Genomic DNA, 144,179 nt, shown 5'->3' with positions numbered 1-144,179 from the left:
TTAATGAGAGATAAATTCACTACAATATTCAATGAATGATGTAAAGTTATGTCAATGTCGGTAATATAACTTATTTTATACTTTCTGGTCATGACAAAATAAACTCTAAGTAAAAACATGATAGGTTGCTAATACATGCAAAAAGGTCAATTTCTAAATCACATAATATAATATCTCCGAACTACACCCATTAGCCGATTTTATTTTTATTTTGAAACAGTGTCTTGCTAGATGGATGAGTCTCACAAATTCCTGAGGCTGTCCTCGAAACTGCGAAATTCCTGTCTCAACCTTCCAAATACTGAAACCACAGGAATGCGTCATCACAGTCAGCTTCATAATTGCTTTTAAATGGAAAGTTATACCACATACATTTTTGCTTTAAGAGAAATGTAAGTAATACTAAGACCCATATCTCAGTGTCTCTGAATGGAAATACATGTCTCATTACATTATAATTCAATTCAGTGTAAAACTTTCTGTCAAATTTATCAAGCAAAACTGGTCCATTTTTTGTGAATTTTGATATATCCAGGACACTGTGTTTTCAATAAAATACCTGTGGGATATTGATAAATAAGTTTATGTTTGTTATTTTTACAAGTATTCTGTTTTCCAGCTATGCTGATGTATAATTAATATATAAAATTATATATTATGATGTACAATGTCATGGTTCAGTATATGTGTTCATTGTTAAATGATCACTACAATAAAGTCAACTGGCACATTTATCACCTTGCAAAGTCACATTTGTTTGTGAAGGGTAAGAATACAAGGTTTACTCTCAGCAAATTTTAAACATAGAATATAGTATTATTATCTACAGTCACCATGTGGTACATTAGATCCCCAGAACTAATTTATCTTATAACTGAAAGTATGTCCCTTTTGATCAACATTTTCTCCACCATCCAACGCTATTCTGCCCTGGACACTGTTAACAACTGTTCTACTCTCAACTTATGACTCTTTAACACTTTTTTTTTTTGATACTGGGTATTGAACTCAGTAGCATTCTACCTTAGCCCTTTTGTTTTATTTTTTATTGTGAAACAGGGTTTGCTAGATTGCTGAAGGTCTTGATAAATTGCTAAGGCTGGCTTTAAACCCGTGACTCTCAGCCTCCATAATACTGGGGTTAAAGGTATGTACCTCCATGCCATGACTCCAACACTTTTAACTTACAAATACAAGTAAAGGTGTATAATGCTTGTTTATTTTTTTACCATATTTCACTTAACATATTTTCCCCTAGGTTAATCCATGTTGTTGCAAATGGCAATTTTTTTTTTCTTTTCTATGGCTGAGAAATGCTACTGTGTGTGTGTGTGTGTGTGTGTGTGTGTGTGTGTGTGTGCGCGCGCGCGCATTTGACTTATCCACTCATCTAGCAACACTCAGCTTATTTTTATATCTTGGCTACTATAAATAATGCTGAAATGAAAAGTGCACATATCTTTCCTGACATTCATTTTATTGGAAGGGAAAATAAAAATCAGCTTACCTATTTGCTCCAGCAAGCACAAAGTAAGTGAGGATGAAGAAATGAAGAATAGGAGGGAAGCAGAGAAGAATGAGGCACTGGAAAAATGAAGGATTTGTGGGATGGTCACAGAAAAAGAGTAGAAAAGAGTGCTATGAAAATATCTCATCAGTTTTGGTCACTGGCTTGGTTTGGAAGATGGAGACATGCAGGGCTAAAAATGACTGTGAATTTTCATGCTTGAGTGGCTAGAGAAACACTTAGACTTTTGTAAAAAAAAAAAAAAAAGGAAGATACCAGGCATGGTGGTACACACTTATAATCCCAGCATTTGAGAGGCTGAGACATGAGGATCACAGTTCGAGGACAGCCTCAGCTACTACTTAGTGAAGTCTTTTGCAATTCAATGAGACCTGTTTCAAAATAAAGAATAAAAAATAGGGCTGGGGGTGTAGCTCGGAGGTAGAATGCCCCCGGGTCCCATCCCCAAACCTGCCCCCCCCAAAAAAAAAATATATATATATATATAGTAAGAGACACTTTTCTGGAAGTTTCAGTTTATGCATGAAGAATAATTCAGTTACATAAATGTGGCCTCTATGAAGTAGAAAAAAAAATATGCCTACATACCTGAATCTAGACGCTGATGTCACTCACCTCCAAAGCACCTACACTCAGTGCCTGTGATCACTTAAATGTATACCTGAGACTTGCTCAGCAACTTATTTCTTTTCCTCCCACAAACTTCTCCACTTTTTAGAGCATCCAATCCCTTCACCTTTGTCAGACTAGTTTGTTTTGACTAAAAGAATAAAATAATAAGCCAAATGTGCTCACAATGTGTTGGTCCTTTCTCTCAATACTTCATATGTATTTATTCTATTTACTCCTTAGTTTTATAAATACCCATGTCAGTTGTTTCCTATTATTTTAAGCACTGTATATATTGTATAGATAGAAAAACAGTATCAAGATGCTCCATGTTCCAGGAAACCAAGAAAGTAGCAGAGTTGGCATTCGTTTATTTTGGCTTCAGAGGGCCACTGTCTACTGGTCTTGCTAGACTTCACTGTCTTTGCTTCTTCCATGAGGAGAAAATTTGAGGGCCTCTTGAGAAATTACATCACATTTCCTGCAACTCTCATGTCAGGAGAAGACAATGTAGGGACACTTTTCAGGGCCTGAAAATTTTGAATGCTAACTGTATGTCTGTTTTGTTTTCAGTTGCATCCATTCAACTGACAAAGAAGCCATCCCGTGAATGCCTACAAACTTGCTGCCTTTTAAGCTTTGCTGAACTGGCTCTTACAGATTAAGAATCATAGGAATAATGGAAACTAATGCCATGCTCTCTTAACACATAAGTTTATCTCCACATTGGACTGAAGGAAATATAAGGAATGTCATGATTCTCTGAGGCTCAAAACTCAACAGATGAGGAACAATATATAGGCAATTTGAGACAGTTCGTCATCATAGAATTAAACTTTACTGGAATGCCTGATCTAGGAAATCCTGAATTTAATTATAAGAGTCACAATATTATGACCATAATAATGGGTCAAAACAAACCAAGAGCAGCATTCCCTTTACTCACATACTCTGGCCTTGGTATTTTTATCTTGGTGTTTGTAGGTACAGCATTGGGAAGATAAACTCCCTCCATCAGGACGCCACAGTTACAAAAGAACAAAAAATATTTCACCATATTTAAAGTTGAATACAAATTGCAGAGTAACTCTTCCTACACTATGTGATTGGATTTTCATAATCATTCCTTTGAGAATGTTGGGAATATTTTTATCTTCTCTTGTTTTAGAAAGGAAGAAAATAAAACTCAACAAATTGAGGTGACATATCCAAGTTGATAAGCCTATTAAAGCTGCATATTATCAACCTTTTCAAAATATAATTCCCATTTCCCTTAGGATTTTTAATTAGAATAGGCAGTAACAAAATATCTCAAAAGTCTTAGCAGCTTGCGCAATAAAACTCCTTTCTCCCTACTTACTGGCACACATGAGATGGCAGAGTGTACAGCTCTACACAGGGACCCTGGCTGATGGATCTCCGTCTTACTGATACACCATCTGGAAGTTGAGTCAGGGGAATAGAGCAAGGAGGGGCTCTTGCCAGCAATTAAATGCTTCATCATTTTTGCTCATGAACCATTATTCAGAGCTAGACATGTGGTAGAAAATCTTATCCTTCTTTGAGCCAAGCATGGGAGAAATTCGGACATAGATAAGCACTGGAGTCCCCTTCCTGATGGCCCTGAATGACTAACAATCAAAGATATACAAGGGCCAAGGTATACAAAATCCAAGGTATACAAAGGCCAAGGAATACAAAATCCAAGGTAAACAAAGGAAAAGCATTATGAAATAATTATCTACAGTTTGGTTTCCCAAAATTAATTTCTATTTTGATGATCGATAGAAATGCTTGAATCAAGGAATAAAAATCCCTTTAGAGTAAATCCAAAACACATCATGTATGCTAGACACATTTAAAGTGCCAAGAGCCTGAAAGGCAGCCAACTAAAACCTTTGCACCCCGAAAACATCAGCCTGTGTTGGCCTGAAATGACCTACAAGTCCCATGTAGAGACTGAGCTTTCAGGTGGATCAGAAAAAGAAAAAAAAAGAAAAAAAAAGAATGTCCTTGATGTCGAAACAGAGAGAAGAAATAAATATAGCAGCAGATTAGTCAATTAATTAATTAATTCCCCTGAGAGCAATGCATTAAAATCCCAGTACCACACACACACACACACACAAAAAAAAAAAACCTCCCAAGATATATCAAGATCTATTGTGATACTTCAGAGAGATAGAGCTAATTTTTCTTTTTTGTAATTAGAAGTTTTGGGCAAGACTGGGAATGGCAGAGGACACCTGTACTCAGGAGACAGAGACAGAAGGATCACAGTTTCAAGGACAGACTCAGCAATTTAGGAAGACTCAGCAATCTAGCAAGATTTGTTTCAAAATTAAAAATAAAAAGGGCTGAGGGTTTAGCTTAGAGATAGAACTCTCCTTGGTTCCATGTCCAGTAACAAAAAGAAGGAGGAGGATGAGATGGGAGAAGAAAGAAAGAGGAGAAGAAGTAGAGTTGGACAAGGAGGAGGAGGAGGAGGAAGAGGAGGAGGAGGAGGAGGAGGAGGAGGAGGAGGAGGAGGAGGAGGAGGAGGCAAGGATAAAAGAAAATGATCATTTAGTGTTGTCCTGAATTCAGGAAACTTGAGAGAGTAGCTAGGTAAATAGCTTGAACAATTTTATGTCTTAAAAATCAGGAAGACCAAAATATTTAATGGGAAAAAGTTGAGCCACAAAGACAAGTGTCCTTGGTCTGGTACTTGAGAAGCCTCAGGCAGGTTGACTATCAAAACAACATAAATATTGACACCCATTTTACTGGGTAATTGTGAGGAACTAACGGGATCATTTTTAATGAAAATGTTCTCTAAACTACAAAACACCAAAATTTAAAAATTAATTGTCATAAATTTGAGTTGATTTGAAGGAAATAAAAAATCCAATTCAATAACATAAGAACCAGGGTTCCTTTCCTGGGTCTTATTTCTGGTATGTTTTTAAAATGTGGTCTACTCTGTTCTTCCTTTATTGGTATTGGTACAAGAAATTTAGGACTCATTTTGTTGTTAGAAACAATGATAATCCTAGATTCTTTTTTTTCTAAATCTACTTTACATGAGCAGTGAGAAAACTGTGTACATAGAAAAAATAAAGAAAACAAAGAAATAAAAAACATTTTAGGTTTTCAAGCATGCTGAAATGTAAAATGTGGAATAATTAGGTTTGTTTTTGTTGTTGTTGTGTACTGAAGGATTTGCCTGTCAAGATACTCCAGGTAAACCACATGATGAGACTTAACCCATCTTAAGGAAGATGCAGTTTCTTATTTGTTTCCAGCAGGTAATACAAGCTCCTCCAAGAAAGTGCAGTTTCTGTGAGTTCCCACAGTCTTAACAGCCACACTGAAGTTAATCAAAGAAATGAAGTTAATCAAAGAAATGAATAACCTGATAAAATAAATGAAATTTATATTTATGAATAAATGTATATTTAAATGAAATTTATATTTATGAATAAATAAAGCCATTGAATTTATATCTGTACCATACATTGGCCAGTAACACAAAGCAATATGCTCAGGCCGCTTGGTATGGAGCTGCTATTTAGGTTCAAGTGTTTGAGTGGGTTGAGAAACAGATGTTGACAAACTCCTTTCTGGAGGTGTTATAATGACTGCCTTATATGAACGAATTCCCTCTGGAATAGTCCTCATCTTTAAATTTTATTTGGAGCCCAAAATTGAATCACCCGTGAAAACCACAAGGTTAGAGATTTCCTGGAAAGAAAGTGCTTATGAAAACAAGAAGTTACTCATGTCTCCAGTATACTTGTGAATGTCCCCATATGGATAGCCTAACGTGCAAAACCCAGCCCTGTTCTATCTTTTCCCTCTCAACTGCATTAATCCACTCATTTATTCAACCAGTTACACAACCAATGTCTGTTGAGACTTTATTTGCTAGGCATTCTCTCAGGAGTAAAGCATATAGAAGGGTTGATAGAAGGAGGGCATGAATTTGGGAGGACTCTTGAGATGCGGCAAACCTCACTGAGGTAAGCAGAGACCAAATCAGTCAGCCATTTGACATTGGAAGTACTTAATTGGAAACACAGATTATATGTGTATCTGATAGAGTTTTCCAGGTACAAACCTAAGAGCTCAAAGCAGGAGTGCTCTTGGATAAGTGAGAAAGAAGTCAGTGTGGCTGTCTTGGAGTGAGGACCTACAAGAAGGGCCCTTGAGGGTAGATCCTGGAGGGCCTCGAAGGTCAGAATTAGAATTGCAGACGCATCTGAGATGTGATGGCAGCCTTTGCAGGTTTTAAAGCTGAGAAAAGGAGAGAGCTAAATGTGTGCTCTGATGGCTACTCTGGCTGAAATCTGAAGAAAAGACTAAAAAAAAAAAAATCAGTGTGCAAATACAGAATCCATTTTGGCAACTACTGCAGCCAACCAGAAGCCCTTCTTCATGGGCCAATGAGATTCAATGATGATTATTTAAAGGGCAAATGGATATCTTGAATTATCTAAAGACTGGAGGCTCAAGAAACCCCATGTTGATATCACTAAACTTTGTCTCCCTCTTTAGTCCCAGTTCTACTTATCAGTAAAATACAATGATACCTGTCTTTGCCACATATAATGGTGGCAGGATCAAAGGTGGCAGGATTGTATATCATCTTGTGTAATACAAGCACCAGGGAAACCATAAACTTCAAAGCACGGTCCTGTACAAAAGCCAGGCATCATTATGCATAATGCTGCAGATAAGATTTTCAGCAAGAAGCTGTTTGTTTTCTCTAGAGTGGTCAAAGCAAAACCAAGCAACATTATAAACTATACGAGGTCATGCTAACTAGTACACCAAGTAAAGTAGGTCGAATCTGAAGATGATATTTAAGATATTTTTTAGAAAGGATGTTTTTTTCTTAAAATTCAGGAGGCATAAAAATTTGACCAATTTGAAATGCTTAGAAATGTTAGCTTAACTTTTCGAAATACCTCTGTAAACCATCACTGCTATTATTATTTTTAATTTAATTTAATTATATTTTATTTTATTTTTTGCAGTACCAGTGATGGAACCTGGAGGCATTCTACCTCTGAGTGACACCTCATTCCTATTTTTTTATTTTTTATTTTGAAACAGGGTCTCACTGAGTTGCAAAGGGCCTCACGAAATAGCTGAGGCTGGTCGAACCTGCGTGATCCTTCTGTCTCAGCCTCCCAAATGCTGGGATTACAAGGGTGTGCCACCATGCCCAGCTAAATGTCACAGTTATTATTATGATATAGCCGTTTAGTCGACGATTCTAAAAATTAGAGTGCAATCTCAGGATGTTAACACACACACTTCTATACCTGGGTACCTTGACCTGTTGAGACAAACCAAAAAGCAAACTGAAATCGTGCTCCCAATATTTATACAATTTGATCTAATTCTCTTTGGGGGAGTGGAGAACTGATAGGATGTCTCTACAAATCTCTTCACTTCCCACATCACTATTCATCTCTTAGGTCTTCTTATTTCTCTCTTTGACAGTAATAAGACCTGCAGTTGACATGAATTGTTAGGGAGGTCCGGACTGCTTTGAAAGAGCTCTGGTCTATTACTGAACTAATTGTTTCCTTTGCTCTCTTAGTTAACAAATAGCTTCCTCACTTCTCCAAGCTCCTCCATCTTGTCAATATTTACAGGAGATGATTCTACAACCACAGCGTTTCTCTTTAGAAGAAGATAGAGGTGAAAAAGAGAAGAGCATTTTTTAAAATATGGTCCTTATCCTTGCATCGTGGGACACTGAGGAAGAAGAATCCTGTGAGCCCAGGATTTTGAGACCATCCTAGATAAAATGAAGATACCCTGTCTCAAAAAAGAGAAGTCCATCATCCCATCGGATAGTTTTGGCTAATATCACATACAACATTGTAGCATTCATAGATTTTCATATAATGCTTTGTGTGTACATATGTATTTAAAAAGCAGACACACACACACACACACACACACATACACGTTATACACACTGCAGAAGACCTAAGTAGCCGGGCGCGGTGGGCACGCTTGTAATCCCCGCGCTTGGGAGGCGGAGACAGGAGGATCGTGCTGGTTCGGAGCCAGCCTCGCTGGCTTAAGAGACCCTGTTTCCAAATTAAAAAATATATGTAAAAATAGGTCTGGGAGTGTAGCCCAGAGGTAGAAGGGCTTCCAGGAACCCCAGTACCACAAAAAAAAAATAGACCTAAGTATTATGTGATGCAAAAACAGAGATGCACATACAAAAGTAAGTTTTAGACATAGTCACTTACGTCTTTCAACTTTAATTCACATTTTCTTTGACAGATTCATAGTTGCCTAAAAATAGTATATTAGTATGGTCATGCAAATGTATACATATAAGTAAAATAATTTAGTATACTATGTGTAAGGATTTTATCCCTGATTTAGATTAGGAAATTAGGGGTAAGTGTCAGACACTGTGCTAGAAATATGTGCAAGAAACAGCTAAGATTCTCATTTTGTTGATGAGAAAACAGGCAAAGAGAAACAAATTACCCAAGTTTATAAAGAATAGTCAGAGAAGGAAATTCTTCTGAAATTCATTTAATTTTCTATTCACTGGGATATTGTGTTCTTATTCTTAATACATATAATGCATTTATTGGTTTAATGAACATTACTTTTGTAAAATAATATTGTATAGAAAAGCTTATAATTTGTTTCAAGGAAGGCATATTTCAAATGGTTTTAAGAAGTTCAAGTCCAGCAGCTGGATGTTTAAGAATCCATAACATCAATTCTCAAAAAAAAACCATATTTTAAGACAAGAAATAGTAAGGAAATAAAAAATTTTTAACACAAAACATTAACAGTGACTATTGTTCATACACCATCATAACTTGTAAGTTTAAGATATGTATAAATAAATCAACACTGAAAAGAGTAAAATATATCAAAACTCATATAAAATACATGCAATAATATTTCTTTAGAACATAGGAACATAGAACCAAGAAATAGAAAATATTTTTGAAAATTTTGTTGGTAAAATATTTCACATTTAAACAATCAAAGAAATGACATAAAACTGTCCAATGATGGCTTATAGGATGGTAAAAATCAAGATGTACTAGTTGTCAAAATGGTATATAAAATAAATAAAATATCAAAATTTATCTTTACATAATTTTTTTTTTGGTTGTACTGGGGTTCCTGGAAGCCCTTCTACCTCCGGGCTACACTCCCAGACCTATTTTTACATTTTTATTTGGAAACAGGGTCTCCTAAGCCAGCGCGCATGGCTGGCTTCGAACCTGCGCCATCCTCCTGTCTCTGCCTCCCAAGCGCTGGGATTACAAGCGTGCACCACCATGCCCGGCTCTTTACATAAATTTAAATAACTTAAATAAGGATAGAGTTATTATTATTATTATTGTTATTATTTCAGTACTGGGAATGGAAACCAGGAGCATTCTACCTCCAAGCTACACCCCCAGCCCTATTTTTTATTCCTTATTGTGAAACAGGGTCTCACTGTGTTACAAAGGGCCTCACTAAGTAGCTAAGACTGTGCGTGAACCATGATCCTCCTGTCTCAACCTCCCAAATGCTAGGATTACAAGCGTGCGCCACCATGCCCGGTGGATAGAGTTCTTAATACAAATAATATCATTGAGTAGAGTACATTTCTATTGACCATTTAGTTTTATTAAAATTATGTTAATAGCATGTTTTATTTTCTTGAATACAATCCTGTGTGTTAAGCATTTTTAAAACTTAATATGTTAGTATATAAGTAGTTGGCAGGAAGTGTCATTTTTCTTGTTTTAGCACACAATTCTCCAAGTGTTTGATTTAGCATTTTTTAAGTAAAGAGGTAGCACTGAGCTAAAATGCACACACTGAGATTTAATAATCATGTATTCTTCTCCAGCTGTGTATGTGACCAGACCTGTAATTCTGAGTCATCTGCATTATTTCTATTCAAGGAAACACCTATGATTCAAGCCCATTAAAAGTGGTCAACATAAAAAAAATGTGTATCGGGGTGAGGAGATCACATTTTAAAAAATGCATATGCTTCTACTTCTATGACGTATCAGAGTATAGAGATGTTCTTCAAATGCATAGATGTACAGAAGTGGATTATGATAGATAGGCCCTCATATGTAAAACATTACCTATAAAAATGACCATTTCTAGCCGGGCATGGTGGTGCACGCTTGTAATCCCCGTGCTTGGGAGGTGGAGACAGGAGGATCACGCAGGTTCGAAGCCAGCCGCGCTGGCTTAAGAGACCCTGTTTCCAAATAAAAAAGAAGCATAAAATAGGTCTGGGAGTGTATCCTGGAGGTAGAAGGGTTTCCAGGAACCCCAATACCACCAAAAAAATTGGGTGTATTCATTCGAGTCACCCCTCCATGCCAGTCTGGTATAGAGCTGTACCTATCCTCTGTATTTCTTTCTAATAAACTTCTTTAAATCTTCAAAAAAATAACCATTTCTACATAATTAGAGAATACAGTCACTAGATAAGGGAGTGTATCCTGGAGGTAGAAGGGTTTCCAGGAACCCCAATACCACCAAAAAAATTGGGTGTATTCATTCGAGTCACCCCTCCATGCCAGTCTGGTATAGAGCTGTACCTATCCTCTGTATTTCTTTCTAATAAACTTCTTTAAATCTTCAAAAAAATAACCATTTCTACATAATTAGAGAATACAGTCACTAGATAAAATATGATACTTTATATCGATATCTTAGAGCTAGTAGAATGGCAGTCTCCAGTATTTATCAATTATTGTATCATTAAAAATTATTTTGAATAGCATGGAAGTTCATCTCTCAAATCCCATTGACTTCTTACATTATGTTCTAGACATTTTTTTAGCTTAGAAACTCTGTTGTCCATATTACAATGTTTTCCTCTTTATTTTTCCCTAGAAGTCAGAAAAAAATGCTTTCCTCTAATTTCTGTAATTCTTTCTTTCTTCTTTCATTCTTTCTTTCTTTTTTTTCTTTCTTTCTTTCCATTCCCCTTCTTCCCTCCCTCTATCCTTCCCTCCCTCCCCCCTTCCTTCCTTCTTTCATCTCTCTTGGTTGAACCTAGAGGCATTCTACCTCTAAGCTGCCCCCTAGCCCTACATCAGCCATGTATTACTTTTCACTTTGAAGCAGGGCCTCACTAAGGTGTTAGGGTCTTGCTAAGTTTTAGCAGCTGGCTTTGAATGCAAGATCCTTCTGTCCCAGGCTCCCAAGGACTGCATCACCACACCCAGCCAATTTCTGTAACTATTTCAGTACAATTAACTCTACAGAGCCACTATTTGGGTCCTGCTGTTGAAATTTTGTTTTTTCTTTTTGTTTTGTTCTTGCAGTATTAGGGATCAAACCAAGGCCTTGCACATGCTACCAAGTACTCTATTACTGAGCTATATCACCAGGTTTTTATATTTATTTATTTATTTATGTTGTACTGGGGATAGAACCCAGGGGCACTTTCCTCCGAGCTACACCCCCAGCCCTATTTTTTTTATTCTTTATTTTGAATAAGGGTCTCACTGAGTTGCAAATGGCCTCACTAAGTAGCTGAGGCTGTACACGAACCATGATCCTCCTGTCTCAGCCTCCTGAATGCTGAGATTATAAGCAGGCGTCACCACACAGGCTTTTTATTACTTTTATTTTTTATACTTTTATTGGTGCATTATAGTCTCACATAACGCACCAATAAAAGTATAAAAAATCATAACAGAGCTCATGGTGATAATAGTATACATGCACAAACACTTTTTTAAAGTCAAGGTTATAAAAGAAAAAAAAATCTAAAGGATCTTTGCTTAAGACCAGTAATGTACTGACGTACTTAGAAAATACTTTTTACTTTTTTTTAAATTTTGTATTATTTGGAAGAATAAGTATGGTTAATTCAAACTTTCAGGATCCTATGAAATCTGAAAAAAGTATTATAATAATAGTTAACAGTAATTTAGAGGTATGCCTTGCACTAGCTCTTTCCAAATGTTTGATTCTTTGCATCGCAATGAGTCCACACAATAATTATGTGTGTGTGTGTGAGGGGAGGGGGAGTACAAGTGAGCTCTATTTAACATATAGGGGGTATGAGATACACAGGGTGCTGAGTACCACCTCTGGGATCACTGTGTACGAAGTGAATCCAGGTAGCCTGACTCCAAGGTCTTCCTGCCTAAGCCTCCTGCCAGCTGTTCATTAACATAGATGAAAGCCAAGTTTCAATTAATCTTTATCAACTTTTCTTCTCATATCTGGGTTTTCATATTGTTTTTATGTAATTCTCAGGCCCTCCCCAATAAGTCAAGGATCATGTTTGGAGAAAATGAAACACAGCAGACATTTACGCAAGTACCACAATCCTTGCCCCTCTCCCGCCCCACAGCTCTTTCTCAAGGTCATTTGCAGAATGAGCTTCTTCCGTGTACCTTTCAAAGACTCATGGTCCACAGGATCAGAGGCTCAAGGTCCTTCCTTGTCCAATTCCAAGTGGTACGAATCATTCAGCATTAAAGACTACCTATTTGTACCAGTGACTTCAAAATCCTTATGTAGGTGTTTATCTTGTGAGCTCTGGATTAGTGTATATTGTTTTCTCCTTAAGAACTATGCTAAGGTCTTAGGATAAAATAACAACTAAACTTAGCAATATCTTCCCTCTCCAGACTCTCTTACCCTCCATTTTTCTTCCTTTTTCAGTCTCACCTTGGCACAGTGCCACAAAGAAAATTCCCAGTGTGCTTTGCTGTCCGCCTCCCTCTGGCAATTTGCAATCTTCAAGTCACTAAGCCCTGTGGACTTCACTCCCTGGCATTGTCAGTATACTTTTTGACCTTATATTCTGATATCTAATGGTGGTAACTGGTTTACAATGGATCTTTTTTGGCATTCTTCCTCAACCTGTTCAATTTCCCACTTTCAAATCAGATACCCCTTCCCCCAGCAAGCAAGCCAGCCAGCCAGCAAACAAAAGCAAAAACCACTCTGTTTCTTCCATGTTATGATCTAACAATTCTATATAATATGGGAAATGCCCCGGCTCTCTGAAAGTGGCATTATCTCAGAACAATCTGACTATCTTCTTTTCTCACCTCCTTTCACCCCTTCTCCTTACACACTATCCCCACAGAAAAATCTTCTCTCTTCTGATGGTATGATGTACCTCACTCTATTTCATTATTTCATTTTATTTTATAGTGATGGATATCAAGCCCAGGCCCTCACACAATGCACTCTGCCACTGAAACACATAGCATCTCCTCATTCATTCCTTTTTGGAAAACACTTCCCTTCTCTCCAAGCTTCTTCTCATTTGCTTAAAAACAGAATAATTCTACATATTTGTTCAGCATATAAATCTCCCACAGAACAAGGCCATTAGTTAGTAGGGAAATTATTTTTCCTCTTTTCTATCTGATGGCAGTTTTTCTCCATCTACTGTTTTAGATGAGATACGGATTTTATTTTACTTAATTTATTTGTTTTCTCAATCTAAATTTTAAATGGAAAATATATATGGTATTATTTGTACAAACTTCATAAAAAGCCATCCCCTGTAAAAATTCTTTGGTACATAGTAGACACGAAACCAATATTACCATACTAATAAGTGGTTTAATGGTAGAGGATGAATTATTATATTTATATGGAATTGGCATGTATCCAAATTTCATCTCAAAAAAATATGTCAATGTAAGCTATCTAGTTTGGATGCCACAGAGCCTGGGAAAAGAACACTGGGATTAGCACAAAAGTAATAATTTATTCATACAATAGCAAAAATGCTACATGGGTATAAAATTCTTATTACTTCACTGAAACAGACTTGCAGACATTAATTCTCAAAGTACATATCTATAACAAAACTGACATTTCAAGGTCAAAAATGCTAATTGAGTCCTGGGCAATGCAAAAGATGCTTTCTTGGAAAGAAGTTGGAATAATTAACATTGCAGACAAAGTACCTGCTGTTTGATTAATAAAATCAGGATATCAGTTTAGGGCAAAGGTTAGTAGAAATAATAAAGGCTCTTCTCTTTTTAAGATTACCGTTAGAGCCACTTTCAATGCCAATTTACATTTGCCAGAAATAGTTTCTATTATTCTACTTAGGAGTTTTGTTTAATTTCTCTTTCAATTTTTGGGCAGTGTTTTTCAAACTCCATCATGAATATGAATTCTCTGGCTGTGCTGGCGATAAGATAGACTCAGATTTACTAGGTTTGGGTTGGGCCAATATGTTAGTATTTTGTGTGAGGATGACTGCTTTTGTCTTCTGCACTGCACTTTGAAGGAAGGAGGTTTCACGCAGTTGTTCCAGATGTTGCTGCACACTGGAATAACCAGGGGATCTTTAAACAGACATGAACTTAACTGGCTCTGGCTGGCACACACTCTGACTTAACTTGTGTGATACGTCACGTGGGCATTGGGATTTTTAAAAACTCCTGGATTAGCAACTAAGGTGACCAATCAGAGGGTATGGAATAGGGGAGAATGGAGCCTCTTTAAAACGCAGGAGGTACATAAACAAATATGTCAAAGTTAATCACCAAACAAGCATGGGATCGAGGGAGGGGGAGCGAATGGGATGGGGGCTGGATGAGGGCTAATTGGATGATGTGTGCTTGTATATCCTCTCAAGTCTTGTACTCCAATGTGATATATGATTACAATGCACCAATAAGAAAAATAATAAGGTCCCTAAAAAAAATATGAAGATATGCACCAGATTGTTGGAAAGATCCTCTTCCATGATCCATTTCATCACTTTGGAAAATAAAACTACGCTTTGTTTACAAAAAAAAAAACAAAAAACTCTGGATGTTTCTAACATACATAAGATACCAGGAATCCACAGTTTAGGGGTTATTTAGATCGAGGGCTATATTTATTTTCTCCCAATCTGCTAGTTGATGATTTATTTTGCTTATTTTCATTAGTTATAAATATGTGAATTAAAAGTATCTTATTTTGTTAGTTATATTTGCAGTCTATCTCAGAATCAGTGTTTGTACAAAATAATACAATATGAGATTACTCATGAAGTTTTACCAAAACATATATATAGCTGATGAAAACAAATATATACTCTATTGTGGTTCTGTTCTAGTGAACATACAGGGGAAATATGTGCTAAAAAAGACAATAGTTTAATAAGATTAAATATGTGTATACACATGCACACATACAGAGCAATTAACATATACATAGCATATGTATATATATATAATATATGTATAATATATATAATATATAATATATGTATAATATATATTGTACGTATAATATATATTACACATATGTATATATAATATATGTATAATATATACAGCATATATTACACATGTAAATATATATATATATCACCATGGATCAGGTAATGTCCTAATGTATATACAACATATATATATATATACATATATATATGAAAAACATATATATATGAAAAAATATATATATATATCACCATGGATCAGGTAATATCTTAAGTACTTTACATATAAACTCATACCAAACTTTTGAAATAGGTATAATAATCATCCCCATTTCACAGAGACTAGACATTGGATGCAATGAAGTTATTTATTTTTTGTCTAGATAACATATCTAGCAAGGGGTAGAACTGAGATTTAACCCAGGAGTCCCTCATGGTCAGCGGACTGCTATCTTATACTGCTTTTCAATAATTCATTTTGAATATTCTGTCTGGTGAGTTCCAAACTTCTTCCTTTTAAGAGAGTCTCTCTTTGAAGTCAGTAAAGATGAAGATGATATGTAGTTATTTGCAAAAAGAAACCAGTAGATAGTACTTTCCATGAATTTGCACCTCCTCTGGGTTCAAGCAGTTCAGCTTCAGTCAAGAAGTGTTCTATGGAAATTATTGTAGATGGTACATTGATATAAGGTCTGTGAGAATGGGATTGTCATAGATCTTTGTTAAAGATAATTCCTTTCTAATGTTTCCAACAGCCAGGTAGACCAAGGTTTACACTACTATTTTTTTGAATCAGCAAATTCTGCTAATATTTTGGGACAGATTTTAATGATAGCGAGTGCGTTGGGGCAAGGGCTTGGAGGTTTAGTGCTTGGCTAGCACGTACAAAGCCCTGGGTTCACTCTCCAGCAAATAAAAAGCAAATATCAAATCAAATATAAAAATAACTCAATGAGAAAGCCCTTGTTTATTGCTTAGTTAAAAAATATTTTACTGTTAACCCCGGGCGTGGTGGCGCATGCTTGTAATCCCCGCACTTGGGAGGCAGAGACAGGAGGATCGCTCAAGTTCGAAGCCAGCCGCTCTGGCTTAAGAGACTCTGTTTCCAAATTAAAAAGTATAAAATAGGTCTGGGAGTGTAGCCTGCAGGTAGAAGGGCTACCAGGAACCCCGGTACCACACACAAAAAGTTAGTTTACTGTTAAAATTGATTATTTTGTATGTAATGCAAAAATTCCTTTTAAAAATAAAGACTGATCAAAAGAATTCTGGGAGACTTGTTCTGATAAGGCAGAAAACCACTCTTAATCTTCTTTCATCAAAATATCAAACGAAAGAAACCACTGAAGAGGGCGTAAAAATGCCTCAATATCTTTAATTTCTATAGCATCTCTCTTCAAGAAAGCTCTTCCCACATTATTCGTCCAGGGCTCAGAGATATCAGTTGTTGATTGAAAATTATTAAGGTGGGAATTCATTCCGCTGCTCTTTTATTAGTTGACTGTCAGGCAGCAACAGTCTTATCTACATTCTCCACCCCCTCTTATTTTGTGGGCCTGGGGATGGAACCCAGGGGCATTTGATCTCTGAGCTTCACCCCCTGCTCTATTTTTTATTTTTTGAAACAGGCTCCACCCCCTTTTTTAGGTGCTTATTTTGAACTTGCTAGTCACGATGTTTTTAGCAGCAGATGGCTCGAGTGCCCTGCAGTATGTTCTCAGAAAAGACCTAACTCTAGGCCTTGGAAAGCCAGTGCTTTACTTCTATGGAGTTTTATGAGTACTTAATCTATCGTAGGTAAATGCTGATTCTCTGAGATACTTTAAATCACGTGTCTACCATGGAATTCTGAACTTCATAGTTCACGAATGGATTTCAAAGTTTATGTCCATGTGTTTGTATGATTATTTTAATGGAGATAGGCCCTAGTATTCACTAAATGCCTAAACATGTATTGGAACGACCAACATGCATGAACCACCTCTTTAAAGGATAACTAGTTTGCAGTGCATCTTTTTGGAGGCACTGGGGATAGAACCCAGGGCATTCTACCTCCAAGTTATACCCCCAGCCCTATTTTATATTTTTTATTTTGGAACAGGGTCTCACTGAGTTGCAAAGGACCTCACTAAGTAGCTGAGGCTGGCCGTGAACCGTGATCCTCCTGTCTCGGCCTCCTGAATGCTGGGAATACAAGCTTGCGCTAACATTGCAATTTTACATTGCAATATTAATTGAATTATAAAAAATCAAAATGGCTATTGCTGGTAGATACATCATCCCCCCCCACACAAAAGGTTTATGTTTTAGTTGTGTAACTAGATATTTTCATAGTGTAGGGAAAGTTAATACCTTCCATCAAAACATTTGAATGGATATTTATAACCTTAGAACAATGGTCTGGTTGATTATTCTAGTGTGATCACGCCAGAGGACCTCATATAAAAAGAATATTTTCCTGTTTTTAATTCTTCTGAAGTTCTTTATTTTTTTCTCAACCATATATAGTTTTATTTTATGAGAAAAAGTAATGTTAAGGCTAAGAGTCCAACATTTGCTTATAATTGTTACTGTATTTCAAAATAAGTCATCGATGCATTTAATATTGGGGCCAGGATAAGAATCCAATAAACTTAATACTGCACAGCATGAATTTTCTCTGCAGTCGTGCACATGTGGTCACTCATTTTCAGGATCTTACCAGCAAGTGCAGGTGGACACACTATGGGAAAAATTGAGATGGAAAAATCACTCTTAGGATTAACTTCAGCTGTGCTTTCTGTTCTCTTCTTTCTATTAAGCATAAATACAAGAAAGGCCAACTGAGGATATAGCAGAACATCTTGGCATAGTGAAATGGGTTGTCCAAAAATGAAAAATAAATTAAAAATTAAATGTAAACCCTTTCGTGCAGATTTTAAAGGAAGAATGCCAGATAACATATATATCATATATTGATACTCTGATATTACTACTTCGATCATAAAAAATTTTAAATGTTCTAACAATAAAAACTGAATTTAGTTATATTTCAGGGGGGTTCGCCTATCCAAAGTTCATGTTTACTTTAAATTAAACCTATATAAAATTTGAAGTTGCTTTCAGAAAATATTTGAAAGGCATTAAACAAGACAACTGTGTCTGGCTTTGAGAGCTTCTGATTAGAAATCCTTTTGAATGTTTGATAAGGTCAAATAACATCAATGATGTATTTTACTAAAGCTAAAATTTCTTAATCTGGGACCATTTTATTAAAAAGAAAGAATGATGATTTTAATTCAATTTGGGGTTCTGTCATGCATAGCAGTACTGAGGAACACTATCTAAGTCACGCTGTCTCCTTCAGATCAGCCTTGATTTCCAAAATATAACAGTCAATTTGCTCACTGACCAACTCACATTCTGTTATCTACACAATGGCCACATACATTTCATCCTTTATTTTCAGAAGTCATTTTATTAGGGAAGGGCTAACATTACACACTACATCTTTAATATATTCCACCTGATGAGTGTGAAGTCCCAACCTGTAAAGCCATCAATTGTTTCAATCAAGGCCATAAACATATCCATCACCACCAAAACTTCTCTCTTTATTATTAAAATGCAATAAGAGCACTTACATAAGAACTAACCTATTAGCAAAATTGTAAAAATATAATTCAGTATTTTGCCTCTTTCTTTCTTTCTTTCTTTCTTTCTTTCTTTCTTTCTTTCTTTCTTTCTTTCTTTCTTTCTTTCTTTCTTGATGGTACTGGGGTTCCTGGAAGCCCTTCTTCCTCTTGGCTACACTCCCAGACCTATTTTATATTTTTGAAACAGGGTCTCTTAAGCCAGCGCGGCTGGCTTCGAACCTGCGCGATCCTCCTGTCTCTGCCTCCCAAGCGTGGGGATTACAAGCGTGCACCACCACGCCCGGCTATAATTCGGTACTTTCTATTATAGACACTATGCTATAAAGTTGATCTCTGTAGCTTTTTTTTTCATCTTGTATGACTAAAACTTGTATCCTTTGTTACACCTCCCATTTTTGGCTCCCCCTACAGCTCCCAGCTCCTAGAAACTGCCATTTTACTCTCTGCTTATGAGTCTGACTGTGTTTACATTCCTCAAATCAACAGGCTAATGCAGTATTTGTCATTCTGTTTTTTCTGTCTTCTAGGCCTCTTAGTGTAATACACTCCAGAATCCTTCATGTTGTCGACAGTGGTAGGCTCTCCTCTTTTGAAGGCTGAATAATATTCTCTTATACTTATATGCCACATTTTTGTTATCTGTTCATGCATTAATGGACAATTAGTTTGTTTCTATATTTGGGCTATTCTAAACAGCTGCAATCAACACGGAGTACAGATGTCTTTTCCTAATCTTCATTTCAAACAATTTGGAATACAGCGAGAGCTGGAACTACTGTGCATTAGAATAGTTCTAGCTGTAATTTAGTAAGGGAATTTTGTACTGTTTTCCATAATATTCATATCAGTTTACATATCCACTGACCACATAATAGTTTCCTTTTCTCTGCATCCTCACCAATCCTTGTTATCTTTTGTCTTTTTAGAATAGCCATTCTAACAGGTGTGAGGTGACATCTTATTATGGTTTTGATTTGCAATTCTCTGATGATCCGTATAATTGAACACATTTTCATGTAATTTTGGGTTTTTTTTTCCCCATTTATTTATTTATCTTATGGTAGCGGGGATTGAACTCAGGGACATTCTACCTCCCAGCTACATGCCCAGCCCAACTTTTTATCCTTTTGATTTTGAGACAGGGTCTCACTAAGTTGTAAAAGGCCTCAACTAAGTAGCTGAGGCTGGCTGTGAACCTGCGATCCTCCAGTCTCAGCCTCCCAATTACTGGAATTACAAGCTTGTACTGCCACACCTGGTTCTATGTATTTATTTTTTGATACCTCTGAGCTGTACCCTCAGGTTTTCTTTTTTTTAAACTAGTTTTCACTTATTTTCTGGGGGTCTCGCTAAATTGCCGAGAGTGGCTCTGAACCTACTATCCTCGTATCTCAGCCTCCCAAAGAAGTGGGATTACAGATGTGCACCATCACGCTTTGGCTCCTTTGTCCTTTTAAATTAAGGTTGCTGCGGGGCCTGGTGGCGCACGCTTGTAATCCCCGCGCTTGGGAGGCTGAGACAGGAGGATCGCACGGGTTTGAAGCCAGCCTCTGCTACTTAGTGAGGCTCTCAGCAACTTAGTGAGACCCTGTTTCCAAATAAAGTATATAATAGGTCTGGGAGTATAGCCCAGAGGTAGAAAGCCTCTGGGTTTCACCCCCAGTAAAATAAATAAATAAATTAATTAATTAATTAAGGTTGTTTTAGTTGTTTCGCGGGAAAGAGGTTTGCCATTGAGATACAGTATTGCTGTGTATATCTTGGATATTAATTCTTTATCTAAAATATTGTCTCAGTAAATTCGGCCTATTATAACAAAAGACAATAGACTGAGTAAATTATAAACAAAAGAAATGTGTCCCCATTGTGTGGAGGCTGGAGGTTTGACATCTAAAAGCCCCCAGTCGGTTCTGGTGAGGGTACTTCCACATGGTGGAGAGTAGGTAAGGGGCCTCTCTGGGATCCCTTTTACACTAACAGTTTATGAAGGTATCACCCATAGGACCTCCCAACGTCCTCGTCTCTAAATATCATGACTCTGGGAATAAACATTTCAACATATGAATTTTGAGGGTGCACAAGCACTTGGATATGGCTTTCAAATAGCTTCTCAGATTACATAGGTTTTTGTTTGTTTGTTTGTTTTTCCATTTTCTTGATTGTTTTCTTTGCTGTGAAGGACTCTCTTTGTGATTCTGGGGATTGAACCCAGGGCCTCACACATGCTAGACAGGCGCTCTACCACTAAGCTGCATCCCTGGCCCAGAAGTTTACTTTGATATAACCTTGTCTAATTTTGCTGTTGTTTTCTGTGTGTTTGGTCTTATATCAAACACATCTTTGCTAAATTCAAGGTTATGGTTTTCCTCTATTTTTCCTTCTAGCAGTTTTATGGTTTCATGCCTCAAGCTTAATTTTCATACAATTTGAGTTTATTTTCTGTATGATATAAGAATCCAATTTCATTTTTTAAGATTACACTAAAGGAGTACTTAGATTTTTATTATGTGCTTTTTATATTATTTTTTTTTTACTTTGATTGGTGCATTGTACTTACATATCGCAGTGCAGTTCAACGTCATACAAACAAACATGCACGTAGGTCTTGGGGTCTTGGTGAGTTTTCCTTCATTCCTCACCTTGTTACCTACCCCTCCCAAGTACATACCAATGAAATTGGTACTGATACTTTTATATATGGTAATATTATACTTTAATATTTATATATTTAATTTAATATATATGGTAATATATACTTTAATATACTTCACTTAAATCATAGGGACTCTCATCCCCCTCATTTAGTCATGGCCCCCTGCCAAGGCTCGGTTGAATAAATAAGAATGATTTTATGTCTGGACTCTACTTTGCTGCCATTTTGTTAATGGCAGTGTGATGCTGTTCTCATTAGAGTAGCATTGTATATACTAGAAGTCAAGAAGTGTGCTGCTTACAGTTTTATTCTTCTGTCTGAAATATGCTAGTATGCCATAAGGGTTTCACACTAGAAATAAGAGAGAAAACAATATATAGCAATAAATAAGTTAGGACCAATGAACAGAAAAAAGACAATAGTAAAAGAGCAAAAACAAATGACACAGATAACAGAAAAAAGTAGCGAGAAATCATGAAGCTAGACATTGGTGTTTTGAAAAGATAAAATTAACATGCCTTTAACTTTACTAAAACGGATGAGAGAAAGAGGGAGATGGAGAGAGAGAAGAGAGAGAGGAGAGAGAGAGAGAGAGAGAGAGAGAGAGAGAGAAGAGACAAAGAAGTTGTTAAAACTCCTTGTCATCAAAGAGAACATAAAGGACTAGTAAAAACAATCACACACCAATAAACTGGGCACCCTAAAAGAAATGAATCTGTTCCAAAAATACAGAACCTAACAAAATGAAGCAAGAAGAAACAGGAAGTTTTAATAGATCAATAATAATTAATGATGGAACATTGATAATCAAAATGCTTCAAACAAAGAGAAGTCCAGGACAATTTGGCTTCATGGGTGAATTCTACCAGATATTTAAAAATTAACAACAATAAAAACCAGACAAATACAGTATTAGAAAAGTAAAGTGCAGGTCAACATCTCTGATGAATATATGTGTAAAAATCCTCAAGGAAATACTAGCAGACTAAATTCAGAAGCTCAGTAAGTAACCAGGAACACATAGGCTCCATCCTTGTTTTGCAAACATAGTTCAACCTTTCAAAGTCAATGTGACACATCACATTAACAAAACAAAAGATAACAGTCATATGATTATCTCAACAGGTGTACAGAAAACCACTTAACAACATTTAACATCCTTTCACAATAACAACTCAGTAATTTAAGTGTAGACAGAATTACCTCAACATAGCAAAACACACATATAAAAAAACCCACAGTTAAGCTGGGCCTGGTTGTGTGTTCCTATAATTCTGGTACTTGGGAGGCTGAGACAGAAAGATCACAGGATGGAGGCCAGAGCAGTAACTTAGTGAAACCATTTAAAAATAAACAAACAAGCTGCTCGTGGTGGCGCACACTTGTAATCCCAGCATTTGGGAGGCTGAAACAGGAAGAAGGCGGTTCAGTTAGGTGAGGCCCTCCACAACTTACTGAGAGCCTGTTTCAAAATAAAGAATAAAATATAGGGCTCAGGGTGTAGCTTGGAGATAGAATGCCCCTAGGTTCCATCCCCAGTGCCGCAAATATAATAAATTAATAAATAAGTAAACAAACTAACAACTATAAGCTCAGAGGTTGAATGCCCTTGAGTTGAACCCCAAGTGCCATACACACGAAACAAATAAATGAAAGAATAAAAATGCACAGATAATCTCTTATTCAATGGGAGAAAATTGAGAATCTAAGATCAAGAAATAAAAACAAAAATGCCTAATTTTCCCATTTTTTCTGTAGAATATCCATATTTCTATATTGCTTTGAACCTTACTATGATGTATAATTATAGTGTACCAATAAAACTATAAAAGCCGTCCTACCTACATTAACATAAAAAATAACAAAATGCTTAAAAGTAGATTTAACCAGCTGGGCACAGTAGCACATGCTTGTAACCCCAGTACTTGGGAGGCTGCGACAGGAGGATCACAGGTTCAAAACCAGCCTTAACATCTCAGTGAGGCTTGCATTAATTTAGAAAGATCCTGTTTTCAAACAAAAAAAAAAACAAAATAGGGTTATGGTGCACCTTGGCAGTATAATGCCCCTGGATTCAATCCCCAGCATCACACACAAAAAAAAAAAAAAAAAAAAAAATAGACTTAACCAAGGGTAGACTTGTATACTAAAAATTATAAAACACTGATAAAAATATTAAAGAAGTCACAGATAAATGGAACAATATCCAAGTTTATACATTAAAGAAATATTATTAAAATGTCCATACAACCCAAGAAATCTATAAATTCAATGTAACTCCTATAAAAATATAAGAAATATTTTTCACAGAAATAGAAAAATAATTCTAACATCATCCTGTTTATACCAATTAAACTACTTTGTAGTTTTTAGACAGATTACAACGGGGGTCCTTTCTCACTGTTCTAAACTTGTCTCTACTAAATTTCAACAGCTGGTCCTTAGTTTTTGAATGAAGTGCCAAATATCAAAACCAATTAATGAATTCTTATCTATTGTTAATAAACTTGTATTTAAATAATGTTTTGTGTTAGCACAGAAAATAGCCAAGGATGTCCAGATCAACCCCAATTCATACCAGCAATCTTAAAAAAAAATCACATAATGGCTTTGTTTTTTTCCTTTCAGGAAGATATTCAGCCATTAGTATTAAATATTTTATATAGATGTATGATGTTTTATTTCAGAAACACTTATCTGAATTGTCAAGGCCTAACTGCTATTCACTGCAGAGGGATGTGGGGGTGGTGGTTAGATATTATCTACATGTGTGGTGTTAATTCATTTGGGTATTAAAAAAAGGTCTTAAAAAGTTTTAGGTTGTTAGAAAAAGATAGATTGATTTATTTCTATTTTATTTTAAACCTATTGTTTTTTCTGAAAAATATATGCAATTTTTGAAAAATATATAAACAAACTTTGAGTCATTTAATTTAGTATGAGAGCAATTTTGGATACGAAGGAAAATTGACTAATTTTGTGACTATTACTATGTTATAGAATTAACTAGTTCTTTGAAACATCTAAGACTTAAACAACTCATCCAAACATCAGTCACCATCTTCACATGGGAAATGCAGGAATATAACAGCATCTTCATTATAGTGCTGTGGATTCAAAATAAGTTAATACATATCAAATGTTTGGGTCATATGCACTCTATCTATATATCTATCTATATTACTATAAATATTAATTATATAATTATAGGTACATTATTATTAATGTTATAGCAACACAACTGGTATTATTTTGCCTAATTTTATATATGCTATAATGGAAAGGGAACAAGATAAATCAACTATAATAATATTAATTAAGGGACAGCTATTTTTTACTTGCTATTTGCTGCTATTACTATACCAATCCTCATAATTATCTATATACATATATATAGTTTGTAAGTCACACATGAAAATTTTATTTAATCATCACAATGAAGTTTTGGCATTGTATAGACTTATTAATCTAAAACAAATAAAGTTCTAAATTAGCAAGTTACTATCTTCAAACAACTGGTGAATAGTAAAACTATAATCAAAACCAGAGTCCTTCTATGATGCCTTTGTTTCTCTGCTACAAAGCCAAAAAAAAAAAAAAACAAGAAAGGAAATCTATTGATCGATATCTCTTTATGAGTGTCTATACCAAGACACCTTCTAAAAATTACTAGACAATATTAAAATGATTATATGTCATGGACAAATAGGATTTATTTCAGGAATAAAACACTAGTTAAATGTATATAAATCAACCAATGTAATAATCATAGGAACGGGGAAAAACACAAGTAATCCTCCTAAGAGACATAGGAGACTATTGACAAAGCTCAATATCTTTTCAGGATAAAATCTTCCAACAAACCAGGACAGGAAGGAAACTTTCTCAACATGATGAAGGGCCTCTTTGAAAAAACTTAATCATTCTCTACGGTGTAATACTTAAGTCTTACCTCTAAGACCAGCACAACACAAGGAGTTTCACAAATACTTCTGAACATTGCACCGGAGTTCTATCCAGCTAAGTCTGATAAAGAAATAAGAGAACCCAGAAGCAAAATTATCTCTGCCAGATGCCATAATCTTACGTATAGAAAACTCAAATATCACACAAACATCTACAAACAAAAGCACACACATAACTGTTGGGGCTGATAAACGCGTTCTGCAAAGTTGCAGGGTGTGATTGGTAGACAGAAACACTTGTATTCCTACAAACCAACAATAAAAAAAAATCCTAAAGTAAAGATAACAAAGTACCATTTACAACAGCACCAGAAAGAATAAAGTAATTAAGAATAAAAGTATTAAAATGTACAAGTCTTGTATACTAAAAATATAAAATATAGTTGAAAATAATTAAAGAAGATCTAAGTAAACTGGGTGTGATAGTACATACCTGTCATCCCAGTACTTGAGAGGCTGACACAGGTTTATAGGTATGAGGCCAGTCTCCGTAAATTAAGGAGAACATTAACAATTTAATGAGACCTTGTCTCAAAAATAAAAATAAGAAGGTCTAGAGATACAGCTTGGAGATAAAATGCCCCTGAGTTCAATTCTCAGTAAAAAAAAAAATGAATTGAAGGATATCCTTTGCACAATATAATCTCGTTAAGATGACAATAAGCTACAATTCAATTTACAAATTCTCTGCAACTTAATGAGCTCCTGTTTCAAAATATAAAAATTTTAAAAAGGACCGGGGATGTAGCTCAGTGATCTACCACTAGGTTCCATCGCCAGTACTGAAAAAAAAAATCAATGATATGAAGGGTTAATACTATACAACTTTCTGAAGAAAACAAGTATAATGCTTATGATCTTATTTTAGGTGATTATTTCTTTAAAACTGGCACCAAACACAAAGTCAGTAAAAGAAGACCTAGATAAATTATACCTCATCAAAATTTAAAAATTACTTAAAGAATGCTTTAAAGAGTATGAAAAGATAACTTATAGAATGGCAGAAAATATTTTCAGATTATGTATTTGGTAAGGAGAATCTAGTGTTTAGAACATATAAGGAAGTCTTACAACACAACCACGGAAGATGATAGCTAGTTTTTTTTATAAAGACAAATAAATATTGACTAGCCATTTCTTCAAAGTTGCACGTAAATGGTGAACTAGCCTACTGTTAATCACTACGAAAACTAAAACCTCATTGAAATGCCATTTCAAACACACCCACTAGGATAACTCTAATAAAAGAGTAGAAAAATACAATTTTTATAAGAATGTGGAGAAATTGAAACCTTCATACATTGCTGAAAAATGGAAGTGTAGCCACTGTGGGGAATAGCTTGATAATCTCTTAAGCAGTTAAACACGGGGTTACTATATGAAGCAGTGGCTCAATTCCTAGCTATGTACCAAAGAGAACTAAACACACAGGTTCCACACAAGAACTTGAATATGAATGTTCATGTCAACTTTATTCACAGGAGACAAAAAGTGAGGACAGCTAAAAATGTCCTTGAATGATGAATAAAACGGTGATATATTCACGCATTAGAATATTGTTCCACCATAAAAATAAAGTATCAGTACATGATAAAACATGGGTGAACCTTGAAAATATTATACTAAGTGGAATGACACCAGACCAAAAACCCACATATGCTATAATTCCATTTATAGGAAATTTCAGAATAGTCAAATCCAAGATGCAGAAAGTAGGTTAGTGGCTGCCTACATATGGGAGGAGTGGGGGAAAAGGATCCTTGACGTTTCTAGAATATGCTGTAAACTACGAAAATGTACCCTTCAAAGTGATTAAAAAGGTAACCTCTACATTACTAGAATTTTATCTAACTTGGAAAATAAAAATAAAACAAATGTAATTAACAAGAGAGATTTGCAAATAACACACATTCTACATCTACTAAGTGCAGTTCAATTATTTCATTTTTACCTGAGTAAAAGCTTCTCACCTGGATTTTAATATTAGAATTCAATGCAAAAGTCTCCCTCACTGTAACTGTATGGAGTGGCCAGCATGTGTATTTGTTAAAATAGAATTAAGGTGAACTTCACAGACATAATAAAATGGATCACTTTTAGTGTGGAAAATTGGAATATGGGCCTTAATGGTTATGTACCAAACCTGCTGCTTACCCAACTCAGCCAAATATTGTTATTTTCGAGGAAGAGAAGGCCAGAGGAATGAACACACACACACACACACACACACACACACACTGAAAGAACATAGAAACATTTCTATGTGCAGGGCTATAACTGGGAAATGCAGGCACTGTGCCCACATCCTCTCCTTCTCAGGACCTGCCCTTTGGGAGTACCAGAGGACCACAGGAAGCAGGCAGTCCTCACAGAAGAATGCTTCCGGTGGCAAGCATCCCAAATACACAGCCTGTACTCTGGACATGTATCAGAAGCTATTCTCTTTCTACTCTCTGTCAGTTTTTCCACTTTAACTATTTGTTATTGTGAAAGGAAGAAAAGGCAAGAATTTTTAGACTATGCAAAAAGGAAATAAATTAATAATATAGCATGTAAGACAGAAAGATTATTAACTCCTTTCCAGATTAATAATGCAGTAACAATCGGCAATGTGGTTGCATATCTAGGAAGCCTCCTGGGGTTCTGTAAGCCCTGGTGACACATTGCATATTGTTTTACAAAATATTTGCTGTTTTGAAAATGGGATTCCTCCCTTTTATTTGAGTTAAACCCTATTCAACTGGTAGTGGTTGACCTACAGGTACAAAGGAAGAAATGTGCTAAATTTGGGGATACAAAGTTGCATTAAGTCATTTTGTTCATAATTGGGCCTTCCTTCCTTCCTTCCTTCCTTCCTTCCTTCCTTCCTTCCTTCCTTCCTTCCTTCTTTCCTCTTTTTCCTTCCTTTCTTGTGTGTGGTACTGGGGACTGAACTCAGAGAAATTCTACCTCTCTATTATTATTATTTTTTTATTTTGAAATAGGTTCTCACTAAGTTGCTGAGGAACTTGCTAAGTTGCTGGGGCTACCTTGAACCTGTGGTCATCCTGTCTTAGCCTCCCAACTGCTGTGATCACAGGTGTGTGGCACCATGCAGGGCATGGCTATGTCTCTCAAGGCATGATTTTGTAAGATCCTCAGTAGAATACTGATAGTAACATGTGTTATCAGCAGTCCTCTTTTCCCTTTTAATAGGTTTCTAGAAACTGTAAATCAGGATTCTTTTCTAGAGGGATTTAGCTCAGGGCCATACTGTAAGAAAATGTGACATTTGAAGCCTATAGAAATGTCAGATAACTTACTGCAAAATTAATACATTTATTTTGGGAGTACATGCTTTCATTAAAGTCATTACCAAGAGTGTTCACACATGATTTTATTTTCATTCCAATAGGAAACAAGGAAAGATGGCATCTTCTTTCCAACTTCAGAAAGTCCACAGTAGGACACCTTTTGTGTTTCCTCCTCAGAAATACAGTCTTACAGGAGTAGAATAATGATATCCAGAGGCTGAAAAAGGCAGAGGAGGAGAAAACAAGTAGAGATTGATTAACGTGTACAAAATTACAACTGGATAGGAAGATCATTTCTAGTGTTCTAAAGCACAGTACAGTGACCATAGTTAACAGTAATTTATAGTAGAGTTCAAAATAGCTAGAAGAGAGAATTTTGAATGTTCTCACCACAAAGAAATTATGAATATTTGATGTGATGGATTTGCTAATTACCTTTATTTGATCATTATACATTGTATATATTTATTGAACATCACAATATAATTTACAAATATGTACAACTGCATGTCAATGAAAAGTAATACAATCTTTTATTCTAAAGAGAGGTCTCACTAAGTTGTCAAGGTCTCCCTAAATTGCTGAGGCTGGCGTGGAAAGTGAGATCCTCTTGTGTCAGCCTCCCAAAGACTATAATTACTTGCATGCTTTGGTATGCCCAACTCAGAAATAAACATCAAAGATACTCTTACCATGAGGTCAGTCTTCCTCAAGGGCATTGAGACAAACCCCTACATCCCTACATCTGTGAATAATACCCAACTCCACTCGATCGGCCCCCAACACACACACACACACACACACACACACACACACACACACACACACACACAGCACCAGTACTGCCTTTCAACTGATAGCAGGGCTATTCTGCTAGTCATCCAACCGTCAATCTTTCTAATCCATTCTTCATCCTCCAGCCAGAGATTGATGGACAAGGTGGACCTTGCTTCTCTGCACCTTGCTTTTCCTATGACTTTCTCCTGCCACCAAGTCTTTACAGACCCCCATCCCTCTGATTGAATGCTTCCCCTTCTTAACAGCCCACTAATCTCCTACTTGTTTCTCTCAGAGAACTCAGCCTGAATGACTGTCCCAGTGGGGGAGCCATCCATTCCATCCATTCTGGATTTCTCCAGGCTCAATGAAGCATTTTTTATGCTTTCATAATGCTGTGTGCATGTGTGTAATCTCCAAGCTCACCGAGTTATTAGAAGACCATAATATTTCTAATTCAGCAGAAGACTGAGTGATCATCAAGGCTAGTCTTATTGATCTGTATGTCTCCTGTTTCTAGTTAAATTCATGGGTGTGTATTAGATACTCAGAAATAGTTGTTGAAATGAGTTTAAAAAGTTATCATAGAACTGCTAAAAGAACGATCTCTTATCAGGAATAAGAAAATAAAATCTGGGCTAGCCTATACAATCCAAGACGAGATCTCTGAACAACCTAAGTACAGCATTGAGAGAGAAAAAAAAAGACTGTTTTTTTGACATTTATTTTCTCCCCCCAATACACACACTCCTTTATGATATATTTAGGCTAGTAAGAGAGTGAAAGGTTACATAATTTTGTTTTTTAATGTTACAGGGGTCTTGACCCAGGAATACTCTACCACTGAGCTACATCCTCGGTCCTTTTTATTTATTATCTAATTTCAAACAGGGTCTTGATTAGTGCCCATGTTGGCCTTGAACTTGTGATTTCCTGGCCTCAACATCCCCAATTGCTGGGATTATGGCATGTACCACTGTGCCTATTATAGCATCAGGGATTTTTTTTGGGGGGGTAGATAGTTAAACAGAATTATTCAGAATATTGCGAGATACATTTTAAAAGTATTAACACAGGCATTTACAATGTATTTTAAATTGTTATTTAGTAAAGATTTTTAAATTACTTTGTATTAGGCATTGTTTTGAAAATATCAATTTATTTCGTTTTCATAACTTCAAGAGGACATCATTGGGCAAATTTAAAACTGATTTAGTGTCTTTTAATATCAGGTTGACTCTTTTAACTTTATGAAGAAAGATTCTGAGTTAATAATAACTAAGAACAATACAATTAAAAATGTTCTAAAGTATATTAGAAGATCTAAGGAAGAAAGTATGCTTATAGAATAAATCAAATAATAATTTACATATTTTTTGTGTGTAGTACTGGGGTTCCTGAAAACCCTTCTACCTCTGGGCTACACTCTCAGACCTATTATTTTTTAATATTTTTATTTGAAAACAGGGTCTCTTACGCCAGCACTGTTGGCTTTGAACCTGCGCGACCTCCTGTCCCCGCCTCCCAAGCCCGGAGATTACAAGTGTGCACCACCATGCCCGGCTACTTTACATATTTAAGGGAAATTTTATATGGCATTGGAGTATCATATATTTAAAATACCTGATAGATAAATCATGGATTGAAAGAAGGGGAATCTTTGTAGCCTCAAGATAAATCCAGACTTTTCCCAAATAAAACAGATATCAGAATAAAATCTTGAAAATATTTTCATTTGTCCTCACTTATAACCTTAATGAACAGTGGTGATTAATTAATTACAGCATAAAACTTAATAAAAGAAGACAAGTATAGATAAGTTGAAGTGTTGTAAAATGAAAACTAACAGCACTAACTCTTAGGAAATAGCAGATGGCGTCCATATGCGTGGATCATCAATGACAAAGGATTTGCCGACATTAATGATTATAGATCCTGCAACAAGCATTCCCATTCTGGAAAAAACTGTCTATGGAAGAAGAAAATTCAGACGTTAATAAGTGAGAGGCAGACATTGTGGCCCAACAGAAAGTTAACAGAACTTTTATCCATGAGCGTCTATTGTTGCACTGTGACCGTGTATCATGAGGAGGTCTAGAACCATCGGAGCGTACATACATGCACACAGCACTTGGCGGGTTGTACTCCAGAACTCACCCCTCCCTGCATTTCCCTGGACACGCCATTGAGATTGATATTGGTAGTTTTGTATATGTACAGAGCATTATTCGAATTGTGACCATTTGCAATGTGACCTTTGTAATTTTTTATTCACCATTGCTTCACTTTCTTTTTTTTCTTTTCCTTTCCTTCTTTTCTTTTCTTCTCTTTTCTTTTCTTTTCTTTTCTTTTCTTTCTTTTGTGTGTTTGGTACTGGGAATTGAACCCAAAGGAGCTCTACCTGAGCTACACTCCCAATCCTTTTTTTTTTTTTTTTAAAAAAAAAAAAAGGTCTCACCAAGTTGCTGATGGTATCCCTAAACAGCTGAGTATGGCCTCAAACCTGTGATTCTCCCGTCTTAGCCTCCCAGGTACTGGGATTACAGGTGTGTGTGTGCCACCCTGCAAGGCTTGCTTGGTTTTCATCTTAGCATTTACTCCTCCTAATGTTTTCCTTGTATGTACTTATTGGTTGATTTGTTACTTCTCTAGCTTTGCCGCAAAGCAAAATACATGAAATGAGCCATCCGTTTAACTTATACCACTGAGAGTGAGACGGGATCATTCAGTAAAGATCTGGTGGGAAATAAAATGCCCATTCATGCCTTCCTCTTAAAAAATTAAATAGCACAGATTGGAGAAGCACAGTGATACCATTTCTTGTGAAGTATAACATCTGTATAGTAGCCAAGCACTGGATCAGGATTTGCGACCAATCAATCTCTTAGTCTTTGTTAAATAATTCAATTACTTCAGAAACAGTTTTCTCATCTGTAAAACAGGGCTAATAATAGCCAACCTCCCAAGGATTTTTAAATAATGCATAGAAAAACATTTTATAAACTGTAGTTTCAAAGAATTATGATGGGGGTGGGAATAGGGGCGGTTGATCCTACTCAGTGTAACCCATCGGTGTCTTGTCTTGAAAAATTATAACCTGGACACTCTTTCTTGGGAGAGGGGAAGGGAAAAGGGGGGGGGAGAGGGCAGGAAGCACAATCTAAATGTATACCATTTTCAATATGTTCAATTTATAAATAAAATAAAATATGGAAGAAAATTAAATACATAAAATAAAATAAAAATTTGATACAACCGGGCGTGGTGGCGCACGCTTGTAATCCCCGCGCTTGGGAGGCGGAGACAGGAGGATGGCGCAGGTTCGAAGCCAGCCGCGCTGGCGTAAGAGACCCTGTTTCAAAAATATAAAATAGGTCTGGGAGTGTAGCCCGGAGGTAGAAGAGCTTCCAGGAACCCCAGTACCACCAAAAAATAAAAATAAAAATTAGATACAAACACTAGGCTGCATTCAAGGAATAGTATAGTTTGTGTACTTCTGAGACCCAAATCATATCACTATATGGTTTGGGTCAAACCCAATCGCATATTTTACAACTGTCTAATGGTAGATCAAGTACCTGTATAGGTGTGGAAGCAGAGACATTTGAAAAACAACGGGAACATTTGGGAAAAATAAAAATAGGAAACATAGAAAAGGAGTTGGCGCTGTGTTGTTTATTTTGAATATGTGAAGAATTTCATATGAAAGATCTCTGTAGAACCAACATACAAACTAGGAACCAGAGGTAAAAATAAAAATCAGAAAGGTAAATAGAGGCTTAGGATCTTGGTTGACAGAAGAAAAGTCTTCTTACCTTTGGAGCAGTTGCATGACAGGGGAGGTGGTGACTTGTGGAAGTCACATCCAGGTAGACAGAGACAGATCAACACCATTATCAAGAACCTCCTACCATTAAGTTCAGGCTAGGTGATTCCAACACTCTAAGCCCAAGATTCTAATTAATCAACTGGAATATTCCTAACAGGTTTATTAAGAAAGCAAGGACCATGAACTAAAAGGCTGAGCAGTAATCTCAGAATATTTACTCTCAGAGATAAAACCAATCCATGAGAGAATGGCGGACGACATCAGTCCGAATCGATAAGAAGAAAGAAAAATGGGGTCCCAGCACACCCTACAGACAGGGCCTAACCTTGTTTAGTATATTGGTGTGGTCTCCAGTGTTTGGCAACATTAACTGCGGTCACACTTATGGCTGTGGTCACACTTAAGACCCTTACTCTCCTTCAAGGATTTGCTGCTGTTTTTCCTATAACGCACTGTTGCGAATACAAATTCCTGCTTAATATAAGTGTCCATTAAAAAATGCTCCCATTCCTCAATGTTGAGAGGGACGAGGCGATGCCTTAAAGGGTCAGCACGTGCCAATCTGGCAAATGATAAGTGTTAAGCACTTTTCTGTTAAATGTCAACACGGTTGCTCTGACTTTTGCCTCTTTCTTCTTGGGGACCCGGGGGGGGGGGTCCTCCTGCGACCCTTGCACCAATGCATCCTGCCTTAACCATGTGTGGCCCTTCCTCTCCCTTTCAAAGACCTACACATGTCTGCCTGTGTTTTGAGAAAACTGCATGTGAAAAATGGAAGAAAGGGGTAAAAAAGAGGGACATTTAACCCACAGAGAAACAGGTTAAAATCATTTTCACTACTTTTTTTTTTTTTTTTTTTCCCTTTCCCTCCAGCTGGGAGCTCTCCCTCCCCCGGGAGGCGGCTGTGGGCTGCGGATCCGCGCGGGGACGAGGAGGGACTGAGGCCAGTGGAGCCCAGCCGAGGTGGCTGTCTCCTCCGGCGTCTGTGCTGCAGCCTCCACTGCCCGCCGCTCCCAGGTCCGCGGCTGCCGCTCCCGGGGCAGCCTCGCGTGCAAAGCAGCAGAGCCGCCGCCGCGCAAGTTGCCGGCGGAAGACACCGAGGCATTGGCTCGGTAACTTTTCACGTCATTTTCTGCTCCGGAGCCCCTTCTCGCCTCTCCACGCAGCCTCTCCCACCGCACACCACCGGCGCTCATGGGGCAGGCGAAGAGGAGCTTGCTGCACTGAGCCGAACCGGACCCGAGCCCGTGATGTCCGGCACCAAATTGGAGGACTCCCTCCCGCCGCGTCGCAACTGGTCATCTGCTTCGGAGCTGAATGAAACTCAGGAGCCGTTTTTAAACCCCACCGACTATGACGACGAGGAATTCCTGCGGTACCTGTGGAGGGAATACCTGCACCCGAAAGAATACGAGTGGGTCCTGATCGCCGGCTACATCATCGTGTTCGTGGTGGCTCTCGTCGGGAACGTCCTGGGTGAGTCTCCTCCCGGGCGGACCTCCAGAGGGCGGTCACCGCCCCTCCGCCCCGGGCGCCCGGGCCCCAGAGACCCCTCCCCTCCCGGGAGCTGCAAACAAAGACGTCGCTGCTTTGGTGGGAGTTTCTTAGATTAAAAGAAAAATTTAAAAGTTTTCTGATTTTACCACCCAGGACCGAACCTTGGGATGATTATTCCCTTTTCTGCAGGGAGAAGGTTTCGTGCCCCTCCCCGCGCCCCAGCACCCAGGTCACAGGCCGGGGAGAGGGGCTTGTAGGTTTCTCCAGGTGGATTCTCCGGAGTGTAGGGGAATGGGTCACGCTTTTGTGTAAAGGTGGCTCGGTGTTTTCGGAGGCTGAGGGCGCGGGGGGACGCAGACCTTGCAGGATGTGAAACGGCGCCCAAAGCATTTGGCAGCTAGGTTGCAAGCCCTTTGGGAAAGGAGGTTTAGACTCCAGTGCAGAATTGGTAATGAAGGGACAGCGGGTGGAGTCCGTGGCGAAGCAGGGAAGTGCGCTCACTCTGTAAAGCTGAATTAAACAGGAATCATGCCGATCAAGAAGGAGGAGCATCCGAGAAAAGTACCCCAGAGACCTCAGTCGTCCACCCTCCGTCCATTCATGCACACGCTCGCTCATTCATTCATCCATTCAACCAATATATACATATACATATTATATTTTTTTCCTAAGAGAGTGCCAGTGACCAGGCTCAGGAGATAATGTGTGTCGACTGATTTAAACAAAATTTTTTTTTCAAACACAAGACTATGCTGAATGCTAGACTCTCCGTATTTTTTCCCTGTCTAGGTCTCTATGAAAGCACAGGTTTCTTGCCTCCCTCCCTAGCACCCTCACCTCTACAATTTCAGAGGGGTGGGGAGGGGTTTAGGTGGCCAGATGTGGGCCGCAGTGCTGGAGTTTATTAGAGACCAGAGGGGGCATTGCCTCCAAAATGTAACTTTGGACCCGAGGGGTGATTTTAAGTCAACTGTGAATGGAGGAGCCTGTGCTGGTGAATGGAGTGCCAGCCTGGGAGGCGTTTCAAAGGCAGAGGGCAGTGTGGAGGAGTCTCTGTGGAGCCTGACGGAGGAGGTGGGGAGGCTAGGAGATGCTCTTGATTTTGAGTTATATAAAGGGGAGGTGAGTGAGATGAGTTAGGCTGGGCGGCTTTGAAGTGCAGAGCAAAGGGTTTGCAGGTGCAAGGGAGGAACTCAGCCGGCTTTTAGCACCAACCTGATTTTTACCTTCTCTCCCAAGAGTCTCAGTCTGAGCAGGAAGCCTATAATAAAGTAGTCTCTCTGGCCAGTACAGCAGGCCGACTGGCTGACAGCGTGAGGCTGAGAGGGATTCTCTGGGGAGCTGTTTGACCAAGATTTGATGAAGGAAGAAGCCTCTGAGAACTTTAGTTTGCTCTCTCTATATTATTTCACATGATGTGGCTTTTCTTGATTTTTGTTCCCTCTTGGGATGCAAAGTGGATGAAAGCAGAAATACACGTGATTGGGACTTTATTGTTACAGAAATGTCTGTTAATAAAAATGCTTTCCTTGTTTTCCTTCTTCTCCTGTATCATGGTCACAACGATTAAGACACATGGTTACCAGCATAGCAATACTTGACTGCATTATGCAAGTGCTTCCTGACAAGTGAATAGCCAAAGCTGAGTGCCTACTGTGTGACAGATCCCTTCACAAACTTCCACTTAGACCTCTAAATAAGCCACGTTAGAGAACAGGAAAGTAATCAAGGCTTAGAGAAGTGCAATGACTTTTGAAAGGACATGATTGGATTTCCTTCCACTATTTTCTGACCTCAGACCAAGAATTCTTCATTGTTATTCCACTCCAGAGCTAGAAAACATACAGAGAAGAGGTTTTCTGTTCCTTATGGTCTGCAAGCCTATTGGACAGGCTTCCTGTTCTCCCTTGCATTTATGTTCAGAGCCAATAAAGTGCCATGAAGAGTTAATGGTCTTCTCTCCTCCAAAAACCTGTCTAGGAAGGAATGTGGTTGCTGTTCAGTACAAGATAACATTTTCCTGCAGGAACAGCTGCAAACTGTAACTATTTCCCTTTCCTGATTTTATTTCAGGCTTAATTTTTGTGGTAAAATGTTGTCTTCTTTGATGTTATTTCATTTTTGCTTTGCATAGACCTTGTGATACATAGTCTTCATGTACTCACTGCACAGTTTAGGAATACATGTCTGCTAGCCTGGGAAGTTTTAATTTCAGAAATACCTCTGCAATAAGGCTTCTTGTTTCATACTATCAAGGAAGAGAGCCCTGTCCACAGCCCCTAGTGCTGAAGTAGCCAATTTAGATGGAAAGGAAATATTTTCTCCAAGCCCAATTTTCCTCAGGACTGAGTAACACTGCAATCCTTTGCAATTGAACTGAAGTTCATTCTTCACTGACATGTTCCGTGGAAGGTGATGAGATTTAGGTTTGACATTTAAACAGATGATCAGTGTCGTTACTCACAGACAACTTCTCACTCTTTGATGTCACTGTCAAATATACAAAACAGACCAGACTGAGAAATGCCTTTTTTGCCCCTCTGGTATAAGTAATTTTACCCAGAGCATCAGGACAAGAAGTTACATTATTCATGCAAGATAAAGAGCCAACATTAGGTATGAAGGCGAAATAACAGCGTGTAGGCAGCAGACGTAGTCACTGACCCATCAGGTCTATTCACCATTTGTACTTTCATGTAACTGCTTGGAAAATATCGCCCTTGGTGAACTTACAGATATAATGCCGCCAGTTAGAAGTCATTTCCCTCACAATGTACTTTTGTGAAGTGATGTAACAGGACACACTCTATGCAGAATTACAAAGTCTTCATCATCCCCTGCCTCTTTTTCTTCTCCCCACAGTTCCCCTTCATTATTTTGTCCCTCTGTATTATCACACACTCCTTCCAGAGATAGAAAGCAGTTTCCTGGAAAAAAATGACAAAGCCATTCACCAGAAGGCACAGATTACCGTAAAGGGAACGTCATGAGTGTTTGTCTTCTAATAAAAAGCTACATGCATGTTTAATTGTAGATTTTTAAGTCCTAGGAAGGAGCATGGCTCATTTTGGAAGAGGTTCTTTTCCAATGTCATCAAATGATGCCACATGCACTTTTCTTTCATTTGTATCTTAAACAATAGCCAAGTAGATCTACTGAGTCATTCACCTAATGTATTTTGGGGCTATTCTATTAAGATGCATGCACATGTGAGGGAGAACTCCTGGGAAAACTAGAAAGAATATATTGTGATGTAATTTTACCCCTGATTCCTTGAGTGGAAATTGGATGAATATGTTTCTAGTCAATTCAAACATTAAATACTTGGAAGAAATGGTCAACTCTCTACCTCTCTTTTGCATCCAAAAGATACTCTAAGCTCCACTGTGCTTCTATGTTGCCCATTATTCTCTTTATATGAAGAGTGGAAAGATCATGTTATACATTGAGACATTAGTCCAGCTAGGCTTCTTGATTCTTGTGTGACCATTAGCAAGCTTGGAACTCTTTGAGTCTATTTTTCATGATTGCAAATGATGGTCGATAATACCTGCCTTGTAGAAATCACATCTATAGTATCTCCTCTTTGGAGCTATGTAGTAGGACATACACACATTTTTCTTAAAGTATAATAAACACTCTAATTTTATTTCAATCTTTACACCTTCAGTTCCCTACTGAATACTCTTCCTGATGTTTGTAGGCATGTTCTGCCTCCCTGGCCAGTCTTGAATCTTCAGCCCTCTTTATTATTTTTGCTCTCACTCTTTTCTCAATCAGGTATTTCCCTAAAATTTAGGACTAAAATGGAGTAAAATGTGCCAACCCCATTTTATTCCTTTTGAAACCACCATTTGTAACCTTCACCTTTTGTAACCAGCTCCATCCATCAATCCTCTTCATACTGACTACTTAACATTATCTTCCCTTCTCTCTATGCAAGTCAGTCTCAACTATTGGGCTATATTTTTCTTTCAGTTTAAATTAGTCTGAACTGGGTCTCATTCACTCAAAGTTTTTTGTTGTTATTAATCATTTAGTCTGTTTCTACTGGTATTCTAAATAGCATGCACACACATACACACTCTCAAACACAATGCGCTGATTTAACTTGTTAAAAGCACATTTTAAATTAAATAATGTACTCAATAAAAGTTGAGATATTTTGGATACATGGAATGGAGTCAAGTTTGCAGTAGCGTTGCTTTCTGTAATGACTACAGAGTTAGTTTTCCGTACAGGACATGGAAATGGCAATGGGTATCCCGCCTCATGGATACCTTATCGATGCTTTTCTGTTTCTCCTAATGTCCGGTTGAAATTCTTGGGTTCTTGTAAACCCTTCTTTTCCTACACAAAAAGCAGAAAGGGATTAGAGGGCAATACATTACTCAAGTCCAGCAAGACTCATAGAAATCATGAGCTGTAAATAGAAAAGGTAATATTAGTCATTAAGCTTTAAGCCTGTGTGTGTTTTTAGTTACAAGATTTTTAAAAACCCTTGACTGGATAAGAACTGATCTGATCCCTCTGCATTTGTGCTAAATAAATTGTCTTTGACTTGAACAAAACCCCGATGATAACTTTTTAAATGCCTATCTCATAGATAATAGCAATGTTTATTATGGGCAGCTTACATTGATAGTAACATATTCTAGTGATAATTTATATAAAATAGATTCGTCCCATATTTGAAAACTATGTATTAAAAGTAAAATAATGAAAAAGGTTTTTAAATGAAGCAATAAAATGCTCTAGTATTAACATTTGTCTTGATTTTAGTAAGGCATGCATACTAAATTACAAAAGATATTCATATGAATTTTCCTTAGTATTTCAATTTATTTGAAAACTCATGTACTGTAGCTATATCAGCATTCCAAAATTATTCTGTCCTCACTGAACTCCTCAAATATTTTAGAAGCACCCATTACTGATGCTAGTGTCTTCATGAAAGAAGACCCCCTTCTGTCTTTCTTCCTGTGGAATTCTGATCCTTCCCACCATCAGAGCTGTTGGATTTGCTAAGTAGCAGTTCACTGGTATGGTTCAGTGACATGTGACAGATAGAGATGAAGGTACTGATCCCCAGTGCCCCTTCTCACTGCAAAGAAAAATGAAGACTACTTATGGTACCGTATGTCAGGTCCTGTAGGCCAGACTGCACTTACAGATATTGCACTGGAACCTTGTAACCAACTTATAATGAAGATCAATAACTTGGTTTTACAAATGAAATGCATAGAACCATTTTGACTGATTCAAAAGTTTAGTCAGTAAGCAGCAACTCTAAGTTTCAAATATGGATGCATCAGATTCCATGCCCTATGCTTGTTCAATTACGTTCCCCTCTTTCTGTAGCTTCTAGTGCTGACTGGAGAAGCAAGAAGAAAGGAGGGAGAAAGCGATGCCCCACTGTGCCCTCTAGACGATTTACAGAGGTTTTCTGGCATGTTGCCATGCTATTTCTCTGAGAGACTAAGGATTTTCAGCTCTGAGGATGAGCTCATTTGATAAGCTAATCAAGGTCAGGCTAGGGTTACTTTACAAGAGAAAAATTCCAAGGTAAAAAAGGTTCTGCCAAAAATGCTTTTGCCTCTCTGGGGCTTGACTCGCTGGGGAAAAAAAAAAGTTATATAATTATGGTGAAGGATTACTTTGCTATTAAAAGTGCTGTCATTAGACATACTTTAAGACAAGGACCTAAATGCTTAAGGTTTCACATAATCTAGGATCTTTAGTTTGTTTTTTTGTTATACATTCACTCATTTTTCAAAAATTAATATTTGCTTAAACAAATCATAAGTTTCTATTAATATGACTAAAGAGGTTAATCTATATATTTCACAAAGTTGTTCCTAGAGCCGGATGATGTTATTTGTACACAAATTGGCACTGCCTATCACACCACGTGTGGAATGACTTTTGAACACGAATCATGAATGCTTGTGATGCTATTGAATGAAACGCTGGACATGTACGGCCAGTCTTTGGAATAGATGACTCTGAGGAATACATTTGTTTATTTTATCTTTGTTCTTAATGACAGACTATGTTTACTACTAAGTTAATGGGTTAGATAGACATTTTAAAGTTGTACTATATTTTTTGCCAGTAGAACTGTTTTCCCATAAATTTCTCTAAACATGTCTCTGTTTTATTCCTAAAATATATTTAGATATTCTTATCACTGTTTTTACCAGTAATTTTCTTTCATTATTAAACATAAAAAATATCTGAGAGCCGGAAGTGGTGGAGCACACTTGTAATCCCAGCATTCGTGGGGCTGAGACAGGAGGATGGCATTTTGTGGTCAGCCTCAGCTACCTAGTGAGGCCCTTTGCAACTCAGTGAAACCCTGTTTAAAAATAAAGCATAAAAAATAGGGCTAGGGTGTAGATGGGAGGTAGAATGCCCCTGGGTTCCATCCCCAGTACCGCAAATTTTCATATTTACATATTATTTTACCCCTCAAAATATATTATTACATTTTTTTTGTCTCAGGTATTCTTTATAGCAACCTCATGAGATAGAATGTATTTTATAAAAAACTCAAAGCTCGAAATGATTTAAAATAACTCTGAAAGAAAAGCCTGGGTACACAGAAATGCCTGGTGGTTGTGTGTTTGGTGTGGGAAGAGCTTACTAGTTTTCTGTATTTTAAGAGAACAGGAAAAAGGACATTCTGACCTTTTGGTCATAGATTCCATCTATGATTCTTAATTTTGCCAGTACTCTGAGAACATACCCGTTAATCAAATTCACTACTTTGTCAAAATAAAATGAAATAGTAATCCCAATGTTTTAATTTATAAAAAGAAGTAATTCTTATATTCTGACTGTCCCCAAATTTTTCAGAATCCCCAAGTTTTTTGCAGTTATCAGTCTTTCTCAGATTTAGAGGAAGGTTGTATTAGTCTTAGTAACTCTGCTATGCTATATCTTTATATCATTAACCCTGAATCCTCATTAACTCAGCACCACAAAAGTTCATTTCTTTCCCACTGAAGAGTTACCATGGTTTGAAAAGTCTGTTTGACCCAATGACTTGGACTAGACATGCTGCATGTTTTATGAACCACCTTAGCCCATGGATTCTGTGATAATCAGCTTCCAAGATGGTGTCCAATGACTATTTCCTGCTATTCACATTATCATTTCTTACTATTCCACTTTATGGCAGAATCAGTCTGGGTGTCAACAGCATCTATAAGAGGTGAAAGTATGTCACTTCTGAGATGACATTATGAAGAACACAGCTTCTGGTTGAAGGCCTCTTCTTTCTTGCTCTTGAATCTTTTCCTGGGGATGAGGAGCGCTGCTTTCTTGTGAGCAGGCCACCCATGAGGAGTGGAACTCTTCATCCAAAAGTCATAGAGAAAATGCAGTCTGTTAACAGCCTCCTGTGTGAGATTAGGAATAAACCCTGTAGCTTGTGTTCAGTCTAGAGATAACTGTGGCAGCACCCCTAATCCAGCTCATCCCCAGCTGGACCACAACTTAATGACAGGCACTGAGACAAAACTGTATGTCTGAGCTTCTCATGGATTACTGATCATTCAAAACCTGTAACATATTTTTTTTTGCTGTTGTTTAAAGCTGTTAAGTTTTAGAAAAAGTTGACATATCGACTCTAAATCTGTCACTGCAAGACAAGAGTAAACTGGAAAATATATACTGGCTCGTAACTACATTTGCCAAAATATGAAGTGTTGATAATGCTTATTTAAAAACAAAAATGGCCACATGCCAGGCAGGGTGGCTTATGCCTCTAATTCCAGTACTTGGGAAGCTGAGACAGGAGGATCACAGGGCAGTTTCCAGGCAAACTTAGTGAGACCCTCAGAGACTTAGAAAGAGCCTTTTTTATGTGTGTGGTACTGGGGGTATAACCCAGAGGCTTTCTACCTCCGAGCTATACTCCCAGACCTATTTTCTATTTCATTTGGAAACAGGGTCTCACTAAGTTGCTGAGAGCCTCACTAAGTAGCTGAGGCTGGCTTTGAACCTGTGCGATCCTCCTGTCTCAGCCTCCCAAGTGCGGGGATTACAAGCGTGTGCCACCACGCCCGGCTAGGAAAAGCCTATTTTAAAATAAAAATAAATAAATAAAAAGGGCTGGGTTTAGTTTGGATGTAGAATGCTCCTGGGTTTAATTCCTAGTACAAAGAAAGGTGCCACCTGTGTAAGCCATGTTCATAACCATTTGGCCAAATCCTACCATATCATATCAACCTAACTGGAAGAGGGACTGGGAGTGGAGGAGTTATTGTCACAGAAGCCACAGAGTAGTCAAAAGTATTGTCGATTCGTAGAAAATCTAAACAATTGAGTGGAAGGAAGGGCCTCACAGCATAGAAGAAGCCAACTAGTACACACACGGTCACAGTGTGGCTCTCTGGCAGTAGGAGCAGCTGACAATGTTGAGAGGCCTTGTGGTGCTCTCTGTCCTGGGCCAGCAGGGACAGAGGCACCAGTATCCAGGGACGTGCGGTCAGTCAGCCATCTGAAGAAACGGTGCGGGAACAGATCATCCCAATGTCCCGCGGCACGTGCTGTGGCAGAGCGGCACAGAATGTAGTGGGAATGCTTGAGAGGACACATGGTTCCATCTGGGGGATTAGAGAGAGACAGGAGGAGACGACACCTGAACTGGGTTTTAATGGGTGGCTTCAAGTCCCCCAGGTGGAGAGAACTGAGCACCAATGGATGTTCTGAGCAGGAGAAACAACACCAGTGAAATCAAAGAGGTGTGAAATAGGAGCTAGGAAGAGGATGTTAAGCAGCCAGGGCAACTCCAACACTGGAGCGGATGAAGAGCTGGAGATAAGACTGGGGTCACGAAAGAGTACTTGTGTACCAAACTTAAAATAGAGGCTTGGCGGCCAGGTGCTGTGGCACACACCTGGAATCAGTTGTTGTTTTTTTTTGGGGGGGGGGGTTGGAGTGAGACAGGATATTGCAGGTTTGAGGACAGGATGTAGTTACTTAGTTTACTGTTTACTTAGTTTACTGTTTGTAGTTTACTGTTCCAAAATAAAAAATGAAATGGGGCTGGGAGGGAGGGTTAACCCAGAGATAGAACATTGGGGTCAATTTCCTAGTACCCTCTCTTCTACCCTACAAACACACGCATCACACACACATAGAGATTTGGAGAATGGAATTTAAAGAGGAGCCAATAAGGGTTTGAAAGAGAGTATTTTCTTTAGTTTGTACTTTTCACAAGTAAATTCTAAAAATGATAGAATAAACCCAAAAGAAGACTAGAGAAAGTTTTCGTTTTGGGATTTGTGTTTTGTTTTGACTCATCTAATCAAGACTGCTCTAAGGAAAAATTATAACAACAACTTGACAATAATGAACATAATGTAAATTCTCCAAATAATTCTTTCCAAGAGACTTTCTCCATGCAACTTAGGAAAAAGAGAAAAAACGGCCGGGCGTGGTGCCGCACGCTTGTAATCCCTGCGCTTGGGAGGCAGAGACAAGAGGATCGCGCAGGTTCAAAGCCAGCCGCGCACGCTGGCTTAGGAGACCCTGTTTCCAAATAAAAATGTAAATATAGGTCTGGGAGTGTAGCCCGGAGGTAGAAGGGCTTCCAGGAACCCCAGTACCACCAAAAAAAAAAAAAGAAAAGAAAAGAAAGTAACAAAGAAGAAAGAAAGAAAAAGGGAGGACGTAAAAAAGAAGTGTGTATGGAAAACTTGCTATTTTGCTTTGCTGAACATTTAAATTTGAAAAATAATTTTTCTTTAAAACATGGTATTATTTATTTCCAGGAAGAGAGGATTTTGAATATTGCATGCCAGGGTTTCATTAATATTTTCTAATATTCTATATGGTTTCTTTAGTAAAAACATTTTTCGACAAATTAACCATTTGGATATTACTGAGGACTCTCCTCACCAGCTCTAATTTTGGCCTTTGGATCAAGTTTTGGCCTCAAAGGATTACAATTTTGAGATTTAATTTAAATTTTTAAATATTTACAACTAAATGTCATTTTTTTTTTTTACTATTTCCTAAGAATTCTCATTTGAAGTCTGAGAATATGGCTCAGCTGTGGAGTGTTTGGCTAGCATCAGCAAGTAAGTCCATGGATTTAATGCTCAGGACTGCAAAAAGAAGAGAAAAAAAATCTCATTCAAAAGTTGGCTTTAAATTGCATTTAGATTTTTCAAGTAATCAATGAGGATGTTACATTTACCCCAGAGCAGAAACACACATTTCTCTACAGGTTGAGATGGTAATATACTTCAAAAACTGTAAAGGCATGGATAGTTTAGAAACTTTTATTTGCTATTTCTAATTCACAATGGAAATGTAGCAGTGATTTAAAATCATAATATTCTTTTCTAGACTCCCAGTGAATGATTATCACCACTTAGTGACTCTAAAATCAATTTATAAGGCCCAGAGTTTTCCACCATGTGAGGCTTTGATCTTATCAGCACATTGCTAGAAATGGGGTCAAGAAACCACTGGCTCTAATAATTTATTTGACCAATTCATAATTGACTTGGTGAGTCATCCACTTTGGTGGACAATGATATTGCCCACAATATTTTCTTCATTTGAAGAAAATTTGTCTTTTTAAAAATGTAGAGGACTGTGCTAATCTTTCAGAGGCAGCAGGAAGGAGGTACGGCCAAAAGCTTAAATAAACGTATTGTTATTTTGTGAAACTGAGTCAACAGTTCATTATGAAAAATAACTAGAAACAATTTCTCCAATTAGAATAGTTTATAAAAGACTATCAATTTTAGAAAGCCTAAATGAAAATATATTAACAATTTTTTTGAGTTGGCATAGGAAAAGTTCTTAATAGTTGTTGGGACATTTATGTGCTCTGGCTCGATTTATACTGTGGACACAAGAAAGCCTAAAAAGATTTTGTTCTTTGAAGTAATTGGACATGTTATAGTGACTCAGAGATTCCTGAAATCTTACTAGATTACCATGTTATAGTGACTCGGGGATTCCTGAAATCTTACTAGATTACCTTAGTTTATAACTTTATAGGTATTTTTTTCCCCTCGGGCATACTGAAATTTGTGATAGGTCACTGACAGGGAAACAAACAATTTTAGAGGAAAGGGGAAATTAAAAATTTAAGCAAAACACTTAAAGAAAAACATTTGGAATCAACACACACAAGCATATTTTGAAGATCTGATGATACAAATAATATGATCAGTATACCCTAGTTTATTTTTTAAATTTTTATTGGTATATTGTAATTATACATGATAGCAAGATTCATACGAACGCATTGATATATGCACAGAACATTATGTTTTTCCATTTCCTTCCCCGTATTGCCTCTTTTATGCCCCAGTATTTTATGCAGGATTAAGAAGTCATTTTTCACATATTGAAAATGACAAAAACTGGACAGAGGGCCTTGAGCTTCTTCACATCTAAGAGATTTTTTTCAACTACCTCTTGTATAAATGAAGGAGGGAAGTAGAAAAGATGAATACATAGGCGCTAGATCCTTGGATCAATGTCCACGTAGTAAAGATCACCCCTTGGTGAGTGATCACTGTAGCACAATTTCCTCTCCTTGAACAGACAGACTCGAGCTATTTCTGCTGTAGAGACTTCAGAGTTGTGAACCCTTGACCCTCTCCCCTGGCTTTTCCTCCCTTCACATCACATTTTCACAGATGCTCTCTAGGGCGGCCCATTCTGAAGTACTAACCCTCTCATACGCCGTGAGAACGTCCTATTTTATTTTCATCATAGGTCTTATTACTATTTAAAATAAATTACTAATTTGTTTTTTTCATTTTCCTGTTGTCTCTCATAAGTAAAGTGTAAGGCCCATGAGTGGCTCCTTTAGTTTTCTGATCTGTAGGTGTATCCTCAGGATCTAAAAGACTGCCCGTGTTTTGTTTTGTTTCTTTTTAAGCTAAAAATTTATTAATGTTAGACTTCCATTAGAAGAAATATTTTAGACATACATACATTTTTCAAATTAGGCATTGCAGGCTTTAATTTTTATTTACATATTTAAAATAAATTTAGTAATTTAAAATTTGCCTGTGATCATTTTGGTATTTATTTTTTCAGTACTGGGATTGAAGCCAGGTACTTGTACATTCTAAGACTGAGCTCTATATCCCAGGCACATTTGACCTATTGCTTAAGGGACATACATGTTCAAATAAGTATTTCATTGCCGAGCGTGGTGGCACACACTTGTAATCCCAGCATTTGGGAGGCTGAGACCGGAGGATCCGGGTTCACAGCCAACCTCAGCTACTTAGCGAGGCCCTTGGCAACTCAGTGAGACCCTGTTTCCAAATAAAGAATAAAAAATAGGGCTGGGGTGTAGCTCAGAGGTAGAATGCCCCTGAATTCCATCCCCAGTACTGCAAAATAAATAAATAAATAAATAAATAAATAAATAAATAAATAAATAACAAATAAGTATTCCATAATTTCTAAAGTAATGTTTATGAAATATAATTTGAAAAATCCCTCTCCACTGTTATGATCCTTTTGCTGTTACCTAGTAACTTATACCATAGGACCATCTTGCTCTCCTCATGAAAAATAATGTGATTCATAAACTGTGGCAATTTCACTTTTTGGTTTTTCAAGAAAAGTACACCAAGATCCTTTCAAATAATATAATGTATTTCTAAATAACTGGGAATAACATGTAATGTGCAGAGTCCCTACTTTTGTTTCAAAATAATTCTTAGTCGCTTTTATAGAATTCTAAGGAAATACTTGACCATCCGTGTCCCAAACGAGGTAAGAGAGCTTTGACCAAATGTCACCGTGACTCTATACTTTTTGCAATAGAAAAGGCCTAGCATGCCCCATTAGAGAACAGGATGTGTCAGGTATGCCAAAAGAGGCTTTGATTTAGGAATTCTCTGTCATTTTCCCGCATCACCAACCAGTGACATACCAGTTAAAAGACTCTGAACCATGTAGAAAATTGAAAAAACCTGGGCATGGGGTTGTAGTTCAGTGGTAGTGTGCTTACATAGCATGTACAAGGCCCTAGGGTTGCTCCATGCCACTAGCACTACAAAAAGAAAAAATAAATAAATCACACTCAGGCAGAGAACAAGTCCAAAATTGGCAACAAATGGATAATTCTAGAAATATTACATAATGAGGAATAAAGAAATGTAAATCAAACTATAATTCTTTTCAAACTTTTATTGGTGCCCTGCAGGCTTATATCATAATGCAGTCCACAGTGATAATGTGCACACAACACTTGGAGGGCTTTCCACCAGCTCCCTCTCCACTGCCTCATTTCCCCATACAGGCTATGAGATTGACATTGGTGTTCTCTCTTGCATACAATGTTAATGGAAGTGCTTCCTTCATTAAATCCCCCTCACCCAACCCTTTCTCCTCGACCACCTCCCTGGCTCCACTGAAGTTTATCCTCTATTATCTGAAGTCCCTCTGGTATCCAGATGACTCCCTAGTTTCTGCATATGAAAGAAATCACATGATCTTTCATTTTCTATGGCTATGGGAAGATAGGAACCCTTCTACACTGTTGGTGGGATTGCAAATTAGCGTAGCTGCTATGGGGATCAGTGTGGATATGTCTCAGGAAATGGAAAAGTGGACCATTATATGATCTAGCTATACCACTCCTGGGTATCTTTCCACAGGGACTGAAATCATAATTTCATAGCAATATAAGCATATCCATGTTTAGAGGAGCACAATTCACAATAACCAAATAATGGAACCAACTTAGGTGTCTGTCAACAGATGAATGGATCACAAAGTTATGGGATATCTACAGAATGGAATTCTACTCAGCAATAAAGGAGAACAAAATTATGTCATTTTTAGGAAGATGAACGGACCTGGAGAACATTATTTTAAGTGAGATTAGCCAGTCAGAGAAAATCATAAATTTTTAAAAATTCAAAGTGCAGTCTTAGCAAGATAAGAGCAATATGCCAATTTTCTTAATTTTTTTTTCTGGATCCATCCCCTCTCTCTTCTTCTCTATACATCTTTGCTATTGCCATTGGTAATTTAGTATATGTAGTACTGCTAATTTTAACAGATCTTACAATAATCAAACCTAGTTTATCACTATTTTTTTCATTATTTTGAGTAAATGAATTGCAGTAGAATTTATAGAATGAACACTTCGACAAAAATGAGAGTGCTTTAATTAATCATACGTAAACTAGCACACAGGGGCAATTATGTTTTCCTTTTCCCAGGTAGTGAATTTTTTTTGACGGGGCTACTAGAGATTGACCTCAGGGGTGTTCTACCTCTGAGATTTTCCTGGCCCAATTTACTTTATTATTTTGAGAGAGGGTCTCACAGTCCTCAAACCTGCAATCCTCCTCTTTTAGTCTCTCAAGTAATTGGATTAGAGGTATGCACACCACCATGGTCAGCTCACAGGGACATTTAATATGAAGTATAGAGTTGCTATGGTATTAGTTGTCAGGATATCTTTATACAGAAACACTTGGCCTTTCCAGCCTCAAAAAAGTGAGAATGTACAGAGTTCTCTTCCCATTTCTATTCCTTTTTTTCCTTTCCAGACTATTTGGCAAGTTGAAAAATGTTACCTATAAAATTTAAGGAAAATTCAAATTTTCAAATATATTTTCTGGTAAACACAACCAAAAGGGACTTGAGTCCCAGTATTGACCACCATTGGCTCAGTGATGTATAACTCATTGCTGGTCACAGGTAGAAGAGGGAATGAAGAGTGAAGAATTCAAGAGCAAGAGTCAAGTCAAACATGTTTTGTTCACTCCCCCCTTGGTAAATAGGACTTCACAAGACTCACAAGACCGCTGTGAGAGCTGAGTTCTCATCGACAACAATGCTATTGCCTGAAGATCATGCTATGTTTTGAAATTATGAAAACACATTTTTTTTCATCCCAATGAAGGCAAACATAGAACAACAGAGGGTTTGGTCTTACTGTGGCAGCAAAAGGCATACCAAAAAAAAAATAAAGCATCTTGAACCAATGCACCGGTGGTTTTCTCGGGCTTATCTAATTTGGAGCTATTTCCTTTTCTTATTTCATTCAGGAAATATTTATTGAACACTCACAACATGTAATCTGTTCTATTACATTCCGTGGAGGAAATACAGAAGTGAATGAGGCATGGTCCTTACCTTCCAGGAATTTCTAATCTTGTGGAGGAGGCTAACATGTAAACAATAGACGGTACTATGAATGATATTGAAGGGACATAAACCAAATGTTAGAACATAGAAATAGGAATTAGGTGTGAGCTGTGTTACCAAGTATTCCTTCACTAAGAAGGCAGCATTTGTTGACATGTGAGTATAATTTGTTTTTTGTTGTGTTTCGTTTTGTTTGGTGGAACTGGGGGCGGAATCCAGAGGCTTTCTACCTCCAGGCTATACTCACAGACCTATTTTTATATTTTATTTGAAAACATGGTTTCACTAAGTTGCTGGGAGCCTCAGAAGTAGCTGAGGCTGGCTTCGAACCTGTGCGGTCCTCCTGTCTCAGCCTCATAAGCGCGGGGGGGGGGGATTAAAAGAGTGCGACACCACGCCCAGATGACATGTGAATATAATTTTGAAAAGATTATCTTTTCAAAGAAGCAAGAACCAACTCTTTGTTACTTTGATCTTTTGTATTTTTGTATTTTCTATTTCATTAGTTTTGGTTCTGATCAGAATTGTTTCCTTTATTCTACTGGCTTTGCAAATAGTTTGTTTTTGTGTTTCTAGGGCCTGGAGACAGATAACTAGGATGTTTACTTGGGGTCTTTCTGTTTTTTTTAATGTAAGTACTAGGATATTTGGATATATTGTATCTTGAGAAATTTCCTGAGTTGATGAAGTAGAAAATTTATGGTAACTTGAAGAAGTATAACTAATTATGTGTAAACCATGCTAAAAAAGCCACTCAGGGAATTCTAGTAAAACAGACTTTCACAAAACTTTCTGAGTAAATTTAAACAGTCACAACTTCAGCTGCTCTATGCTTTCTGTTGTTTCTGTGACCTATTTCATTTTGTAGGTATCCGTCCTTTTCTGGTAGCATTGTACAGTGGTGGGTTCATTTCAACAGGTTTTGAAAGCCCTGGAGTTATTTTAAAATGCCCCCCCCCCCGCCCAGAAATACCAGAGCTTTCTAAAGAAAGATTAATCCGGGCCCATGATAAGAATGGGTTGAAGCTATGAGAGACCAGTAGCTGAAAAATCAGTTAGGAGCTTGTGGAAACTCTTGAGGACAAAGGGATTAGGACAAAGTCCAGGTAATAGAATCGAATGTGGACACGAACAAAGCATGTGAAAGAGATTCTGAGGAAGGAAGCTGGCAGCGCCTCAGAGGAGGGACGCTGGAGCTCTCAGAGGGCACCTGATGATTAATAGAAGATGTTTGACCAAAGGAACTACAATGATTATCTTATTTGTCTTTTTCTAACATGGACAGGAAATTTGAAAAGAAAAACAAGTTCAATGAATAGAGAGGGGCCACAAAGAATTTAGCAAAGATAGGTTGAGTCGTAAAGGAGTATCAGCGTCACTTGCTCAAGCAGGAATTGGGGCATACTCCCTACTTGCCAGTCACAATTAATTTGCTACATTAATATTTTCTTCTGTGTGGTTATAACATATACATATATGAATATGTACGTGTATACATGATGTTGGTACATATAGTTACATATAATATGTATATGTATGTAACTTGTAAAAATTAATTATATAATGCCATATAAAATAATTAAGAACATTCAATCTCTTAATGTAGCTGGAGGTATAGCTCTATCTCTGAGCTATACCTTCAGCCTTTTTTATTTTTGGTTTGAAACAGTCTCACTAGGTTGCTGAGAATATCACAAAGTTGCTGAGGCTGTTCTCCATCCTGCACTTCTCCTGTGTCTGCCTCCCAAGTACTCAGATTATAAGTATGCACTATCATGCCTAGAGTAGCAAACTTTTTTTTCCACACTAAATACATTTATTGGTTCAAAAAATATTTATTGTCCTTGGGCATGCTGGTATATACCTGTAATCCCAGTACTTAGATGGCCAAGTCAGGATAATTACAAGGTCTGTGGCCAGCCTCAGAAACTTAATGAGACCCTGTTTCAAAATAAAAATTGAAAAGATACCTGAGTGGCAGAGTACCCCTGGGGCCAAAAACACATTTATAATATATATGATATGTATAATATATAATCACACATATATGCATATATATGTATATATACATTTATTTATGTATATGCATTTATTCATTGTATGCCTTTAATGGCAAACAAAGTAGAAAAACTTTCTTTTCATAGGGAAGTACTGACATTCGAGTCATGAAAGTTAAGCTGTACATTTTGACAGCAGAACCAGGAGTATTTGCTGATGGATTGTGTATAGGTATAAGCGAGAGAGAAGGCTCAGCCATGGTTTCCATGGGAACTGGATGGTGATGCCATTCACTGAGATGTGAAGCCCTGGGGAGGAGCAAGTTGGAAGTGGGAAAGGAGAAGGAGATAAGAGTTTAGTTTGGAGCTGGGAATGGTGGTACACACTTGTGATCCCAGCACTTGGGAGGCTGAGACAAGAGGATTGCATGTTTGTGGCCAGCCTCAGCAACTTGCAAGGCTCTCCATAACTTAGTGAGACTCTGTTTAAAAATAAAGAATAAAAGCCGAGCATGTTGGTGCATGCTTATAATCCTAGTACTGGGGAGCCTGAGACAGGAGGATACGAGGCCAGCCTTAGTTACTTAGGCCCTCCACAACTTAGTGAGGCCCTGTTTCAAAATAAAGAATAAAAAATAGGGCTTGGGGCATATCTCAGAGGAAGAATGCCCCTGGGTTCAAAGCCAGTACTGCAAAAAAAAAAAGTTTAGTTTGAGTCAGGTTCTATTTAAGATAATACAAGCGGTTGTATGGTGACCATTTGAAAGTCAAGAGTTCAGGTTGGATGATAAATCTGGTGAAATAAACCTGAGATTTATAACCAATATCATCTTTTATTTTTGTACCTTATTCTGCATTACACACAGAAGTCAGAGACTATGAAATAAACCATATGTTGGATAAGTAATTATTCCATTCTTACGCTTGACTTTCTCTTATGTGGACTCATCACAGCTATATTTTCTTAAATCTTGAAAAGTACCTGGGTGTGGTGGTGGACACATGTTACCCTAGTATTGGGAGGCTAGAGAATCACAAGATTCAGGCCAACTTCTCCAACTTAGCAAGGCCATCAGCAACTTAGCAAGACCTGTTTCAAAAGAAAAAATAAAATAAAGCTGGGTTGTAGCTCAGAGGTAGAACACTCCTGGGTTCAATCTCCAGTAACCCCCACCCCAGTTTTGGAAAGGAACAACTTGAATCATAAATTTTAAAAATCCAGGAAAAGAAAACTGGGCTACATGGTGAAGATTCTAATTTCAAAACCCATGTTTGACTTATTTTAGTCAATTAGAATGTTAGAAGGCAGAAACTCTGGAATTTTATTTTATTTTATTTTATTTCAAGGTACTGTGGATGGACCCCAGGGGCATTCTATCTCTGAACTAAACCCCCAGCCCTATTTTTTATTCATTTTAAAACAGTGTCTCACTGAGTTGCAAAGGGCCTCACTAAGTAGCTGAGGCTATCCTCTAACTGCTATCCTCCTGTCTCAGTCTCCCAAATGCTGGGATTACAAGTATGAGCCACCACACCTGGCTTAGAATCTTTATTTATTTATTTATTTATTTATCTATTTATTTATTTTTTTGTGTGTGGGTCTGAGATTGGAACCCGGGGGCAATCGACCTCCGAGCTACACCCCCTGCCCTATTTTTTATTCTTTATTTTGAAATGTGCACCGAGCGTGGTGGCGCACGCTTGTAATCCCAGCATTTGGGAGGCTGAGACCGGAGGACGACAGTTCGCGGACAGTCTCAGCTACTTAGTTGAGGACCTCTGCAACTCAATGAGACCCGCTTTCAGAATCTTTATTTTAAATAAGGTTTTACTACACTGAATAAGAGAATTCCTGCAGTAAAAAAGTAAAGGTAAACCTCTTAGTATTTGATGGAGACCAACTAGAAAGCCAAGTAATATTAAATATGACAAAGACTTGATTGTGTCCATAAAAAGCTACTAGAGAAAAGAGGCTGAAGAGACCTACCTTGAAATGACATTAAGCAAGAAAATGTGACAAAAAAGACCAATAAAAGGAGTCAGAGGCAAGAGAGGGAGGAGTAAAGTGTGGAATCCAAAAGTTTTCTCACTGATGACTTAAAGTAATAGACTTACTGATGCAACATTGTAAGTCGTTATCAGTGGGCACATTAGCATGCTTTGTTATTGTAATGGGCAAACAGCAGACTTTTTATTATATAACTTTACCTAAAAAAGAACGTTTCAGAAGTATGGGATGATATGTAGAATTTACTGCATAATAGAATTAGTAGTACAAAATCTTTTTCTTTATTTTCTAGTTTGCCATTTTTACATAAGTTGGCATTTCAAAAGTAAAATAAAGTCAATTTCTTTTACGGTGTATTCCTTGAACTAGTAAACAAAATCTGTACAGAGATCTAAACAAAATCTATTATATGCATAATAAATGCAGTTAATTGGTCCCCCTACAGAAAGGATTGAAGAGTCTCTATGGAATCTGAACATGTTTCACCACCACATTGGAAAAGTCTGGCTCTGCTTTCAACCCGGAGGCTTTGATTTATTAAATCATAAATGTCAGAAGTTGTTGGTCACAACACTGATACTAGGATTACATGAAAGTTGAAAAAGCATCAAAAATTTCTGCAATAATATTGTAGATAGGAGAATACTGGAAGAATAGGATTAAGACAAGGAATAAAACTCCCCTCTGAGGACCTGTCCACACTAAGATTTTAGAAACGCAATTTTCACTGAAAAATCCTTAATACTTGGTATAGAAAAAAAGAGGAAACATCAGACTCGAGCAGGCTCCATCCAATCCTCTGAAGACAAATGCTTACGTACTTTTTTTTCTTCAATGTCTTGGATTTTGTAAATACTCTTCCTTCTGAGAGTAGGTGTAACCAAAATACTGTGCAGGTTTATAAAGCTTGAGATATATTGGCTCTAGTAGGTTAGAAAAGAGTCCTTTCCAGTTTGAACTCTAAGTGAATTCAGATTTGAAATATGTAAGCCTAAATTTTCCTTATATATTATGTATATGCTGAGTGTGGCATATATATACATATATAAGTATATATAAAGTATATATTTCTGCTTATACTAAGGATGTATCAGTGGCATTAGTAATAAATAATTCAAATGTATTTTATGTTTAATTTGAGCTATTAAAGCTTAAAAGCTCCCATTTTTATTCCAACAAAAATATTTTATATCTAACTTGGCTTTTATTTAAAAAGCCATTGTTTTCAACACTGGGAGCATCCACTGAATCCTAAGTTATTGTTTAGCATTTACTTACAGTACTTACAAGTGTGATGGGTATTGATTGATAAAACATTATAAACTCATCCTTTACTAAATTTATTTGCCCTCCTATTCTGAATGCATCCTCTAAGTATCATATGTTAATCTGCATTCTCAGACTGTAACACAGGAACCAGATATATGTTGCAAATTTAAGGACCATTTTTCTGTTCAATATTTTGCTTAATCACTTCAAGTTCAATCTCTAGCACTAGGCATGAATATAATAAAACCTAATCTGTGCTCAAATTTAAGAAGCAAAGAAAATTTGCAGAAGCCTTTTGGGTAATGACTGCAAGGTCACAGGGACTGGTTCTTTGGAAGCTCGGGTAAAATGTCAGCATCCCACAGCTGACATCCTGATGCCCTGCTGAGACCCAATCTGGGTGGAGCGCCACTGTTAAATGGAGATAAAATAAATCTGGATAATGGGCGAACAGTTATTCATTCCTAAAACATCGAGAGTACTCATTGCCAGGCATTCTCCTTGACACGAAAAGGATGGATATAAAAATGGTAGCACCTTTGACCTTCAGGAGTTAGTGATTTCATGGCAAGGACAGAAAGATGTATTGAAGGAGAATTCAACACGAGATCTATGAGCAGAGAATTGACAACTGAGACGCAGGATCTGATTTACTCTGTGGAAGACAAGGGAACAGTAGTGCAGGAGATGGGGGCATCAAAGTGAATGACAGGAGGGGAAAAGGAAAACTAAAAGATGCTAGAAGCAGGGCACAGAGAAGCCACACTCTTTCTACCCCCAGTTTTCAGTGTCATAGAAACAACAACAAAATTTAGATTTGAGAGTTTTGTTTTTCCCTCCCACTCCAACTTGCAAATCGTGGGCTTTATTCATCTTTAGGATGCATGTGATATTACGGGGAACACTGGCTAGTTGCAAGCTCACCCACTTAAAATTTTAATAGGAGAAAATATTTCATGTTGCTAAGTAACCATTCAACCATGCATTCTCTTTAAAAAACCATAATGTTTTACTCTGAATAATAGTAAAAGAATAGTTCTTTTCAAACATGTGTTTTCATATTATAGTCCATTCTGTTTAATAAATAACAGGTATATCATCTAGAAACCTTGGTTATTTCATCGAATTTCGAAATTAGTCAACCCATAATTAAATATTTAACTATGCATCCATTTTTAAAATTCAAGCCAGAAAAGTATATTTGAGATGGTGATTAATCTTTAATTATAAGCTTTATTTCTACTTTATCAATACTTCAAGTCTCAAACCATTAATATTAGGGTTTACTTCTCTTTGTTTATGATGCACTAAGTCATGTACAAATGTGAGACTTATTTTGGGAGATTTTGTTCTGTGTGGCTTCATAATAATTCACTTCCGACAAGCTTGGTATTTAATGATGTGTCTTTGTCACCGAGTGGGCTGAAGGAGAGTACTGTGGGGCACCAAAACAATGAGACATTAATGACAATTCTTTATCATGGATTCTGGTATTTTTTAAAGGAAAGATAGGTTGACCTCTTGGATTTCTATAATGAGAAAAAAAAAAAACATTGCTTCTAAGTAAAATGCAGCAATATGAAAAGGAAAAAATAGATAAAAAATCAAACATGGAGTGATTCATGAAAAAATTAAAGAACTAGAAAACACAGATATGCAGTGGTGTCTTCCAGTGAAATTATTACCAAAGCATAATGATACTGATAATTTTCCAGCCATTTGATTTCAGAATAAAGGGCGGGAAGAAGAAAGAATGAAGAGAAAACTCAGTAACAATACAGAACAGAAAAAAATGAATGACAATACAATGAAAAATCAATAAGGTATTGATTTTTTTAAGAGACAGAAAAATGACAATATTTGTGCTTCAGGGAGGGAAGCACAAATATATAAAATTAAAGGAAAAACACATCAGAATGACTGGAGAATTGACTTGGACTTTTAAGATATAAAGGTAAAGATGGGTGTTGGTGGCTCACGCTTGTAATTCCAGCATTTGAGAGGCTGAGACAGGAGGATCGTGGTTCAAGAACAGCCGCAGCTACTTAGTGAGGTTCTTTGTACCTCACTGAGACCCTGTTTCAGAATAAAGAATAAAAAATAGGGCTGGGGTATAACTAAGTGGTAGAATGTTCCTGGGTCCCATCCCTAGTACCGCAAAAAAAAAAAAAAAAAAAGTAAAGTATTATGAGGAATCTATATAGAAGATAAATAAGGACACAGCCCTGGATTTTTATTTATTTATTTTTATTTTTTATAAGTGGAACATATTGAAAATGGTGTACATTTAGATTGTGCTCCGTGCCCTTCTCCCCCCATTTCCCTTCCCCCTCCCAATAGAGAGTGTCCAGGTTAACCATGTTATATTTATACTATTACACATATTCGGATGTAGCTCCTCCATTGAACAACCTCAGCCATCTTCGTCTCCTATCCTTCCATTCAAGCTTTGCTGACATTTCCCCTCCATCATCTGGAGTCCCTCTGGTATTTCCACTACTCCCTAGCTCGAGCATATTAGAGAAAACCTATGTCCCTTCTCTTTCTGTACTTGCCTAATCTCACTTAACATAATGTTCTCTAGTTCCTTCCATCTTCTTGCAAATGCTATTATTTTGTTCTTCTTTATAGCCCTGGATATTTTGATAGTTTAATATATCAATAATTTGAAAGGTCACTATAGCATTTGAAATGTCACTGTAGCCTAGAGATCTGTAATTGATCCTTGTGGCCTTTGTCTTTCCAACAGAGGCCCTCCTTTCTTCACATTCTCCCTTCTAGCATCACCTCCTCTCCCTTCAGGAAACTATTCTTTTGCTATTCCATGTAGATTGAAGGCAGAGAGAAACTGTCAGTCACTGTGCTCCAGCTATTGGGACCAGAGACAGAAATGCCCGATCATCTCCCATCACTCAGCCTAAGAACATGGCCAAGGGGCAGGGGTTCAAAAGAAAAGACAGAATTTGTTTGTTGGGTTTTCATATATCTCATGGAAAAGAAATGTTTTTAATTTGGTACATGAGCTGATGAGACTGGGAGATGATTAAGAACTTTTCCTTTCCCATATTAAAGAAAAAATTGTCTAAAGTTGCCAACTCTTATCTGCAGAGGATATGTTCTAAGACACCCCCCCAGTGCATGCCTGAAACAACTGATAGAAAAAATAGCCTAAAATAAGTATATATATATATATATACTTTATTTTTCCTAAACGTGTATAACTAAGTTTATAAATTAAGCACAGAAGAGATAAACAACAATCCCATGTCACAGATCTTAGCAACCTCTGTATATGACTTTTTTTCCTTTTGTCCTTTCACATGAAGAAAGCACCTTAAGACTTCTTTTTGGCATATTCTAGATGCCTTCATCAGTACAATTGAACTTTGTATTCATCATTAAGTAAAATAATGTTTACTTGAATAAGCACTGAGCAACAACCAGTTTGATAACCAACATGGCTAACAGGTAGATACCATATACAACATATATACACTGGATACAGTGATCATTCTTGTCCTGGGTGGGACAGATTGGATAGTGTGAGATTTCATCACACTACTCAAGATGAAACAATCTAAAACTTACAAAGATATATCTCTGGAATTTTCCTTTTGGACTGCAGTAAATATAGGTAAGTGAGACCATGAGAAGTGAAGGCACTGGTAAAAAACTTGGGAGCAGATGAGACCAACTTCCAGTGGAGTAGATGAAGAGTCAGCGGGAATCCTAATCTATTGTTCAGATTTCTAGATCCAGTCAGACAGATGCTTTTCCCGCTTTCTCCGGTTACATAGGCTTGACTTTGTTTACATTCATTAGATTGTAATGGCCATCCTTCATCCTTCAGAGTGCTGTATTATATAAGCAGTGAGAAGGAAGGAGAAAATGTGTACAAGGAAGAAAGAAAGAAGAAACACGAGCTACTCAGACTACCTTTCTTCCCTGACCTCAGAGATTGCTCTAAGCTTATGTCAAGAAGAGGATGAGGGTGGCATACACACTTGTAGCTAGGGTTAGTCCAGGGAGACTGGACTAAACGAGTGACGGAGGATATTGCTCTCTCCGCAACCTCATATCTACCTTCAGCCCAATCCGAACTGTCACACTAACGGGAAGCCTGGTCATAGCTATAGCATTAACAACACTCAAGTATTGACAGCTCCATCTTTAATCCTGACCCTAACTATACATTAACAATTCTAAGATTAACCTTTTTTTTTTTTTTGGTGGTGGTACTAGGGTTCCTGGAAGCCCTTCTACCTCCGGGCTACACTCCCAGACCTATTTTTTTTTATATTTTTACTTGGAAACAGGGTTTCCTAAGCCAGCATGGCTGGCTTCGAACCTGCGCGATCCTCCTGTCTCCGCCTCCCAAGCGGGGGGATTACAAGGTGCGCCACTACGCCTGGCTTAAAATTAACCTTTAATATGCCATATTGACAACTCAATCTTTAATCCTGGGCCTAACTATACATTAACAATTCTAAAACTAACCTTTAATATAACTCCAAATCTGCTCTATACTGAATTTAATCCTAACTGCGCTTACCTTGACACTAAAACCAACCCTTCCTCTAAACCTAAGGCTCAGATTAAACATAATCTTATCTCTACCCTCAACCATAAAGCTAACCTCAAACTCACTCGAACCCTATCTCTAAGCCTAACTAAGCACCCTAACGCTGGTGCTCATCCCAATCTTCACTACAACCCTAATACCAAACCTCACTCTTCTTTCATGGTAACCCAGATTCCAGCCCGTTCTTTCAGGAAACATGTCACAAAGTTTGAAATGAGCCCACATTTTGTCTTTGAAAATTTAAAAAAAACTAAAGATTTAAAAAGGGGAGAATGGGGTCCTTTTGTGAATGTAAACAGTGATCTGCCGCAGTCAATGTAGGGACTCTCTAGAAAAAATACAAACCTATTTATGACTGTTTTCTTTTTAATTCCTTAATATAAATTCTTCCAATCTGCATGATTATCTCCTATCTTCTCATCTCTCTGCCCAGAGTGCAAATATCTATTTCATGTATTTTACTGATTTTTCTAGTAATTTCTATGTATAAAAAAGGAAATGGAAAATAAATATACAATGTAATTATGCATTTAGGGATAATAGTGTGCAACTTCTTTATGTATACTTCAAAATAATTACATTTGTTTTATTTAAAAAAATAACAAGTAGATGTAATTGGGGGATAATTTTAAATTGAAGAGAAAAAACCCTTCACTATAATTGGTGATTTGAGAAAGGTAGTATATTAAAACTCCAGGTTTCTCCCCTGTTTGCATGAATGAAATAAAAAATTTATAAGGAAAGGATTTAATCAGTCAGTCAAACATCTAAATCCATCCAAACATTATTCACTGCATACTACCAATACACTCAGTATCTGAATGAACACATTAACGCAATGCAGGTCTCCTTCTGAATGTAAATGAGGGCGAGCACAGGGCTTTAAGGCTTGATCTTTGGTGCTGGATAGACAGACTGGGGTTTGGCCATGAACTGTCATGGGAATCTTCCCAACTTCAGGTCAGATTTCCTTACTTGAAAGGTCAATTGCATGTTAGCAATCATGGTGAAAATATACCTTTTATGATTTTTTTTTTAGTTCTAGCTAAATCTAGTATTTTTACTACATGTTTCTCAATCCTGAAAATGCCTTTCTAAAATTTTACTATCTGTATTTTATATATTTTACTATAAATTATGTTATACATAGCTTATTTATATTCTTGCACATCAAAAAATGTATTTTTGTACTTTAGAGTCTGAGACTCATGTTTAGTTCTGCAAGTAGTTATTTTCAAGTCTATCAGTATCTCAGTAAGACTTCCACTAATCTTTCTTCTTCTGCCCTGCCTACAATCGTCCATTATTTCATATCTCTTTATAATTTTTTATATTAGTCTCAAAATTCAAAGCCATTATTTCTAATTATTTTTGCTGTTCTATTATAAAATTGTGTTTAATTTTCTATTGCAATTCACTCATATTTTGTTTTGCAGTGTTGTCTTTGATTTTGATATATGCACTTTTAATATGTGTGTGGATTCAAATTCTCTTTTTCTATCAGATGATACAATTCGCTAGCTCTGCAAGTGAACCTAAGATTGGTTGGATATAAAATTCTTAATTTACAAAATTTTAAAATCTTATTCTGTACACATTTGTCCAAGAGTTTTTACCCCCTAGTGCTGTTAGGTCGTTCCTTTTCTCTCTCTTTCTCCCTTCATGATAACTCATTATTTCAAATTGTATGAATCCATATTATCTGACTTGAGTCTCATGTTATAAAAATATTCCAATTTTTGCTTGGTGCTGAAATTTCTTCAATATTACATACAGTTCTTAAACTATTTTACTATCTTTTCTGTTACCTTCTTTACAAAGTTTTATTTCATTCTTTTTTCCTGAATTTGGAAGTGTCTCTGTAATGCTGTTGGTTCTGGTTTCTATTGCCTCTAGTGTGTACTTTAATTCTTCCCTTGAATTGTAAGCCTCATTACACTGTTCAGCTCTTATTTTTGCTCATTCATGAATGAGGCCACCATACATTTCAGGTTTTTTGAGAAACTCAACCAAAATATTTTCCAATATTTTCATCTGTTTCTTAGAATAATTTTCAACTCTGCTCTATCTATAGCCTTTAGCCCAAGGGTTTTTGTTTCTTTATTCATGTATCTTTCCCCTGCCCTGTCACTCATTTTTAATTGGAAGAGTGATATATTGGCCTAGCATTTAACTGATTAAGACAGGCAGTCTGAGTTGTCATAACAAAGTGCCATAGACGATGTGGCTTATAAACAATAGAAATTTATTTCTGTCTATTCTGAAAGCTTAGAAGTTCAAGATTCAATTTTGTGTCTAGGGAGGGCTGTTTACTGGCTCATAAAAGGTCTTAGTGTATCTTAACATGGCCCCAAAGGCAAGGGAGTTCTCTGCAGTTTCTCATAAGGGCCCTAATCCCACTTATGAGGGCTGCAGCCTCATGACCTTCAAGGGCCTACCTTCAATTGACATCACAAGTTTGGGGAGGAATACACTTTCAGTGTTTAGCAATGTCTAACTTTAGGCTCCAACCTGCAGAATAACTTTCTTGGTATGGTTTGTCAAAAGCCTGGCAGAAATAAATGGTGTGGGAGCTGTCTCAGTCAACATTCTCACTGCTGTAATACAGAACAACTGACCTTTCAACATAGAGGGAGGGGGATTTGTTTGCTCCCAGTTTTTTTTTTGTTTTTTTTTTTTAGATTTAAAAGTTTATTCCATGTCAAGTTGAGGTCTATAGTGTTCAGCGCATGGAGACCAGAAACATGAACGAGGGTGAGAATGAGGCTCTGCTCTCATATCATGGAGACTGAAAGTAAAGAGAGCAAACAAGGATATGGCAAAAGTACAGTTCCTTAGGCCACGCCCCCAGGTGCTCACCTCCAGCCATACCCCACTAGCCTAGGTTATCCCCCAGCAAATCCATTACAATGAATTTACCCACTGATGAGATTATAACCCTGATGACTTAGTTATATCAACTCTGAACATTAATACATGAGCTTCAGGGAACATTCTATATCTGATCATAACAGAAGATTATATATATATTTTTTTTTCTACACACACACACACACACACACACACACACACAGTGGTGCACTTGAGCCTCATCAGCTCAATTATATATGCTGAGGATCAAACCTAGCATGTGCGGCCTTTCACATGCTAAACAAGCACTCCACCACTGAGTTACACCTTTAGCCCAGCACTACACATTTGACTCTACATCAAATTTGCTTTAATACTATTCCAATTTTTAAAAATATGTGATAAACGGTGGTTTAGAAAGAATATTCTATTGGGCATGGTTACTTACACCTGTAATACCCGTACTTTTGAGGCTAAAACAGGAGGATCATAAGGTCTAGGCTAGAACAAAATAATTTAACAAATTCTATTTAAAAATTAAAGAAAAAAATGGTTGAGGTGTAGATCAAAGTTAGAATGCCCCTGGATTCAATCTCTAGTAAAAAAAGAAAAAAAAAAGAAAAAAAGAAGAAGATTCATCTTTAATCATTTAGAGTTTTTTTCAGTTTTATTGTATCAATATCAGAACTAGAAATAACTACATAACTAATCAGCCTCCTCTATTAATTCCTTTCCATAAAAGAAAATCCATATGCCCTAAAGTTTTTCAAAACCTAATAAAAGAAATACCTTTATACATATGTTTAAAATGAAAACTTTCTAAAATAGAGAAATTTTTTCTCTGTCTTATACATATAAATTCATTTGACAAGTAACATACCTAGTATCTTCAAACACAAAAAACAGTTGACTTTTTCCTGATTATTTGATATCACTTTTATTAAACAATGATATTCAATACCATAGCCATGGTTTGGGGAATTTTTCTTTGCTTGGTTTTTATTGCTAACTTTTTATACTTTGGGTCTATTGTGTATCTAGCTGTGTTAAGATGAAAAGGGATATAGAAATAATACAGAAGCGAATCCTCAGAGACAATAAATAAACTATACCTATTAACTTTTTAGATGGAGTTAGAATCTCTGGAGAAAAATCAAAGGGGAGAGGTGTTACAGAATGCTTCTTGGAGCATGGGTTCACTTTACAATTGGATGGTCAGGCATTTCTCAGTGAAAAGGTAGCATCTGAGCAAAGACCTTCAGAAGGAAAGACTGTCAGGCAGTTGTGTTAGGAAAGAACATTTGCAATAAAGGAATCAGCCAGAGCAACAGCTCTGATGGAGAGGCATACCTTAGCTACACGCGGACAGCAAGGAGGTAATGCCATGGAGAATAAATGTACATGGGGACCAGAGTATCAGATAGGAGCTTGTAAGTGATGGTGAGGATTTCTTTTTCTCTCCAAGTAAGCTGGGGAGGTATTTGAAGCAGTTGAGCCAAAAAGTGTTATATTCTGCTTTACAGTTTACAAGATGACTTTGTTGCTGTATAGAACATGGACCCAAAAGGTATGTATCTTATCCTATAGTGACTGTACCCTCATCTGTTCAATGCTTAACAGACCAGTGTAACTTTGAACTGCCAACTCCTGTGATTTTTTTGCATAAACGTTTTTCCACGCCCTCTCGTAAAGTCCATAGGAGCCTAAGTTGCCCACATGTTCACCAGGCTGGATGGGACACAGAGTCACCTCTAGGAGCGCACATGGCTCTTTGATTTATGGTAACCTGCTGGCCACTGCTCGGTTCTCACACTCTCAAAGTTGGGCATCTCTGAGGTGCATGTTGTATTCTATCACGGAGAGTACCTTCTCTAGAAATTATTAATTTTCTCTTATCCTGACCTCACTTTTCCATTTCCCAGCAGTGTTTCATGGGGACACTTTCCAAGTAAACTGAAGATTTGAGAGAATTTGAGTTAAGATGATGGCCGTACTTTGTAGATGGTTACAGTAGTGTAAAAGAGAGCTTGGTGGTAGAAATGAAGATCATGAACTCTCATAACATGGATATCTTGGAGGCACATCCAGTGATAGTTACTGACCAGTAGGCTCTAAGGAATGAGGAGAGAAAGAAATCTCAAGGATGTCCCCCGAATTGTTGCTCTAGCTGGACAAATAGAACCTTGGGCTTGAGATGACCCAAATACTAGAATATCGATTTTTTTTTCAATTATTTGAGTCTTATATGTCTATTAGAAAGTTAAGTGGAAAATCCAAGAAGATAATTTAATAAGTGACAAATGAGTTTTGATAATAAAATCTGGACTGAAGATAGCATACGTAGAAAATGTCAGCAAGTACTTGATATTTAAAGTAACGAGCCAGAGGAGACTACCGCATATGTGAATATAGACAAAGAAGAGAAAACAGCTAACTACTGAGACAAGGAGTATTACAATAAATGAAACAAAGACAATGAGAAGAGACTGAGAAGATCGGCCAGTGAAGAAGAAATCTAGGGAGCTGAGCAACTGCACTGTTTTAAGAAGGAGAATCGTCTCAGCTCCAGTGCTACTGATAAGCTAAAGGAGATGAAGAATGAGGCCTGACCATGGAATTTAGCATCGTTGAGATCATTAACGACCAAAAGGAGAGCACTTTTACTTTAGTAATGCGGGTTGTGGTGTGCCGATCAATACAGTTGATTCAAAGAGAACAGAGAGAAAGAGGGGGGAGGAATTAAAACATCAATAAATGCAAGTCTTTCATTTGGCTTTGAAATTTAAAAACAGAAATGTAAAATGTTTGGAGGGCAAAATAGATTCAAGAGGGGTTTCTTCATCTTGTTGTTGTTGCTGTTGCTTTTTTATTATACCATTATTGGTATTTTAATCCATGATTTCACCTTGTTCTGGCTGCCTGGTATTATACATTGAACATAAATGGTATACATTTAAACTATACTTGGTGCCCTCTACCCCCCCACCGCCCCTGTTTTCCCTTCCCCCTCCCACCAATGATTGTCCAGGGTAACCATGCCATATTCATAATTTTACACATATTTGGATGTAGACCCTCATTGATCAAGTTCAGTCTTCCTCTGTACCCTTGATTTTCTCACACATTTATTATTATATTTATACTTTTACTTTTTTTGAAATTTTTAATGATCTTTTTAAAATTGTTAAATGTTTACTAGCTCCTTTATTTATTGAAGGCATTGTCTTAATATTTGAAAGTTCAGGCATAAGTAAATAATTAGGAAGGCTTTGAGAAGAACTTAATAAGACTAAAAGAGAAAATAGTTGGTTGAAGGAATTTCAGATATTTTTTTCGGTACTGGGGATGGAACCCAGGGGCATTTTACCTCCAAGATAAACCCTCAGTCCTATTTTTTAGTCTTTTTAAATTTTTTGAAATAGGGTCTTACTGAGTTGTGAAGGGTCTCGAGAAGTAGCTGAGGCTGTCCCTGAACCACGATCCTCCAGTCTCTGCCTCCCGAATGCTGGGATTACAAGCATGCACCACCATGCCTGGCTCAGATATTTTATTAATAAAAATAACAAATTTATGGCTCAACCAGTTTTTTTTAAATATTTATTCATAGAGTTATACAAATTACAAGTTTAAATCTTTAAAAGAAGTAATTGACACATAAAATGGTATACAGCTATGTGATACTTATTTGAATTCATAATATTTATAACAATTTATAATCTGGAGAAGGAATAACAATAATTATAAAAATATAAAATTGCAAGATAATTATAAAGGAAATAAATCATGACTGAGCTTGCATCTGGGAATTTTCTTCATTTCCTTTGAAAGAAAAGTATTTAAATATTTATTTTATGAAATAAGCCAAAATAATGTGTGGAGAAAGTATACAGATTTTCAAACAGAAACTAAAGTTAATGGAGACTATGATATATTAAGAGTTTACTAAGTATTTGGTTTAGGTTAAAAATAGGCTGGGTGTGGTGGAATACTCCTGCAAATCCACTCTTTGGGAGGCTGAGACAGGAGGATTGCAGATTTTAAGTCAGCCTCAGCAACTCTGTGAGGCTTCAGCAAAAAAAAAAACAAAATAGAACACTCCTGGGTTCCATCCCCAGTACCACACACTAAATAATTAAATATAGTGAAAGAAGCATCTACCAAAGAATTACAAAACCACAGATTCTTTCAGAATTTCATCACATCGCAAATAAGAGTGGTAAGCCCTTGATTCATCCTAACTAGGTCATGAATAATAGAGGCAAAATTACAATATGTGACTTTCATTGAAAACATAAGGGGTCTAATTCATTTTAGAAACTGCTTAACATGACTTGCTTCTCTTGAAAAGATCACATCAGAAAAAAAAATACAAACAACAAAATACTGGCAAGAATGTGGGGAGATAGGAACTCTTGTACACCGAGGGTGGGATTACAAATTGGTGCAGCTGCTATGGAGATCAATGTGGAGATTTCTCAGAAAACTGGGAATGGAACCATCATATGATTCAGCTCTAACACTCCTGGATATCTTTCCAAAGGGACTGAAATCAAATTATAGTGGTACATGCATATCCGGTTTATCGTAGCACAATTCACAATAGACGAATTATGAAACCAGCCTAGGTGTCCATCAATATATCAATGGCTGACAAAATTATGGGATGTACATACAGTGGCTTGCCATTCAGCAATAAAGAACAAAATTATGTCATTTGAAGAAAAACGGATGCATCTAGGGAAATATATGCTAAGTGAGCTTAGCCAATCGCATAAAGTGAAGGGCCATATATTTTTTTCTTATATGTAGAAGCTAAAGAGAAGTGGAATACAAGAGGGACCTTAAATAAAGGAGGAGAAACCCCAGTGGAATGATGGAGGGGAATCTATGGGGGGAAGGGGGTGTGGGATGGAGAAATAATGAAGAAAACATTTCCATTGATATATATATATATGATATATATATATCATATATAGCATATATATAGCATATATATACATATATATACATATATACATATATAGCACATATATACATATATAGCATATATAGCTATATATTTATATATATTTATAATAAATATAAATATATATATAAATATAATATATATATATATTTAACAGTGCCAATCTTAAAGCCATGTATGGGGAAGGAAAGAGAAGCAGTGGGAGTGGGGATGGAGCTGAGGGAAGCTTGCCAAGTGCTGTAGTCATGTTTGCCTCTGTCATTCCGAACTTCATTATGATGTGAGATTATAAAACACTAATAAATAGTATATGTATTTACAATAAAAATAAAAAGCAAAACTCATTGATAATTATAGGATAATTTTTATTTTATCATCAACTTAATGTCAACTTCTACATTCAAGACTTATTCAACACACTTTATTTAGAAAAAGAAAAAAATTCATGATACACCTGTCTTTACAATTAATTGATGTGTGACCATAAAAGATAAGCTTAACGTTCTTGGCCTTGGTTTGCTTTTCTATAAAATGGGAGGATTAAATATCACTTTCCAGTTATTTTAGAAGGCTGAGAATCTTTGCATTTAGAGATGGAAATTCATAGACTTTTGAGAATGAATCTTCTGTGTTTTAAGGTAGAATTGGAAGCAAATTATGAGTCCTAGCAAATTTGATCAATAAATTAATATGTTTTACTAATAAGGTAAGAAGAGTTTATTTTACATAAATGCATTCCTAGCTTGTAAGTTAAAAAACATTTAATTATTAAAGCAGTTGTCATTCTGCATGAAATGTAAATAGAACAGAATATGTTTTGTGATGAATTCAGTTAAATATAGAAATTGATAGGTTAAAGATTTGCATTTCCAATGAATTTAATAATTATTATCTATCAAGCCTTAAATATAGTTGTGATTTGTTTTAAACCTTGACATTTAAAAGAAACCAAAAATTCAATTAAATTATAAGCACAGAGGATAACAAAACACGTGGATACTCTTGTGGGATTGTGTTAAGAAAAAAAAGGGTTTAGATAATCAGAAGAAAATTAGAGCTTATAATAGGGAGAACTTCAAAAATCTATTGTGAAATGATGGGACAAGTTAAATTAATGACATAAGCCCTTGGACGCAGGAAATGTTCAAGCAATCCATGTATGACTTTGCCATCGTACCACATGTTTTCTGCCCATAGCTAAAGAGTTTATTCTAGTGGTAAAATAGCACAACTCCCTTTTCTCTATCTTAAGAATGTATATTATCAAAAGAAGGCATGCAATAATCTATTGTCAAACATCAAAATATAATCTGAGTCCAATAAAAATAACTTTCTACAACTACAGATATTGGCAGAAACTATTTGTAATCTCTGTGAGCCCAGAAGAAATTTAGTTATTAAAATTTGGCCATTCATTCTTTTTTTAATAGATCTTCCTTGGAACTAATTATACTTTAATAACATCATCAGGTGATATGGTTTGAACTTGTATTTAGATAAGCCTTGAATAAATATGGATTTTCACCTTGATGAAAACATATTCAACCTTTTAACCAGAGATACTTCTTTATTTAATGAAAAAACGAAAAGCAGAATTCTGAATTTTATCTGTACTCTCTATTTAGGGAGGTATTACTCATGAATCTGCCTCACTGATGATTAGATTGATTCCTGCAGTGACATGTTTTCTGTGATAGGAACAGGAAGGTTTATCTGGACTATTTCCCATGTCATCTATTGATTTCTGCTCTAATTTACGTGGTGAAGTTGAACCTGACTTTGAGCGGATGTTAGTCTTGCCATTTTCCGATGGGAGGCGCATTGGAGAGGTTCACATTAAGTCTGTAATGGAATGTAGCCATGAGAAGCATTTTAGCCCCACATAGATGCACTCCGTGATGAGTTATGTTTTAACCAGTATCAGACTTGGACAAACCACATAAATAAAAGGAACATGCATTAAATGACATTTATTCAAAACCATTATTTATTACAGTTCATATGGGGTTCAACAGAAGACTTGAAATCAAGGGGTATTTTGAGTTACATTGTAATTTACTCGTGCCTTTTGGGCTGTAAATCCAGCCCTACCTAGACATGGATACTGCTTTTGAGGGAGCTCTCAGAAAGGAGATGTAAACGTATCAAACATACTTACAAATTAAAAAACTATTTTTGTCTTACTTAGGATTTGTTTCTTAATAGATGTAGTTTCTAAGTTAGCTATCACACAGCATTTTGTGCTATGATAACATACTTGTAGAGCAAACCAGACAGAGTCTTCCAAATTCATGAAAGTGGAGACCCTTGAGGAAGTTGCCAGCAGCTATATTCTACCATACATTATTGGTATGTTTCAGGAGCCATGGTTTACTCCCTAGGCTATCCGAATACTAGTGATCCATGTAAGAAAGGAGGCTTTGTCCGGCTCTTTAGGTATCACAGAAACAGGCTTATGGATCAAGGAAAATCACTTAGGAGAAAGTAGAGAGCACCTCTCTGAACAGAAGTGCTCTCCTATAAGACAGCCCTTGGTTTCTCTTTCAGAATGACACCATTAAAAACCGTTTACTGATTATAGCCTCTCCTACATCAGACATAAAAACCAGAGATAAAAAAAGAATTTTTAGGAATGTATTAATCCTTAAAAAGGCAGGTGTAATGAGATAAAATATGGCTACATATTTTAAACAACTAAAAGTAAGTAACAACACAATGACTAGCATTTATCTTCAGTTTGTTAATAATGTAATAGACTTTGGTGGTTCTTTCCTACCTACAAAAGATACTTTGAGAGACAGGGATCTTCTCTGAAAACCCATAGGACCAAATGGCCAGGAGGTGTAAACTCTGTGGTGCTGTAACTGTGACCCTCATAGTTTACACGGACATCTGCTCTAGGGCCACGCAGATTTTTTTTTTTTTTCTTGAATGGTCTACTATGAGTGCAGACACTTCAGCTAATTTCTGCCATCATTTATTTTAAAACAGGATGACTGTTCATTCTCTACTATTGTAGCAGGAATGTGAGAAACCCAGTTCACAGGTAAAACAAACATGGAGAAGCATAAATAAACACATGCAGGAAAAAGCTTAAGATACACAGAGAGGATTTTGAGTGTTTTTCATTTTCCAATGACAATTCTTTGCTGTAGTCAGATGTGGTCCTTCCTCTTGGCTATATAGACATGTTATATCCTTATAATATATTTCTATTTCCTTTCAGAAGCTAGAGTTGATTTATTTTACTTGCAACAAAACAAGTTGTGTAGAACCTTAGGTTATTTAATAGGTAGAACCTAATGTTGCTACCTTCTCCTGTATTTTAAAACACTTCTAAACATCAAGTGATATTGTTTTTAAGAGTATTATCAAGTCTATTTTATTATAAAAATTGATAATGTGTTTTATGAAAATGAACAGAATTCTTAAAATTATGGTGAATTTCAAATCATGAATGTCCTAGATTTCAGTCTCACAAGTATTTCCTAAAGCATCAAATGGTATAATTCAAATCACTATTGAAACAACCTATGGATAATATACTCCCTAGTTCTAGAAAAGACATCCTGCCTAAATATTGTGGGATAATCTGGATGTTTTTTCTTATTCCCGCAATCCTCATTTTACTCAATATTTTGTTTATTTTATGCTGTCTATCCCCTATCTGTTGTGGAATGGGTGAATTTGGTATTATTAAATGATCATTAAATAATTGCTAAATTATTTATGATCTGGTCCCATCTTTTATGATGTTTCCTTTCCAATACGACCCTCCAGCATTACTGGATTTCTCTCATATTTCTTAACACATACTTCTTTTCTGAGCTGTGACACATAAATGTGGCTAGCATTACTGGTGTGGAACCACCTCCTCAACCCCTGGTTTCCCTTCAGCTCACCCTTGAGCATCACTTCCTCTTAGGAAGACTTTTACTATGCCCAAGGGACTAGGCTCTTCTCCCAGAGCATCTTGAACCATATATTATAAGAATACCTCACTGTATTGTTGTTATTTCTTCAATTATATCTCATCAGGTATCTTAGCAGTCTTGCATGAGCAGAAATCATAGCCATCTTGTCCCCTGTTTAACACAAGGCCTCTCTCTAAGTGCCTCAACAACAAAAGTATAATATTATGTTAAGTGAGATCAGCCAAGCACAGAAAGAGAAGGGACTTATATTTTCTCTAATATACACAAACTAGGGAGTATAAGAGATACCAGAGGGACTCCAGACAATGGAGGAGAAACCTCACGAAAGGAAGAAGGCTGAGTTTGATTAATTAAGGAGTTACATCTGAATTTGTGTAAAAATATAAATATAGCATGGTTAACCTGGACATTCATTGTTGGGAGGGGAAGCAGGAGAAGGGGGGAAGGGTACCAAGCATAGTCCGAATGTATGCCATTTTCAATGTGTTCCACATAAAAAGAAAAAAAACTAAAAACAAACTGTCATATACATACAAACACCTGACTTTATTCATAGCTCAAGAATATGTTACATGTCCAGGATTCACTCATAAATTCTGTGCCAAGACTGAGGACTCAGGATAAATATTATGTCTTAAGAAACCTAACATGGCTATAATTCTTTCCTGAGCATGAGGCTGGCTACTAATGTGAAGAGGAAAATTGGTTCCTCAAAACCCCACATGGAGGGACCATATGGAAGAATGAAGAGTGGCTGGATCTTTTTTTTACTCCACCTGAGATAGACTTCATCTGGATTTTGTTAAATAATAAATGCTCTTTTGGCTTAAGCTCTACTTTGCAAACAAACATGTCAAAAGTAATGCAATCTTCCTTTGATTCAATAAAAAATGCACCTGACAAATGGCCACGTAGCTTAAAATTCTAATTATGTAGGCATCTCAAACAAAGGAACAAAAAGATCCCACAAAAGTGCTGTCATGTTCAGTGACGGTAGCATCTTTATTTTATTGGCATCGTAGCTGTGATGCTTGAGTTCCACTTTGGCATATATTAGAGAATGACAGGGTGACTCTCCAGGGAGAAAAGTAAATAAAAGTACAAGATCTAAGAGAGAAGTGGGGCACGAAAGGGAAGACAGAAGGAAGAAGAGCAGGACAAGGTTGAACCCTGAGTAGGAGTAAGAAAGAACCAGTACAGAAAGCAAACATTTGAGATTTTGGAGAAATTGGAAAGAAAAATGGAATAAAAAGTCAGGCAAAGCAAATGGCAGTAAGTAGAGACCTGCAGCTGCAGAGGCTGCTACCTATCTATAGAAGATCAGGTTTCAATGGATGACAATCTGCCTTGTGATCTCTTCTTAAAAGTACCAACATATAAAGCAAACAATTACCATTTCAATGATGTGCTATGTATTCTGTCATTTATTAAAAATTTGGAGAGAATTAAAAATGAGTCTGATTCTGGGACATGATCCAGCAAGAGGGAACAATAAAAGGTCCCAGATTTTTCTTCTCCCCATGGACACACCGACTCAAGAGTAATAAACAAACAAATTCCGTTTGTGAAAATTCACAAAACCAGTTAAGAGGGTCTTGTATAACAGCGGAGTGTAAAATCAGTTGCATCAAAGCCAGAAGGAAACCTGTGGCACTTAATCACCATTTCTTCTGGAATAGCACAGTCCAATCTACAAAAGATGTCTGTTACTGGCTTCTCCTTGCCGGGGGGTGGGGGGGGGTGGGGGAGAGGCATAGAGAGAGAAAGAAAGAAAAGAAAGAGAGAAAGAAGGAAAGAAAGAAAAAGACAGGAAGGAAGAAAGAAAGAACTGTCCATGTGTACAATATTCTGACATCTTGGGGAAAATCCAGAGACTAGCATTGCTCTTTCCTAAAGCCTTAATAGAAGCAGGTGCCAAATTAGGGGCTACGGATGTCAAAGAGAAGAGTTTTGACTAGCATGTACTCATCTGTTCCTGCCCCTGACTCAGCAGAGAACGAGTAGGAGGAAACCCTCAACTTCCATCCTCTCCTGGTGAGAAAGCGAGCTAGAGCCATATCCAGCATTCAGGCCTTTAAAGAGAATGCCTAAGGAACACGTTTCTCTCTCACCTCTGTGAGTGCTGATGAAGCCCCAAACAATCGCTATTATCTGGGGAATTTACACACATACGTCCAGAGAAGATTTATGTACAGAAAACAGATTGAGAAACCCCCATCATCTCTAACTGGGTTTATTGTCAAAAGACCATCCCTGCATAAAGCTTGTCTCTAATGATGTGGAAGGTGTTTTCTTTTTTTTTTTTTTAACCTAATATAAAGACCTCAACTCCAAATTACAAGTCTGATGAAGAATCCAAGAAAACTAACCTGTTTAAAGGAACAAAATAAGTCTCTAGAAACTAACCCTAAAGAAATTAAGACATAAAAATTACCCATAAAGCTGGGCGTGGTGGCTCATGCTTGTAATCCCTGCACTTGGGAGGTGGAGACAGGAGGATCGCGCAGGTTCGAAGCCAGTCGCGCTGGCTTAAGAGACCCTGTTTCCAAATAAATTTTAAAAAAATAAAAAGAATAGGTCTGGGAGGGTAGCCCAGAGGTAGAAGGGTTTCCAGGAACCCCAGTACCACAAAAGATAAAAAATAAAAAATACTCATAAATAAATCAAAAGAACCATCATAAAGAAGCTCAGTAAGTGCAGAAAAATGCTGCATGAACAAAATAAGAATACTAAATCAGAGATAAAAATATAAAAAAACAAAGCAAAAAAAATTGGAGTTTAATAAAACAGTATATAAATTAAAATTTTCACTAGCGGAATTTTCAACACTAAACTAGAACAGTGGAAGAAAAAAAATCAGGGAATTTGAAGACAGGTCCCCTGAAATTCTGCAGTGAGAGGAACGAAAAGAAATAATAATGAAGAAGAGCAAGGAAAGCTCACAGGGCTCGTGGTAGCCATTAGCTAGACCAATCTAAGAGCTTTGAGAGTTGCCTAATTAGAAGATGTACAGAGAAAGTTCAGCTGGTGAAATGAGACCCCAAACTCCTCCAATGTACGAGAAGAAACAGACATACAGAGTCAAGAGCAGAAATGTTTGCCACTAAGTTTAGCCCAGAGAAGTCCACAGTGGGAAACATTCTAATCAAATTATTTGAATTTGGAGAAAAAGAATTGTTAACGCAGCAGAAAAATAGTGACTTATATATGAAAGAATTTCCATAAGGCTTTTGGCAGATTCCTCAGCAGAAACTTTGCAGTCCAGAAGGGAGTAGGACTCTATATTGACAATTTTGAAAAAGAAAAAATTAAAAAAGAAACTCGCCAAACAAGATTATTTAAAGTGAAAGAGAATAGACTTCTCCACGAAACAAAAGTTGAGGGAGCTCATTAACTCTTGAGCCACCTTACCAAAAATGCTGAGGGGGTGGGCTGGGGCGTTTCCGTTGAAATGAAAAGATGCTGAAAAACAAAAATATAAAAAAGTGCAAAGCTCACTGTAAAAGGAAACATATAGACAAATGTAGAATGTTGCAATGCCATATTGGTGGTTGGTAAGTCACTTTTCATTCTTGTATAGAAGTTAAAAACAAAAGAATAAAAAGCACTATAAAAAGTCAATGAATGAATACATAATATAAAATGATATAATTTGTTACGTCAACAGCATACAGTGTAGAAAGGTGTCAAATACAAAGGTAGCGTTTTTATGGGTTTCTAATCAGCTTAGAGGTTGATACAATTTTAAAATGTCTTATGCATGTCCCATAGCAATAAAAAAGTTAATAGGCAATACACAAAAGTAAAGGTAAGAGAAACCAAAGCGTGTAACTATAAAAAGATCAAAACACAAAGAAAGACATCATTATCATGTAAAAACTACAATGCACTAATAAAAATATATTAAAATTCAAAAAATGTTAGTACATAAAAAGACATCAAGGGACAAAATGTTATAAGAAAGGCAAATAAAAATAGAAATGTCCACGAGTCCTTTTCTGTCAGTAATTACTTTAATATAAAGGAATTAAATTATACAATCAAAAAGCACAGATTGGCTGAATAAAAAAGATCCAACTATGTGCTGGCTACAAAGACTGACATTAAATTTGTGAACACATAAATAAAGGTTAAAATTTAAAAGATGCGACAAGATATTTTTTTCAAAGAAAACCAAAGGAAGGTAGATTTGCCATACTTAGATCTGGCAAAATAGGCTTTATGTCAAAAACTGTCACAAGTGCAAACAGAAGACATTGTACAGCAGTTAAAAAAAAAAAAACTCAAGTCACCAGGAAATTATAACAGCTATAACTATGCATGAATTCAATATCACAGCACTCAAATATTTAAAGAAAACAACAAAATTGAAGTGATAAAGAGAGCAACACAATAATAGATTTAAATACTCAATTTTCAATAATGGATAAGACATACAGACAGAAGATCAATGAGAAAACAGAAGTCTGTTTAGGCCCATAGAACACATGGACTTGACAGAACATTCCACCCAACAGCATTAGAATATGCGTGCTTCTTCAGAATGCATAGATTATTCTCCAGGATGTATCACATGATAGATCACAGAATGTGTTAACAAATTTAAAAGGATTGAAACCATATCGATTATTTTTTCTGATGAAAATGGAATTAAACTAAAAGTTAGCAAAGTAAGAAAACTGAAAAAAGTAAATATGTAGAAATTAAACAATAATTCTTGAACAGCAAGTAGGTCAAAGAATATATTTTAAAAAATGAGAAAATATATTGAGACAAAGGAAAATAAAAACACAATATACCCAAACTTATGGAATACAAAAAAGTAGTAATAAGAGAAAGAATTCTACACTGGCAAATACCTCTATTTACAATAAGAAGACTGAGCCCGGCGTGGTGGTGCATGCTTGTAATCCCAGCATTTGGGAGGCTGATCGAGGTTCATGGACAGCCTCAGCTACTTAGGCCCTTCGCAACTTAGTGAGACACTGTTTCAAAATAAAAACCAAAAATAGGGCAGGGGATATAGCTTGGAGGTTGAATGCCCCTGGGTTCCACCTCCAGACCAGCAAAAAATAAATACATAAATAAAAAGAAAAGATTGTACTTTTATTTTTATCATTTGTGTGTGGTACTGGGGATTGAACCAAGCAGTGTTCTACCACTGAGATGCACCCCCAGACCTTTTTATTATTTAGTTCTGAAACAAGGTCTTGATAATTTGCCAAGGCTGGTCTTGAACTTGAGATCCCCATGTCTCAGCTTCCCAAGTACTGGGATTACAGGCATGTGCCATCATGTCCAGCTTAAAAAAAATTAAACTTATAAATAAACAATTTAATTTTATAATTTACAAAACTAGAAGTAGAAAATATTGAGCCCAAGTAAGCAAAAGAATAAAAGTAGTAAAGATTAGAAAAAAATAAAATAGAGAATACAAATTTAATAGAAAAATCAATGAAAAGAGGAGTAAGCTGGGCATGGTGGCACATGTTTGTAATCTCAGCATTTGAGAGGCTGAGACAGGAGGATCACAGTTTGAGGCCAGCCTCAGCTACTTAGTGAGGTCTTGCACAACTTAGTGAGACCCTGTTTCAAAACAAAAAATAAAAAATAAGACTGGGGGTGGAGCTCAGAGATAGAATGTCCTGGGTTCCCCTGGTACTGCTAAAAAAAAGAGAGAGAAGCTAATTTTTAAAAAAGCCAATGACATGTATGAAGTTTGTATAGAACTAAATAATGCAAAAAGATTCAAGCCAAATGAGAAATAAAAGGTGAGAAATTACAGTAATGATGTGTAAATTGAGATTATAAGAAACTACTCTGCATAAAATGAAAACAAACTGAAATTAACAGTAGAATAGAAGGTCTATAGACCATGGCCGAGTATAATTTATTTCTGGAATGCAAGGATGGTTTAACATATGAAAAATCAATCCATGTGATATAATACATTAATAGAATGAATTATACAAATAAAATGATGGTCTTTATAGATACAGAAAAAGGACATAACAAAGTATAACACACTTTCATGTTGAAAACAGTCAACAAACAAGGAATAGAAGGCTCACACCTCAATACGATTAAGGTCTTAAATGAAAAGCCCACTTTGCAAGGCCCTCTACAGCACAGCAAGCAAGACCTTGTTTCAAAATGCAAAATAAAGCTGGCTATGTTGGTACACCTTTGTAATCTCAGTACTTGTGAGGCTGAGACTGGAGGATTGAAGGTTTGAAGCTAGTGAGGCTTTTAGCAACTTATTGAGATCCTGTTTACAAATAAGAAATAAAAAATAGGGTAGGGGGTATAGCCTGGAGGTAGAAGGCCCCTTGGTTCTATCCCCAGTACCATAGATACATACATACATACATACATACATACATACATACATACATGCTAAAATAGGATTGGAGGTTCGGTTTAGAGGCAAAATGTCCTTTGGTTCAATCTCCAGTATTGAAAAAAATACAAAAGTTAATGGTTTTTCTATATATATAGTAACCACAAACTATCTGAAAAAGAAATTTAGAAAACAATCCCATTTACAAAATAATTAAGAAATTAGGAAAAGTATAGTTCATAACAAATGAGAAAGCTAAAATATATACACTAAAACTATAAAACACTCTGTAAAGACATTTTAAAAATTACAAATAAATGAAAAGATATCATGTGCTCATGGAATGAAAGACTTACAATGCTCTCAAATGTTCATACTAGTCAAAAAAAAACTACAGATTTTACATAATCTCTATCAAAATCCCAATAAGTTTATGCAAACAGTGGGAAAAAAATCCTAAAATTTTTATGGAACCACAAAGTACACTGAATACCAATGAGATTCTGATAAAGAAAAACAAAATAAGAGATTCCACATCTTCGGACAATAAACATACTCCAATGTGACAGTAAACAGCATGGGACTGGCATAAAGGCCCACAGGAACGAACACACACACACACACACACACACACACACACACACGCACGAATAATATTCAGTAATTAAAAGATAGAAACTTGCTATTTTGCAACAATATAGATGAACATGGAGGACATAACATTCAAGGAGATAAGCCAAACAACAGAAACAGATATAGCGTGTTCTCAGAGATGTGTCTAAAACATTTGAACTCTTGGAAAGAGGGGGTAGAATAGTGGTTACCAGGCTCCAGGGTGGGTGAGGTGGGGTTGCTTTAAAAAGATGAGGGATGCTATCAGAAGCTTAAAAATTTCAATTCCATAGAAAGAATGAGCTCAAGAGAGCTATTGTACAACATGGTGATGGTAGTTAATAACAGACTATAGTTCAGAATCTCCATCAACAGATGAATGGATTGCAAAATTATGGGAAGTATACAAAATGGAATTCTACTCAGTAATAAGGAAGAACAAAATCATGTCATTTGCAAGAAGATGGAAAGACCTGGAGAACATTATGTTAAGTGAGATCAGCCAAGCACAGAAGGAGAAGGGACGTATGTTTTCTCTAATATGCCCAAACTAGGGAGTATTAGGGATATCAGAGGGACCACAGATAATAGAAAGGAAACTTCAGCAAAGCTGAAAAGGAAGGGTAGGAGAGGAAGAAGGCTGAGGGGGATTAACTGAAGAGCTACATTCAAATATGTACATAAGTGTGAATGTAGCATGGTCAACCTGAACACTCATTGTTGAGAGGGGAAGGGAATGCAGGCTGTTAGGGCACCAAGCACTGTGTGAATGTATGCCATTTTCAGTATAATCCAAACACGAAAATATTATAATATTTTTCCTCGAAAATAAAAAAATAATGTATGCTTGAAAATTGCTATGAGTAAATTTTAAATGTTCTCACTAAAAATGATAAGCATGTGAGGTAATCGTATGTTAATTAGCTCAATTAAGTCATTCCACTGTGTGTGTTTAAAATATGTTGCACACAATAATTGTATATAATTTTTATTTGTCAGTAAAAATAAATAAAAATAGTTGTACAATTTTAATGTGGGTAGGTGAAAAATTAGGAAATATACTATACAAAGTATTTATTGTTTATATTATTAGTCTATATTCTTGTATTTATTTCTATGACAGTATTATGCAAATATCCAAATAGAAACATAGCTTTATAAATGGTGAAATGGGGTTTTATTTCCCTAGTTATGAATTTAGACCCAGTCTATTTTATTTTATTTATTTTATTTATTTTATTTATTTTATTTATTTTATTTTTGGCACTGGAGATTAAACCCAGGGGTGTACTAGCTTAGACCTATACCCTCAGCCCTATTTTTTTTTTTTTTTGAGTCCGGTTCTTGATAAATTGCTAAGGATCTCACTAAGTTACTGAGGATGGCCTCAAACCTGTGATCCTCCTGTCTCAGCCTCCCAAGTACTAGAATTACAGGCGTGTGCCACCATGCCAGTAGAAGGTCTTCTCGTGCACACCTTCATGCTACTTGGAGTTGAGTTGTTAACTCTGTTCTAGTGTTGTCATGTAGCAAAATGCTTAAGTACCAAATGCTAACCAAAGAGCATAGGAGTTGCTGCAGGCATGGTGTGTGTGTGTACCAAGAAAAGAACTCCACAAATAATCCTTGAATGGCTAATATAACACATGCTAAATTCTGTACACGGCATAGGGAATAAAAATGTGAGCTTAACACAGCGACCTCCCCAAGTATTCATTCAACAATGTTCTTGTACCCAGCAAGGCTAATGCGCTGTAGTATTACAATTTCTCATGCCTAGACTAATTTTTTCAAGTATATGAAAAGCAATGCTGTAGTTAATAAGCTGTAAATGCATTTTAAAATTGACTGGGATTAATTTGAAACCATAATTGAGTATTTTCTTAATTAGCAGAACCCAAAGTATAATTTCAGGTAAGTATAATTTCTTTTTAATACAACTGCTACTAAATGCCTCTGGCACTCTGTTTATGAGGGACTTCATTCTTGAATGTTTTGTGAGCCCTCTCCTTCATGATTTCCCCACTGACCAGTTTCAAAATCTTTTAAGTTGGTCAGTGAAGTTTCAGGATAGTGTGGGAGGTTCTGGATGTCTTCCTTATTTGGGCATCCCTATGTAATAGGGGAGAAAAAGTGATTTTAAGTTCAGGGACAGCAGGTGCAGAAGCTTTGAGAGAATTATCTGAGCAGCAGGCATCAGCTGTCACCAGCATAAAAATACTTGCCTAATTTTTTGTGACACGAAGAAGCATTGATATTTTATGATGTGTGTTTTACCAGGAAATTTTGTATTTCATAAAAAATCCGTCCTTGTATGTATAGTATACATTATGTATAGTATACATAATTATTTGACCTGTGACTGTCCTTATATCCTAGTTTGTTTTCTGTCCCCAGAAAAATTATATTATTGTGAGGATGGGTACAATATCATATGTATTTCTGATTTACCCATGGTGCATGATACTTGATTTAAGGTAGATGGCCCAGCCGGGCTTGGTGGTACACACCTGTAGTCTCGGTACTTTGAAAACTGAGACAGGAGAATCCCAAGTTTGAGGCCAGCTTCAGCAATTTAACAAGGCTGTCAACAACTAAGCGAGACCCTGTTTCAAAATAAAAATAATTAAAATAAAAAGGGACAATGGTATAGCTCAAAAGTAGAATTACCCTGAGTTTGATCCCTAGGACCAAATAAAAAAAGATCTTTTAGGTTACCCTTGGAGGGGGATCACTAAACCTGAAGACTCAATTTCTACTGTGAATTAGTGAAAGGGGAAGATAAATGATATTTATAAGTGAAAACAGAGATAAACCTATGTATTGCAAATACCAATATTCCAGGACAGAGAGCTCGAAACTCAAATGAATGTGGGCATAACAATTATTATTTATCCAAATAAGTGATATTGTGCCAGTAGGGATTCTGGAGATTATGTAGACTTTGATTAGAGTCCGCAAGATGACTTGGTAGGTCAGTTTCTTTGGGCTCAGGATATCACAATGCTGACAGTGAAGGAGGAGTCCATTAAGATTTGAACAAATTCAGAAGCCATGGATGAGGTAGTGATGGTGACCAGGACAGTGATAAATAATGGAATCTCAGCAGAAGGAGAAACTAAACCCAGATTACGCACGCTTGTAATCCCCGCGCTTGGGGGGCAGAGACAGGAGGATTGCGAACCTTGCTGGCTTAAGAGACCTTGTTTCCAAATAAAATTATAAAATAGGTGTCTGGAAGTGTAACCTGGGGGTAAAAGCATTTCCAGGAACCCCAGTACCGCCTTAAAAAACCTCAAGAAGTTTGACTCAGTCATCTGAAGGTCACTTTTCAAGGAAGAAGTGCAAAGATCCCTTTCTAGTTCAATGCTTGCTAACAAGGCCCAGGCCCGTTCCTCTCACCTCTTTTTGGAACCTTTTATTGTAGGCTGAGAGACAGGAAGGGGGAACAGGCCACTTAATCATTTTATACTTAGCCCAGTCACTACTATTCCTCATATACCATAGGCCCCTGTACTATCGCCGTGTCGAGACCAGAGTGTCATTCCAAGGTACAGTTTATGCAAGCACGAGGAAATACAGGCTGTTTTCCTAGAAAATAGGATCCAAACAGTACCCTCCTTAGAGTCTAGTCATTTGCACACATTCCAGCAACTAAGCAAAAACTAATGGGATTTATAAATAGCACTCACATGTGTGTGTAATAGTCGTATACTCCGATAATTCCATTAAAGGTACTTTTAACTCCAAACAACTTTTCAATATATATTTTCATTATTTCTAAGTTTTTGTGACAAAAGAAGATATACATGGAAATAATATTAGTCTCTTTTAAGAGGAGAAAGAATAAAATCTCCATATATACTCCTATACTAAAGGAGCCCCGGCTCAGAGACTGGCAAGGAGTAAGACATCTCAGTAAATCAAAAGGAGAAATTGATGCGTGTGGAGAAAGGAGGAGCAACTTCAGGCAAGCCCGCTACATCCAGCAGTTTCCTGGAGCCAGACAGCCATGAAGAACGCAGTGGGGCTGGCCATCATGTGGAGACGATGGCCAGGAAAGTCCCCATGGTCATCAAGATCCGAGGATGATGGTGAGGAAGAGTTTCCCGGTGAGGAGAAGAGCTTGCTAATGACTAGTCTCCATCCTCCAATAAAAAGAGAGCTGCGGAGACTCCGTCCAGCCTGTTAAGCCTTGGGCATCACCAATGCCACATGCACCTTCTTGTTCCAGGAAAGTCCTCCGGCGGCCTCGTGTGGCTTCCCCGAGACGGCTGGCTGCCCTCCGTCTCTGGTGCAGGCCAGGTTCACGTGTCTTGTCACCCTCCCCAATATGACAAGAAAGGCCTGGCAGAAGCAGAAACCACAAGCTGCAAAAATGCTCTGCTCCTTCCTAGACAGAAGGATGCTACCTCTCCTGTATCAATATTCCTCAGCTCCTTTCACACTAGAAGACAGTTTGCTCAGAAGCCCTCTGCCCCATTGAAGAGATTCCTTGGTGAGCATTTATCCAAGATAAAAAAAAAAACCCTCCTTAACCACCAACCACAGAAAGTCATTAAGGAAAGACATCTTGCCCCCAGCTTGCCTGCCAGGGAAGAAGCCATCCGTGCTAAGGAGAGACTGATACGGGAGAGGGGCATCAGAGACCTCTGCCCCAGGCAACATTAATATCTGAGAACTCCCTCACCATCCCTTCAAGATCCAGCAAGCTGAGCCCCAAACACTTTCTCCGCAGCCTCACATGCCCAGAGCATCCCCAGAAGTCCAAGATTTCCCCCAGGGAACCTCCCATGGACTAGCAACGGACGGCCTCTCGGAGCTCAAGGCAGGAAACTTCCCTTGCCATTTCCAACAGACTTCTCTCTGGGAAAGAAGGGAACACATGAAATGAAGAGTCCTAAGTTGCCTAGATGTTCCAAGCAGAGGCAGAGGTTGCTTTTAGAAAGGTAAACTAGAAGTGTGGGGTGGTGGGGCATCCTGTAACCCCAGTACTTGAGAGGCTGAGACAGGAGGATCTGAGTTCACGGACAGCCTCAGCAACTTAGTGAGACCCTTTGCAACTCAGCGAGACCCTGTTCCAAAAATAAAGAATAAAAAATAGGGCAAAAAAGGTAAACTAGAAGTGTGGTGTGGTGTGGTGTGACATGCCTGTAACCCCAGTACTTGGGAGGCTGAGACAGAAGGATCGCAGTTTCAAGGCCAGCCTAAGCAACTTAGTGAGATCCTGTTTCAAAAAATAAAATAGGGCTGGGAGTGTAGCTTGGAGGTAGAAGAATGCCCCAGGTTCAATTCTCAGTACCTAAAAAAAAAAAAAAAAAAAATAGCCAATTTGTAGAGCCACGTGATGTTGTATAAAGTTGACATCATCCAGATGGCATCATCAATTATATACGATGTTGTATAAAGTCGACATCTCTTATTAGGAAGAAAGTCAAGTTTATTTGTTAAGCTTTGGACTCCAAGGGGAAGTGGACACTTTGTCCACGTGAGACATTGGGCACTTCAGCAAACCTTCACTTGATTGATGGGTGCACACTAATGCGTGCTGGGGAATCCAAAGAGAGTCAGAAAATGAGCCACTGACCTTCTCTTTAGCCACCATGGGAGTTTCAGCCAATGTGGTCAGGGCAAGGAACACGTGAGACTTCTTGCACGTAGATACAGGATGTCCTTTCCTTTAAATACAATGTTTGAAATGAAGACTGTCAAATAGCCCATAACTTATTCTTCAATATCCGTAAAACACAGGAGTAATAATGTTCACACTTGAAATCTAGTTGTGCACTGTAATACTTCACTTAATAAAATGAATATTTTCACATACCTGTTTCGAAGGACAGTATTTTACAGAGCTACAGGAATAATTTGGAACAAGTTTTAAAACACTTTGAGACAGGCATAATGGCGCACGCTTGTGATCCCCGCGCTTGGGAGGCTGAGACAGGAGGATCGCACAGGTTCAAAGCCAGCCTCAGCTACTTAGTGAGGCTCTCAGCAACTTAGTGAGACCCTGTTTCCAAATAAAATATAAAATAGGTATGGAGGTAAAAAGCCTCTGGGTACCACCCCCAGTACCAACAAAAAAACACAAAAAACAAACAAACAAAAGACATTTTGAAATAGCAATAGCTTTTGGTGACACAGAAAAGTGTATGAGTGTGTGTGTGTGTGTGTGGGGGGGTGTTACTGGGAAATTAACTGTGTAATTAAATTTAGAGCTCTGAGCAATATTCCAGCACTTACATATATATATATATATATGGTATTGGAGATGGAACCCTTTTACCTCCGAGCTACACTCCCAGACCTATTTTATATTTTTTATTTGGAAACAGGGTCCCTTAAGCCAGCAATGCTGACTTCGAACCTGCGTGATCCTCCTGTCTCCACCTCCCAAGTACGGGGATTACAAACGTGTGCTACCATGCCTGGCTAATTTATTTATAGTTTTGAAACAGGTTCTAAATTGTGGATGGCCTCACTAGGTTGCTGAGGCAGACCTCCAACCTGTGATCTTTCTGTCTCAGCCTCTCAAGTACTGAGATTATAGGCATGCACCCTGCACTTAGCAAAAACTGACTTTTTAATAGCTAAACCTTTGTCAATTTACCAGTACTTGGTAAACTGAGACAAGAGGATCTCAGGCTCAAGCATAGCTTTAGAAACTTAATAAGATCGTCAGCAATTTAGCAAGACCCTGTTTCAAAAAAAAAAAAAAGAGACTGGGTTAAAGCTCAGAGGTAGAATGTCCCCGGAGTTAACTCCCCAGTACCAATAATAAAAAACAAAAGATAACTCTCTGTTTTATGTATAAATTTGAAAGTATTAAAATTAAAATTCATTTTCTCAGCAGCAATAATTTGAGAGGTCTCAAAAAATAGAATTTTGTTCTTAGTTGGTGTTTTATGCTGAAAATTTTTTGTTTGCTTTTCAATGAAAAAACCAAACACATGTTGAAATAACTTACTGGAATTAAAATTACCTTTCTCTTTAAAAATTATATGCTGAATTACTGTTTAAATGGAGAACAGAACTGAAAGAGAATAATCCACTTAATTTAACTGAACAAATAAAAGTGCCCAGGCTGTTTAGTTCTGATTTAAACTATGGCAGGTATTCACATTTTCTTAAAGAAAGAAAGAATATATATGTGTGTGTATGTGTGTGTGTGTGTGTGTGTGTACTTGATGTGTCTTCTAAAATTAGAAAAGAATGACTCAAATGTTAGAATGTCAGTCGTTAGAAAGTATTACCTGACCCCTAAAAAAACAATTGAAAGAAAAAAAGAACAAAGGTAAAAGACTGCCAAAGGCTTCAAACTTGTACGTGGTAGGCTATTTCCAAGAGCCTTGGGTTTCATAACTGCTGCACTGCCCTTGCTGAGTTCAGCTGCAGGCCTGCGTTTTGTTATTGCTGTAATGCACCTGCACCTCAACGCACACCCTGATGGCTGCTCCTTAAACACATCAAGTGTAACACGTTGAAAATAAAGCTCATGTCCCTCTTCCTTCCCTCCTGCTCCTCGACCATGGTTCATTTCTCAATTTTTGCTAAATTGTCCGTCGTCTTCCACAGAACAGATGTGTCCTAACCCACTTTCCCAACTGAATTTTTTGTATACAAAATGGTTCCTTTTTTATTTCAAATATCTATTCTGACAGAAACATTTGGCCTGAACATATAATTAAAAACTTAACAATACTAATAGTTGCTTCAAAGAGCATCCTGTCTTTGTCGATGTGCAACTATTTACATTAATTTGCATGTAATTCACTTTTGTACCCATTCGCTGGGGTATGAATATTACTTAGTCCAATGGGCAATTAATTAATATAATCTTTACATATTCACTCATTAAAATGCATCACACAATTCCTGATTCCTTGGGAGTTCTCACTGAATCCGTGGGTTGTGGATTTGAAACAGCTGTGGCTCTTTATGCCATTCTCTTGTGGTCTAATGGAGCCAGGTGGACATTGTTTTTCTTTTTTTTTCTCCTTGCATAGAGTTGAAATTAAACTCAGTGTGAGTTCGAACACTAGGACAAGTGTGTTGATGTCTTATTGCAGGTCAAGTTTTAACATTGAATATAGATTAGTTTCTTCAGTAAAAATTTTAAAATATGAAGTGGTAGACGTCTGAGATATTGCATGGCAGAGGTCACTTTAAGGACTTTTAGCAAGTTTTACTCTATTGCAAAGAATATAATCTTTAATGTACATCTTCATGCATTCCTGTCCCAAGCATAACAAGTAGTTTTGTTCATTAAAACAATTCTATGCGATCAGCACACGTATCTCAATCATATGTATGTCAAAGCCACAGCTCAGAGCAGCTATATAGCGTGCCCACAGTTAACTGAATATTGAAGTCGGAATATGAATTAGGCTTCTTTAACTACAAAGTGCATGCACTTTACATCTACTATATCTGTTTTTGTTCAAAAAGAATAATTTTAATCAGGTCATAAGATTATTTAAAGACTAGGTACTTTTTTCTCTCTTTAAAAAAGTCTTTATACCATTCTAAACTCTACATGATTGGAGAAATGAATGTCTTAAGATCCAATAAAAGGGAGATGGGTGTATGCATGTTTTTTGTTTGCTTGGTTGATTTTGTGTGTGTGTGCATAGTATTGGGTATTTCTTTTTTCAGCACTGGGGCTGGAACCCAGGGACATTCTACCTCTGAGCTACACCCCCGGCTCTGTTTTTTAGTCTTTATTTTGAAACAGGGTCTCACTGACTTGCAAAGGGCCTCACTAAGTAGCTGAAGTATTGGGTATTAAACGCAAGGGCATTCTATCTCTGAGTTACACCCCAGTCTTTTAAATTTTTATTTATTTTTGAAACAGGGTCTTGATAAGTCACAGCACACTGTCCTTGAACCTGCCACCCCTTCTATCTCAGCATCCCAAGTACAAGAGAGATATTTTATAAAGCCAAGTGAAAAACAAAGATGTATTTGTTTTTATTGATTTTCAAATCAATAAAGCTGGCTTTTAAAAGGAGTCTCTGTCCACTATTACACAATTTCAATGGAATATCATAATACTGAACAAGCCTAAAATTAGTAATATTTGAGAGAGAAACAGCCTTTGCTTCCGATTATTTACTCAATTTAGCAACTGCATTTAAAGGCAGAGACCAAACAGGCCTTAAAATTATTTAAAAAGTTAAACATGTCATAATTAAGCAGTAAATACAAATATGTTCATTAAATTTGTGTAGGAGCAATATAGCCATACAAGAAGGTTTCACCTCAGTTTATCATTGGGTGGAAACGCTTAATTGGTCCATCTTAAAAGATCATTCTACTGTCTTCAGCCTTCATCTAAGACATGTTTAGATACCATTTCAGGGAGTTAGGTGAGCAAAATGATGTAAGTCGCAACATTAGAAATAGTTACTATTCTTCACTTTTATTAAATGTTTTCCTATTCAGTATTAAATATTCATAATGCATTCTCTAATGTCAAAAGTAATATCTGGGTCACATAAATTTTATATTAGTTGTTCAGCAATTGTTCACAGGGCATCGACCACATTCAGAAATAGAGCTCCTAACTAGAGGAGATAAAAGTAAAAGATGATGTAAAATTATACATTGAATTTTAGGAAAGATAAACTACCGTGTTAGATAGTAAAAATGTAAAACTTCACAAAATACTATGAGTAAGTGAGAGAACTGACTAGATGAGTTTAAAGTATACCCGGTTTTAGAACAGGTCCAAATGTAAGCCAAGAAACCATTTCATTAATTCTGAAAGAAAACACAGCCTGAAGTAGTCTTGAATTGCCTGATACATTTTTAAGACTTCCATAAAGTAACAAAAATCCTAGCGAATAATGGTCTATTCCATTTTCAAATAGCCAATACACATATAAAATGTTCTAAGATTAACATAAGTTAGTATTTTAGAAGATAAAACATCCTGAAAGTACCGTTGATGAAATAAATCGAGCACCCAGTATACTCACCCCTCCTGATGAAATTAAAGCTGATACTACAACAAGCACTTTGGAACATTCATTGGCTCTTCCTTCATAATGGTAGTAAGATTTATGCTCTGTGACAACAATTTTACATTTAAATATATAAGCAACAAAATTAACATATATGCACGCCAAAGACACATACAAGAATGTTAGTAGTAGCCTGTCTACGACAACCCAAATTAGAATAAAGCAAAATTTTCGTCCATAATAGAGCTCTAACACCTATGCTGGAGTACTCTGCAGCATTGAGAATGGACCTTCAGCTCTTTGTGCAACACGGATGCTCTTGCAGATGTAATCATGAGTAAAAGTAGTCAGATACATGCTAACACGTTTTTATTCTATTTAGATAAAGTTAAAGGCAGGAAAACTCAGTCTACAGTGTTATAAATCAGTATGGAGGTTTTCTCTTGGTGCCAGAGGGCCTATTGGTAGAGAGGAAGTGGTAAGGTGCTTCTGAGGAGCTCAGTATATCCTGTTTCTTTGTCTGAATAGTAGTTACAGAGGAATTTTTACTTCATGGTACATTGTCCAGTGATACATTTATGGTTTGTATGTATTTATACATATCCTTCCATAATACAAGTATCTGAAAAAGAATAACAGGTACAAAAGAGAGAACATTAATTACAAGCAAAACATAAGAAAACTGACATATTTCAAACAAATGTGTCCTAAATAACTTCTCTCACGGTGGAGTACATTTTTACACTCTCTTGCCATTCCTTAAATTTAGGGCTGTTTAATTTTCAAACATTTCTATTTAACATTTTGGAGGGAACCCACCTAAGAAAGGCACATGTACCTCAAGGTCATGAAAAAGAAAAATCATTTTTAATCTCTCAAATGTAGACCTATGGTTGACCTAGAATTAATATGTGTTTATGAGGTGTCACAGAAATCAGATTTCATGGACTCACAGCAATTTATAGAGGGAACATTGCTTTCATCCTCCAGTGGGTAGCGCTCTGCCATACAGCAGCAGTCCCTCAGTGTAAGAGTGGACCTTAACTTCTTGTTTTGCTCCTTCCAACTATTTTTCTATCCTTGTATCAACCTCATATTGCTTTATTTACTGAGGCTCTATAATAATATTTAATATCTGATACTCTGAATTCTTTCGATTTTTTGTCTCAACATCATATTGGAGAATTCAGGCCTGTTGTATTCTCATATAAATTTTAAAATCAGTTTGTCATGCTTCACCAAAAGAAAGATAAAGTTTGAGTTGTGAATGTATTGACTCTTTAAGTCAGTATTAAAGAAAACTGATCGCCTTACCAAACTCCTTCTAGTTTATGATTATAATCCATCTGTCTCTTTATTTAGATTATTTTGCAGTGTTCATGAAATTTCATGGTATAGAAATTGTATGCATCTCTCATTAGCATCTTCCTAGATATTGAAAATGTTATGGTATTGCACCAAAAATGTTATGGTATCAATACCATAAAATATCATTTTCTTTTTAAAATATCATTTTCTTATTATCTCTTATTGGGAACCAAGTTGATTTTGCATATGCAGAGTATATTTTACTGATTGATTTTGTATAGGTCATATAGTCTTTACTAGTCAGCTTTGCATTACTAGGCATGATACAATCAACTTACAAAGTCAGAAGGTTTATTTAGCTCACAGTTTCAGAGGCTCCAGTCCTTGCTCTGTTGTCTCCATTGCTTTTGGGCCTGTGACAGGGCAGCTCCATTTGGCAAACACATGGTGAAGCAAAGCATCTCTCCTCATGGCCACAAAGTGAAAAGAGAAAGAAGAAGGACCAGGGTCTAACAGTCCTTTTGAAGGACACTCCCTCAGCACCCCGAAACCTCCCACTAGGCTCCACCTCCACGCTCCACCATCCCCCAACAGCAATCATGGGGAGCGAACATCACAGAAAACTTCAGTGACATGTAAGACCCAAATTATAGCAATCATGCTTTATATTCAGCAAATGTGATAAATTATTTAATAGGATGAATGATGCCAGGCATGGTGGCACACACCTCTAATCTCAGTACTTGGGAGGCCGAGACAAGAGGCTTACAGGTTTGAGGACAGTCCCAGCAATTTAGCAAAACCCTCAGCAACTTACTGAGAACTTGTTTTCAAATAAAAAGGGCTAGAGGTGTGGCTTGGAGGTGAAAATCCCCTCAGTTCTATCCCAAGTAAAACACACACACACACACACACACACACACACACACACACACACACGCTTACTGGTTTATCTAGAGATTCTTCCTCAATTCTCTCACCAACGTATGCCCCTTTTGGGATAATGATAGGTTTTACTTAATCCTTTCCAAAGGTCATTTCTTTTGTTTCTTTGCATTGCTTAATTTTACAGGCCACAGCGAGATGCTGAATAGAGATGGCAATTGGATGCAATTGTTTACACAATCCTGATTTTGGGGAATCACTTTTTTATGGGAAAGACTAAAATATTTTCTGAGAACTTAGCTTTTAATTTCTGTATGATGATTTGAAGGTGATACATTTTTTTCTTCTGGCTTATAAATTACCCTCTGTCATTGATTTTCAAAAGTTTTTGAATATAGCATATCTTTTGACCTATATGTACATCGAAAGCGTTAACGTGTCTCTACAAAAGAGATCCCGATATAAGTTCATTCAGGCCATAAGATAAGATGAACAGCAGTCGAATGTCTAGTGCAGGGCATGTCACCTGTGTATATTCATTAGTACAAAGTGATCAAAGAGGAGACGGGACCACATGCTCCTTCGGAGCTGCCAGGAAAGGGCAGAAATCCAGGTGCGATTCTGCAAGGCTGCACACGGGCCGGGCACTGGGGGTGATTTCCCTGCAAAGAGTCAGAAGACACGGATGATACCCGAGAGGTTGACATTTTCCCCAAACCAAATACCACTGAAGTGAGATTTTAAGGATGCCCTAGATATAGACATCAGTAGAGGAGCAGATGCTCAGAGCGTGGAGCTTTCTGCCCTCCTGACCTTCCCTTCGGGCCAGCCTGAGAGGGCTATGAATGCCTATTAGTAACAGTGCTGTTTTGGTCTCAGGCTGCATGGCGCAGAAGGTTGATTTTGTTCTCGGGCAGTACCTGCCCCTCCCTGGGAGGAATCACACCACTCAGAGGCAATTGACAAGCCTATTTTCCCACTCTCTTGTTCTTTCCTCTCTGGAGATTTTGTTTTTGGACTTGATTCCTGTAAATGATGCTCTCCCTCGAGCTTCAGCTCCGTAGCATTCCTCTACACATTTCCTCCTGCGCATTTGCGTGCGTGAAGAGGCTGCCTTTCTAAAGCTCTCCCCGGGCAAATTATTAGTTGTGGCATCTTAATTATTCCCCATATGCCCTCACTGGTATCAACACCACCGTGACACCATTAGGATTTGCAAGGATCTCTACCCACGTTCACATGATAAGCAGGTGCTCGTGAGAGATATTTGTCAAATTATAGACTTTCATATTTTAAGTGAATGACGACTGAAGATAGTTTTGAAACATATCACTGTGGTTTCATGTATAGCAACTTTGGTTTTTTTGGTGGTCCTGGGGTTCCTGGAAGCCCTTCTACCTCCGGGCTACACTCCCAGACCTATTTTATATTTTTATTTGGAAACAGAGTCTCTTTAAGCCAGCAAAGCTGGCTTTGAACCTGCGCAATCGTCCTGCCTCCGCCTCCCAAGCGCGGGGATTACAAGCGTGCGCCACCATGCCCGGCTATAGCAACTTATTTTTGAAGGGTTTTCTGTCTATTAATATAGATAACCGCCGGGCGTGGTGGCGCACGCTTGTAATCCCCGCGCTTGGGAGGCGGAGACAGGAGGATCGCGCAGGTTCGAAGCCAGCCGCGCGCGCTGGTTTAGGAGACCCTGTTTCCAAGTAAAAATGTAAAAATAGGTATGGGAGTGTAGCCCGGAGGTAGAAGGGCTTCCAGGAACCCCAGTACAACAAAAAATAAATAAATAAATAAATAAATAAATAAATAAAGATAGATAGATAGATAGATAGATAACCTCTTGGGTGGCCTATTTCACAGCATAGATGTATTTCTTGGTAATACCCTACCCCTCAAACATGGAGAAAAGGAAGTGACACATTTTTTTTAAGAATAGACAAGTTTGCCAAGGTGTGGGGATGGGGTAATGGGAGAGCTATTGGTCCAGAAAGAGGAGAAAATGAAACCAATGGTTGTAAACAGACACCAGAATGCCAAAATGACAATGGAAAGGTGGAAGAAAGATAAGAAAAAAGGGGTGGCTTGGTAATGTGTGGGAAGTTTGTTTCACCCATTCAGAAATTACTGCACTTTGCAGTAATTCTAGATGACTCCACTCCATGATCTATCTCAATATAGTGGGTTTTGTTTTTTTTTGTTTTGTTTTGTATGAGGTACTGGAGATTGAACCCAGGGCATTCTATATCCAATCTCCACCCTCAGTCCTATTTTTATTCTTTATTTTGAAACAGAGTCTCACTAAGTTGTCTTTTTTTTCTTTTTCTTTTTCTTTTAGAAAAAATATTTTATTTCATCTTGGTTTTATATGTACTTAATTTAGAAGATGGCTATCATTTTATTCTCTCTTAAGCACTCTTTTTGGCTTAGAAAATCCAAATTAAGCAAATATATTTATTTCTACATTTTAAAGACTATGGCTATTGATTTAACGCTTACAACAGCCTTGAAGTGTAAAGGTAAGAAGTTTCAAAGGCTTTTAGTGACCCTTTGTGGCAAAAGGTGGAACTACAGTATTTTGGGAAAAGTTTTCTGAAATGGTTATGTGTGCAATATGACAAAAAACAATGGATAAATTGATATCGTGCACATTTGTATACATATCTATATATGGCATGTAAGTTATAAAAGTGTAAGAAATAGCAAAATAGTTCATTAACATTATATATGGCTATATCTCTGCTTACTATAAGTAATACTTTGATTTCCCAAATAAGCAACTTATTTTCTGTGAAAGTTTTATGGCTGCTGTCTTTAACACCAAACTGATATATTTGAACTATATTATTTTTGAAAAATTGTATATATCTCACTATTTTAGCTGTTTGTATGCTTAAAAATATACAATCACGAAATTAGCCACTATACTTTTCCTTGGCCATTTCTATACAGCAAACATCACCCCAGGAGGAACGGTTATTTTTTAAAAGGCTACAGATAATAAGTATTGACAAGAATATAGGAAAGGGGGATCCTTTTGGTGGAAGTGTAAATTAGTACAGCCCTTGTGGAAATCAATATGGAAGTTCCTAAAAAAAAAAAAAGTTGAAACTTCCATAGGACCATAAATCCCACTCCTGAGTATATATATCCAGAGGAAATGAAGTCCACATGTCAAAGAGATACGTGCACCTCTGTGTTCACTGCAGTATATTAACAACAGCCAGGGAATGGAGACAACCAAGTGTCCATCAACTGAGGCACAGAAAAAGAAACGGCGATGCCTTCACAGTTAGGATTCCTGAATGGGATTCCGGTCTTCAACGGAATACTATTCAGCCATAAAATAGGCAAATCCTGTCCTTTGTGACAATATATCTGGAAAGGGAAATGAGGCTGTGGATGGAGTAAGTCAGGCATAGAGACAAGCGCTGCATGATCTCAGGCATCTGGGGATCCCAGAGCAGGAGGGATGGCAACGGTGGTTACAAGAGGCTGGGATGAGTGAGTGCTGGATAGAGGGAGGCTGATCCATGGGTACTAGTTCCAGGTAGAGAGGAGCAAGAAGTTGTGTTGTGCTACTGCTTACTAGGATGACTGTTGCTAGTAATATGCTGTATACTACAGAAAGCTAAGAGAAAGGATTTAGAAAGCTCTTACCATGAAGAAGTGGCGAGTGCTTGAGGAGATTCCTGATGTAAACGTACAGTCTGCACTAGTATCGAAATATCAAGCTACTTCATTCATAGGTACGGTTTTTGTGCTTTTATGACGCATCCATTCTTAAACACATGCAATTTTTTTTGTGTGTGGTACTGGGGTTCCTGGAAGCCCTTCTACCTCCGGGCTACACTCCCAGACCTATTTTTACATTTTTATTTGGAAACAGGGTCTCCTAAGCCAGAGCGCGCGGCTGGCTTCGAACCTGCGTGATCCTCCTGTCTCCGCCTCCCAAGTGTGGGGATTACAAGCGTGCGCCACCACGCCCGGCTTAAACACATGCAATTTTAAAAAGAAAGAAAACGACAACTGATTTAGACAATGAATATTCTGAGGAAATTTGTTAGTGTTTGAATTTTCCACTTTATTCCTTTCTTATTATAGAAAATGGTCACTAAAATAGTGCTAAAATACACATAACATAAACTCTACCATCTTGCCCAGTTTAAGTATTTTATTCAGTGGTGTTAAATATACTCACTCTGTCACACAATCATCACCACCACTCAGCTCCAGAACTTTTTCTGCCTTTCAAAAGAAAATTCTTTATCCATAAAATAATAACATTCTCTTCCCACCTGGCCCCACTAAAAGTCTTTATACTTTTTGTGTCCCTGATTTGATTGTCCTTGGTAGCTTATATAAATGATATCATACAGTCATTGTCTGTGTCATCTCACTCAGCATATTATCTATACTCTAGTTCACATTTCAAAACTTATGTAAATTTGTAAATCCTGAAAATAAAATTGATATAGGTAGTACAGGTCTTTTTAAAATGTGTAGTAATAAACTAATTTTCTACCATCTAAAGTCATCATTTCATACCATGTTTTATAGTCAATTATTAGTTGAGATTCCAAGACCCATTAATAAGTTTAATAAAAGTTTGAGCCAGGTGTGCTGGCACACGTTTGTAATCCCAGTATTTGGGAGGCTGTGGCAGGAGGATCGCAGGTTTGTAGCCAGCTTCAGCTACTTAGTGAGGTCCTCCGCAATTTAATGAGACTCTCTTTCAAAATAAAGAATAAAAAATAGAGCTGGGAGTGTATCTCAGAGGTAGAATGCTCCTGGGCTCAATTCCCAGTACTGCAAAAAATAAATAAATAAATAAATAAATAAATAAATAAATAAATAAATGATGCAATCTCACCTATGTAGTTTATATGTTCTTTTTTTGTGTGTGAGTCTGGGGATGGAACCCAAGGGCATTTGACCTCAGAGCAAAATCCCCTGCCCTATTTTTTATCTTTATTTTGAAACAGGGCCTCACTAAGTTGCAGAGGGTCTCACTAAGTAGCTGAGGCTGTCCACGAACCGTGATCCTCTTGTGACAGCCTCTTGAATTCTGGGATTAAAAGTGTGCACAACACATCTGGCTGTTCTTAATCAAGTAGCTTCTGAACCAGCATATGGACCAGTAAGAACCTGTAAGCTCTTAACCAGTGCATGAGCAGTATGTCAACTGCCTTTAGATCTTTCTAAGTACAATCATTGATTTCAGAAAGTGATTTTGCAATATGATAGATTTTTAAAACAGCCACTTTAATTGCTGATTATAATAACCAATGAATTTTTGCAATGAATATTTTACCCATGTGAATCTGAGTGGGGACTTTAGTTTCCAGTCCATACAATAACAAGCAAGTAGATCAGGTCAATTCTAAAGACGGTATTTGTGTACGGTTTTTAAATCTCTCTGTGTATCCTGACCTGAAGATGTCCGCCTGCAGCTAAGTGTCTGGCAGAGAAAGGGCAGGAGCCAAGCATCATCTCATCCTTATAGGGAAAGAGATGGAAGCCAAATGATGAGAAGAAGGACACTGAAGAAAGGAGGACTGTTGCCCTCTTGGTACCTCTGCCTTTCAGAAACCTGGTTTCCAGTGAAGTCCTTGTTAAAGGGGCAGTTTTAGCACACCTGCAATATTCCTATCAGCTTCTTTGCCCCTTACATATTCAATTGTTCTTGGTTAAGGGAGGCAGGTATCTTACTTGCAGATGAGCTGAGAACAAACCTTAATATTGATGTGTCGTTCACAGAACTGGTTTGAAAAGTAGTATGAAATTCAGCTCTTGGAATTTGCCTAAGCTGCTGAGAAGGCAGTGCCCGGAGAGCTGGAAAGGGTGGTCTCCAGTCCAGGAGAGTACTGGAGACCCTGAGTTCTTTGCTGTCTCTCAGAGTTCACTCAAAAGAAAGAAGAGAATAATTGTTCTTTTTTTTCTATTAGGATTTTTTTCTCTTCTTTTAAAAAAATTTGCTCATGGGAGAATGTACCATACAAAAATAGCCACATATTATAAGTGTATACGCAAGTCTATTTCATTAATAGATATTGTAAAGTTATGTTCTGGGCAACATTTTCTTTTTAGGAGAAGAGCTGAAGAAACCAAGAAAAGCAAGGAAAAGAGAAAGGTTAGCAAATAGTGATAAAGGGTCTTTGTGCCTCTAGGGAGATTAAAAAAATACAAAAAGGTCCATAATGATCCACAATAAGATTAGAGTGTATTTCATTATATTAAAAGGTAAAGTGTGATAATATTCTCAAAGGAAAAAAAATGTTGAGTTAGGCTACTTAGGAGATTTCGAACCCGTGCGATCCTTCTGTCTCAGCCTCCCAAGTGCTGGGATTACAAGTGTGCACCACCATGTCCGTCATGAATTAGAAACTTTTTTGGAGAGAGGATTAGGGCCATTGGTTGGGCTTGGGTAGTTGAGGAAAATCATTGGTTGAAAAAGGATTAAGACAGATTGTGATCATTTCTAGAGAGAAATGACATGAACAATGGCCTGTACATGGAATATGTTTTATACAGAGTGAGAAAGCAAATTTATCCAGGTGTTTCAAATACTTTATGTGGAGAGGGGCAAGGTGGTAGGGAGGGTTCAACTGGACCTCGATGTTAAGAACGGGAATCTGAAGAATCTGAACTTAGTTCTAAAGAAAAGAGAGCTCCTACTGACATTAGAGGGCTAATATAATTTGAGCTAATAACATCAATGGGTGAAATACACAGGAGTAAGGAAAGATACATGTAGGAGAAATGATTTGGGGGTCACTGCAACACTGCAGCTAATGGTTACAAGGTTCTGACATTGGGTATTTGTAATATGAATAAAATAATGTAATAGAGGTAGAGATTTCAAGCGTTGGCCACTTGGGAGAAAGAAGAAGGAAATTACACTGCAGAGGAGTACAGGAATCTAGACGAGGGTGGTGAATTTAATTTTGCATGAATTTGATGTGCTATCATAAGTAGGAAGTGTTCACATTGGACCTTCGGGACTTAAATGGGTGAGTGACTGAACACATGGAGGTTTGCTTAGAAACATGAGGGCATTTGCACCCAGAGGTATGTGTGTATTTTTTTTTTGAGATGTCACTTAGAAAAGGTACTAAAAATCCGGTATATGTTCATAATAGACCAGAGTGAGGAGAGATAAAATTCTTATTGTATATGAGGGCGATGTTTTTCCAGAGAAGGGAAGTGCTGTGATGTAAGCATAGCTACAGTCTATAAATAGTTGAACTGACACAGGGTAAACACTACATTTAATCTGTTTCTAAATGACACAGCAATATAACATAAAGCCCCAGTTCAAATTTCTCCAGTTGTTCCAATCATATTTATTTTTAGATTTCTTTTTTTCCTATTTTACCTCCCTAAAATTCAAGTGTTAAGATTTACTCTAATATTTATACCAAAATTTTTTTTTAGTAATTAGACACATGTGGTCCAAACGGAGTTTGGCTTGGTTATTAGGAAAGCTTACAGGATCTCTGACTGCCTTCAGAGAGATTAGCCAGCAAAGCTTTCACCCTTCTCGCTTCTCTGGACAGATTGTGTCTGGAATGTTGTGTGCAAGTGCAGGGGGGCCCTCTAGAGCCATCCCTGGCAGCCTGGAGTATGGTCAGAATAAAAGGACAGGACGATGTAGGATGTGGTACCCTCGCGGGGCATGTGATGATTGTGGAAATCCTGAGACTGGCAACACAAAGGCTAAGGCAGTGGACATAATTGTGGTCTTTAAATATTAGAATGAATACTGGTACGGGCTGAAATGTGCTACCCCCCTCAAGAAAGACATGATGAAGTCGTGGCCTCCATTAGCTCAGGAGGTGACCTTGTTTGGAAATGGGGTCATTACAAATGTAATTTTTAAAGATGAAGTCATACTGCTCTAGGCTGACCCTCTAATCCAGAATGATTGTTATAAGATGGCTGTTCAAAGATTGGGACAGAGGAGAACATCCGGTGACAGCAGACGTAGAGGCTAGTGTTATGTAGCCACAAGATTACCAGATTCAGCAAAGGTGCTGACAAACCATGAGAAGCAGGAAGAGACAAAGACGGGGTTACCTGTGATTTTCGGAAGGAGCACAGCCTGCTGGTAACTTAGTTTTAAACCTCTAGCCTCTAGACTGTGAGGCAATACATTTGGCTTGTTTTAAGACACCAGTTTCTAGAACGATTTTTTTTTTTTTTTACATTAGCTCTAGGAAATCAGTACAGGAACGAGGTAAAGAAAACATAAAGTTTATTCCTTGGGTTCTAAGAATAAAAAACCAGTATTGAGAAACTACAAGGGAACCAGCTTTGAACTCAGGGTAGACAAGAGCTCGTAGGTTATGCAAGCTACTACAAAGTAAACTCAGGGGCTTCAGTATATTCTGACTTCTCTATTATTTAACAAATCCAGGCCAAATGGATCAGAGATGTTGCAAAGGTGATTATTCATGCACCCAGTGACAGGCTAGACTGAACGATTGCCAATGAAAAAAGTGTATGGTCCTTTCTAGAGTTCTACTAAATAAAGGTTGGTAGCTTCTCTTTTCTATTTTCTTCAAAAGTATATAGCATGACAAAGCACAGGGAATGAGATTTATGTGCAAAGCTTGGTACCATGGCACATGCCTGTCATTCCAGTACATGGGAGGCTGACACAGGAGGATTGCATGTTGGAGGCCAACACCTGTTAAATTAGCAAGATCATGTTTCAAAAATAAAAAAATAAAATAAGCATAGTGGCACATGTCTGCAATCTCAGTACTTGGGAGGCTGAGACATGGTGACAGCAGGTTTGAGGAAACCCTCGGCAACTTAGCAAAGTCTCTAAGCAACTTAGCAAGACCCTATTTAAAAAAATAGGGCTGGGGATGTAGCTTAGAGGTAGAAAGACTCTGTTTTCAATTCCCAGTACAGAAAACAAAAAGAGATAATAGGCCAGAGATGGTGGCACATATCTATAACCCCAGTACTTGGGAAGCTGAAACAGGAGAGCTCCAGTTTCCAGGCTAGCCTCAGGATTTAGGGAGACCCTCTGCAACTTAACAAGACCCTGTTTCAAAATAAAAAACAAAGAGGGCTGGGGATGTATTTCAGAGACTGAATATTCCTAGGTTTGATCCCAAGTACTAAAAAAAAAAAAGCAAAATGATAAACTAAACTAAACTATAAATAAGGCTTGGAATATAGCTTAGTGGTAGAATGCTCCTGAGTTCAAAAGCAAGTCTTTCTCCCTCTTTCTCTCTCTCTTTCTTTCTCTCTCTCTCTCTTTCTTTCTCTCTCTCTCTCTCTCTCTCTCTCTCTCTCTCTCTCTCTCTCACACACACACACACACACACATGTGCGCGCACATATACACTGATTTAAATGCAAGCTCTAGTAGTTACTTGTTATTTTTTCTTAGGTAGGTTAACATACTTGTTGAAAAAGGATGGTAATAGCATTCACTTCTTACTATTATTGCCATTAAATAATTTACTAATAATTTAAGGTGCTCAGTATAGGGCATCAGTAAGAACTGATGAAGTGTTACTGAAAAGATCCTTCCTTTAAAATTCATTAAATACAGTGTGTTAACTGTCTTCACAACACTCCAAAATATGTAAAGTAAAAAGTTAGGTGAGAATTACTTACATTGTAAGCCCTTTTCTAGATCTAAGCTTCCACCATTTGGGCCATATGTGGACCAAGTAGCAAAAATAGGACCTCTGCCAGTTTTCTCATTACTGTGATAATGTAGTTGTCAATTGCTAGGGTGTGTGTGTGTGTGTGTGTGTGATCATTCAACATCATAATTTTCAAATAATAACTATAGTTTAATCTAATTAAGGCTCACCTTTGTTGGAGTTGGAGGGAGAGGTGAAGTACTTTAAGTTATTTTATTAAATTTATATTAATTAGTAGCTGATAGCCAATTTTAGCCTTAGGGGCCAGTAAACGCATTTTCAGCACATTAAACTTTTAATAAATGGTACATAATTGTCAAAATGAAATTCTTATGCGGTGACTTAAATTTAACAAAATGTGCTTTTGTTTCTGCACTATATAAGGTTACTAATTACTGTATGACTTGGGTGTTTAGGTGACACCCTTGGCAGGTTAATTATACCCCAGAAACAATCACAGATACTTGCAGTAAAGCAAACCCATCAATGAGTCGGGTAGCTGAACACAGGTGTATGGCATTTTGGAGCCAGTGATGTTGAACCTCTCTATACACCAGGCAGATGGAGAATAGAAAAGGAGAAATCGACTGTTCCTTCAGTAAAGAGCACAGCTTTTAAACTGGGAATGTTCCAGAAAGTAATGAGGAGACCAGCTGTGGGAATATTGAAAAGAACGTTTGATTTGAGGGTGATATTGAGGCCATCAGATGTAATAGGAAGGAAAAAAAGATATGGTTCCAGTATTCACGAGTGCTTTGTGACAGTTCCCTCACTTCCTGAAAGAAGGCCTCCTATGTGGTGGAAAGACCTGTTTCACCCAGAGCTAAATCCAGTAACCACAGTTTGTGTTCATGAGTGCTTGCGTATAAAATGTGGGTAAAGTGGTCCCTTGAGATTGTTACCAGGATTGAACAACGCAAGCACATGAACCATCCGGGTCAGTATTTGGCAATAGCAGGGCTCTTGCTTTTATTTTATTTTTTATTTATTTTTATTTTTTATTGGTGCATTGTAGTTATACATCTTAATGGGGTACAAGATGGTGGAGGCATACATGCACACATCACCCAATTAGCCCTTACCCAATTCTCACTCCATTCCTTTACCCTCCCTCCTTCTCATGTTTGCTTCGTGATTCCCATTTATGTTTATTAATGTACATCGTGTGCATTAGAGAATTTCCCTCTTCCCCTCTCTTATCCCCTCAGTTAGGTCATCTTATGTGCTTATCTATAGTATCTCTTTTTTCATCTAGAGTTCCTCCTATAACCCATTTTCTCCCTAGCTTCTGCATGTTAGGGAAAGCATCCAACTTCTTATTTTTTGTGACTGACTAATCGCAGTTAGCATTATGTTCTCCAGTTCCATCCATTTACCTATAAATAAAGTAATTGTTTCTCTTTATGGCTAAGTAAAATTCCATTGTGTTCATACCCATAGTTTTGTAATCAATTCATCTGTTGATGGGCATCTGGGCTGGTTCCATAGCTTGGCTATGGTGAATTAAGCAGCTATGAACATAGATGCACATGCATTAGTTTGATGGTTTGGTTTCCATTCTTCTGGGTAAATACCTAGAAGTGGTATTGCTGGATCATACGGTAAGTTTGTTACCATTCTTTTCAGGATCCTCCATACTGTTTTACAAGGTGGTTGTACTAATTTGCAATCCTACCAACAATGTAGTAAATTTCCCACTTCTCCACATCCTCACCAGCATTTTTTGTTCTTAGTGTTTTTAATGATTACCATTCTAGTTGGATTTAGGTGAAATCTCAGAGTAGTTTTGATTTGCATCTCTCTGATTGCTAATGATGTTAAGCATTTTTTATGTATTCATTGGCCATTTGAATTTTTTTTTTCATGACGTTCCTGATTAGTTCACTTGCCCATTTTGATTGGGTTATTTTTTTTCTTAGTGCTGAGTTTCTTGAATTCTTTGTATATTCTAGATATTAGTTCTTTATTGGAGGTGCAGGTGGCAAAAATCTCCCACTCTGCTGGCTCTCTGTTGAGGTTCTTGATAGTTTTCTTTGCTTTACAGAAGCTCTTTTGTTTTATGCACTCTCAAGTATTGATTCGCCTTTTAGTTCCTTGTGTCTTTGAAGTCTTGTTGAGAAAGTTTTTGCCTGTACCTATGTGTCACAGTGCTGGGCCTATGCCTTCTTCAAGAAGCCTCAAGGTCTACGGTATAATTTTAAGTCTTTGATCCATCTTGAATTGATTCTTGTGCAGAGTTAGAAAGTGGGGTTTAATTCCATTTTTCTGCATATGGTTAACAAGTTTTGCAAACACCATTTATTGAAAAAAGGCTTTCTTTTTTCCAGTATATATCTTTGGCCCCTTTGTCAAAAATCAATTGGCTGTAAGTGTATGAGTTTGTTTGCAAGTCTACTATTCCGATCCACTGGTCTATGTATCTGTTTTTGTGCCAGTACCATGCTATTTTTATTACTATGGTTATGTAGTATAGTTTAAAGTCAGATATTGTGATTCCTCCTACATGTTTCTTGTTGTCAAGAATTACTTTGGCTATTTTGTGGCTTTTGTTGTTCCAAATGAATTTAAGAATTGTTTTTTCTGTGTCTGTGAGGAATAACCTTGGTAATTTAATGGGTATTGTATTGAATCTGTAGATCACTTTTGGAAGTATGGCCATTTTGATGATATTTACTCTGCCTATCCAAGAACATGGAAGATCTTTTTATTTTTTAAAATCTTCTACAATTTATTTTTTCAATGTTTTATAATTTTCTTTGTAGAGATCTTTTACCTCCTTGGTTAAGTTTATTCCTAAGCATTTTTTGTGGGATATCTTGAGTGGAAGTATTTTCTGTATTTCTTTTTCAGTGGATTTTTGGTTGGTATTCAGAAAAGCTTCTAATTTTTTAAGACTGATTTTGTATCCAGACACTACTTTTCTTCTTTGTAGTTATTCTCTGAGTATTTTCTCTAGTTTGTAGTTTCTGGTGGTTTGGAAGGCACAAATTCCTTCAGCTTCTGTTTGTCATGGAAGATTTTTTTTCTCCATATAATTTTAGAGATAATTTTGCTGGGTACAAATCTTGGGTTGCAAAGTTGTTTTCTTTCAGTTTGGAGTATGTTACTCCAGGCCCTTCTGGCTTTCATGACTTGGTTTCGGAAGACTGGAGTGATTTTAATTGGTTTACCTCTGAAGTCACTTGGTCTTTTGTTTTTGTTGCCTTTAAGATTCTGTCCTTGAAATGGGTCATAGGAGGAACTCTAGATGTAAAAAGAGATCCTATAGAGGAGCAAATAAGGCAACCTAACTGAGGGGATGGGAGAGGAGAAGAAGGAAACTCTCCAAAGCACATGATGTACTTAAACAAACATATTGAGGTCAACCACTAAGCCAAGAATGGGAAGGAGAGACAGGGAGGAAATGGGGGGGGGGTTTGGGTAGGGGCTAATTGGGCAATGTGTGCATGTTTGTCTACACAAGATTTTTTTTATCCCATTATGATGTACAAATACAATGTACCAATAAAAATTAAAAATAAATAAACAAACAAAATTAAAAGGGTTGGGAGTATAGTTCAGTGATAGAGCTCCTCTACCACTGAGTTCAATTACCAGTACCAACACCACCCCTGAAAAAATTAAAAAAAAGAAAACAAACAAAAAAATTCTCTCCTTGTCTTCTACACTGATCAGTTTGACTATTATGTGGCATAATAAACCTTTTCTTTGATCTTGTCTAAAGGGGGTTGGTTCTATAAGTGTCCTGTACCTGTATAGTGACCTCTTGCTCTATGTTTGGAAAATTTTCTGATATTACTTCCTTGAAAAGATTGTTGTTCCATTTGGTTTCACCTTTTTTACCCTCTTTTATGCCAATTATTCTTAGGTTAACTCTTTAAATGGGCCCATATTTCTTTAGTGTCTAATTCATCCTGTCAAATTGTTTTTTGGAGTAATCATCTTCTAGGAGCAAGATTCTATTCTCCGTGTGTTCTAATAGATTGTTGATAGTTTGAATCGATGCCTTCACTTCAATGATTGCATCTTTTATTTCTTTCAAACTCTCTCTAAATTCTTTTCAGAAGTCCTGTATTATTTCTACAGTTACGTTCCTGATTTGACCTTCTGGAGATCTCTGCAATTCTGTGTTGTCAGGTTCTGTTACTGTGGTGTTATGGGAGCTCATTGCTTCCCTGTTATTCCTCCTTCTCATTATTTCAGAAGTTTGTATCTGTTGCTTTTGATAGATTTCTCTAAGTCTTTAGTTGTCAGCTGGTATATCCAAGGGAAAGTTGTGTTGTATTCAACAGTGAATATTGAGTGAGGAGGAAAGTGAAGTCATAAATGCAAGAATAAGGTAAAGCCACAAATAGGATCGAATAGAATGAGAGTATGAGTCTGGTAAGGTAGTATATAGTATAGATTAGAGATAATGAATATATAGTAGTATTCTAGTAACCAATGTAGAATATTTAGTATTGTGATATAAAGTGGATTTAATGTAAGACAAAGAAGAGAAAAGAAGAAAAAAAAGGGATGGAGAGAAGACTGTAGGTATGTAAGGAAAGAAGCTTGGGAGAGGAGTTGGGAAAAGAGCAAACAAACAAGCATAAACACACAAAAAAACAAGAAATGAAAAACGAAACAACAACAAAAAATTAATGCAAACCTATAAATACATGGATATTCAGCAAAATGGGCCTCTGCAGTCTCTCTCTGTGCAGATGCTGAGTGTCATCAGCACCTTTCCTGCTTCAATCCTGGGTCTCTGAGTCTTTCTCAGTCTCTGCAGATGGCCAGATGGCCAGTATCAATGGAGCTAAATTTAGTGTTAAGCGTAGGTCACCTTCTATGCTTTCCATGGATATAGCACCTCGGTCTCTTCCTGACTCCGTAGGTACAGGTGGCGGATGTTTCTGAGACCAAACTCAATGTGAGAGTCTCTGTTTTCCACAGCTGGGGCTGGACTATTCTGACTTTTTCCCTTTTCACTAAAATTGGGTGTCTGTGGTGATCCCAGAGATCCTACTAGTTGGATTTAGTATTAAGCATAGATCTCCTCCCACACTTTCCACTGATGTAGAGCCTGAGTCTGTCTGAGCCTCTGCTATGTCCAACAGCAGAATCCATCCCACCTTTGCCAGGTTAAACTGCAAAGCCTCAGACCCAGAAAGTTTCTCATGGCTGTGCAAGTCCCTAGGTCATCACACTGTGTTCTCCCACGGGGATGATGGGTTCACTTATGGAGTTGTTGAGCACCACTCTGGATCTCTGGAGGGCATGGTTAGCTAAGCTGCCACCGCTGCAAGTTTTAGCCAGTGTTTGTCCAGGAGGAAGTGATGACATCACCATGCCTGGCTTTACAGAAGTCTAATTTGCTACACAGTGATTCCTCAGTTGATACCTATTTTCTCTGTTTCTTTTTTATTTTCCAATTAGTTTGTGTGGCAGTGTGGAAGAACCACCACATGAGGACAGTGACCAACTACTTCATCGTCAACCTTTCTTTGGCTGATGTACTTGTGACCATCACCTGCCTTCCAGCTACGCTGGTTGTTGATATCACTGAGACCTGGTTCTTTGGACAGTCCCTCTGTAAAGTGATTCCTTATTTACAGGTAATTCTTTTTATGTGTTTTGGAGTTCAAACACAGAAATTACTAAAAAAATATTTTTAATCATAGTCCTGCTCCTCAGGTAAATAAATGGATAATTTGGAGAAATATACTTGCCTAGTAACTGGCAAACTTAAGGAAGGTGATACTTAAGATATTTCTGGAGACACAAGTTGTCTGGATAAAAATAAAATAAAAAACTATTAAATTACTTTCAGTATTGCTCAATTATTTGATTCCCTTGATCCCCAGCTTTTCCATCATCAAAAAAATTAATGATTGAGCCTCTTTCTGTTCAAATAATTGAGGATGTGGATCTCTTCTCTCTCTCTCTCTCTCTCTCTCTCTCTCTCTCTCTCTCTCTCTCTCTCTCTCTCTGTTTTACTGGAGACTGAACACAGAGACTTACTATCTCTGAACTATACCCCCAGCCCTTAGCTTATTTTCTGTTTTGAAACAGGGTTTCACTAGGTCACTAGGTTGCTGAGAGTTTGGTAAAGTGCCGAGGCTGATCTTGAACCTGGCATCCTCCTGTCTTAGCCTCCCAAGTACAGGGAGGTGTGTACCACCACGTCCAGCTTGAGGATACCTGATTTTATAAGTGTTTTCCTTCCATACTGAGGAATTAGGAGTTGAGTGGTCAAAGAGCTGTGTAGTACAGTCAGCAGGTTTTGGTGTTTTTCTCACACTACCTAGTTTGGAATCTCTGTTGTACCAATCACAGATGGTATGCTATCAAGCCAAACACACACAGTCTCTGCAATCCATGTTTTAAAAAAGGATAATAATTTTAATGAACTCATATGGCTGTTGTGACAGTTCACATAGACAATTTGCATAAATCTCTTGGCACAGTGATTACCTTCTGATGATCTTATAAACAGTATATTCTTGATTAACCTCAGTTATCAGTATCATCACTAGCTATTTTATTGGTTCAATAGTGAAGGCAATTTTTCTATATCTACTTACCATATAAGAAATTAAGAACAAAATTCTCTGGTTGTTCTTACAGATCTAAAATCTTTGGAATAAAGGAAAGTTTCCAAGATAGGAGCCACAACCATATCACTCAAAGGGAGGTATTCCCTTTAGGAAGAAGACAAAGAGTGAAATGGTGGCTGCTATCTCTTTCTTCTCATAGTCTTTTTTCACCTATCATCTTACTTTCTTCAGTCTCCCAGTGGTGATCATAATATTTACAGGGGGGAAAATAGGTTTCTGATTGAAGATAGTTAAAGGAGACCATAAATAGCCATTTTGGAAATTATATTGATTAGTCCTTTGTAACTCAAGTATTCTAAGGAGTTTTCAGTTCAGTGGTTCTTCTATGACCTCTAACAAATAAAAGTGATAATTTTTAAGGACAGACATAATTTATAAAATAGTGAAAACTCAAAAGAAATAAAAAGATCCATGCATAGATTATTTTAACTACAATATTAGCTTGGGTAATTCTGCTAAAATACATGAATTGGTTTTTAGTAGATTGAGCTGGAGAAAGAGAGAGAGAGAGAGAGAGAGAGAGAGAGAGAGAGAGAGAGAGAGAGAGAGAGAGAGAAAATAGTACAAGGAATAGCAAAGAAAAACATCCTTAGAACAAAAATTGATGAGATGGATAACTTTGATGGTGTTTGCATAGAACACTGGGAAAACCATAAGAAGCAGAGAATTCTAATGTTTCATCACTTTTTTGGTACTTCCAGAAAACTTTTATTTCTTTTAGCTTCAATGATCACCCAGGAGTAATTGTCAGGAATCCTTCTATTAAATTCTAGAATGGATTTAGTTGTGCAGAATCTTATATGGGCTGAGAGCACTTCATGTTCTCTCCATGAACCAGTAACTGAAGTGGAGAGCAGAGTGAGAAGAGAGGTCCCCACTGGCGGTGAAATTGCAAATTAATTCAACCACTGTGGAGATTTTTCTTTGAAAAACTAGGAGTGGGGCCACCATATGACCTAGCAAACTATAACACTTTACTGTATGTTTCCAAAAGAATTCGAGTCAAAATACTACAGTGATAAGTGTATATCCATTTTATAGCAACACAATCCACAATAGCCAAATTATGGAACCAACATAGGTAGCCATCAAAAGATGAATGGATAACAAAAATATGGTATATATACACAATGGAATTTTACTCAGCCATAAAAGAAAAAATAATTATGTCATTCTCAGGAAAAATAGATGAGACTAAAGAATATTACACTGACATCAGCTAGTCTTAGACAGTTAAAGGCTATACGTTTTCTATCAAAAGTGGAAACTAGAGAGAAAAGAGGAAACAAGGGATTTTAAATAATGTGGAGAGAGATCTGTGGAATAGAGGAAATGAATTGTGGGAGGGCATCCAGAAAAGAAAAGAGGAGGATTGAGGAAAGAAAGAGTTCAAATAACACTAGGCAATATATGAGATTATTAATACCAACTTTACTAACAGGTGCAGGGAGGAAGAAGGAGGGAATGGGATGGGGTGTGGGAGGAATTACACTGAGAGCTGTGTGCATGTCTGTCTGCCTCACATTGAACCTCACTATTGTGCACAATCATAATGTACTAATGCAATTATTTAAAAAGTAATAATAGGAGATGGCTGTGGCGATGCACACCTGTGATTCCACTACTTGGGAGGCTGAGACAGAAGGATGGCAAGTTTGAACTCAACCTCAGCAATTTAGTAAGGCCTTCATCAACTTAGTAGAACTCGGTTTCCAAATAAGAAATAAAATAAAGCTGGAGTTAGAGCTTAGAGATAACATATCCCTAGGTTCAATTGCCAGTACTGAACACACACACACACACACACACACACACACACACACATACACACACACATAATTTTAAAAAATTAGTGTTTTAAAATTCTTAACATTTATTGCTTTTTTTCCTTTTCCCAAATGTAATGAACAGTGCTAATGGACAATACGTCTATTGTTCAAATTTGAGTAGTTTTCCCTTCATTGTGATATTCTGAAACTAATGACTTTATCCCTGACACAATATTTATGTCCTACTTAATATTTTAAAACATATTACATAATGCTCAGTCACATTTCAGAATTATTTGGCTGCACTTAAGATTCATTGGGCATATACTAATTTGCTATGATTTATATGTTCTTCTTATCCTAAATACAATACAACCTTTAGATTTATGAGTGATATACTGTAACACTTTGGCAAATGCTCGGATGACTTTATAATCTCACAAATGTAATAAAACTTTGCTGAATAATTAAAATGACCCCTTTAGATCTTTAATAATTCTATAATTCCAAGACCATTAACATTTATTGGGCCATCGACTGAAAATGAGCACGTATTTCACTCACTGACAGAAGCAATTGGCTACTTTTTCAGAAACATATTTTTTTAAAAAGAAACTGTTGAAGAGGCCCTGTATAGAACATGCCAGGAAAAGATCAAAACCCAAATGAGATAGAGGTGGTGCATGCTGGGTGGTCAGGCAGGCTTTCCCTGGTCCTCACTTCTATTTAACCACCTTCCAAATCTATTAGTGACTATTACACAAGTCTGTGGCTTGGCAAAGTTTCATTGCTACTTGTCATATTTTTTAGGTAATTTTTGCATAGCTACATTCTAGCATGAAACAGAGTCCCTTTCTATTAAAGGAAATTTCCAAGCATTACACTGTGCACAGGGTGCCATAGCACATGTGAAAGACCAAGAACCCAAAGGCGTAAGCTGTTCGCATGATCTTATACATTCACAGAATTCATCATCAGTACGAGATCCATCTCTCGAGTGACTTGATATTGAATGACATGAGCTGATATCAGAATGTAACTGAAAAAGATAACCAGATGTACACATCTAGAAGCAGAAAGCAATAACAAAGCTCTCGTTTAGAATCACTTATAAGAAGATGAAATTTTATATCCCCTTAAAATCTTGTAAATGGCTGGGCGTGGTGGCGCACGCTTGTAATCCCCGCGCTTGGGAGGCAGAGACAGGAGGATCGCGCAGGTTCGAAGCCAGCCGCGCTGGCATAAGAGACCCTGTTTCAAAAATATAAAATAGGTCTGGGAGTGTAGCCCAGAGGTAGAAGGGCTTCCAGGAACCCCAGTACCACCAAAAAAAAAAATAAATAAATAAAATAAAATCTTATAAATGGCATGCTGATTGTATACTAATGTGTCCTATATACCTGAAAATATGGATATTGAAACAAGTAATATTAAATAACTAATTGTCAAGAGTGCATTCAGTGAATTCTGTCAGATTTTGTGGATTCAACTGAGATATGCCCACAGTACATTTGATCGCTTTGATGCACACCAGAGAAGGCACTGTCCTTGGATCAACTCCTGGCACTTGATGTCAGCTTTCAAGGGAGTTGACATCAATAGACTAACTCTAGTGGACACTACTTGTTCTGTGTTCTTGCTATGGAAAGCTGCTACTGAAAGCTGGTGCTGATTGGAATCTCTCCCATGAAATGATACAGAGTCAGAAATTATCATTTAGAGAGAATTATTATATTTAATATTTAATATTAGAGGCAGATGAAAAGGTGGTCCCGAGAATCTCCTGTCCTCCTAAAGCCAGCACTTTTCTTTTATAGAAGATTTTAAATAAGGCATCTTAAAATCTGATTAAACACAGAAGCCAGCAAATTATCATGGGTCAAGATAAGGAAAGACAGAAAAGCAGTCATGGGACAAGCCTAGGGGAAGACATGGTTAAGCATCACTGGTAGATGGAGAAGACATCGAAGTCTACACTCCTATCAATATCATCAGGTCCCTTGGAAGTCTATCTTCTTTAGACAAATCCCATCCAATTTGTACTGTGTACACAGCCGAGCCGGTCCAAGATGATAATCTCAGCTGTTCAGGTCTAGACAGCTCCCAACACTATCCTATCTAACAATGATGGTAAATACTAAAAATGACATTTGAGTTTGAACCACGCTACTCAGTTTCACTCATCCAGGTTGATCCTAATTCATGAATAATAATTTACTAAGCCTTGATGAATATCTCACACTTCTTACTGCAAAAGAGGATAAATAATAGCCCTGACACAGTAGCTAGGAACAGACAACTATGCCAGTCAAGACTGCCATAGTCCAGTTCCTGGGTGAGTAATGCAATCGAGGCGCTGTTGGTGCTTGGCTTATCTTCAGGGAAGGACTGGTAGGCACAGGTAAGGAGTGAGAATAGTTTGAGGAAAAGGAGAATTGAAAACACTGTAGCAAGCACAAAAAAATTCTCAGGAATCATCAACCAACCTAAACCCAGCCCATGAAAATTGAACTAAGAATGGAATTGGCTGAAAATTTAGCAAACTTAGGCTTTTACTTGAAATTTTCTGTGATTGTTCTTTCCTGAAATGCAGCCTTTTATTCAATTGAAATCTAGAATTCTAGGCTCCAGAATGAAAAAAAAATTAACAGTAATTAACATTATTATGATAATAAGTATTAGCAAGCACAACATTTATCTGGCAGCTTTGGGTTAAGCATTTTATATCTCAACTAATTCTCTTTACAACTCCAAGTTTGGGCACTATTAGCCACATCTTACAGAGGAAAAAACTGAAAACTAGAGGTTAAATAGATTACCCAAGATCACCCAGGGAGCGAGAGGAAATGCATGCTGCGGAAACTGGCCCCCAAATTGATTCTAACTACATTCTCTGTCTCTCCCAAAGAAATGTAAAAGAGTCAAAGTTGATAGGAATCACATCTTGCTGATTTCCTTTATTTAAAAGGAACATACACATCGCCTAAACTATAAAGTGATGGAAGTGAGTGATCACTTAGGATGGAAGTGAGTGACCCAACATTATACAGATCACTGGTGGGAAAGTGACAAGAGAGCGGTACCTTGATACTTATTGGAAAGCTCCCTTCCAACTTTTTCTTTTCTGTTATGCACAGAATCTTAGATCCCTTCCACTCACTTATATCCATGCAAAATGCATTAACAGGAAAGTTCCTAATGAATGAAGCAAAGATATCTGGCCTTGCTACATATTGGGAGATCAATACAGCTAGGAACAAAAAAGAGAGAAAGCTTATTTATACCACATCTATTACCTTAGATTGAGACTTTGCAACATAGAAATATTTAAGTACATAATACATATTAAATTTTGGGTCAGGTCTCAAAGTCATAGCTGTGGAAAAGCAAAAACACTTTCTTCTGCAATAGAGTTTTGTTAACAGTTGAGAAACACAGAACTAAGCAAAGTAAATAATAATTCACCAGGTACCAAGTGCTAAGAAGAAAGTAGAAACACTGATAAATAAATTGAGAGGCAAGAAGGGTTTTCTATCTTAAAGGAGAATTTTAGAGTGATATCAGAACCAGTGCAGTGTGTCATCCAGGATAGAAGAAGACATAAAACACAATTATACAGAGTGACTATGACAACATAGGCAGGCATAAAATGTTTATTTATTATTTCTTTAAAGTTCCAAGTTAAGGAATCATTGGTGGTGTTATCTATTTTGACATCAGGACTGGATGAACCTAATCTGGTAGCTGGAACCAAGTTGCTTAGGATGGCAGTGAGGAAATCATAATAAGAAGGCCAATATTCAGAATTCTCATGAAGATGGCTCGTGCTATTCTTTGTATGTAGCATATTAGAAATTAACTAGAGTATCCCTTGTCTTTTGAAAATATGAAATGAGGCACCCGTAACTCACATATGCTAATTAAATGTAATTTCAACCAAAATCCTAAATGATAATTAATTTCAACCAAAATCCTAAATGATAATTAGTATTAATTTATGTGTGTGTGTGTGTGTGTGTGTGTGTGTGTGTGTGTGTGGTTGTAGGGATTGAACCCAGGGGTATTCTTCCTCCAAGCTATTCCCTAAGACCAATTCTTTCTTAAGTGTTAATTTGGAAATAGGTCCTCACCCAGTTGCTAAGAACCTTGCTAAGTTGCTGAGGCTGTCTTTGAACCTGCGACCTTCCTGTGTCAGCCTTCCAATTACTGGAATTATAGGCATCTGCCACCACGCCTGACTCTACATGACAAATTTAAAAGACAGACATGTTATATTATTTTCTTTAAGTGAAAAAGGATTCTCTACTTCTGAGTTATGAATGAATTTCATTCCTTTTTCTTCCCATTTAAGGATATGATTTCCCTTCTTACTGGAAAAATTGCAAAACAAAATGAGAGTAATATAGTGATATTAATGCTAGTTATACATTTATTTTTTTATATAGTCTTTCTTTTTACTCATCTGATGCTATGGACTGAACTCGGGGACATTCTATCTCTGAACTACACCCTCAGCCCTATTTTGATTCTTATTTTGAAACAGGGTCTCATTAAGTTTCTGAGGGCCTCACTAATTTGCTAAGGCTGACCTCAAACCTGTTATCCTCCTGGTTCAGCCTCCCAAGTATCGGGGTTATAGGTGTGCACCATCACACCCAGCTTACAGAGCTTTTCTTAAAATAGATATCCCTTGCATGAATTTTTGTATTGACCTTGAATTTGCTTTTTTGCTGTGTCCACCTTACTTTCTTATTTGTATTTTTATACGTTTATTGGTATTTTTAAGTTATGTATCACAACAAATGACGTAATTTTGTTCTTTTTCACGGCTGAGTAAAATTTCACTGTGTGTTTGTAGCACCTTGTCTTTGTCCATTCATCCGTTAATGGACACCTGAGTTGATCATTTGACTACTGTGAATTGTGTTGCTCTAAACTGGGTATGCAAATAGCGCTTCCAAAAGAATCAGTGACTCTACTCTGGTAAATCTACTGAGCGATCCTTTGACGCCTGGTGCTTCTCCCGAACTCTGTTCTCTCCTCTAGACTGTGTCAGTGTCCGTGTCTGTCCTCACGCTCAGCTGCATTGCCTTGGATCGATGGTATGCGATCTGCCACCCTTTGATGTTCAAGAGCACAGCCAAGCGGGCCCGAAATAGCATCATCATCATCTGGATCGTCTCCTGCATCATAATGATTCCTCAAGCCATCGTCATGGAGTGTAGTACCATGCTCCCCGGACTAGCCAATAAGACCACTCTCTTTACAGTGTGCGATGAGCGGTGGGGAGGTAAGTACATCATGGCCCCGGAGGTGATATTCACATGACACCTGAAAATTGGATCAGTGTAGCCACTGTATGCCTGGGACTATATATTTTGTTCATACAAGTTTGCAAATGAGTGAAAACTGAGTTGAAACTCAAAACAGTTTCACAACATCTCTCCACCTGTCTGAGTTCTTTGGAAATACTACACGCACCATTTTCTAGTTTCCATAATTTTTCAGGAAGGGGATAAACGGAGGAGCATTTTCTACAATTCAGACTTGGGTGTTAGTTTTCTTTAGATTTTCTGAAATAACAACAGCAAAAATCACTCAAGAAAACAAATCCAAAAATATAGTCTGGAACGATCAGCGTATTATAAGGTGGTTCAGTGTTATATTGTTTCAAGTAACAGGTTCTCTGATAGGCTTCTAATATAACTTGCTTTTTCTATTTTAAAACTATGTCCAGGAAACATGTCCTGGCAACATTACTAGAAGTTAGTACATGAACCTATCCTGTTCTCTGCGTCAAAGTATCCAAATTGGTTTTCTCAGTTAATATCACAGAGATAATTATCATCTGATTTAAGAATTATATTCATTATGGATAATTTATATTTCTCCATTTGACATGTATGATAGTAAAATTTAAGTATACAAATGTTCATAGGCCTCATGCTCTGTGGGTTCAAAACTTGTTAAGAGTGGGAGCTTGTCCATCACTGGTGCTAGTGTAAATTTAAGCACAGCAAAAAATGACAGAAATAGCTCCACATTTCAGCACAGCATTCAGAACTCACAAAATTATCTCATGAAGTATGAAGAAACAATCTCACTTCTTCCAGACGAATGTATCCCAGTAGCTCATATTTAGGAAAGAGAAACATTAGGAAAGTGAAAGTTTACCAGAAAGACGTATAAAAGAGCAGAGTGTTCCAGAGGGCACTTAAAGATATGTCACTTTTAAATATTTGAATCTTTGAATATAAGATAATTTCTAACTTTCTGCTTTTCTTGAAAACTAAGAGAAGAAAAAGTCAATAGCTGATAAGTTAAGCATATGAATTCACTATAGCAAGAGCAATTTAAAAAGATATTGGGGTTATTTCATCTATTATAATATGAATTGCATTAACAAAAATTCTCCTAATTTTAAATATAACCCCAATATAATGTAATTTGACATGGTCAAATATATCTTTTTATTGAGATTTACCCTTTTGTTCTAATATTGTAATTTGTTTGCTATTTTTTTTCTGGATAATCTTTATTTTTTAATTTTTTTCCTTTAATAGTGCAGTTAAAATAAAATGAATGGAAGGTCCCAAATGGTAGATATATTTCTTATGCCTTAAGTCCCATTTATTTAGTACTCAAGTAACATTTGTGAGAGAGAGTGTGTGTGTGTGTGTGTGTGTGTGTGTGTGTGTTACTGGGTTTACACATATGTGTATTACTGTGTTTGAACCTAGAGGCATTCTGACTCCAAACTACACACCCAGCCCTTTTTGTTTTGAAACCCTGTTTCAAAACAAAAAATAACAAGATCTGGAAAGTGTAGCTTAAGGGTAGAGTATCCTTGGGCACAATCCTTAGACACAAACACACACACACACACACACACACACACACACACACACAGAGTTGTTGAATACCTAAAATTAGATACTCAGCCTTTAGACATCACTTAAAAAAACTATTTGAAAGTAAATTTTAATAGTCCCACAATTAGTTACATGCATATAAAGAGCAAACATAAGTGATTTTGAATTGAGTTGATCATGCATAAAATCAGACTTAGTAAAGATTATGAATTAGCTTTTTAAATGTTTAATAAAATTGCTAATTATGTAATGTTTTCTAGAGAAGTATAAAATAATTCAAAGCATGTTTTAATCATTTTGTTCATTAAATGTTTTATTATAATGATTTTTAAATAACACGAATCCAGTTCATTAGGCTATTTATAATAACGTCAATTTAAAATATTAAAATTCTGCGTATGTGTGGTAGTCATAAACATAGGAAATCATATTTTATCATGTCACTTCTCTAAAACTCAAACATCTTTAAAAGCCTAATACCATTTAAGTCAATTTTAAGGCATTTACTCTAAAGTAGATTATCTTCCATTTGGGATTAATTCATGATTTGTGTTTCTTATCTTATTTCTTATCTTTCTCCAAATGTAATCAATAATTTAATTGTGAAAGAGGACAGTGATATTATAAATATCCTACAACCAATATTGTAGCGAAGAAAGAGTCAGAAAAGTGATGTGGTGGTTGATCCATCTCTATCAAATTGCTTTGGAGAAAGTTCTGAAAATGCTGTTGCTTCTGTGATGAAAAATAAGCAAGAACAATCTCCTAATGGAAATATTACTAAAATACATAATCAATAATTGATAAGCAATTATTAGATGGATCATTTTATTATGCCCATAGTTTCTTCAAAGAAAAGACCATAACCACGTATTCAGGTGGATACATCTAACCCCTAAGAACACATAGTGTACCAATGCTACTTATTCTAGTGGTGTGTAAGCTATGCCTTTGCATACCTTCACTATGTCAGCAGCATCTGTTTGCGCTTCTGTAATTTAAAAAGTTCTTCCATAAAATTGCCCACACTCTCTTGATGGCTCCATTTATACATCCATGGTTCTGCAGGATAAACTCTATTAGAAGAAAGTAACTTTTTGTAAACTCAAAGAAATAATCATCTCACCATTCCTTAATCAAATGAGCATGTCCTCTCTGCCAAACACCGCTCGAAACATTGAGGTTTGGTAATATTTCTCCTTTTTATCCTATTGGTGCATTGTAATTATTCATCACATTGGGGTTCAAAGTAGTGCAAACATACCTGCACGCAACCCCGGATGCATTTCTCAACCCTCTCCCAGCCACCCCATACAAGTTAGTGAAATTGGTGGGGATAGCTTCACATAAGGACATAGCATGACTTGGACTATTTCCTTCAACAATTCTCCTGTTCTCCTTCTCCACCCTCTTTCCTCAACCCTTCCACTACTTTTTTAAATTTCAAGATATGCATATTTATTATATAGATTTTTCTATTTGCAGTGATCTCCAATTATATTTGTTGCAATTTTTTTCTTTCCTCATTCCTGTACTTCTCCTCCCATAACACCATTTTTATCAGTGCGTTGCCATTCTACACCTCAGTGAGGTTCCCTGTGATACGGACATCCATGCATGCTCTGGGTATATGTCACTTGCACCGTTCCACATGGTCTCTCTCCTCATTTTTCCCCTATTTTCTCTCTGGCTTTCACATATGACAGAGAACTAAGACCCTTGACTATCTGAGAGTAGTTGATTTCACTTAGCATGACATTTTCTAGTTCCGTTTTTTTCTGCAAATGATGTAATTTTGTTCTTTTTATGGCTAAGTAAAATCTCATTGTGCAGACTTTTTAAAAAGAATTAAAGTCAGAATACTGCAGTGATTACATGCATATCCATTTTTATAGCAGCGCATTTCACAATAGCCAAACAGTGGAATCGACAGAAGTAGGTGTCCATCGACAGATGACTAAATAAATAAAATATGGAATGTATCTTCTGTTGAATCTTATTCAAAATGATTCCTTGCTGGTCTGAAAAAATAATGAAGCCCTTCTTGACAGTAAGAATTATTACAGAATTTGGCTTGTTATGAAGCTTTCAAACTATTTAATTAATTCTACATGTGTGTTAACTAAAACATTCATTTTAAACATTCATATTAATGTTTCAATAAGAAAATATATTAAAGATTCAGGTAAACTGCATTTCCCTATAAACTTTGAACAACAGTCAAGTTGAATATTGGAAAATTATATTTAATCTACTTTCCCACTCAATCACTGATAAGCACAGCATGAAGGAGAAATGTTTGTTTTGGATAGTTAGGTTAATATGTTGGCTGAATAATGGACCTTAACTTGTCTGAGGAAAATTAAGCTTTGCCTGTCTAATATATGATATAAATCTTTAATCTCTGATTTCAAAGGCAACATCAGGATGTTTATTTGTTCCCTAATTCCAACAAAATATATATGTATGTATGTATATATGCTTATATAAATTATATATAAATATATAATAAATTATATACATAAATATGTATAATTTGTTGCACTGAATCACTAGTTTAATTACAATACATTTATTTAGCTTGTATCTACCCTCAATGGAGGCAGATATTTAATAGTTGTCATCTGATAATGTTATATTCTAATTAAACTAGTGCTTACACGCAACAGATTTTATGTAGCTACATTCTGTTATGTATGTCATAAAATATATTGAAGATATCGCTTATCAGGTGCAGAACTGGGCTTCAAAGTTATTTCGAACACACACAACTTAAATTTTCAGAGGCATATCTGAGTTTTCAATAAGCTTAGCCTCTAAGCATGAAATGAATTTAAGACTATCATGTTTCTCCAATGACCTAGTATAATTTTCTTCTTAAAAAATCTATCCTAGCAAAAGTATAATTTTGCTTGATCAACGGTTCTCCGTGTGAGTGTTCATTAACATAAAATGCATTTGCTAGTGAGTTACCTACTTTCCCAATTATTTCTGAGGATACCCACTGCAGAATGAGCTTTGGCTTCCATCTGTTCAGAATTCCAAGCTGTTACCATAATGATGGTACTAAAAACAGTTACCTGCCATATCGACTTTTCTTCACTCAGTTTAGTCTGATGCAAAGAGCAGGGCTTCCTAGGTATGCTTCAAAGGTATAATTTTTAATGCGGAATGCTCATGTGGCAATTTCTTCAAAACAAATACAAGTTCAAAGCCACCTCAGGTGCCTGGAAGTGCTGAGGTCGCCCCTCCCCTGCCCCCTCCCCGTGCCTTTGAACTTGACCCACCAAATGCAGCTTGCACTGAAGAAATTCAAAGGGAGATGGTACTTGTTACTGCTCCAGCCTGGCTGCCGGAATTGTATCACTTTTTATGTAACTGGCCTCTTTTGCAGGGTAAACTTGAAAGTAAGATGGAAACTGATGAGGTAGGTGAGTGTCTCCTGGGCCAGAGAGAAACTAAAAATTGGCAATTCAAATTGGTCCCTTAGACACCCCCACCCCCACCCTAGCAGCACCCACACCCTACTGTCCCTTTTGAAGATTACAGTGGAGGAAATGGTGAGGAGGAAGAATTTCAGAAGGAAGAAGTCAAACTCCAACAACTCTGGGCAAGCTATGAACCTGAGACTGTGGAGGTCATTAAACTCAAATACATGTTTCAAGTTTATTGAGTAAAAATTAAATGGATGATTACTAAGTAAATGTTATTTGTTATTATTGGTAACTTCTGACTATAAATTGCCCTTATCAGTTTTTTTTTTTTTTTATTCTGGAGATTGAACCCAGGAACATTTTGCCTCTGAGCTACACCCCTTTATTTTGAAACAGAGTCTTGTTTTGTTGCCGTGGACTTTGCTAAATGGCAGAGGCTGGCCTGGAACCTGCAATCCTCTTGTCTCGGCCTCCCCAATGCTGAGATTACAGGCGTTCACCACTGTGCTTGGCCCTTATCACAAAGTTGACTCACAAAACCAGTCTTTCCTCATTCAGACCCTTTCTAAAGTAATGAAAACATGCTTTCGATTAGAATTAGATTGAGTTATTGGACTTACTATCCTTAGAACCTGTGTAAGATATACTTCTTCCTGTTTTGCATTACAGTGAAAATGGATCAACTTCTGTGATAACCCAAATACTAGTATCAGAAAAACATCTTCTAAACCATTTAAAAGTCAGTAATAGGACAGAACTATTGTCTAGCATATGCAAGACCCTGGGTTAGATCCCCAGCACTGAAAAAGAAACATTGAAATGAAAGTCAGTAATAAGTCTATTTTAGAAGTGTCAAAACGTGAACAATAAGCCACAATGCCATTAATTAACATTATCTAATGAATGCATAAAAGAAGTAATAAATATTATTGGTGTATTTAGGATTAAGATGAATTTTAAAATCACTATAACCCTACAGGAATTTATTTCTAATAAATGAGTATAAAAAAGAAAACATCTATAAAAAGTAACTCTACAAAGCTCCAAAATTCTCATTTTCAAGAAAGTACCTGATTGTATCCTTCTACACACACAGGAGTACTATGTTTAGAACTAGCCAAACCAAAATCATCAAGTGTTTATTGTATTTATTTTTCCAAAAATTTCCACATTTGTATTTGGAAATACAACTGGAAATAGCTGCCCATTTCTCAAGGAACTTATATTCTTCTGTTGTTTTGTTCTTTTTCTTTTTTTTTTTCAGTACTGGGGATGGAATCCAGGGGCTACTTCCGAACTACAACCCCTGCCCTATTTTTGATTCTTCGTTTTGAAACAGGGTCTCATTAAATTACTAAGTAGCTGAGGCTGTCCGCGAACCGGGATCCTCCTATCTTGGCCTCCCATGGCCTCCCATATGCTGGGATTACAAGCGTGCACCGCCATACCCGGCTTGGTGTTTTTCTTTATAGTGCTTGGGATTCAAGCCAGGTGTTCTCTACCTCTTAGCTATACCCCAGAGCCATAGACCTGTATTTTTTCTTTTTTATTTTTTTAAGTTGGAGCCAGTATCTTACTAATATACTCTGTGCTGTCCTCGAACCTGCAATCCTCCTATCTTGGCCTCCTAAGTACTGGGATTATACCTGTGCTCCTGATCAGGGAATTTCTATTGTAATGAAGAGGAATCAATTGAGTATATATTTCATTCTCCTTTTAACCAAAGATTTAGCCATTAGGTTTTTATCAAATCACATTCTTTTTTGAAAATGCAAGTATAAGAAAATATAAATTAATGTTTATCAACAAGCCAAATAAGGGATTTTTTGATAACTGAACACTTTATTTTAGATAGACTATGATATTTAGCACCAATTAAGTAATAGCTAATTGTTATTTCTCTATGAGTACATTAAGTGAAATTAAAACTTCATATCTAGTGTAGATATGCACATATTCTGAGTCAAGGTAAGCAGTTAAATATTATAAATTACTTTCCATTTATGTACATGATATGCTAATGAAATCATAAAGAAGATACACTTATATTTTGAAGGAGGAATCTTAACAGAACTATATGTTTTATATGTTAAAAATCAATTTTAATGTGAATTTTTATTTTGACTTTCATTCCAGGTGAAATCTACCCCAAGATGTATCACATCTGTTTCTTTCTGGTGACATACATGGCACCGCTGTGTCTTATGGTGTTGGCTTATCTGCAAATATTTCGCAAACTTTGGTGCCGGCAGGTAGGAAACTTTGAATAAATTGTGTTTTCTTTAAGATGTGCTTAAAAACAAAATTTTAGAATACACTAAGCCAACATAACATGCTCAGAAAAGAGTTATTTGTTCCTTTAAAATAATGATACCTGTGCTGTGGAAATGGGTCTTGACTTTCTAATGAGATGTGCAATTATAATGTACCACTTTAAAAAAAAAAAAAAAACCTGGTATTTAGGGAGTATCTTAAGTCCCACCTTAAAGACTTTACATTTTTAACCAAAATTTAAACATAATGACTGCCAGTGCCGAGGCCTCTGAGGCCGGGATAAGAGCCTGCTGAGGGGTTAGACCGGTGCTGGGGCCAGCGAGGCTGGCAGCGGAGCCTGCTGTGAGGCAAGGCCGGTGCTGGGGCCTCCGAGGCCGGGATTGGAGTCTGCCAAAGTGTTAGGCCAGTGCTGGGGCCAGTGAGGCCGGCATTGGAGCCTGCCATGAGTCAAGGCCACTACTGGGGCCTCCGAGGCCGGGATTGAAGCCAGCTGAGGGGTTAGGCTGGTGTCGGGGCCAGCGAGACCAGAATCGGGGCCTCCCATGAGGCAAGGCCGCTGCTTGAGCCAGCGAGGTCTGGATCAGTCCACCGGGTAGCCAGGCCAGTACTGGGGCCGTCAAGAGTGGGATCGGTACTTGCAACTCGGCATGCACAGAGAAATATCGCAGAAAATATAAGCCAGATGCTTCCCCTAATCAGCAATAACTAGGAGGAAAGGGGCAACAGGAAGAGATCGAGCTATAGAAAGGGCCCTATAGTGAAGCAACTAAGGTGATCAATCAGAGGGTATGGAATAGGGGAGGATGGAGCCTCTTTAAAACTCAGGAGGTACATAAACAAATGTATCAAAGTTAATCACCAAACAAGCATGGGATTGAGGGAGGGAGAGGGAATGGGATGGGGGCTGGATGAGGGCTAATTAGATGATGTGTGCTTGTATATCCTCTCAAGTCTTGTACTCCAATGTGATTGATATATGACTACAATGCACAATTAAAAAAAATGTAATGACTGAGTGTTGCTTTTTGTTTTTTGTTTTTTATTTACTTATTTACTTATTTTTTTTGTCCAGTAGTCACCTAATTGTGCTTTTTTATTTTTTATTAATAGTAAATAAAATTTCCTTTAAAGTTTCCCGAGACTTTAGGTCTCAAGGACTAGATTTCTTATAAGATTTATATTATACATTTTAACACATTGGTCAAATCTCCCACTTCAAAGATTGTATTTTTTGAAGGCTAAATGAATAATCAGGCAGAGCTGGGCTGGCATGGGGGGGTAGGTGCTTCTGATTTAGTATTTGGGAGGCGTAGACAAGATGATCACAGGTTAGAAACCAGTCTCAGCAACTTAGTGAGATCTTGTTTCAAAACAAAAATAAGCCAGGTGTGGTGACTCATGCTTGCAATCCCAGCACTTGGGAGGCAGAGACAGGAGGATCTCAGGTTGACAGTCAACCTCAGCGACCTCTTGAGGCTCTCCACAACATAGTGCGACTCTGTCAAAAGTAAATAACAAAATGGACCAGGGTGTAGCTTGAAGGTAGAATGCTCCTAAGTTCCATCCCCAGCACCGAAGAAGAAGAAGAAGAAGAAGAAGAAGAAGAAGAAGAAGAAGAAGAAGAAGAAGAAGAAGAAGAAGAAGAAGAAGGAAGAGGAGGAGGAGGAGGAGGAGGAGGGAGGAAGAGGAGGAAGGGGTGGGGGAGGGGAGGGGAGGAGGGTGAATCAGGTAGAATTTAGGAGTTTAAAACCTGTTCATAACTCTGACTTAGATTGTTCTGCTATGTCAGTAAAAGCTTCTGCAGACCTTTCTTACAAGAACCTCAAAGCTTCGGTCTTTGTGACTGACCAATACAGTCTAGAGAAAGAGCAGAGTCAGATGCGGGTGAAAATCACCTTAGTAATTGAAGCACAGGGATCCATAGCAATGGGTGGTATCTGAGGCAAGGCTTGTAACATCTGATAACTTAAGTTGAACCCTGGTGACTTGAAGGAAATCACCAACACGCACGTAATGGCTTAATAACTATACAAAGGATATGGTTCAGCCCTTGTATTTGGTGCATTGTACCTTAAAAATGCCACAGTTATTAAGCGATGCATGCTTTTTCTTCTCTAAATTTATTGCCTGTAGGCTGAGTTTATCAGGCCTGTGGAAAACCATGGTGTTATTCTGTTCTGTTGACATAATTTATTCAACCCTTATTATTCAAATCATTTTTTTAAGATCATCTTTCACTGACTGGATATGAGCAGTGCTTTCTTGCTTTATCTAACCCTAAATTTGCATAATTTCAGAGTTCTCTTTCCCCTTATATTTGCAAAGATGTTCCCCCCTCCCTTTGTTTTTATTTTGTTTTGTTTCTGGTATTGGGATTGAACCATTGGGTCATTCTATATCTGAGCTATACTCCCGGTCCATTTTAGTTTTTATTTTGAAACAAGGTCTCGCTAAGTTGCTGAGGCTGGTCTGGAACCTATGATCCTTTGGTTTCAAGCTGCCAAGTACTGGAATCTCATACATGCACCACAATGCCTGACTAAAGAACCCTCCTATTTTTATGACTTTGTAAGTGGAACCAGTAGAAAAGTTTATTTGTGTTTTTAACTACAAACAAAACTCAACAAATATGAATCACTATAAAACATGCATGGTGATTTTCTTGATCCCAGTGAGTTTTCTCAGTAATTTCCATCTACCCACTAAGCCAATGTTACATATTTTATGGCGTTTTTGTTACTGTGGTCTCCCATTTCCTGGTACCCATTATTGAGTTGGTCAGTTTTCACTGGATTGTCCTGCTGTAAAAACATAACACAACAAAACAAAATAATAATAAAACAGTATGTGGTTTGCAACAACAGTTGTGAGACACAACTGTACTAATCTGATCCACATCAGCTCTGAGCTTCGGCTGTGGCTCTGCTCCAGGCTGAGCCCAGGGTGCCCCTTGGATCTGCCATTTAAGATGAGGGAAGCGTCAGAAAGCTGAGCGGAATATGCAATGTCTCTTCAAGTTTCTGCTGTGTGCTGGCATCTGTGATATCTCCTTACTGTTCATTACTCACTCAGAACATGCCAGATGCTTAAGCTTGATAATAAAGAAGGGAAGCATCCCTGAAGAAAGACACCATACGTCCCAGGACAGTGGGCAACTTCTGATAGCTGGGGATAGATGACCTGCAATGGCGTAGTGCAGAAAAGTAAAGGTTATGGACTCCAGGAACAGATGGCATGAGGGTAATCCTGGCAATGTCACTTCACAGTTCTGGGATCTTGGCAATGACTTAGCTTTCTGTATATCTCTTTCATCATCTTTACAGAGCCTCACAAGTTACATGAAATATATTAAGTGCCTAAAGCATGAAAGGGCTTATTAAATGCACATCTTAATAGTATATGTCATTATCTAGCTTTTCTACTTTTAGGTCCAAAATAAACAGGTGTTGAATTGTTGACTTCTTTTTAATGCAACTCCTTCCTAGAACCTAAAAATCACATTATAGCTTTTTATTGTCGGTCTCCTCTATTCTGTTAAATAAAGACAGGACACTAGAGTCTTCCTCTCCCTTCTGTACAATTAGTACACGTTCAACACATACCAGTTGGTAATTAAATTTTTTATTTAAAAAAGTAGAAAATAAGAGAAACCTTAAATGAAGGAGTACATGGAAGAATCTATTGCCAACTATGCAGGGAAACATTTTTAGAAAACTTAGAATTTGAGCCAAATGCAGTGGCACATAACTGTAATGCTAGTACTTCAGAGGCTGAAACAAGAGGATGACAGGTTCAAGCCAGCCTCGGCAAACTAGCGAGGCCATCTGCAACTAAGTAAGACCCTGCTTCAAAATAAAAATAAATAACTTGAGGCCGGAGGTACGTCTCAGAAGTAGAATGCCTCTGCATCCAATCCCCAGTGCCAAAACAAAAATAATAAAATAAAATAAAAGGAAGGAAGGAAATAAGGAGGAAAGGAGGAAGAGAGGGAGGGAAAGGAAAGAAGGAAGGAAAAGAGGAAGGAAGAAACTAAAATAAAAAAATTGAAGAGGAAAGAGCATTCAGTGTCCAATAAATTAATTGAAGATATTTTAGATAGATTGATAGTCTGATTGAAAGATTTTAGTGTTAAGAGACCATTTAATCTATATTTTACTGGTTAGTGTATTTTTGAAGCCTCTCCAGGGCGGTGCATGAATCTGTCTTGTTATCGTTCTATCTCCAACCCTTACTTGGGCCTTGCACAGAGAAAATATTCAAAATCTGTTTTTGAAGAAACGCATGACCATCAAACCTCAAATAATTTATGTCTCCATTATTTAAGCCTAGAGTTCTCAATTTCCCAAACTCCACAATAAATTCAAAGTCATATTACAGGCTTAGAAATAATCCGCATTCTTTAGAGGAATTGCCCTGGCTGGTGCAAACCACACGATCCAGAAAAGCTGCAGTAAAATGCTGGGCTGTGAAAGTAAAAACATTCACTAAACAGATTGGTATGGAAGGTGGCAAGTTTAGCCAAGCTCACTTTAGCAGCCACAATAAAGTAAACTAACCCCAAATGGGTGATTATGTAGGATTCTGCTTGAGCGACTCTCCATTTCCAACTGTTAGTGTCTATAAGCAGAGTTGTAAGGAATTCTCTGTGCCATAGGCTACATCAGCTGAGCCATCAAATGAAGGTCTGTCCTATTTGCTTAAAATTACAGATTCAGGGAATCTGTTACAGACTTTGGAATTAGTAATCATAAGATTATTAGCCAGCAAATTGTGTGCCCTTGTCTGACTCTCTCAAGAACTTTAAGCCTCATTAAAAGAATTAGCTATTGCTTTGCTATCATCAATTACTTAGAATTTCCCTTTCTTGACAATATGACTCAGAGAACTCACTAGGTCGGAAAACTCTACAAACTATTCTCTAAAACTTCTCTTTTCGAGAATGTAATCTTGGTTTGCTTGGCTCTGTGCATCTTGGCATTCTTTCTAGCTCTGAAGCTTCAGATAATTGAACGTGTGAATCTTAACCGTTATGTTAACTCGGTTAATTCATCACACACATATTTATTAAGCACTTATCTGGGTCTGAAACTCTATTTCAACTTTCCAAAGACTTAGAAGGAAGGCCTTCCGTTTCCCAGATCTTATCACAAATTCTTCTGTTGCTTTTATTTTTCAACCCTTTCCTTACAGTGACAAAGCATTCTAGTAGTGTGAGATAATCAACAACAGATTGTAATTACAGAGTCACAATTAGGAAGGCAATAATTAGGGTTCACACAAAGAAATAAAAAGCACCAGTAAAGATAAATACATAGGTAAATAAATACATAGAAATACATAGAAAAGCATAAATGTAGTTTTGTTTGTGATTTCTTATCCAAATTAAAAGTTAATTGCATAAAATAATAATTATAAACCTGTAAAGATTCAGCTTATAATATATAAAGGTATAATTCCTTTTTTTTTTTTTGTGGGTCTGGGGATGGAACCCAGGGACATTCAACCTCCGAGCTACACCCCCTGTCCTATTTTTTATTCGTTATTTTGAAACTGGGTCTCACTGAGTTGCAGAGGGCCTCACTAAGTAGCTGAGGCTGTCTGCGAACTGTGATCCTCGGGTCTCAGCCTCCCAAATGCTGGGATTACAAGCGTGCGCCACCACACCCAGTTTAAAGGTATAATTTCAAAAAAGAAGGAAGAATAGGGCTATGTTGGAGCAAAGGTTTGTGTATAATAGTGAAATTAAATTGGCATTAATCCAAGTTGCTTGTTTTGATTAAATTATCCATTGTAAATTCTTTAAAAAATCTAGTGAAAAAACCAGAAATATTAAAATACTATATTAGAAAATTTCTATTTAACCAAAATTAAAGGATTGATGGAGGAATAAAGGAGCACAATAGATAAATACATGTAGAAAACAAATAGCAAAATGCCCAACGCAAATTACATCTTCTCAATAATTATATTTAAAGCAAATAAGTAAAATATTTCAATGGGCATAAGTTGCCAGAATAGAAAAATCAACCAACTAACAAACAAACAAAAACTATGATCCAAATTTATGCTATCTACATAAGATAGCCCTCACATTAAAAAATACAAATAGGCCAAGCATGGCAGTGCAGGCCTGAAGTCCCAGTTGTTGGAAGGTTGAAACAGGATGACCACAGGTGCAAGGCTAGTGCACAGTAACTTAAAGAGATGCTATTTCAAAATTAAAAAATTAAAAAAGAGCTTGAGTGTAGCTCAGATGTAGAACACTTTGGGTTCAATCCCCATTACCCACATATACACGTAATTCAAATAGGTTTAATGTAAAATAATGAAAAAAATGTACTGCTAATACAGGAACCCAAAGAAAATTGAAGTGCCAAACTAATATCAGACAAAAGAAAATTTGTCAAAAATATTACAATACATAAACAGAAGCATTTTTCATGATATTGAAAATGCCAATCCATCAGGGAGATAAAAAATAATAAATATATATGTACCTATATACAATTGAAAACAAATACACCAAACAAATAATAACAGTATTAGGGAAATAAATATATAAATAAACAATTATATGTGAAAACTTTAGTACTCTATTTTCAGTAATGAGTAAATAAGTCGGCAGAGGGGCAAAAAGGAAATAGAATATTTGAACAAAATTATCAACCAGCTGGGCGTGGTGGCGCACGCTTGTAATCCCAGCATTTGGGAGGCTGAGACCAGAGGATCGCGGTTCGCAGACAGCCTCAGCTACTTAGTGAGGCTCTCCGCAACTTAGTGAGACCCTGTTTCAAAATAAAGAATAAAAATCAGGGCAGGGGGTGTAGCTTGGAGGTACAATGCCCCTGGGTTCCATCCCCAGACCTGCAACAACAACAACAACAACAACAACAACAAAGAAAAAAAACTATCAACCAAATAGATTTGGCATTTATCTTTAGAACTCTACCCAAACAACAGAGTGTACATGTTTTCCAAGTGTACATAATATAATCTCTAAGCTAGTTTATTGGATAGGGCAGAAAACTAGCCTGAGTTTATGTTAAATAATTAGAATAACAAAAGCACTATTTTGTACCAGAATAGAATTATATTGAAAATTAACCACAGAAAAATTCGAGAGACTCAGATGTAGCTCAGTGACAGAGCACTTGCCCACCATGTGCCTGGCCCTACAACCTCAAATAAAAGAAGAAAAGAAAAGAACATTTTTGAGAATACAGAAATATATAGACATTGAGCATTGTGCTTTAAAATAACCAATCAGTAAAAGAAGATATTAGATGGGAAAGCGGGAGCTATTCTGAAATGAGTGCAAATGAAAACACAACATAAAAAATACACATGGAATTTATCAAAAGAGGTACAGAGAAGAAAACTGATATTTGTATGAATATGTGGGGGGAAGGCGCATGCCAAGATTGTGAAATGGCTGAAAATGAAAAGTTGCTTCAAGAAATGAAGCGGCTTGAAGAATCGTCAAAGATCCATGATTTGAGCTTTTACCACGCACCCAAAGGAACCTATTCAGATGACCACTTAATACAAAGAATGACAGCACGTGTTACCGTGCCACCGCTGTGACCATAAATGAAGAATCCAGAAGATTCCTGGGGTTCCTACAACACTCAGTGGATGCCTGCTGGTTATGGAGCCCCTTGCTTTTAATTCTTACAAGAAAAAGCTCCTCTGCCTTCCTTCAATCAACTGTCTCCATTTCCAACTCATTAAATATGTTACAGCATAGCCGGGCGTGGTGGCGCACGTTTGTAATCCCAGCACTTGGGAGGCTGAGACAGGAGGATCACATAGGTTCAAAGCCAGCCTCAGCTACTTGGTGAGGCTCTCAGCAACTTAGTGAGACCCTGTTTCCAAATAAAATATAAAATAGGTCTGGGAGTAAAGCCCAGAAGTAGAAAATCCCCTGAGTTTTACCCCTAGTACTACATGTATATATATATATATATATATATATATGTACACATACATGCTATAACATGGATTTTTATTTTTATTTTATGCACCTGTTTGCTCTATTATGAGCTGATCATGGTGAAAAATACTTATTTTTATGGTTTCTGAAAAATACTTTTTATTGGCCAGGCACAGTGTCATATACCTGTAATCCCAGACTGAGACAGGGGGATCACTTTGAGGCCAGCCTCAGCAACTTAGACCCTGTTTAAAAAAAAAAAAATAGGGCTGGAGGAGTAGCTCAGGGGTTCAGTTCTCAGTATCCCTCTCCCCACAAATAATCCTCAAATGTTACTGAGTGCGAGGAATAAGAAAAAAATCCCACTGTTCCTCCCAAACAGAGAAACTCATGGTCATTGTTCCCTATGAGGTAGCCAGTATCTATCAAGTATCTGCTGCATTCTGTTATGTCTGAATGAATAATGAATCAAAGGGTAGGGTGAGGATAAAAGAGGCTGGACACTTGTCCTCCTAGGGCAGGTTTTTGTTAAGTACAAAGAAAAAGCTTCATCTCCGTCAGACTCCTCCCTCTGCCTACATTTTGCTTCCCCTTCTCTCATATAAAATTAACTTTCTAATTTTCCTTTCTTCCTTTGGTACGAAGAACTGAACCCAAGGGCATTCCACCTCTGAGCTGCAACTCCAGCCCTTTCAGTTTGTTGTTTGACTGATTGATCGATTGATTGAGACAGGGTCTTGCTATGTTGATTTTCCATTTCTTTTCTCCCATTTCTCTCCCCCAACACTACTGATTTCTCAGCCCTCTTCTGGTTTCAAGTTTTCTCACTACAATGATATAATTTTCAGTCGAGTTACCAACAACTTCTTTCCTTCTTCCTTTCCCCCTCCCTTCCTTCCTTTGACACTAAGAATTGAATCCAAAGACATTCAAGCTTTGAGCTACACCCCCAGACCTTTAATTTAAAAACAATAACAACAGGGTTTTGCTAAGTTATTGAGGGTCTCGCAAGGTTACAGTTGGCCTTGAACCCATCCTCCAGTCTCAGCCTCTCGAGTCTTGGGATTAAAGGCGTGTGCCACCCTACCTGGCTGTTATTAATGGCTTCTGAAGAATAATTTGTTAAAGTTTTTTTGCTTTACCGTTTTGAAAAATTAAGTGATGCTGTTCATGGTTTTATTGTTTATATGCTTTTTACCTATGACCTTCTTATCTATTTTACTCTCTTCAAAAAGTTATCTTTTCTGGACATTCAATATTTTACTTGGTATTTTCCCAATTCCATATCCATTTTTCGATGAGTTTCTCAAACTCTTTTTTAATGAAATTAATTGAAAGCATATAAACCAGACTAGTCCTTTGGCATACATACAACCACAAGGTCCCATAAATCAACACATTACATTTATTATACTCCTTGACATGAGATAATATATGTTCTCCAAATTTGCTTTTTTTAAAAAAATAACTGTTTTGGATATCGTCTTTTTAATTTTTACAAGAAACTTAAAATTTATGTATCGATTTATATAAAAAGTTTGCTGTGATTTTGAGTGGAATTGATTGCATTAAATTGATGGATCAATATGGGGAAAATGCCATATTAATATTATTAAGTTTTCTAATACAGTGAACACCTTCATTTATTCAAGTCTTTTAAAATAGCTCTCTACAACATTTAATAGTTTTATGTATACATATTTTATTTATGTGTGCCAAGGAACCATTCTCTTGCTATAGAAAATTCTACTTTGCCATTTAAATTTCCATTTGCTTATTACTAGTATATAAAAATCAATTTTTATTGATTTTGTTGTCCTGCATCTTTCTCAGTTTATTTATTAGTTTCAGTGGGTTTTTTTCAGTTTCCTTGGGAATTTTCTTTGTAAGCAATGATTCATTCTTAATAGGATTGATACATTTGCCATTTATTTATTTAGTCTTCTTATACTGGCTCCAAACTCCAGAGCTTCTTATAAACACAGCCTCTCAAGACTGAGTTTTCAGACACATTTTGGGTCTTTAGCACTGCTTTTATGTCTTTAGACATGTCTTTTAAAGTTCACTGACTTCCATACCATACTGGGTTTAAGTTTGCAAACCTTGCAACACAATATAAAAATATGAGTTTTCAAGTTAGATGGGCCTGAATGAAAATTATGTCTTCAAACATCTTAAAGATAAGAACTTAGATATTTCAGGAATCATTCTCAGTAATCTGCTTGATCAAAATTTATAAGGATTTTGAATAACCTGTTTTTCAGAATGCATCCTTACACATCATTCCTAAAGCTTGCTTTGTGACTTCTAATCAATTTTGTGTTGAGTTTCTCTGAATACTCAACTTCTCTGGACAGCATGTCAATGGAGAAATGGATATATACTCAAACTGAGTTGTGGGTTTAAACATCTTCAATACTTATTTAGGTTATCATCTTTTTCTGATGGCAGGGATCCTAACTAGGCTGCCCATGGCTGTCGCTCTTTCTGGGAGATGTTCCTCATAGATGCTGAAGTCATCAGATACAGGATGTCAGCTCTCTCCTTCAGGGTACACCCAGTAATAGAATCACTCAAGTTCCACTGACCTCCTCGAGATCATTTAGAAAACAATCAAGACCATTTAGTAGACAGGGCTTTCACACTAGAGTTTTTCTGAAACCTTTCAACATCCATTGCCACTTTACCTCAGCTGTTTAAAAAATGAGTACTTAAAAGAGAGTCACAGAAGTAGAAGGAATCTCAACTGCCCTCTCCCTCTCACCTATGGGAGTAAAAGATTGAGCTCCACCTGCACTGTGTGACAAGGGTAGTCTACGTGACAGGATGTACAGGGGCACAAGAAAGTAAGAAGTCAGATGGCCTCTCTTTAAGGGCAGGTTTCCACTAGCATCATCTCTCTCTTCAAGAGAGAGAAGATGGTCCAAGAGCATCATATCAGTTCGTGTGTGTGGACATCAAAGTACAGTTCTGTTCTCAAATTAAACACCATCTAAGACACTATGATTCTGTGGTGTAAAAAGCAACAGAATCTCTCTAGCATCCACAGGGACCCATTGGACCACAGGGACCCATTGGACTGTTCTGGCGTATAACACAGAGATCAAAGCAACAGCTGAGTAATCTTGATAGAACTAAGATGGTTGTATGCTGTGCTTGTTGGCAATCTTCCTCTTATAAAACAATGCATGCTGTATTTTATTGTTTTGCTCAATAAACCCTATCAATCTTCATGAGCTTATAATTAAGAAAATATTATACTTGGCAGGACTTCCCGCTTTTATCAAATAACTTCGAAAAGAAATGGAAAAGTACGCGTCGTGTAACTGTTGATACAATGCTATCCCTTTGAAAGGGGAATGGGAACCCCCAAGAGATTCTCAATGTTTTCATGCGCATTTTAAAGGCCAAACTGCAAAACTGGTTTGAAACAACTTCATCACTACAAATAGTAAACAACAGAGAATTGTTTTGATGGCTTTTATTCTCTCCATTCAAAGATACGCTTTGTGCAAAGCTGGGAGGTAGAAAACCTAACAAAACGATTAGGTAGTAAAGCCCTATCTCTCTACCTGACAGCAGGTGGCAGTATGGATGCATGAAAAACCCCACTCTAGTTCCTTTCTGGGTTACCCTTTAGGTTTTCCTTCCCTCTAACATAGGCGCAGGTTCTGAATCTAAACTTCCTAATGAGGTAATAAGGTTGCCAATCCTCAGTTTCATTTGCTGTTTTTTGTAGACTTTGGCAAAATTGTGATTTTTAATTTTTCCCCCACCCAAACACTTGTTTGCATTCCATTAAATGAATGCCAAGGATGTAGTCAGCCTATCAAATATTCTTCTGAAGAAACAGGCAGTCAACTTTCCCAGCGCGTTGGTGTCAGGGACACTTTCCTAACAGTGTCTTCTAATGATTTCTCCAAAGTGGAACATTCCTTAAGTCCAACTCCAATAAAAGTTCCCCATCTCCTTTCAGATTCCTGGAACCTCATCCGTAGTTCAGAGAAAATGGAAGCCCCTGCAGCCGGTTTCACAGCCTCGGGGGCCAGGGCAGCCCACCAAGTCCCGGATTAGCGCTGTGGCTGCTGAAATAAAGCAGATCCGAGCCAGAAGGAAAACAGCCCGGATGCTGATGGTTGTGCTGTTGGTGTTTGCCATTTGCTATCTTCCAATTAGCATCCTGAATGTGCTAAAAAGGTACATTTCATCTATTCTCTGAAAATGAAGGGGGTTGGCATTTTCAAGAAAAACTTTATTTTGTTAGGGAGAAAGAAAACAAAATCTAAACTGTCTGCCCAGAGAAGTTGTCATGCCAGATGGCCCATTTGCATAAGTCCTCACCAACAGGTAAAGTATACAGCCTTTGAGGTGCTCAGACAAATGCTCTTGTCCATGCAGATTCTCAGTAGAATGGCAGACATAAAACAGATGTTCTTCTAACTCTTCAACTAATTGCTGAGTCTTAGATGTAGAAGAAGGCCTAATGTCAGAAACAAAACCACACACACACACACACACACACACACACACACACACACTTCATTTACAGCTTGGAGTTCCTTTTTGATGAGAACAAATGGATTTTGCAAAACTTTGTTCTCAGAGACATAGGTAATCATGAAAAAATTATTTCTGAAGGATCAAAAGAGATAAGAAGGTTTTGTTTTGAGCACCAAAACAACAACAAAAAGTAATCAAAGCAGATCCTCTCTGCAGAATATTTAAACAGAGAGAAAATGCATCTCTTGAGGTTACTGAAATAAGCTCATGATGAATACTAATAAAACAGACCCAGAAATTCTCCATGAGGGAAAGTTTATAGTTAGGTGGCAGACATAACAATGAAGATCCCAAATAACCAATAACATGGCTAGCAGATGCACAGGCTGCGGTTCACACTGAACTTCAAGGCTGGCCAACTTTACTGGGAATTATCAAAACTGTAACAAATAGACTGGTCTCAAGACTATACTAATTCTGTTTATAATAGACTTCAACCCTAACCTAGACTTGCTCCTCTTCTCTTTTCCTGACTCAGAGTCAATATCCAATTCCTCACAGCTGGGGACCCTGGAGAGCGGCAGCTCTGGCTTGAGTGGGACTAGAGGTGGTCTAGCCAGCTGCAAAGATTCCTCATTCTCTCTGGCCCTTGTTTCTGATTGCCTAATGGCTTTTTCATTGGAGGAGAAGAAATGGAAAATAAATGTTTGCCCAGTCATATCATTTACTCCAGTTACCACCTTAGAGGTATAAGTTTTTAGTGGCTTGGGTCCATAAGACATATACTAGCTCTTGGGAAAACCAAAATTGTTTTCCCTTCCATATTTTTTCATACCCAAACCCTTTATTTTTCTTGCTACCAGAAACCCCTACATATTTATCCTGGTCTTTTACTAGATCCGGTGTTATGCTGTTAAGAACATTATAAGCAAACATACTGGGTGGGGCTCCTCCCACCCCTTCTTATTAGTAATTCAAGATTCAATGAAAATTGAATTTACTGCTCATTTGAATTTTCTATATATCAGCTCTTGCACCTTTTCCTTTAATTATTTCCAAATACTTGCAGGTAATATTTCTCTTACTTTTCGGACTTAAAACCCTTTCTGTCCAAGGAAAACAAATAGCTCTCTTATGAAATAAACCTACATTTGATTTAAAATATTTTCAAGTTTTGGAACATTCTGGGTTTTTTTTCCCCCACAGAGTTTTAATGTCTTAAAAAGGATCTCGAGAATCATTTCCTTTTTCTTATCATATACATGCTCTTAAAATATTTATCTCTAAATTTGCCCTCACATAGTAAACCTGTTTTATTTTTCTCTCGTACATAAGAAATTCTGGCTTCCTTTCCTTGAAGCAACTTTGCGTCTGGTTAGTCAAAACCAACTTCTTTAGAGCAGTTCTGTTTTTCCAAAACTGCAGAGATTTTGTAAGTTGAGGGTAATAACATATTCTGAGTTCCATTTGTCCCTGTTTTTTCACTCTATCTTATATTTTTTCACAAATCTCTAGTACTTTGTAGTACATCAGTGTTCCAGGCACTCATTTCTATCCAATGTAATTGAAAAAAAAAAAAAAAAACAACAGAGATAGGGCACAAACCATAAATCAGTAATGGGGTCCCCAGCAGGAAATACATTATAATCTTTGACCTATACATTTATTGAGTACCTGCAAGTTATCTGTTGTAGGTTAGTGAAGAGAATTTGTTAGAGGAGCTATTTCTAAGAATGGAACAAATCTGAAAATATCCTTTTAGATGTTTTAGATATCATATATTGTAGTTATAATGAGGCACAACGGCACACACCTATCATCTAGTACTTAGGAGTCTAAGACAGGAGGATCACAGGCTCAAAGCCAGTGTTCAGTAACTTAGCAAGACCCCATTTAAAAAGGAAAATAAAAAAGGACTGAGATGCAGCTCAGTGGTAGAATTCTCCTGGGTTCAATCCCCAGTACTACAAAAAAAAATAATAATAATAAAGCAAAATATTTCCCACGGTAGAATACATGAAAAATATAACTTATAAATCTAAATATATTAGAAAATTCTGCCTCTGCTATGTACGAAAAAATCCCAGCAACTAAATTCCAACAAGGCTAGGATGACTAGAGTTAAACAAATATGATACCTTGATCAATGCACAAAGAAGTAAGAAGTAATTAAAGACTGCAAGTCAGAAGTGCTTTTTCTATGATATGTATAGTAGAATATCAACACAACATTGCTCACTTGTATCAAAAATGAAATGAAAAGACGAACCGACATGTTCAGCTCCCGTATTCTTATCAGCAAGAAGCAGTGCTTTAGCTGCTGGAGGAAAAGAGAAATATTTTTGCTCTGACCTGATTGAGAAAAGTCCTTAATAGAGATGGCCTTGATCATCTTTGGATTTAATAATCTGAAATGTACTTACTAGACTCATTCTGGATTTTTTTACTCTCTTTCTTTTCCTACAGAGTGTTTGGGATGTTTACCCACACCGAAGACAGAGAGACTGTTTATGCCTGGTTTACATTTTCACACTGGCTTGTATATGCCAATAGTGCTGCAAACCCAATTATTTATAATTTTCTCAGTGGTAAGTTTTCAACTGTTTCTTCTCTATGCCACAGTGCTGACCAAAGACGAGCAATCGATAACCAACAGAGTATGTAGAGAGCTTAGTTACTACTTGTGATCTTTTCTTTCACCTGATTTATCTGGAGTTCCTTTCTTTATGAGACCGTTAACCTTATTCATCAGAGAAAATTAGCCAAGTGATTTTATTTTCTGCTAAAACATAGAAGAAATGTTGTGATAGGAAGAAAGTAAAAATTGTGAGAAACGGATAGCACAGATTCTTATCTGTCATGTTTTAAAATTATGATTCACAATCAGAGAGAACATTTTATCTCTTTTACCTTGATGTACTATTTCTTTGTGAAAATATCTAGGCTAATTGAGATTGATTGAATTAGAACCTTTCACTTTTAGTTATTTCTCTATATTTAATTTCTTTTGTAGATAACACTATTGAATTTATCTCAAGATTCTTATTGACCACAAAAAGCTATTCATAAATAACCCATAAGCTACACACTATAACTTACTCAATCTACCTCTGTCTCTGGAATTACATAGTCATAAAAATTGAAGAAATATTGTAATTACAATGTACCAAAAAAAGCATTTTTTAAAATAAATAGCCAGGCTTGGGGGCACACATCTGTAATCCCAATATCTGGAAGGCTGATACAGGAGGATTCCAGATTCAAGGTCAATCTGAACAACTTAGTAAGAGCCTCAGCAAAACTTAGGCAAACCCTATTTCCTTTTATTTTTTCTTTACTTTTGTTTTCTGATGTTTGTTTTTTATTTTGTGTATATGTTACTGGGGATTGGACCCAGGAACATTTTGCCTCTGAGTTACATCCCCAGCCCTACTTTATTTCTCTTCTCTTCTTTTCTTCTCTTCCTTTCTCTTCCTTTCTTTTCTTTCATTCTTTTTTTTTTTTTTTGAAACAGGGTCTCACTATTTTATGCGGCCCTCCCTAAGGCTGTCCTCAAACCTGTGATCCTCCTTTCTTTGTCTCTAAGTATTGGGATTACAAGCATGCACCACCATGCCTGGCTGAGACCCTGATGGTTTTGAAGGCATAAATTCCTTCATGGAAGCTTCTTATTTCCCCATCTAATTTGATAGTTTTGTTGGGTAGGAAATTTTTGGCTGGAAGTTGTTTTCTTTCAGAGTTTGGAAGATGTGATTAGTTATATTATGATAATGATGAGTGATATTCATGTGTTTATTGGTCATATAAAAATCTTTGGAAATTCATGAAAAAAAATTAAAAATGAAGAAGCCAGGCGAGGTGGCACATGCTTTTAATCCCAGCATTTGTGAGGCTGAGACAGGAGGATTGCAGGCTCAGAGAACTTAGTGAGGCCCTTTGCAACTCAGTGAGGCCCTGTTTCAAAATAAAAAATAAAAACTAGGGCTGGGAGTGTAGCTCTGAGGTAGAATACCCTTGGGTTCCATCCCCAGTACCACAAATAAATAAATAAATAAATAAACAAACAAACAAACAAGAAAGAAAGAAAGAAAGATTGGGGTATGGCTTGGAGGTAGAAATTTCTTAGGTTCAATCCTTAGTAACACACACACTATCTATATACATATGTATTGTTTTATTTATATTTTGCTTGCTTGACTTTTAGAATTATTTTTTTTCCTATTGTTGTTTTTTCAGTTCTGGGGATGAAACCCAGTGGCATTCTACCACTGAGCTACAACCCCAGGCCCGTTTTTATTCTCTATTTTGAAACAGGGTCTCACTGAGTTGCAAAGGGCCTCAGTAAATAGCTGAGGCTGTCCACAAATAGAATTCTGTTTTAATTAACTATATTTTTGCATTATTTTCTTTTCTAAGTTGGTGGCTGTTTTTGTTTCTATTTTAAAATATAAGTATTTTTATTGGATAGAGAGCCAATTTATTTTATGCAATTTATCTTATTTATCATATTATCTAAAATGATAAAAACATATAAACAATTTTCAAAAATAACTGTTTTTAAAAAGTTATTGCACAATGACTAAAGCTGTTTTAAAAGCATTAACTTTAAAAAAAAAAAAAGAGTCATTGCATTGGACATGAATAAAGCCCAGTTTGAGCCTTGCACTAAGCAAGTGAACCATATCAGGAATTGGAAGAGAAAAATTGGAGGCAGAAACCACTGACCACGTGGAAGGCGTGGATTAAGAGTGAAAAAGGAGTTAGGGAAGGTGGCTGATAATCACTGAGAATCTGGTGGGAGCGGCTACTGTCCCAGGCACATTCATCTATCAGTGACCCCATGGGGTAGTGGAGGATTGTGGAGGATCAGAGAAAAGACATGACAGTTCCAATACTGTCATCTGCCCTAATAAAGGTGATTACTTAATTCTTAATATTCTTTAGTTGCCCGTCAGTAATTTAGAGATGAGGAGTACTTCAAAAGGTTTCCCCAACGCCGGGCATGGTAGTGCACACTTGTAATCCCCGCGTTTAGGAGGCGGAGACAGGAGGATCGCACTGGTTGGAAGCCAGCCTTGCTAGCTGTTTCCAAATAAAAATAAAAAGACCCTGTTTCCAAATAAAAGTATTAAAAAAATAGGTCTGGGAGTGTAGCCTGGAGGTAGAAGGGTTTCCAGGAACCCCAGTGCCACAAAAAAAAAAAAAAAAAAAATCCCCCCTTTCAGTTTTTTATTCTACTTTATGTAGATTCAAAACTGGAATTTTACAGATATTTAATGTATTTTTTTTCTAGCTATTTTGTTGAATGTTAGTGTGTGTCAGTTGTAATCTCTTCAGAATTCAATGGAGGGGTCATTTCTCTAGGGTTTTGGCAATGTATGACATAGACTTCATTATTTTTAAAATTATTAGGTGTCGCAGCCAGGCGTGGTGGCGCACGCTTGTAATCCCCGCGCTTAGGAGGCAGAGACAGGAGGGTCGTGCTGGTTCGAAGCCAGCCGCGCTGGCTTAAGAAACCCTGTTTCCAAATAAAAAAATATAAAAATAGGTTTGGGTGTATAGCCCGGAGGTGGAAGGGTTTCCAGGAACCCCAGTACCACACACACACACACACACACACACACACACACACACACACACACACATATATATTTGGTGTCTCTGGGTATTCTTCTCTAGATAAGCATTCTATTATAGTCTTATAATTACCATAGACTTCCACCCACAAATCCATGAAGTGTGAATAAAAAGGTATGAAAAAGCTGATATGTATATCAGTCTCATTATTTTTTGAAAAATCTCATTGTTTTAAGAGTCCACCAAACGTCCCATACATCTAATTTCCTCTTTCCATTTTCTCCATCTTTGCAAATTGGTACATCTGGCAATATTTGTCCCTTGTCATTGGTTTAACCTAAGGGAGAAACCCAGTCCTGCCCTGTGTATTATTTGTAGAAACATTCGTAGATAATCCCTTTTCCTTTCATTCTCCCCGATTTGCCAGGAAAATTTCGGGAGGAATTTAAAGCCGCATTTTCCTGCTGTTGCCTTGGCGTTCACCATCGCCAAGAGGATCGGCTAGCCCGAGGACGGACCAGCACAGAGAGCCGGAAGTCCCTCACCACCCAGATCAGCAACTACGACAACGTCTCAAAACTCTCAGAGCAAGTTGTGCTCACCAGCATAAGCACACTCCCAGCAGCCAACGGGGCAGGCTCGCTTCAGAACTGGTAGAATATTTATTCCTATGGCAAGGATGCCTGAGTCAAACCATTCTCTAAAAAAAATCTCTGTAAACACAAGTTTTATTATCCCTATGACCTAAGGCTAAAAGTACTTGCTGATTCATTTTTAAATTTTTATTGCTTTGGAAATAAAAAAAAAAGTTTTAAATAATTTCTCAACTTTTAACTTAAAAATGTTAAATATCTAATCTTCAATTGAACTTATTTCAGACTGTTTCACTTTTAGCTTCATGTATTAAAATTTGTGTCAGATAAGTGTTTGAACATTTCTAATTCTTTTTATAATTCCTTGTTATTTTAACCTCACATTCAAATTGGCTGTTAAAAATCACCACACATTATTCAATGATTTTTTTTTTTTTGGCTACTAAAAGAAGTAGCAATTACTGACTGTCAATTAACAATAGATGTATGTCAGTTGACTTAATAGATTTTTTTTAAATATCACAAAAGATACCATTAAAATGTGACATCTGAGAAAATATATATAAAATATAATATTATATTGCTCAAAAGCTATCTTTCAAAACCACATACAGTATATCCTATTGAACATTATTTTCACAAATTTTGTCACTCATTTATGCAACTTTCTCAGGTTTATCACCTATCAATGCTAACGTTTCTTGTTTAGCATATGATCTGCAAGACTCTGTATTAAGATAAAAATGTTGTAGTAACTCCTGATAGATAATAATTTCCATCTCTCAGATCAATTGACATTATCATATTCTTCTATCCAACAAAAGTGAAGTAGATAGTAGGTAGTCAGGCATGCTGGCTTCTATTAAGAAAGAAGGGGAAGATTCAAACGTGCTTTTTGAGCTGTGGTCCAGGCGCTGATGGAGTGCACAGCAACACATGCTTTAGAGTGATTCCTGGGTCTGACAGAGCAGAGAAGCAACCCAGGAGAGGAGAGGTCCTCCCAGGAACACTGACAGTGTGGTCGCACGTTCTCCCCCACTTATTTACAATGCATTGCCAATCCAGTGAGCTGCCCCGAGCCTGGGGCTGAAAGCGGGGTGGTGGGGAGCAGAAAGGCGTGCCCTTAACACACACCCAACGGGGGGTTGTATGTTCTCCATCAATATAAGATCTGATTCAAAGTGCCATTTCATATTTGTCCCTCTGCAAAATCCTTCTGTCCAATATTCACTTTAAAATTAAAAGTAAAACAGGTGTTCAGGAAAAGATGTTCATCTCACAGTATAGCGGGAGGTGTCCTGATTGAACTGAGATAAGATATAGACACACTATTTAAGAAAGATTTTCTTAAAAGATAATATCTCATTTTCATGCTTTTTTTTTTTGCCCAATTCATCATTATCACTGAAAAGTACAACCAAATTATCCACAATTTGTTTTCTAACCTTAGGATGTTGTTACCTTGTGCCTTTTCTACTCAAAGCAAAAACTATACTCTTATACAAGGTTTATTGTAATTTTATTGCTAAATACTAAGGCTATATCAATGAAAGCAATGTATTTTAAATCTCTCCTTTCTCATTTTTGTACATGTGAAAGTTATTTGTCTTGAGTATGCTGCATGAAAGGAGAGTCATAACTTCAGATTGTGAGGAATGCTAGCACTTTAAATAGTTTGAGGATAACCTCAAATAATGCTGGTAATATGCCTTAATAGCCAAGTAATTGCTCAAAATCAGAGTCAGTATTGTAGACCCTAATATAGCTAGTTTATACCATTTTAAAAAGAGAGGAACGACAGATTTGGAGGGAAAGGGGAAGAAGATTCAGAAAAGGTGACATTTGTACGACAGATCTAAAGTCATAGTTGCGAAGTCAGTGACTCTCAAAGTGGGGTTTCTAATATATCAGCATCATTAGCCAGTGTGGTGGCACACACTTGTAATCCCAGTGCTTGGGAGGCTCAGAGAGAATTAACAAGTTCAAGAACAGGCTCAGCAAGTAGTGAGACCACTATCAACCTAGAGAGACACTGTTTCAAACTAAAAACAAAAAATTGGACTGGAGGTGTAGCTTGGAGGTAGGAGACTTCTGAATTCAGTCTCCAGTACCAAAATAAATAATAATAATAATCCATCAGCATCTTCTCAGAATTTATTAGACATGTACTTTCCCACCTATCCCCAAACTGTTGAGCCAGGAACTTCAGGGTGGTACCTCCTAGGAGTTTGTTAACAAGCCCTACAGATGATTCTGAAGCATTTTAAGATTTGAGAACCACTGCTCTAAATGATAGCACCTGGAATCAGTTTATTAGCCATTGTGAAATAAAGTCTTTTACTGCACAGGTATCTACAGCAGGGGCCGCCATCATCACTGTCGACCTGGTTGGAGGTCTGAGAGAAGAGGCCGACGAGTGTCAATGTTGAATCACACCAATGTCATCTCATTGAAAGAGACACTGGTTCATAAAACAGTGGCCGCTGTGCTATAGGTACAGTGTGAAAAAAGACTGGTTTAAAGGCACTTAAGTGCTTTATAGTGACCTGGATGACTTGAGCTTTCAACGAAAACTTTCAAGCCCCCAATATTATTTACTAAAGTTGAAGTTTTGTGAAAGCTGATGGCTTCTCCCATCCAAGTTGTTTTTTTAAGATTTAAAGAAGTTTATTAAAAAGATAGAAATACAGAAGACAGTTACAGCCCCATGCCATTCAAAAGTGGCATTGGGGGGGGTGGTTCAAACGAATTCACCAGCTGGTTCCTAAGAATGATCATTGCCTGGAAGAAAATTAAGAAAATAAAGCCAGTACTTAAAAGAAACTCTGGGAATGGAATACTAGCTCATGTACAGATCTCTCGACATGTGGACCCAGGAATCCTCCTAAGAGGTCTGGACTTAGTATGATTACCTTAAAAGGACAAATGGTAAAGAAACAAGTGTTCCTAAACCCTGCTGATGTTATGGGGGGAAAGGGTCAACTTCTTACCTCATTATGTGCTGATGACACAAATGAGAAGACTTCATATGAAAAGTTTGTGTTGGGATCACCTTACGATATACATTGAATATGTATCTTTCTCTTATTTTTCTGCTACACTTCAAAGATTCGATGTAAGATGTCCATGTCATTGATGTTTTGTTATCAATAGGGATGAGATAATAATTTTACCTAATATACAATATGTTTTAACTTTATTATTTCTGAATTTTTATGAAACTGAGAAAACACAGCTATTTAAATTTATTTATCCTTAACAAAAGATTCCTTCTGGTTTTGAGAAAAATTACTTCTAAATATTCCAGAATGTGGAGTTTCTTGGATATTAAGCACCTGTTACAAATTATTCATGAGTTAATTACAAAGTGCTAGGCACAGGATATTGAATTTCACTTCCAGTATACCTGTTGTAATGAAGATTAAGGTAAATACGCCTATGAAATGTCTTCTACATATGCTTTGGTCTGAAACATCAGAATGGAGAAGAAACCCAATGCTGATTACTGACCCAAATTATGATGTGGGAAATACCCCATTTTTGATGCTAGTATAATACTATGTTTTGCACTTGATGTAAATCATAATAATAATCAAATTCATTTAAAAATCTGGCTAGTTATTACAATTTAGGATTATTTTCAATGGAAGTTAATTTTACACCAGATGACTTTTCTACTTCCTACAAGTCACGAGTCGAACAAACAAACTAACTAATTCCATTAGGTAATGTTCAAATAGCTCCCAAATTGCATGAAGCAACATATTCGATTTTTTTTGAGCCAATATATAAACAGGGGAACCATTGTTAATTTAAGTCTATTACCTTATATATTACATAAAAAGAACTGCAAAGGCATGAAAAACAATATTATCTCTCAAACTTCACCGGGAACTCTTTTCTATATAACTAGTGCTACTGAAAAGGGGGGCAAGATTCCCCCTAAACTTGCCACGTATTTCTATGCTTTTAAATTTTCCTTATAAGCTTTGAAGTTAGGGTGTCTTTTAAGTTTTTCATGTGTTTCTGTAACTGTTGTATCCCATGTGTGGAACATCATGACAAATGTTCAATAATGATGCTTTTAAAAA

At 37.1% G+C, this 144,179-nt stretch overlaps 1 protein-coding gene across 1 annotated transcript; it reads left to right on the top strand.

Annotated features, from left to right (window-relative positions):
• Positions 1 to 34,737: 34,737 nt before the first annotated feature.
• HCRTR2 (hypocretin receptor 2) lies at positions 34,738 to 142,488 on the top strand (the record flags this gene model as incomplete). The annotated part of the gene is made up of 8 exons (XM_080700181.1): positions 34,738 to 34,963; positions 105,956 to 106,134; positions 113,952 to 114,195; positions 121,348 to 121,463; positions 133,395 to 133,615; positions 136,385 to 136,506; positions 139,923 to 140,148; positions 142,437 to 142,488. 8 exons carry the CDS (start codon positions 34,738 to 34,740, stop codon positions 142,486 to 142,488), a joined length of 1,386 nt encoding a protein of 461 aa, XP_080556307.1.
• Between the last annotated feature and the right edge of the window lie 1,691 nt (positions 142,489 to 144,179).

The sequence above is a fragment of the Muscardinus avellanarius genome, assembly GCF_963383645.1.
Source record: "Muscardinus avellanarius genome assembly, chromosome: 8".
In the NCBI taxonomy this organism is placed as follows: Eukaryota; Metazoa; Chordata; class Mammalia; order Rodentia; family Gliridae; genus Muscardinus; species Muscardinus avellanarius.
The sequence above is the reverse complement of the archived record's forward strand: the minus strand, read 5'-3'. Positions and strand labels throughout refer to the sequence as shown.